Here is a 144,179-nt window from a genome sequence, read left to right on the forward strand (position 1 = left end):
TCCCACAGGATTAGGCCCCAGTTGCCCACTGTGTAGCTTGCTCTATAATGCACGCTTTTTTGCCTTCCTCCCCTTCCCTGTGTCACTTCTCTACTCCACACTGGTACCTCTGGGACCACCCTGGTAGGGTCCTCCATTTCTCCCTATTTTCTTTCTCTGTTCTATACCAAAACAGTGCAAGAAATGGACCCTGGCCTAAGCCAGAATTCCTGAAACCTAAATATAAACACTATACCCTGACCCCTTCAATGAGGCCATCCCTAGGTAGAACATCCAAGGTGCAGCAGCTGCCTATAAGTAAGTTCCCCCAATAAAAGCTTCAGAGTGATCCCCTGGTATTTAGTGCTTCTTTCTTTGGAATCCCAAAAGGGCCCACTGGGGACAATTTGGGACACTACCTGTGGGAACTTCTTGGTAGAAGTTTTGGAGGCAACTCCAGCCTCAGTGGGCCAAATGACCTCCCCACAACCCACACTGAAAAAGCACTTGTATTCAACTCCTTATTTTGGAGTCTGCTTCTAGAAGAACCAGAAGTATGTGTCAACAATCTACAGAGCAGCTCATATTTACTAGATGTAATGCATACTTTTTGGTGTAGATTCATTTCCTTTATATTCCTTACTTCTTTTTCAAATGAGTTGTCTCTGTGTTTATTTCTGCTTTTGCAGTGCTATAGTGGAACTTATAGCTCCTGAATGCTAGGCACATGCTCTACCATTAAGCCACACCCCGACCTCCAGCTATGTTGTATTATAGGTCACTAATTCTAACACATTCACCACTATGTGTCAAGCACTAGAGATATAGCAGGGAAAAGGACAGACCAGGGTCCTGCTCTCATGGAGTTATAGTCAAGGGGAAAGACAAACCCGGAATAATTATTTTCAAGAGAAAATCATGTAATAATAAGGAAAGAGGGGAAATCAATAGTGAGACTCAACTTAATCTAGAGACAGGGTCAGTGCCTCTTAGAGGAAGAGACATTGTTCTTGACATAGGAAGGACACTGGTAGATGCCACCATCTCCACTTAGCCTTCCTAGCCAGAACTTTCTTTTTCTGTTGTCTAACAGCTGCAAACAGGACAAGGGGTCAAATAAAAAGCTTGGAAGAGAGATGTCTTTAACACAAAAATGCAAAAGAAATCCCAAATCACCAAGAACCTTTATTTTACTTCAAATAAACTTAAAGAGCAATAAAATTATCATTTTCTATTCATAAAACACTTTTACATCAATTGCACTGAGAGAAAAGTGAAATCCCTGAGGAGCCAACAATAAATAATAAAGTTAAAAACAGATCTGAATGCAAAGGCAAATTTCCTGAGCCTGTTTCAGTTTGGGGAAGTCAATGGTCCTTTGCAACATGAATTTCTCAAAAGGATAGTCAACTGATGCAAGTTTCCTGCTATGATAAGAAGCTGTCACACTTAGAAGCCCCTTATATTAAAAGGGGGAAATAATTAATCTTCTTTTAGTCATTTTTTTCTATAGTTCCAGGAAAGTTATTGCACAGGGCAGGAGAAATAAATATTTGCTCCTTGTAGTGACCTTTACAACATACAAGCAATAGTGCTGTTTTCCTTTTAACTAAAATGCACCATTTTCTCATTGCTCAAAAGTTGTATGAAAGGTACATAACACCCCATAGCTTATGGGTGACAGAGGAAGAGCCAAATATTTGTAAAAGGGTTAGACTGACTCTTGAAAGATTACAGGGTCTAGCAAGTTTTCAAAAGATTGTAAAGACCCAGAATTGAAGATAATCTAAATGCCATATGTCATTGACTCTAGGAACTTTTTTTTTTTGGTCACAATTTACTGTCTCAAATTCAAATGGGTTTGACTGTCAACAGGCTGTCACAAACCTATTGGCACCTTCACTACCCCACCTTCGGAGTGGTACATAAAATAGTGGCATAATTTACAATCTACAGCTTCTCAGATTATGTTAAATATGCTGCTCTGTAATTCAGTACACACGGTGATTCATATTTTTTTAAGTTTAACATTTAAGTCCTAGTAATTTTCCCAATTGAAAAAAGATGCTGGCAAAACTATTTGGCATTTTTAATTTTAATTTTAGCCTGAACATCACAACTTCATGAAGAGTTAGTACGAGTGATGTGGAATGAGCTTGCATACTGGGTCCAGTTCCATCTCTCATCTGCTGGCAGAACTGTAAGGAAACTGATTTCACACTTCTGGGCCTTGTTTCTTCATCTGTAAAATGAGAATGTGGCTTCTAAGTCTTCCAGCCAAAAAGGAGGGTAACTTTAAATCTTGAACCATGAGAGTGTGTTGCTGTGAGATTCCAAAGCCATGCTGCTCTGTGGCTCAGGATACAGAGCAAAAGCCAAAGCCCAAAGCCAAAGGTGCATCTTCTGCAATTGACAGCTCAGTCTCCACTGCAGCCCCCTCTCCCCACGGAGCACTAACAGGAAACAGTTCCCAAACAGAAAAAAGTTTATATTTAAATACATATATTTAAATACAAATCCCAAACAGCAAACAGTTCCTTTGCAGTGGGAAAGTGGGAAAGAATTATTTACCAGTCTGGGGCAATTTGTAAACTTTGTCAAAAAAAAAAAACTGTAGCACTTTACTAACTTGAGTTGATGTCTACTGTAAATTTTAAATATTCAAGAATTGCAATAAGGGTTCACTTCAAAGTCTTCATGATTGACAAAGTTCTAGATTCTGCTGCTCTGGGTGCCTCTTTTCATGCCACAGAAGCACTAGCTGGAGAAAGCTTCCTCTTCTGAAAGAAAATTACAAAGAAACCTCACTTGAATGACCTATTCGCATCACCTTCAGAGTGTATTAACCAGAGTAAGTGTTGCTTAGTCAAGGAAAAGAAATGGTGAGGAATGGAAGCTTCATGCAATGAACAATGAAAGGTGATGATAATGGAAATGCTTTATGGTAGATAACACAAGTATTTATATTTTATATGCATTTTTTTAAATTAAAAAATTATAATGTCTTTACCTAAACATGTTAGAATTAAAATCAGGAATAGCAACTTAAAATACACACACATACACATACACACACACACACACACACATACACACACACACATACACACACAGAGAGGAGAGAGAGAGAGAAACAGGAATAGCAGCTAAAATCAACAACCACAGAACAAATCACAAATTTCAAAATCTTTCTGTTTAAATTTTCATTCCAAAGTTTCACTCAAAACTATTTTAAGTATTGTAATAAATTGCTTAACTGGTTTATTAACTAAACCAGGCTCACTTCTTTAAGATTCTCTGTAATTTGGTCAATTACACAGGTAAATATCAAGCCTCTATCCATTGAGCTGGTGCAAACATTAAAATTATATTACTTGAAAGAGAGAGAACTCAAGTAAATGTGATGGCACTAGCATCTTGCACTCATACATCAGATTCTTGGACTCTGGGGAACTAGAGTTTGGGGTCAATGCTATTATATTCTACTAGAATATAAGCTTTACCCAAACAGGTAAGGGCAGAAAAGAAAGATTAAAAAAATAAAAAGAGGGCTGGGGTTGTGGCTCAGTGATAGAGCACTTGACTTGTATGTGTGAGGCACTGGGGTTCCATTCCCAGAACTGCATATAAATAAATGAACCAAATAAAGGTCCATCAACAACTAAAAACAAAAAAATAAAATAAAAAATAAATAAATAAAAAGCTCTTGGAACTGCCAATGCCCTGCCCATAGCCATCATCTGCAGTGTTAAATGGAACAGGTTTCCCCTCTAAATTCCAAGTCGTTGATTGATTTATTGTGTTCTTGCTCTGTGTCTCTAATCAGGGCTTTGTACCTCTCGGTGAGAAAAAGGGAAGCTTATGAAAGAAAAAAGCAATGATGATGGGTTGTAAAGAGTACAGTTTATTTGTAGGCCAGAAAGATATATCTAGTTAGAGAATGGAGTATTTTATTCTCCAATTTCCATACCTTTTACAGCCAAGTTGCTTAAATATGAAATACATTTCTTAAGCAAGAACATGTATTTAAATATAAACGGATACTAGTTAATTATTCCTATTTAATTAAGACAATTTGGCTTCTGTACTATGCAGTAAAGTGACTATAAGTCACAAAGTAGGTATTATTAGAGGACTGAAGCAATGTATGATGTGCTAACTTGCAAGCACTTTTCAGTGGATAGAACACCGTAGGAAATCCCTTGAGAGCACTGTTAAATCCTGTTTTGTGTCAGATGGGGTGCACATCTGTAATCCCAGCTACCCAGGAGACTTAAGCAGGAGGACCACAAGTTCAAGGCCAGTCTGAGCCTCTTAGTAAGAACCTGTCTCAAAATTTAAAAATAGCCATAACACATGCTTGTAATCCCAGAGGCTCAGGAGGCTGAAACAGGAGGATAACGAGTTCAAAGCCAGCCTCAGCAAAAGTGAAGCACTAAACAACTCAGTGAGATCCTCTCTCTAAATAAAATACAAAATAGGGCTTGGGATGTGGCTCAGTAGCTGAGTAGCCCTGAGTTCAATCTTGGTACCCCCAAAACATAAAAAAAAAATTTAAGGGCCAGGAATGTAGCTCAGTGGTAGAATGCTTGCCTAATATGTGTAAGGCTCTGGGTTCAATTCCCAGTACCACAAACAAAACAACCTGTTTTGTTTCATAACTGACAGTAAATATTACTAATACCAGGCCAGTGAGAGGAGGTGGGAGGCTGGTCCAGTTCTTTTATGATTTCCTGTATCTCACTGACCTACTTCTTGTGATTCCCAAGAAAAAACAAGATCAAGAAAATGCAAATAGACCAACCCTTCAAAACAGTCTTTCATCAAAGAAGTAATACATTCTTCTTGTAGCTAAATTAGAAAACAGGATAAACAAAAAGGAAAACTACTACCTGTTCAAGTATATAGCCTTTCAGACTTTTTCTTGGCTTCTAAATGCCTATAGGGTTGTAGCCCAGGTAAGCCCATTTGGGTTAAAAAAAAAAAAAAAAAAAAAAAAAAAAAGCTTTATGACAGACACAGTGCTACATGCCTGTAATCCCAGCAGCTTGGGAGGCTGAAGCAGGAGGACGGTGAGTTCAAAGCCAACCTCAGCAAAAGTGAGGCACTAAGCAACTCAATGAGACCCTGTCTCTAAATAAAATACAAAATAGGACTGGGGATATGGCTCAGCAGTCAAGTACCCCTGAGTTCAATCCCCAGTACCAAAACAAAAATAAAAACAAAAAACCTTTATGAGGAGTTTCACTGAATTTTTTGTTTTCTTGTTTGTTTGTAGTCCTGGGGTTGAACCCAGAAATGCTCTAACACTGAGCTATATCTCCAACCCTTTTTATTTTTTTATTTTTACATTTGTGAAGACTGCTTTTCATTTGGGGCTTGTTCTAAGCATCTGAGTGCCAAGCAGAACCAGCCACTATGAGACAGCTGACTTTCTAGTGCTCTTCCAAGAATCCTTGTGGTTTGTGGGTTCAGAGCAGTGACATTCTGGAGGGGGATGGCCCCTGTGACTCCAGGGTGAACGTAATAAGTGTGACGACATTTACATTGTTTTCAGTGACTTCTCTTTACTTGACTTTTACCCACTTTTAGAGGGAAGGAGAAGACACTAAAAGCTAAATGACTTAAACAGGGAGGGCCATGTGCGCGTTGTTCATGAGCACGCCTAAATGTAGATGTGTAATAGCTATGAAAGACTTTAAACAGAGCAGAAAGAATCATAGGATAATTAATTAAGGGGAAATACCCTGTTCAATACATAAGGAGTGTTTCCAGTCAGCTTCTGGTTGTAGGATCCAAAGAGGTCAAGCTGAAATGACAGCACACCCACCAGTGTGCTGGCCTGTCACAAGGCCTGGTTTGTTTGTGGTGGTGTCATAAAGAGGATTCAAAGGCCTCGGAAACACAATCACCAATCCCAGTGCAACTTGACTATGTGAAAATTAAAAGTTCTTACCTTTATGTTATTGATAGAGCAAACTGTAGTCATCAACCAAAGAATAATCAGGGTCATCTACAGAGGACAGAACATAAAACAGCATTCTAACTGTTTTTTTCATGATGGATCTTAACTCTTTTCAAACCAAGGTACTCTACTTAAAGATTTGGGTGACTACCTTTTTGTAAGGAGAAAATGTATCTGGCAATGAAACCTATAACTGTCATGACTACAAACCAGAGAACATTCTAGAAGTCCCTATTATGACTCCTTCATCCAAGTCTAGATATTAGTATCCGCAGTAAAGCCATCTTCAAAAATTTACAAAATAATACTCTACTATCATGTATAACTAAAAAGAACAAAAAAAATATACAAAATTAAGTCCCATATAATCAACTGGTAATTATAAGAAAACAAGAAATAAATTAAATCAATATATTATTCAAAGATATGAATTCAGCACTATATATTCATCAGTCATTACATTTTTTACTGAGCCATCAAACACAAAGTTATTTTCTTCCCTCATTCCTTTGAATGCTGGTAGATAACATTTTTTTTCCTTTAAATAGTAAATATTTTTAAGGACCTACTAGGTACCTAGGACTATATTAGGTATAGGTAGGGTTTCAAGAGAAGATAAAGTGCCTGTCCTCAGGGATCTTGTAATTATTCAGGGGGAAAAAAAAACTAACAAAAAAATGCTGAGATGTGTGGTTCTCCCAGAGGAATCCTAGGAGTTCAGAGGAAAAGGGGACTGACTACCAGTGTGATCAGTGAAAGATCCCATTATGAGCAGTGTACAAAATACATAATATTAAGTTACCTACTTTCAGATATGTATACCTTCCATAAATGACATGTCTGTGTAATCCAAAGGGGGGAATTGTATCACATGATCCAAGTTGAAATAATCTCTGATAAAATTGTCTTATAACAAGTTTCTTTTGGTTGTAAGTGTACACAGTAATTCATTAGGCTTTTTGTTGATCTATTTACTAAATAATAATTGTTTATAATTATAATTATTTTATTTTAAAAAAATAGAGATTTCTACAGTTCTTAAGGGACAAAAAGTCCTTTATAATATTTTAAACATTCATTATTGCTTCTATTTTAATTCATTTCTGATATCAATTTATTATAAATTCTCAAATAATAAATCTATGGTTTCACTCTATCTAGTTTTCCACAGCCCTAATAAAATTTTATCATTGTTAGCCCTTTTATACAGTGGAAGAACCTCTAGAGAAAGCCTCTACATCAGAACTCCAACAGGCTTGAGAATTTTAATCACAGGACTACAAAATTAATTTTTAGCCATCAGATACTGTAACATCTCTGTCTCCCTAGTCATTGATGTTAACTTTCCCTTTTCTCAATATTTCCTAACCTTCTAGCCTTTGTTACATTTCCTGCAACAATATGATGTTTTCTTTCCCACTGTACTGAAAGTAATAGCAATACAGTCAAAGTGAAAGTGTTTGTATGCACATGTACATCTATCATGACAACAATAAAGGCAGGTTTGAAGATCTCAAAAGAAAAAGTTTCTTTTGTCACTTTAGTAGTTAAATTCTCTTGGATAAGCTATAAAATAAACCACCAATTACCAAATTTCACTCTGTGACAAACAGTATTACCATGAGATTCTAATACAAGTTCATCCTATTTAATTCAATCCTATTTAATCCCTTCTTACCCCTTATTTCAAAATTTTAACTCTTCAATCTTAAAGAAAACCTGACCTAAGAATTTCAAAAGGCCTTTCTTGATGGCTTACCTGGTACACTTTTAGGAACTGGGAGAGGTCCTCTCCTGTAAGAAATGAAAACCAAAGTCCTTCACATAAGTTTGTGTTATTTTCATAATTTCCTGCTTCATACTACAAGCACATTATACTCTTATCAGCTCTGGTTTTTGCACTAAAGGGCAAGAAAGCTCAGACGAGGCAAATGATCTGCAGCCCTGACCTATTGAAATCTGAGGTGCAGACACGATATGGTGCCGAGGGGCAGATGGATTAAAACCCCAGCTATATGGGCAAGATGTACGGGTCTCCTTGTTCATCAGCATTTTCTTACATAGACAGAAATACTAACAGCTCCTACCTCATTAATTATTGTGAACAGTGCCTGATGTTCTTAAATACGATAGTGAACATGCAGTCCCTCCCAAACACTCCCCATGTTTCCTACAACTTAAACAGAAAATTCAACAGCTTAGACTTCTAACTGACTTTATATAAACAGAAGTTTCTCTTCCTTCAGGATCTATAATATGAGAGGCAGCAAAATTTTCCTGTTAAGGGCCCAGTAGAAAATGATTTACTGTTTCTGTCACAACTCTCTTCAGCTCTAGTGGAAAAACATAAACAAAATATAACCCACTAAGAGTGGCTGTGTCCCAAAATGTGTCTCTACATGAACACTGAAATTTGAATCTCATAGGATTTTCACATCATGAAATAGAATCCTTTTGATTTTTTTCAGCTATTTAAAAATGTAAAAACTTAACTCACAGACTCTACAAAAACACATCAGCCAGGCATGGTGGTGCACACCTGTAATACCAGAGGCTTGGGAGGCTGAGGCAGGAGTCACAACTTCAAAGCCAGCCTCAGCAAAAGTGAGGTGCTAAGCAACTCGGTGAGACACTGTCTCTAAATAAAATACAAAATAGGGCTGGAGATGTGGCTCAATGGTCAAGTGCCCCTGAGTTCAATCCTTGCTATCCCCCCAAAAAATAAATAGACCAGATTTGACTCACAGGGGCCATAGTTTGCTAACTCCTGCTATAAGTATGAGATACATAAAGGAATAATAGTGATCACATTCAGGCAAGACATAGTCCTCCTTGAACTATGACCAATAAAATCCACTTAGCACTTGTGCTCAAAGCGCTGTTTCTAAAAACCTAGCAACTTCACTATGCAGAGGCAATGATAGATCTGTTCCAACTGTCTTGTCTTTGCATGATAAACACGCCCATTTCTGTTTGTCAATTAAAAATAAACTTTAAAAATAGACTATGTTTTAGAACATTAATAATAAAAATATTTATTAAAAGTATTTTCTTCATGTGAAAGGCAGCTGGTTGTTACCTTGCCAAGTTAGGCCCTGTGGTCTTTCCTGGTGGGGCGGCATTCCGCTGCGGGCAGTAGAAATTCTCATACATGATGGGTGCTAGGAGAGTCATGGAGGAAGGACACATTAAGAAGCTGAAGGCTGGATCTGCAGTGTCCCCCCAAGGCTCATACATTACAGGCTTGGTCCACATCCTGGCACTATTGGGAGAAGTGGGGCCCAGGAGGACACCTTGAGGTCATTGAGAGTGTGCCCTTGGAGGAGATTGTGGACCCTGGTCTCTCTTCCTTCACTTTTTCATATCCCAGCTGGGAGGAGAGCCACTTGTTCTGTCACATGCTCTCCCCATGATGTTTTGTCTTACCATAGGCCCAAAAGGAACCAGCGAACCAACCATGGACTGGAACCTCAAAACTGTGAGCCAGAATAAACACTTTCTCTTATAAGTTTCTTTATTTCAGTCAGTAAGCTAACTCAGCAGGTGTCTTACATTCTCAATGACATCTGACAAGAAAGACTAACAGAATGGCTTAAACAGTTCTCCCCGTCCCAGCCTCTTGTCCCCCTTCACCTGGTGGAATATGTCCAGTTTTGCGTTGATTCACAAAGTACTCGATGTCCTTCTCAATGCTGCACATTTCTAAAGTTTTACGAACTTGTTCATACATCTAACAAAAAGAAGATGAATCCTTAGATAAAAGCAGGTCAGTGATAATTGTGGCACAGCTCCTTTAAGAAGCAGGTTTGATCCAGTCATAGTTGGGGGTTGGGGGGATGCACACCTGTAATACAAGTGACTTGGGAGGCTGAGGCAGGAGGATCACAAGTTCAAAGCCAGCCTCGGCAATTTAGTGAGACCCTAAGCTACTTAACAAGACTCTGTCTCAAAATAAAAAGTGAAAAAGGGCTGGTAATGTGGCTCAGTGGTTAAGAGCCCCTGGATTCTAATTCCCAGTACCAAAAAAGAAAAGGAGATTTGAGCCAGGCATGGTGTCACTCAGGAGGCTGAGGCAGGAGGATCACAAGTTAGAGGTCAGTCTGGGCCATTTAGCAAGGCCATGTGTCAAAATAAAAAGGCCTGGGAGGTGTAGTTTTAGTAGTAGAGTGCCCGTGGATTCAAGCCCCTATAGCACACACACAAAAAAAGAGGTTTGATGAATGGCTGACTCCAAATTTTGAAAAGAAACAAAAAACATTCCCAGGTCCCAGACTAGTATAATGGTTTTTGTGAATATGTGCTATTCAATTTAAAAAAAAATATTCCAGGAAATAAATGTATCTTTGTGTCAAGACAAAAATTTAGGCTGTAAATTGTTTAAAAAAAAAACACCCATATTACAAAAAAACTAGATACAAAGTCCCATGATACAACACCAATACCACATACAAATACAATTGCTTACCTTGAAGAAAAATTTTTCCATTCAATTCTAAGGGTTTTCTGGGTGTTGAGACATTCTTTTAAAGTGAGTGTGTCGTCTAAGTGAGGGTAAGAATGGCTATTTCTCAGCAAAGAAGTTTGGGATAACCTGAGGTTATGCTCTGAGATCTGGGGACCTGAAATGACTGTGTACAAGTAAATCCTAGACAATGGCCATGGAAATACAGGAGAAGAACATCTTCAGCCCTGCAGGGACCATCAGCCTGGGCACAGGTCAGTCTGCAATACTTGGTGCTATCCTGATTGACCTTATTACAGACCGCAGCAGTCTCTGGGACTCACATTCATGCTGTGACATCTGTCTTCCATCCATTAAGCTGTCTTTGAGTTCCCTTCTCTGCTCTCCTGCCTTAATTCTGAATGTCTTAATTAGAAAGTCATGGATCAGGAGTCAGGCAGGTTGCATGTTTTTCTGGGCCCTTGTATCAAGTTAATGTGTGGCCTTGGGCAAGACACTTTGCCTCTCTCCATGGGAGCAGGGAGAGAGGATGGACTAATAAGCCCCTGGGGTTCTTTCCATCTAATGAACCCAGTACACAGAGCCACAGTCTTCCGTAGAGCCTCTCACTTACATCATCACTTTTGACACATTGTTGTGACAGCTGATTCACATGTACCCACAGTGCATTCCGGAAGAAGTTTATTCGTTCACATTCTTGAGCCTCCAATACCTACAGAAAGACAGTTATTTGTACACACATATGCAAACAAAGAAGCCATCCTTTAGACTGGATGTGACTTAAGTAGTGTCAACCTTCAATTGTCTGTAAGCTTATTGTCTCATGGGGTACTCCCCCACCACCACCACTGAAGAAGCTCAGCACTAACAACATAAATGGATCCTAATACATTTTAACATAAACAGGGCTAGATAGAGTTCTGAAGGTAAGACATAATGATGACCAGAGACAACAGTGTTCTAGCCTGAGTTCCAGCAGACATTTCCAAATGCCTTATGGACATGTCCACCCATGTAGCCTGCCAGAGCCCCCACGCTCCCCTCCTACTAATTTGACAAGCAAAACTGTCATAATTATTGAAGCTAGTTGATGAGGACATGGGGTCTCTCTTACTTGTTTTTTGTCTTAGGGTATGTTTAAATTTTTCCATAATAAAAAAAAAAAGTTAAAATAAAAGTCACTGCCTAAGCAACAGTGTTTTGGATATAAGCAAATGCCAACTTTTGAAAAATCAAGCTATTCAACAAAGTGGATGATGTTCTATTCAACATTAAGTGTTGTATGTATTAACATTTTTAAAAACATTGAATGCCATAGCTACTACATTTTTTAGGCTTCTTGTAATACAAAACTTGAGCGAGGCACAGTGATGAACACCTTCAATTCCACTATTTGGAAGGCTGGGACAGATGGATCTTAAGTTCTAGGCCAAGTTCCAGCAACTTACCAAAACCTCATCTCAAAATTTAAAAAGAGGAGGTGAGGAGATGAAAGACTGGGGATATAGCTCAGTGGTAAAGCATCCCGGTTTCAATCCCTACTACAAAAAAATAATTATAATATAAAACTTGAAATATACACCAGTAGAGAGAATAGTATAATGAGTCCCTGTGTGTCCATCATCAAACATTTATCAACCCAAGACTCATTCTGTTTTACTGGTATCACTACCAACTACCCTACTACCTGGGTATTTTAAAATAAATGCATTATTTCACCTGTATTTTTATTATAGAATATTTCATATAGAATCATAGAGAGCAAAATAGTGAATACCCACATACCAACCACTCAGCTCTGTCAGAATCTTGGACCATATTTTTTAAAATATTTATTTTTTAGTTGTAGTGGACACAATATCTTTATTTTACTTATTTATTTTATGGGGTGCTGAGGATGGAACCCAGCGCCTCACACATGCTAGGCAAGCACTCTACTGCTGAGCCACAACCCCAGACCATTTGGGGGCCATATTTGCATCAGATTTTGGTGAACTCCCTGTGGGACTTCCCCAATATCTATCTCTTTCTTCAGTTCCCCAGAGATGACCTAGATATTATCATTCCCAAGCAGATTTCAGTAGTACATCTGCATCTATGAAATGTATGTGATATGACTTGGCAACTTTTAAATCATATAAAAATGGGCTCATTCCAGGCTTTTCATGAGGGTGTGAAGTTAGGAAAATAAAGCAGAAAAAAGTCCTTTAGTGGTGACATAGTGACCAACAGTATCAAATGGTAGAGAGAGGTCAAAAAACAAACATTAGAAACCACAAAGACTGGGCTGGGGTGTAGTCCAGTGATAGAGCACTTGCCTAGTATACACAAGGCTTTGGGTTTGACCCTAGTACCACAAACAGTAAAATAAAAAAAGTGAAATGGGGGCTGGGGCTGTAGCTCAGTGGCAGAGTGCTTGCCTAGTATGCTGAGGCACTGGGTTCCATCCTCAGCACCACATAAAAATAAACAAATAAATAAAGGCATTCTGTCCATCTACAACTAAAAAAAAAAAAGTAAAATGGAATGGTACAAAGGCCCACTGGACCTCACACCAAGGAGATCTTTGGTGACCTCTGAGAGAAGAGGGAGCAGCTGAAGGGAAGCAAACCTTAGGCTGTGACAAGGATTAGAATAAAACTTCAAAACTCACAGCCAGGGCTCAGCACTGGAGAGAATACAGAGGGTAACAAAAGCTGGTGGAATGTAAAGCTAGGAATGACGGAGTCTGCATACAAGACAGCAGCCATTCATGTTAAGAAGAGTGCCCAAGTGGGTGGGAAAAGGCCAACTAAATGGGATGAGATCTCAACAGGGCAGGGAGCCACCCTTTTTCACTTCTGACAGGAGAAGGGGAGCTATTGATCAGTGGTTCTCATATTGAATTCACAGAAGTCTCTAGATCCCGAGTTTCTGACTCTGTTGGTCTGGACTTGGTCTGAGACTCTACATCACTAACAATTTCCCAGTTGATACTCATGCTGCTAGTCCTAAAACCACACTTGGACAACCACTGGTAAGGAAACTTCCAGACAAGGGGACAGAAACTTGAGGAAGTTTCTGGATTATATCTTTTAAATTTTTCTGGGAAATCACGAGGTCATGTGCTGAACATGAAAGGGGGGCACTGGTGAAATTGAAAAACAACTTCAAAGCCCGCTCACCAGCTGTCTGCATTCCCCATAGAACCCAGCCAGTACAGGCAAGGCTCTCAGTGTTCATTAGTAGACTCAGCCAACCATTCACCAATTCAGCTGGTTCTTGCCTGCACTGACCAAACCTTAGACTGAAGCTCCAGATAGAGTTGGACAGCATGGTCAGGATGAGGAGGAAGCTGAAAGATGAGGCCTGGAAGAAAGTATTTTAGTTCCTTCCCTTCATCACTGAAAGTCCTAATTTCCAACACCCTCAAGCTTTTCATGGAATGAGAATTGGGGTGCTATAGAGTCTACAGGTTGTAGGCAGAAGGCATGCCCTGAGCAGCTTCCGGTTCCGGTTACCTCGCAGGCCTTGATGTGCTCACTCTGCCAGTCCTCTCGGACCTTATCCAGCGTGTTGACGTGCTGCATGTACGCTTTGTCTGCAAAAGAAGAGAGGAGTGTCACTTCAGACTAGACAGGCTCATCAGACTTGCATGGAGTTGAAGAGTCCCCAGGAGCTCTGAACTTTGGAAGACCAAAATTACATTTTTCACCCTCACAACCTCTTGGTGAGATAAGCAAAGATGGGTGTCACTTTCGTTGAACATTGAACCAAACATTGAGCAAGAAATGTCCCAAGAAAGAAGTGAAAGCTGAAGAGGAACCTCAACCGGGGTTTCCTTTGTCTACTACAATGGTTTCCATCATTTTAATTTTCAGGAAAACCATCAGACAAGAGATGCAAAAGAAACTCTCCTGAGTCCCAAAGGAGCACTAAGACACTTTTAGTTTGGATTTAGAGGCTTCCTAAGTGACCCTCCTCATAACATGTTGTCTCCTGCAGGATATTCTGGGAAGTGGAAGCCTTCACAAGCACCTGATTAGATTTCTGTGCTACTTGGCTGATTCTTCCAAAGCAGATAAGGGCTACCAGGGCTGAAACAGGTTTTTAGATAGATGTCCCCAAAAGTCAGTGCACACCTAATTACAGAGCAGCTACCACATGTCTCCCCCACACCTTACCTTTCACTCAGGTCTCACACAGCAAGACCTCAGCAGACAGTGGCCAGAATCTAGGCCTGGCCTGCTTCCTCCACCTACCTGGGGTCTGCTCTTCCTTCCTCCCCTCACCAACATCCCGACATGCCTTGCCTTACCTTCCTTCTTCACTTCTGACGTTTTGATAATTCTACTTTATAAACATCTGTTCTTGGTTGTAAAAGTACTTTTCTCAGAGGTTAGGATAACACAAATCCCACCACCCACCCTTTCCCATCGGTGGGGACAGCCCCCTCACCAGAGTCCTCTACTGCAGTCTTGGAAGTTGCCAGTTTCACAAAGAGCTGTGAAGACAGAAAAGAACAAGAGATCAGGAACACTGGACCTGGCAAAAGAGATATTAAAGCAATGACTTCGACAAGATGAGACTAGTCCCTCAGGAGCAAATCATTCAACCTGCTCTTTAATCTTCTCACTGTTAGAAAAGAATCATAAAGCATCTTGCCCCTGCCTTCCTAAAGACATGCTCCTGCCCTCCGGCTGACAATCTTATACTAATATTTTATAAAATTACATTTCTAATCCACCCAAGCAAGAGGCGGCCTAACAACAAAAAATACAGGAGTTGAGTTTTTTAAAAAGTGAACAAAATCAGACCTCTAATGCCACCTCTTGTTCCCTTATGGCCATACTTTGCTATTCTTTTCCCCAATTCCAAAAAATGGGACAAGGGTTTTTCTGGGTCAGAAGATCGTCATAAATTAAGGGAAGACATTGCCTTAACCTTAGGGTACAGGTTCATTTCTAAATTAAAATTCTTAGGCCCAGTGCAGTAGCAGACATCTGTAAACCCAGGTACTTGGGTTTATGAGGCAAGAAGATCACAAGTTCAAGGCCAGCCTGGGCAACTTAGCAAGACCCTGTTTCAAAATTTAAAAAATTAAAAAGGGGCAGGGAACATAGCTTGGTGGTTCAGCATTTGCCTAGCTCACGTAAAGGCCAGGGCTCAATGTCCAGGACCTCTAAAAAAATTTTTTTTTAAGCTGGCTTTAAACTGATAGATGTAAATCTCAGATTTAACATGTTGTGGGCCCTCCTAGGTACCTTTTCTTGTTGCTTCTGGTTTGCCATGTTGGCGCTCCGGTGGACAGCCTGCTCTGCCTCATCTTTGTCCCGGCATTTCTGCTCATAGATCTTCTTTGCCTTTATTATAAATGAAGAGAGGGGCAAGACAGATGAGCAGGCTGTAACCTTGAAAAGCAGCTGCCCCAGCCCACCATGCCCAGTACAAACAGAGCACTCCGGTTAACACTGTGATTACCACTAGACCGTGGCTCCCAGAGGGCAGATGCTTTTTCTTCTCAATCTTTGAAAGGTCTCTCTAGCTCTAGCCCTCTTCCAAATTGTGGATGGAGTGGAAATTCCATCAAGGAAATAATAATTCCTATTACGTAACACAAAGTGCATGAGCTCTAAAAATTGACAGAAATAAAAGATGGAATTTGAAATAGGCAAAATTAAAATATTTATGGAACTCTAAGATGTATAACCCAACATTTATATGACATTCATAAGCAGAATTTATGTGCAATCCATTTGGTCATTGGTACCAATTCATTCTAATTATGCCTCTGTATTCTAATATGTTGTACAACTCTGGTCGGCGGGAAGAGTACCAATGCCATCATTTCTTTCTCTTTGGTATAGTCATGTTCCTTTTTAATTTTTTTTTTTAAAGAGAGAGTGAGAGAGGGGGAGAGAGAGAGAGAGAGAGAGAGAGAGAGAGAGAGAGAGAGAATTTTTAATATTTATTTTTTAGTTCTCGGAGGACACAACATCTTTGTTGGTATGTGGTGCTGAGGATCGAACCCGGGCCGTACGCATGCAAGGCGAGCGCGCTACCGCTTGAGCCACATCCCCAGCCCTTTAATTTAAAGAATTTTGATTTACATAGTTTACAAGTAGGCCATGGTCTATTCTATGCCATCCTTACTATCAGTATTACAGAAACAGTTCACAAAGAATAATCATTAGTCAATCAAGAACTAATTATCTGCTTCAACTATGGAAAGAACCTTAACTTGCCTTAACAAAGCAAAGCTATGAACTGAACAAATTAGCTAATAAAGTAAAAATTGTGGGAAAAAACACTTGAATAAGAATGAAGACCCCCAAAACACTTCTTAGTCCTTGTTTGGCTGGTAAATCAGATATCAAGTACTGGAAGCTCAGGAATAGGTTCAAATCCAACCTTACCCCTGTCCACTAGTTCTTTTCCTTATTCTTTTAGCATTTTAGCATTTATTTCCAAAAATGCAAACTTATCAAATACTGCTTTTTAACTCACTTTTCTAATGCACTGTGAACATATTAGCATGTCAACAAATACCCTTCAATATAAGTTTATATGAATCATTTGCATTATAATAGATGGGTGTATTCTGACTTTAAATTTTTAGTGCATTATAGTTATACATAATTGTGGGGTTCATTTTGACATATTCATAAGTGAATATAAAATAGTTTTCTCCATTTAAACCCCAAGTACTACCCTATTTCATATGTTCTTTAACAAATTACTCAGTCTCTCTGTGCTGATTTCTCTGTCTATAAAGTAAGGATTTTATATAGAAATACAATAGACATTTTTCTCAAAGATATATGAAAATGAAAGCAGATATAAATTGAATTTATATCTGCATACACACACATATATATCTTTTTTGTACTTATGCATGCTATAACTTTCTTAACCAGATCTCTATTGGTGGGCATTGATCTGGGTTCCTACTTTTAAATTTTTTTCTAGATTGTTATTGGTGCGTTATAGTTGTATATAATGGTTGGATTTGTTGTTTGTTATGTATTCATATGTGCACAAAATATAACAGTATAATTTAGCCAATATAATTTCTCCTTTCCCTCCCTCCCTCCCCAGTCCCTTTCCTCTGCTCTATCTTTCAAATTTCTTGAAATCCACATCCCCCCGACACACACACACACACACACACACACACCCCTTTCTTTTCCTTTTTTCTCTCTGGCTTCTACATATGAGAGAAAACATAGAACCCCTGACTTTCTGGGTTTAGATTGTTTCACTTAGCATAATGTTCTCAAGTTCCATCCATTTTCCTGCAAATGACATAATTTTTGTTCTTCTTTATAGCTAAAAAAAAAATTCCATTGGGTATATATACCTCACTTTCTTTATCTGTTCATCCATTGGTAGACACCTGGGCTGATTCCATAGTTTGGCTATTGTGAATTATGTTGCTATAAACATGGGTATGCATGTATGGCTACAGTATGATGACTTTAATTCTTTAGGACGAATACCAAGGAGTGGTAAAGCTGGGTCATACAATGGTTCCATGCTTCATCTTTTGCGAAACCTCCATACTGATTTCCATAGTTGTTGTACTTAAAATCCCACCAACTTTCCACTTTTTATTAGACATAGCAATACTCTTGATTTTATTTTGAGTAGTGTAAATTTATATATACAGGAAAAATTCCTAGAAATATAATTATCTGGCAAAAAAATAAAATAAAAAGTAAACCTATATCAGATTTCCCTCCAAGAGTGGTACCAAGTATATTTCTGCCAATAGTATATGACACTAGTTACTTCCTCACACTCTAACACCAAGTTCAGTCAATATTCTCAATCTTTTCTAACACTGAAGTAAAAAATTTCCATATTATTCTTATTTACATGTCTTTTATAGTAATATATTAAAGTAGTTTTTCCTTTCTATTTCATGTATTTTATTAATTTCCTCTTGGAATGTTTTTCATTTTAACTGATTGCTAATAGCTCAGTATATATTAGGAATAGTAACCTAATATACAAATTTATGTATATATTATATATATAAATTATAATACTAATAATATATACATAAATTATAATATATACAAATTTATGTAATAGGTATACTATTCCTAACACATATAATGTTCCTTATATTATGTCACAAATATTTTTCCCAGTGTTTCATTTATTGTAGAAGTATGAATAAGGAGATTTTTTTTCTTTTACTATAGAAAAGCCTTAAGTTTTAATGTTGCTATATTATTGATTTTTCTTTTGGGGTGCAGGGGCAGAAGTATTGGGGATTAAACTCAGGGCATTGGACCACTGAACCACATCTCCAGACCCATTTTGTATTTTATTTAGATACAGGGTCTCACTGAGTTGCTTAGTGTCTCCCTTTTGCTGAAGCTGGCTTTGAATTCAAGATCCTCCTGTCTCAGCCTCCCAAGCTGCTGGGATTAAAGGTGTGCACCACCACACCTGGCTCGATTTTTCTTATTTTTAATATTGCATGTTAAACAGTTTTTCTCTGTCATAACATAGTCTTTTTAATTGTATTTAAAGTCTACATACTATATTTAATCCTTCTCCAATTGTTGGTAATTAAATCATTTGCAATTTTCATTATTAGTGAAAATCATAGTGAACATGTACATGCCTTTGCTTATTTGGGGCAATTCCTGAAGATAGATTCTTGGTATAAGATTTATGAGGTATGTTCACACATATGCCTCCAAAAATATGTTGCAAAAGCATCTTTTTAAAAGGATTCCTCAACCCAAACATTGCTGGTGGCACTGCAAATTGGTGTGACCACTCTGGAAAGCAGTATGGAGATTCCTTGGAAAACTTAAAATGGAACCACCATTTGACCCAGCTATCCCCCTCCTCGGTCTATACCCAAAAGACTTAAAATCACGGGGCTGGGATTGTGGCCTAGCATGGGTGGGACCGGGGTTCAATCCTCAGCACCACATAAAAATAAAGGCATTGTGTTATGTCCATCTACACCTAAAAAATAAATATTTTTTAAAAAGACTTAAAATCGGGCTGGGGATGTGGCTCAAGCGGTACCGCGCTCGCCTCACATGCGTGCGGCCCGGGTTCGATCCTCAGCACCACATACCAACAAAGATGTTGTGTCCGCCGAGAACTAAAAAATAAATATTAAAAATTCTCTCTCTCTCTCTCTCACTCTCTCTCCTCTCTCACTCTCTCTTAAAAAAAAAAAAGACTTAAAATCAGCATACTATAGTGATGCAGCCACATCAATGTTCATAGCAGCTCAATTCTCAATAGCTAAACTGTGGAAGCAATCTAGATGTCCTTAGTCAATGAATGGATAAAGAAACTATGATATATATACACAATGGAATATTACTCAGCATTAAAAGAGAACAAAATTATGGCATTTTCAGTTAAATGGATGGAGTTGGAGAATATCATGCTAAGTGAAGTAAGCCAATCCCAAAAGATCAGAGGCTTCATGTTCTCTCTGATAAGTGGATGCTGATCCATAATGGGGGTGCGGGAGGGCATGGGAAGAATGGAGGGACTTTGGGCAAAGGGGAGGGAGAGTGGGGAGAGTTGCTTGAGGGCAGGAAAGATGGTGGAATGAGATGGACATCATTATCCCAAGTACATGTATGACTGCGCATATGGTGTGATGCTCCATCATGTACAACCAGAGAAATGAAAAGTTGTGCTCAATTTTTGTCCAATGAATCAAAATTCATTCTGATGTCATGTGTAACTAATTAGAACAAAATTTTAAAAAAAAAAAAAAAGGATTCCCCAGCTTTGGAGAAGATGTCCTTTCCCAATTCCTCCACATTCAATACAACTAAAATCCCTAAACATTACATTTGAAACAAACATCAGAACACTGAAAGGTAAGGCAGCAGACTGGCTAGTGACCCTGGGTTCAAAGATCAACCCAACAGTGAATTCCCTGGGTGTTTTTTTGCCTCATTTATCACAGACTACATGCTGAGGAAACAGACACCCAGAAATACCAGTGATCACAGCAAAATAAGCCCAACAAAGCCTATTCTCTATAGCCAAAAAGACCAGAAAAGGGACAGCCTAGTGGAACATGAAGATAACCATCTACTGCAGCTAAATGCCAAAGAAAACACTGAGGCCCCACCTGGACACGTGCCAGCAAAGGCCAGTGGAGGCTGCCAAGAGGCACCTACTCCCCTAACCAGGCAGCATCACTGAAGGACAAATGAGAACTGAGACTTTCATTCACATCAGGAGGTAACAAAGCCACACAATCAGGGTACCAGTAGCAGCTATGTGGGAAGTTTAGACTTCCACCCTCAAAGGGCAATGCTGAGGTGGCCCCCACCCCAGGTGGTGGCAGAGGACATCTAATTAAGAATCAGGACTTCAACCACCTCCAGTCCTAAAAGGGTCACATCCACTCTTTGGGGTCAGCAAAGAACAAGGGGGGACCTGGACTTGGACCCTCATACAGCAGTGAAAAGGCAGTGTTTCCCATCTGTCCCTGCTGGAAGGGTCTCAGAGGAAGCCAACTAACACAGAAGGTGGAAATAAGATCCAGAGTCTTGTAACAGAACTCCAGAATGTCCAAAATCAATCAAATGTCACTCATACCACTCACACCAACAACAAGAAAGATAATAAATTGAACAAAAATAAAGGTCATCCATAGATGCCAACATCAAGGTGACAGAGATGTCAGATTATCTGACAAAAATGTTAAAGCAACCCTTATAAAAGTATTCAGTACACAATTGTACACTTGAAACAAATGAAAAATACATAGTATTGGCAAAGAACTAAAAAAGCCAAGAAATAGATCATATAAAGAAGAACAAGATGGAAATTTTAGAGCAAAAAAAAATTCAATAACCAAAAAACAAAAACCTGATGGATGGGCTTAACAAGAGAAAGACAGAAGAATCAATGATCTGAAAGAGAAATAGTAGAATCACCTAATATGAACAGAGAAGAAATAGGCTGGAAAAAATAATAAAGAGCCTCAGGGACCTTTGGCACAAAAAGAAAAGATCTAACACTCATGGACCTGGGATCCAGACCTATCTGAAGCTAAAAGAAAAAAATCAAAAACTTAACCATACAGGAAGAACCCTTGGAACATTAGAAGGAGAAAAAGAACATGGTAAGTAAATAGGTAACTACAATAGTCTTCTTTCACTCTACTCCGCAGTTTGTTTGTTTTTTTTTTTTAACCAGGGATTGAACCCAAGGGCACTCACTGGCCAAGACACATTCTCAGCCATTTCTATTTTTTTAATTTAGAAACAGGATCTCGCTAAGTTGTCTAGGGCCTCACTAAATTGCTGAGGCAAGCTTTGAACTTGAGATCCTCCTGCCTCAGCCTCCTGAGCCACTGGGATTACAAGCATATGCCTCTACACCCAGCTAGACCCAAGTTTTTGCTTAAGAAATGCATTTCATATTTAAGCAACTTGGCTATAAAAGATGTGGAAATTGAAGACATAAAATACTCCATCCTCTAAATAGATACAATTTTCTGGCCTACAAATAAACTGTACCTTTTACAACCCATTGTCATTTCTTCTTCATTTCATAAACCTCCCTTTTTCTCACTGAGAGATGTGAAGCCCTGATTAGAGACAGAACAAGAGAACAGTAAATGAATCAATGACTTGGAATTCAGAAGGGGAACCTGCAGATGATGGCTACAGGGCAGGGTATTGGCAAAAACTGCTAACACTGATATGGCTCTATGTGTGGGGAGAAGAAATAATTAAGAAAATTATATTTTGATAAAGCTGTCTCTTTAATTGTGAGACTACTTGCCCCAGATTATTCAAAACACAGACAGTCTGGGGGAAGTCTTATATTCACCCATACTAGTTCTTCACTATATTGACATTATTCCTCATTTATCCATTGCTTCTAAGGAGATCTCCATCAAAGATTAAAGAAATATAGCAGAACAGACTCCTGCTCTCGTGTTACCGACACTTTTATGCCATGTCAGAATATCATGAAGATACATCTTACAAAGATGTAGCCATAGCCGGGTGCTGTGACACATGCCTGTAATCCCAGTGGTTCTGGAGGCTGAAACAGGAAGATCGTGAGTTCAAAGCCAGCCTCAGCAACAGCAAGGTGCTTAGCAACTCAGTGAGACCCTGTCTCTAAATAAAATACAAAATAGGGTTGGGGATGTAGCTCAGTGGTTGAGTGCCCCTGAGTTCAATCCCTGGTAAAAAAAAAAAAAAAAAAGATGTAGCCATATGTATGTTCTAATGGTAGAATTAATTGTATCCAGAGTTAACAGATTTGTGTAAAGCTAGAGTGAAATCCCTAGCAACTATCTTACCTCTATCTTGCCTAGAATTTTTTGTAAATTACATAAAGGAGAGAAGGCTTTCACAATTTCCATATATCTTAAAAGATGAAAGTGTCACTTAGTGAAACAGGCAAACAATCAAGATTCAAAATAACCACATAGTAAAAACTCCAGTACCACAAGATAAATGGCATTTTATATATGCATGTTTTTTATGTCTTAACCTAAAATATTTAAATTGACTCGCTCTATTTCCCAAGGTTACCAAAAAGATAATACCATTGTATTTTCCACTATCTTGTTTCATTTTCAAGCTTTCCAAGGCCTTAAAAAGAAGGAAAGCCAAACTGGTAAAAACTGTTTCCCTTAAAACACCACAAGAATAAATAATAACATTGAGATTTTGTTTGAATAGGAAGATGCTCATACAAAGCACAGTATTTCAGAAAATGTCACCATTACAATAGATAGATAGATAGATAGATAGATAGATAGATAGATAGATAGATAAATGAGAAGCACAAGAGTATAACTCACATCCATGGTTTTCTTGAATTGTAAATTCCTTTGCTTATGGGCAGCATCCATGACAGTCTCTGTCTGTGAAAAAAAAAAGTATAAGCACTATTAATAAAAACAAATTATTATTAATACCAGCTTTTCTTGAGATCTAAGTGTTCAACATGGATCATCATTAAGTTCAACATGGACCACGGAGACTGGCTGATCACCTTAGAGCACTGCCTTTAGTAGAGTTCCTGAAATCAAGGAACTTTGAATTCAGAGAGGAATTTTAAAATTTTTACTAAAGTATCATTTATATTTTAAAGGGAATCTTTAAGCCAGGCATGGTGATGCTTATGGCCCAAGATAGGTCTTATCTCCGAAGACTAAAGCAGGAGAATCACAAGTTCAAGGCTGGGAATGTAGCTCTAGGATAGAGTGCCCCTGGGTTCAATTTCTAGTACTGAAAAAAAAAAAGTCTAAATTCTGCAAGCCTATGTCTACACAGTTAAATTAGGGGCTTATACGCACTCATTTCTATGGCCTTCAATGACATACCCCTTACCAAAAGGTGCCCAGACAATATGCAGGGAAGAAGTGTTTGTAGGACAGCTGAGAAAAGCTATCTCACCCAGCAAAGGGAAACCCCTCCATCAAGTTTACTTGGAAGTAATTTCTTCATTGTACTGATAATGATAATACTTTTATTAATCAAAAGAATGGTGCTAGCAATAAAGATGTACCTCTTGGACATAACCATAGTAGCTCCCATATATCAAGCTCTTCTATGTTAAGCAGTTTTCATGCATCACAGCTCTAAGTACTATAATCTCCATTTCCCTGAAGATACTGAACTTGGCTAACTTACCCAAAGTAACATAGTCAGCAGGTGACAGAGCTGAAATCTGAACCCAGGAGCCTGACTCCAGAGCCCTTGTTCCTTATCATTACCCTAATCTACCATTATCCTTGTGATAGCGCTATAATACCAAAAATGTAAAAAAAAAAAAAAAAAAATATATATATATATATATATATATATATATATATATATATATGGAGATGCAACAATTCAAAATGAGCACTGACTTTGATTTTGTACAAAATGAATGAAAAAAATAATATTGAAAATGAAATTCAAATGTGTTTCCCTGTGGATACATAAAAATTAAGTTTCTGTCCATTTACCATAATACACAAACATGGGTATTGTGATATTTGGATGGAATAATTGAGATGGCCTCACTTCAAATATGAGCTTTGTGGAGTACGTGAAATTCCCTTGGGAGTGCCCCAAGGGGCCCTCAGAGAACCTAGCAGTCGTCTTCCAGGCCAGACAAAAGAGAAGTGTCAGGAGGTGGCCATTCACCTGCTAATGTTGGAAGACAGCAGATACACAGAGAGAAGGGCTCCAATATGAGCCCCACCTGGAAAGACACATTGCAGATGGCAGGCAAGGAGCTGTGGTCTACATGTGTGACTACTTCCCTCTACCAGGTAGCGGATCTGGGTTGATTTATTTAATAATAATTCCTAATTTTTCCACGCTACATGAGCTGATCTGTTAGTGATGTCATTCAATGCCAAGTTCCTTTTAATTCAAATATACACACTGCCACTCTTCCACTTGGAAGCTGCTACTGTTTTATAATTGGTGACCCAAGATAGATCTCTTTATCTCCAAGTTCTACACAGCACCTGTTTCAAGCACCTTTCAGGTGTTACAGCTTCCCCCACCAGCCAAACCTTTCCACTTCCTATTATTCCTCCCTCTGGCTTCAGGAATTCCTGGCATTTAAAAGTTGACAGGATCCTAGAAGGCAGCAATCCAACTCTAACCTGACAACCAGGATCCGTGGGGTCCAAGAGATGATTTATTTTGCTGAGGGCTATTCAGTGAGTTAGTGGCAAGACTTCAGGTCCACCTCTGCCTGCTACACTGTCTTAAGTCTCCTTATGTCCATATTCACTTATAGGGTGGCCTACTGATGGTGACTCCAATGAATCAAATGTTCTCTTCCAGGTCTTTTTGGAGAAGTGTCTCTTCTAGGACTCAGACTTCCTGTTTAGACTAAATTCAGCAGGAATTTGGGTGTGTTATATGATTGATAACACAAGGGAGTGCAAAAACACCATCATCCTAGGGTGGGAGGAGCCAGAGGGAGGGGGAAAGGAGGAAGATATTTTCAAATGATCCAAATAACCCTGTAGTAAATTACTGAAGTGGCTACTTTGTAAATATCAGTTGTCTGTTGAGAGCCACAGCCAAAGGGGCCCCAGCAAACTTCCAGCTGCCAGCAAACTTCCAGCTGCCGGCTGATGATTGGCTCACAGCGACCCCAGCAACATCTAGCTGATTGGCTCCTCCGTGGAGCTGCTCATTAGGGGACTTATTTGGCTCCACCCACGCGACCCAGCCAATCAGCCTCAAGAGCAGGAGGATTGTGGGAGGTGGTGAGGTTTGTGTGGGGGTGAGAGGCTTGTGGAAGCCGGTGGTGGCAGTTAGGCTCTGAGGGTTTTTTCCTGAGGAGCTGTTTTGTTTGGAGTTTGTAGTTCTAAAAATAAAGTTTGTTTCTTTTGACAAGTGGCTCCTGAATTGTGCCCAGCCAGACTGCGGCAGTTGTCTGAGTGAGAAGCCATTTCACTCACACTACCTCTGTCCCAGGTTTCTAAAAGAAACCAACCGATAGTTTTCTTCAATAAAGAAAGTGGAAATGGCTTAATTTCCAAGAAGTGGAAGTCCCAAACATGCAAACTTTGACCATCAAAAAACAAGAAGTTAGTACTGAAGCGTTCCTTCTAAAGTTTAATTTTTTCAATCAAATATCTAAACACAGAAGTGGTACAAGTCCAGAGTTCATGGATACAAGTAATTACAAGTTTATTAATGAACTCTGGACTCCTCAGAGCTCTGAAGCTATTTTCCTGCTGTAGAGGGAACTCGGATGATAGCAGCTAATTGAGCATATGCTGCTCTATTGCCTAACAGAATTCAGAGCGTGTTTTTCAAGCTATAACAATTTGGTCTGTGCAAATTGTTAGGAGGGGAAGTTTCAGAAACCTTGCAAAATCAACAAAACCCCCCTTAAAGGGCCGGGTCTGTCAAAGACACTTGAGAACATGAGGAAATGTCACTTCATCTCCTCAGAGTGGAAATCATGTGTGCATACTCTTGTGGTCTAAGGCTTCTTGCTTCTGAAAAATTGTAATTCCTCTAGAGAGGTGGCAGGGGCAATGTCGGGCACAAGAGTCTGGCCATTCAATGGGTGTGATAAATGTGCTATTTTTGCTCAGAAACAGGCTTGGGCCAGATGCACCCCACAAGCCTGACTCATGAAGCTTGAGGGAATGTATGAAAGGGTTTGATATGGTGTTCCTTAAATATTCATGGTACTTCCCTTAGAAGTACAGCCTGTGAAGTGGGAAGGGGCAGCAGTATGCCAAGATAAGAGCATTTCACAAAATGACCATAATTGCAACGCAGGCAGGCCCTTAAGATACTGCTGCCTGGTTGGACGCAATGGCACAGGCCTGGAACCCCAGCAGCTCCGGAGGCCGAGGCAGGAGGATCGCCCATTCAAAACAACTCTCAGCAACCTGGCAAGGCACTAAGCAACTCAACAAGACTTTGTCTCTACATAAAATACAAAAAGGGCTGGGGGATGTGGCTCAATGGTTAGGGACCCGTGAGTTCAATCCCTGGTACCAAAAAAAAAAAAAAGATACTGTTGCTACCTAGACACCAGACACCAGTGCTATCAAGGAAATCAGATCTAGATTCCAATTGCTGAGAAGGAGGTAAGGGTTGAATCAGCCTTAATAGTTTGTTTATTGGATACAAATACTTCAGACAATCTCAGGGGACCATGAAAAACCAGGATACAGAAAGGTTCCAACAGGACCTCCAGAAAAGGTGCAAGAGGTCACCAAAAGTCCATGCAGAGATGTCCCAGAGGACCTGGGGGGAATTAATCTTTGGATGCCAGAGAGGGAAGCCTTTGTTCCACATGTGAGGCCAGGGCTCCAGTTTTGAAGCCCAAATATAGAAAGAAATTCTGGAAGGGCCATACTTGACTGTAGGGTCAAGTATGAATATACAAGCCTTTCAGAAACAAAAAGGAGTCAGAAATGTGGTTGGTCTAGTCCAAGTAATACTTTCATATAAGTCTTGGGCTTCTTTTCTATAACTTTCCAAACATTTGCCAGTTTTATTAATTCTTGTTTGCTCCCGTCTCTTTCCATGTAGTTATTGTAAATTCTGGCAATGGAAAAGAGCCTATGCAATGTGCTCCAGAGATTAAAAAACAAAAAAAACAAAAAACTTGGATTTCCCAGTGCCCCAGTTGCTCTGTTTGTAAAACAGGAACATTCGACTGCATGATGGACTTCAGAGAGAGCATGAGCTTCCTCCACTACTTCACCCTCCCCTTGATGCTTTCCCCTGAAGTGTGGTCTGGAAGCCCTCTGGCTGGAATTTGTCAGGAGCCCCCCTCCAGCAATAGTTTTAATATGGCAGCAGATCTGAAAGAAGAGGAATGCAAGCTAGACTCCTGAATCCTGCAAGAATTTCTAAAAGGAGGACTGGTCTGGAGTGTAGAAACAGTGCAGAGGCACAGCCCCCTAGATGGAGTCCAAGTCCCCCAAGGGGACTCCAGGAAAGAAGTTCTCAGGTTAGAAAGAACACAACTATGTGGAGTAGAGCTAAGCTGAGAAGTTTAATGACAGACAAACCCAGAGGTTTCTGCAGAGCGAGGGCAGCATTTGAACACATGCACAAATCCAACCTTTTTCCGTTGTTGCTTTTGCTTTTCCCTGAAATCTTCCATCTTCCTGGCTTCCTCTCTTAGAGTCTGTGCAAGATGAATGTGACATTGGGCCACATTGTCTACTTCTGCAAAAAGAAATTTTAATAAAACAACAATCAAGTTCTAGATGCCTCTAAATTCAAATATACAAAATTATGCATGCACACACGTACACACACATACACACACACACACACACACACACACACACATAAAATACTGGAGCAAGCGGTAGATTCAAGAAAACTTCATTTAGTCACCAACAGGTATTGAGTTCCTTCATGTGCCCAGCACTACCCAGGTCACCAACAGCAAGACTAGAAATTCATTAGCTTAGCCTCGTGTCCCCAACAGCCACTAATTTAGTGGGTGCCCAGGGCTGGAGAGAAAGAGTCAGCCAAGTTATAATTCATGAAGCTTGCATCCCAGGAGACATTATTACTGTTAACAGTTTTAAATCTATTCTTCATCCTCTTTGTATAATCTATTGGGTTCTTTCCATCTCTAATCTCTTATGAGCCTGAACATTTATAAGAAAGATTGTACAACAAAATTTTGGCTTCCCATAGTTATATCTGAGTAGAAAGATAACTGGTGACTGTTTTTCCCCTTGTTTTTGAAGGTCTTTACAATGAGCATGGCCTGCCTTTTTAATAGAAAAAAAAAATAAGTTTTTATTTCACTAAGAAAACAAAGCATGGCATTAAATCTAGCAAGATTTACAAATCTGATCTTAAAAAAATGTTTTTTAAACTGGGGTATCAAAATAACCTCAAAGAATGCTGGAAGACACACAAAAAGTTCTCAATTTATATAACAAGAAATAGCTATATTAAAAAAACCTTTTATGAATAGAAAAGACTTTTGTATTAAAATATAGATAAAGAGCATGAAATTTAAAAAAGAGTGGTTAAATGTGCAGTATACATTTGAAAATATATTCCGCCTTAAAACCATTGAAAAAAATGCAAAACCTTAAAGACCCAGAATATGTCATTTTTTTTACCTTTCAGTTTTAAAAAAGAATTTAAAGCAAGAAAATTCTGGGTATTGGTGAGGATAGGGGGAAATAGCAGTGTTGGTGAGGAAGAATCAGCACAACCATTGGAGGAAACCTGGCATTTTATAGAGGAAAAAAATTAAATGTAAAAGAATGAGGCAGAGCTATGGGAACTGAAATGGGAAGCTGTCTGTGATGTATTGTTAAGTAAAAAAGTAAATTAAAAAGAAATATGTATAGGATGATTTTGTAAACAAACTTATTTATGTCCAAATGTATTTGTGTGTCTAAAATTTAAAGAAAGAGGGAAGAGTGGGACATAGCAGTAGAGTACTTGTCTACCATGCACAAGGCCCCAGGCTTAAGCTACAATACCACAAAAGAAAAAGGAAAGAGGAAGTGGGTAAATGCATAGAAAAAGGTTTAGAAAGCTATATATCAAATTATTATCATGATTTAAATGGATGTTTTTATTTTTAAGGGAATTTAAAAACATATGCTCAGGTCTCAGAGATTCTGAACCACTGCCATGGTATTATGATTATTATGTATATAAAGAGATACATATATTATACATACATATTATAATTATATTAAAATATCCAGTGGCATATTCAACACTGTGTATGACTGAGAATTGAAAATTCTACCATATACTATCTTCTTTTTTATATTTATTTTTTAGTTATACGTAGACACAATATCTTTATTTTACTTTTATGTGGTGGGATCGAACCCAGTGCCTCACGCATGGTAGGTGAACGCTCGCTCTACCTCTGAGCCACACCCCCAGCCCATATACTATCTTCTTTATAGTTGGTTGTCTCACTTGAATTTTAAATACAAATAGGTAATCTTAACAAGAAGAAAATAAATCTGTTTTGTGAAAAAATAAAAGTAACAGCAAAAAAGTAAATATTGGGCTGGGGATGTGGCTCAAGCGATGGCGCGCTTGCCTGGCATGCGTGCGGCCCGGGTTCGATCCTCAGCACCACATACAAACAAAGATGTTGTGTCTGCCGAAAACTAAAAAATAAATATTAAGGAAGGGAAGATGGCGGCGAAGGGAGTGCATCACCCCCGTGTGCCGCGGCACGTGCAGGAGAATGACGAGTTAAATCAGCTGAAGGCTGGGAATTTCCAGCAAAATTGAGGTGCTCCAGAATCTAGTGGAGGGATTTTCATCGCGTGAGTATCGGCGGCGGGGGCTCGGTCGTGGGCGATTTCTCCGCACGGAGGGTCGCACGGCTTGTTCGGCGGATTGCCCCGCGGCCGGAGTCTGCAGCGCGCACTGGGAAGTGGCGAGGTGGGGGCGAGGAGGTGCAGCGCTGCGGATTCTGTGGTTCTGCCAGCGGTGGAATGGCTGCACTCAGTGCTTAGTTCTGGGTTTGAGACGGAGGAGGGAAGAGGTCCAGTTCGGTTCTCCACATGGGTCAGTCCACGGAGGAGGCCAGCAGCCGCCATCTTGGAGAGCTGATGTAATCATCCCTGTTTTCTACTGATCTCAGCTCATTCAGCTACGGAACAGGTGATTTCAGGCTGTTATTTGCCTGCGTCTCGCAGACAGATAGCTCAGGCTCAGGGCTAGAGAACCCGTGGAGACGGCTTCTTGGAGCTCGCCCCTAGCAGAGCGTGCTCCGAGCTCTGAGCAGCCGGGTTCTGGTTCCCGGAGCTGCTTTGGTCCAGGGCTGGGGAACCCACGGAGACTGCTTCTTGGAGCCTGCTCCTAGCGGACCGTGCACCGAGCTCTGAGCAGCCAGGTTCTGGCTCCCGGAACTATTTTGGCCCAGGGCTGGGGGAACCCGCGGAGTCTGCTTCTTGGAGCCCTCTCCCAGCAGAGCGTGCACCGAGCTTGGGGCGGCCGGGTTCTGGCTCCCAGAGCTGCTTTGGCCCTGGGCTGGGGATCCCGCGGAAACTGCTTCTCGGTCCGGGTCCTGCTGGGTGCTGTGGGGGCCAGAGGGGCAGAGTGGAACTGCCGCCTGCGCCCAGAACAGGCCAAGTGACCCGCCGGCATGGTATCACATCACCCCAACTGCAGCTGGGGCAGAAGAGAGCAGCCGCCCACGCCTGGATCAGGTCCAGCGACCTGATGGTGTGGTAGTCAAGTCACCCCATGTGGAGTAGGGGCCAAGCAGAGCCACCGCCCGAGCCTGCAAGGTAGGCAGACCTGCGACCCACCGGCGGGACAGGCCCGGTGGCCTGCCAGCGTGGTGGACACGTCGCACCAATTGGAGTGGGGGCTGAGCGGGGCCACTGCCTGTGCCCGGAAAAGGCCCAGCGACCCAACGGCGTGGCAGTCAAGTCACCCCATTTGGAGTGGGGGCCGAGCAGAGCCGCCGCCCGAGCTCACAAGGTAGGCAGACCGGCGGCCCACAGGCGGAACGGGTCCAGCGGCCGACCGGCGAGACAGACACGTCACACTGGTTGGAGTGGAGGCGGAGCAGAGCCGCCGCCTGTGTCCGGAAAAGGCCCAGCGACCCGCCGGAGTGGCAGTCAGGTAGCCCCATTTGGAGTGGGGGCCGAGCAGAGCTGCCGCCCGAGCCCGCAAGGTAGGCAGACCTGTGACCCACCGGCGGAACAGGCCCAGAGGCCTGCCAGCGTGGTAGACACGTCACACCAATTGGAGTAGGGGCCAAGCAGAGCCGCCGCCCGCATCCGGATCAGGCCCAACGACCCGTGGGCGTGGTAGTCACGTCACCACAATTGGTGTGGGGCCAGAGCAGAGCCGCCACCCGCACCTGCAGGGTGGGCAGACCTGCGACCGACCGGCAGAGCAGGCCTAGCGGCCCACCAGCGTAATAGACAGATTACCCCAATTGGAGGAGGAGCACAGCCACTACCCGCTCTGCAAGGGAGATTTTTCAACTATACAAGACCAATATAAATAAATAGGGGGAAAATTTCAAAAACACAACAGTTTTACCAAGCAGAAAGAAACACGAGCAGTATGAAAAGACAAGGAAAGAAAGGCCCACAAGCAATGCAGGGCAACTCAACTTTAGAAGAGGTAATAGCTGCAACAGATGGAATGTCAGATAAAGAATTCAGGATATACATGCTTCAGATGATCTGGAGTCTCAAGGAAGACATGAGACAGCAAAATCAGACAATGAAAGATCACTTTGACAAGGAATTACATAAACAAATCCAAGAAGCAAAGGATCAATTATACAGGGAGATAGAGGTAATAAAAAACAAACAAATAGAAATCCTAGAAATGCAGGAAGCAATAAACCAACTTAAAAACTCAATTGAGAATACTACCAGCAGAGTAGAACACTTAGAAGATAGAACATCAGACAATGAAGACAAAGTATTTCAACTTGAAAAGAACATAGACAGCTCAGCAAGACAGTTAAGAAACCATGAGCAGAACATCCAAGAGATATGGGATAACATAAAGAGACCAAACTTAAGAGTCATTGGGATACAGGAAGGCATGGAGGTCCATACCAAAGGAATAAACAATCTACTCAATGAAATAATATGAGAAAACTTCCCAGAATTGAAGAATGAGACAGAATCCCAAATCCTAGAAGCCTACAGGACACCGAATGTGCAAAATCATAAGAGATCCACACCTAGACACATTATAATGAAGATGCCCAACATACAGAATAAGGAGAGAATTTTAAAAGCTACAAGAGAAAGGAAGCAGATTACATTTAGGGGTAAACCAATCAGGATAACAGCTGATCTTTCAACACAGACTCTGAAAGCTAGAAGATCCTGGAATAACATATTTCAAACACTGAAAGAAAATGGGTTCCAGCCAAGAATCGTGTATCCGGCGAAATTAAGCTTCAGGATAGAAGATGAAATTAAAACCTTCCACAATAAACAAAAGTTAAAAGAATTTGCAGCTAGAAAACCATCTCTTCAAAAAATCCTTGGCAAAACATTACAGGAATAGGAAATGGAAAATAACAATGAAAACCAACAGTGGGAGGTAGGACAATAAAGGGGGGAAAATAATCAAAGAAGAAAACAAATCAGGTTTAGTAACATTAATAAACAAATATGGCTGGAAGAACAAACCATATTTCAATAATAACCCTAAATGTTAATGGCTTAAACTCACCAATTAAGAGACACAAGCTAGTTGAATGGATCACAAAACAAGACCCAACAATATGCTGCCTACAGGAGACGCATTTGATAGGAAAAGATATACATAGACTGAAGGTGAAAGGTTGGGAAAAATCATATCACTCATATGGACTGCGGAAACAAGCAGGAGTGTCCATACTCATATCAAATAAAATAGATTTCAAGCCAAAGTTAATCAAAAGGGATAAAGAGGGACACTACATACTGCTCAAGGGAACCAAACACCAACAAGACATAACAATCATAAATATATATGCCCCAAACAATGGAGCAGCTATGTTCATCAAGCAAACTCTTCTCAAGTTCAAGAGTCTAATAGACCACCATACAATAATCATGGGAGACTTCAACACACCTCTCTCACCACTGGACAGATCTTCCAAACAAAAGTTGAATAAGGAAACTATAGAACTCAATAACACAATTAACAACCTAGACTTAATTGACATATATAGAATATACCACCCAACATCAAGCAGTTACACTTTTTTCTCAGCAGCACATGGATCCTTCTCAAAAATAGATCATATATTATGTCACAGGGCAACTCTTAGACAATATAAAGGAGTAGAGATAATACCATGCATCTTATCCGATCATAATGGAATGAAACTGAAAATCAACGATAAAAGAAGGAAGGAAAAATCATGCATCACTTGGAGAATGAACAATAGGTTACTGAATGATCAATGGGTTTTAGAAGACATCAAGGAGGAAATTAAAAAATTCTTAGAGTTAAATGAAAACTAAGACACAACATATCGGAATCTATGGGACACATTGAAAGCAGTTCTAAGAGGAAAATTCATTGCTTGGAGTTCATTCCTTAAAAAAAGAAAAAACCAACAAATAAATGATCTCATACTTCATCTCAAAATCCTAGAAAAAGAAGAGCAAAACAACAGCAAAAGAAGTAGAAGGCAAGAAATAATTAAAATCAGAGCTGAAATTAATGAAATCGAAACAAAAGAAACAATTGAAAAAATTGACAAAACTAAAAGTTGGTTCTTTGAAAAAATAAATAAAATAGACCCTTAGCCATGCTAACGAAGAGAAGAAGAGAGATAACTCAAATTACTAGCATATGGGATGAAAAAGGCAATATCACAACAGACACTTCAGAAATACAGAAGATAATCAGAAATTATTTTGAATCCTTATACTCCAATAAAATAGAAGATAGTGAAGGCATCGATAAATTTCTTAAGTCATATGATCTGCCCAGATTGTGTCAGGAGGATATAGACAACCTAAACAGACCAATAACAATTGAGGAACTAGAAGAAACCATCAATAGACTACCAACTAAGAAAAGCCCAGGACCGGATGGGTATACAGCAGAGTTTTACAAAACCTTTAAAGAGGAACTAATACCAATACTTTTCAAGCTATTTCAGGAAATAGAAAAAGAGGGAGAACTTCCAAATTCATTCTATGAGGCCAACATCACCCTGATGCCTAAACCAGACAAAGACACTTCAAAGAAAGAAAACTACAGACCAATATCTCTAATGAACCTAGATGCAAAAATCCTCAATAAAATTCTGGCGAATCGATTCAAAAACATATCAAAAAAATTGTACACCATGATCAAGTAGGATTCATCCCTGGGATGCAAGGATGGTTCAATATATGGAAATCAATAAATGTTATTCACCACATCAATAGACTTAAAAATAAGAACCATATGATCATCTCGATAGATGCAGAAAAAGCATTCGACAAAGTACAGCATCGCTTTATGTTCAAAACTCTAGAAAAATTAGGGATAACAGGATCATACCTCAACATAGTAAAAGCAATCTATGCTAAGCCATAGGCTAGCATCATTCTGAATGGAGAAAAATTGAAGGCATTCCCTCTAAAATCTGGAACAAGACAGGGATGCCCTCTCTCACCACTTCTGTTCAACATAGTCCTCGAAACACTGGCCAGAGCAATTAGACAGACGAAAGAAATTAAAGGCATAAAAATAGGAAAAGAAGAACTTAAATTATCACTATTTGCAGATGACATGATTCTATACCTAACAGACCCAAAAGGGTCTACAAAGAAACTATTAGAGCTAATAAATGAATTCAGCAAAGTGGCAGGATATAAAATCAACATGCATAAATCAAAGGCATTCCTGTGTATCAGCGACAAATCCTCTGAAATGGAAATGAGGACAACTACTCCATTCACAATATCCTCAAAAAAAATAAAATACTTGGGAATCAACCTAACAAAAGAGGTGAAAGACTTATACAATGAAACTACAGAACCCTAAAGAGAGATATAGAAGAAGATCTTAGAAGATGGAAAAATATACCCTGTTCATGGATAGGCAGAACTAACATCATCAAAATGGTGATATTACCAAAAGTTCTCTATAAGTTCAATGCAATGCCAATCAAAATCCCAACGGCATTTCTTGTAGAAATAGATAAAGCAATCATGAAATTCATATGGAAAAATAAAAGACCCAGAATAGCAAAAACAATGCTAAGCAGGAAGTGTGAATCAGGCGGTATAGCGATACCAGACTTCAAACTATACTACAGAGCAATAGTAACAAAAACAGCATGGTACTGGTACCAAAACAGGCAGGTGGACCAATGGTATAGAATAGAGGACACAGAAACCAATCCACAAAACTACAACTATCTTATATTTGATAAAGGGGCTAAAAGCATGCAATGGAGGAAGGATAGCATCTTCAACAAATGGTGCTGGGAAAACTGGAAATCCATTTGCATCAAAATGAAACTGAATCCCTTTCTCTCGCCATGCACAAAAGTTAACTCAAAATGGATCAAGGAGCTTGATATCAAATCAGAGACACGGCGCCTGATAGAAGAAAAAGTTGGCTATGATCTACATACTGTGGGGTCGGGCTCCAAATTCCTCAATAGGACACCCACAGCACAAGAGTTAATACCTAGAATCAACAAATGGGACTTACTCAAACTAAAAAGTTTTTTCTCAGCAAAAGAAACAATAAAAGAGGTAAATAGGGAGCCTACATCCTGGGAACAAATCTTTACTCCTCACACTTCAGATAGAGCCCTAATATCCAGAATATACAAAGAACTCAAAAAATTAGACAATAAGATAACAAATAACCCAATCAACAAATGGGCCAAGGACCTGAACAGACACTTCTCAGAGGAGGACATACAATCAATCAACAAGTACATGAAAAAATGCTCACCATCGCTAGCAGTCAGAGAAATGCAAATCAAAACCACCCTAAGATACCATCTCACTCCAGTAAGATTGGCAGCCATTACGAAGTCAAACAACAACAAGTGCTGGCGAGGATGTGGGGAAAAGGGTACACTTGTTCATTGTTGGTGGGACTGCAAATTGGTGCGGCCAATTTGCAAAGCGGTATGGAGATTTCTTGGAAAGCTGGGAATGGAGCCACCATTTGACCCAGCTATTCCCCTTCTTGGTCTATTCCCTAAAGACCTAATAAGAGCATGCTACAGGGACACTGCTACATCGATGTTCATAGCAGCACAATTCACAATAGCAAGATTGTGGAACCAACCTAGATGCCCTTCAATAGATGAATGGATAAAAAAAATGTGGCATTTATACACAATGGAGTATTACTCTGCATTAAAAAATGACAAAATCATAGAATTTGGAGGGAAACGGATGGCATTAGAGCAGATTATGCTAAGTGAAGTTAGCCAATCCCTAAAAAACAAATGCCAAATGTCTTCTTTGATATAAGGGAAGTAACTAAGGACAGAGTAGGGACAAAGAGCATGAGAAGAAGATTAACATTAAACAGGGATGAGAGGTGGGAGGGAAAGGGAGAGAGAAGGGAAATTGTATGGAAATGGAAGGTGATCCTCAGGGTTATCCAAAATTACATACAAGAGGAAGTGAGGGGTAAGGGAAGAATAATACAAGTGGAAGAAATGATTTACAGTAGAGGGGGTAGAGAGAGAAGAGGGGAGGGGGGGGAGGGGAGGGGGATAGTAGAGAATAGGAAAGGCAGCAGAATACAACAGACACTAGAATGGCAATGTGTAAATCAACGGAAGTGTAAATGATGTGATTCAGCAATCTGTATACGGGGTAAAAATGGGAGTTCATAACCCACTTGAATCAAACTGTGAAATATGACATATCAAGAACTATGTAATGTTTTGAACGACCAACAAAAAAAAAATGATAAGTTATTGATTTAAGAGGATGAAAGTTACCTCTGTAATCCAGATTTTTCTTAATATAGATTGAATTCTAGCATTCTATCAAAAAAAAAAGGAAAAAGCAGCTTTACATGTATGAAGACATGAATTGGTGTGAGCATATTTTATATACAAACAGAGATATGAAAAATTGTGTTCTATATGTGTAATAAGAATTGTGATGCATTCTGCTGTTGTGTATTTAAAAAATAAAAACAATTTAAAAAATAAATAAATATTAAAATTCTCTCTCTCTCTCTCTTTAAAAAAAAAGTAAATATTTAGGAAAACAGACTATACTGAATTTTCCTGGGCTATGTCATATCCTTAATGTTACAGTGCACACAGAGAACATGAAAAGATGTCAGACATGGTAGCATACACCTATAATCCCAGCAACTTGGGAGGCTGAGGCAGGAGGATCACAAGTTCTGTGCCAGCCTCAGCAACTTACTGAGGCTCTATCTCAAAATTAAATTTAAAAAAAAAAGGCTAAGGACGTGATTCAATGGTTAAGCTCCCCTGGGTTCAATCCCAGAAGAAGAAGAAGACAAACATGAAAAGATACTGTCTGTACCTTGAGAAATAGTTTCATTGATGAGTTAAAGAGGGAAGAAGACACCTTCTATGGAAAAGTTAAGAGGAATATTTATTTAGCTAACGTTTCACTTGTGACATTTGCATTTTGTCCATGGTTCCTTGGCTTATAACTCCCTCCCCAAGGAGGACCATGGAAACTCTAATCTTCCCCTGTCTTTAGCTGGCCATAAAGAAATTCTTCAACTTCCCTTGCCTGATAGTTGGTCACAAGACCATCCTCATTCCAGAAGGGTCTGCCTTATACTCTGGAGGAAGGAATACTACACAGAAGGGACCAAAAGAATCTGAATAAACGAATCTTTTGGGATTCCCCACTCGTCTACCAACAAGCAAGCCTAGGCAATGAAATTCCCACAAAAATCCAAAAGGATGGGGCCCCTGAGGTTCTGGATGGCTGAGCCCATAGAGGTTCCATGCTCAGAGAGGGCATGAAGAATACTCCCTCTTCAATAGCTTACCCTATTCATCTCTTCATCTATATCGTTTGTAATATCCTTTATTATGAAGCATCAACTGCAAATAAGTGTCTCCCTTCTGTGAGTTGCTTGAGTCAATTAACGAAACTTGCAACTGGTATCTAAAGTGGAGGAGGGGTGCGGTCCTGGGGACTGAGCCTTCAGTCCGTAGCATCTGACACACTATCTTCAAGTTGATAGTGTAGAAACCAAATTGGATTCAAGACACCTGGCTGGTGTCCACTGCAGAAGAGATTTCTTCCTTGTTTTTTTTTTTTTTTGTTTGTTTTTGTTTTTAATATGTGCAGATACTCAAATGTTTTATTTATTTATTTATTTATAGAATTTTTTTAATATTTATTTTCCAGTTCTTGGCGGACATAACATCTTTCTTTGTACGTGGTGCTGAGGATCAAACCCGGGCCGCATGCATGCCAGGCGAGCGCGCTACCGCTTGAGCCACATCCCCAGCCCGATTTCTTCCTTGTTGAAGGAAGAAATCCTCCCACATCTGGAATCCAGAGTCTTCTGTGTTGGTGATTGTGGTGTGAGAGCAGAGGAAACAGATGCTGGGTTTGTTCTGACAGAATACCACTCAGCTAGCTACAGAAATCCTTCAAGCATATGTCACGAAGACTGGGCCTGTTAAAGTCCTTAACTTGGAGGTCCCAAGCATTCTTCAGGACAGAAGCCTCAGAAGCAGCCTCTGAGCACCAGTCCTGGTGAACACTAGAGCTAGACAGGACCCCTTGAAGAGCAAAGTCCCAGGCCTCACCCCAGGTTTCCCAGATCCTGACTGTCACCCTATTACAGTAATCAGAATTAAATAAAAATCTGCTGGGTGAATTCCAAGTTCTATTTTCAATCAAAGGCCACAATACTGAAACAAGAACTGGGAGATTAGCACACAGAGGGCATCGTGGTTTGCACCTATTTGACCCCAGCAGAGATAAACCCTGACTCGGACATTGGTATTTCCAAAGACTTTCTGTTTCTGAATCAGCCTTGACCACTAAAGTGGAAGCTGAATGTTTGTGCAAAGCAAGAAAATCAGCCCCAAACGTGAGGGAGTTCCCTCCCACTGGGGTCTCTTCCTGAGAGGATGTGGGAGAAGGATGGGGAAAAGGCCTTATCATGTCTAGGACAGAGCAGCCTGACTATGGGGAGAGATGAAAGAGTAAATAAAAATTAAGGAGACAGCAGGACAAGATGCAGAAAGAAGAGCTCAACCTCAGGCAGTCAGCCTAGAAGACTGGCAATTCCGTTGCAAAGTCTGAACTTAAACTTTTGAAACACACAAGAAGAAACATAAAGTAGGTGGTAGATGTAAATACTGGTGCTAGGAGAGTTCTAGACTCAAGATACACATTAGTGCATTCTCTGAGTAAAGGCTGTAGGGGATGCTAGAGACAGAGATGTGCTTATCTGGGCCGAATGAGGTGGGAAGGGCTAGGAGCACACACTAAGGACCTGTCACACTGAAGAGCTGGAATGAGAAGAGCTAAGAAAGGGGCAGTGGACTAGCCAGAGAATCAGGAAGAACCAAGGGAGTCAGAAGGGAGGAGGGTTTCGGGATGGGAGGAAAGCTCAACAGTGCTGAAAGCTACTGAAGAGTCAAGAAGACCGTACTTGTCCACTGGACTTAGTGACACAAAGACTATTAGTGTCCTTGGAGAGGAAAGTTCCAGGAGGATGATACCGTCATGTGCCAGATTAGAGTAGCAGATAAGGAAGCCAAGATAATGTTTTCTTTGAGGCTTGCTGAAATTAAAGATTTCTGGATTAAAGTGACTGGGGATCTGGGAGAAGTCTGAACAAGACACTCACAGCATTGTCCCAGCCTTGAAGCCCTACAGAGGAGGCTCTGGGAGGAGAAACCAGAATACACATAAGAATACACAAGGGGTTAGGTCAATAGACAAGCCTAGATGAGGACCTAGGTGCCTATGTCTCTGAGTTAGAATGAAGCAGTATAGACACAATCCTCTAAGGGTGTTATTCCCAGTATGGTCCCTGGCCCAGTGGCCTCAGCATCATCACTTGAGAATCTGCAAGACATGCAGAATCCCAGACTCCACTCCAAATTTCAAATCTGATATTCAGGATGGCTCAGGAATCTTTGTTAATAATAAACCCTCCAGGTGATTTCAATGCTCAACTCAAGTGTGAAAGGCACATCGTGACACACAGGCTTGGAGGGTCCACCAGCTCATTTCAATTCTGAAAGGTTATATCTTTTTTAAAAAAATATTTATTTTTAGAAGTAGTTGGACACAATACCTTTATTTTATTTATTTATTTTTATGTGGTGCTGAGGATCGAACCCAGGGCCTCGCACGTGCTAGACGAGCATTCTACCGCTAAGCCACAACCCCAGCCCCATGAAAGGTTATTTCTCACCTTAGAAGTTGCTCTAATTTTTTTTCACCCAATATTAAATTGCTATTCAAATTACAACTTGCCTTTATGATACACACTGAGCTTATGAAGGACAGCATACAAAAGTTTTACAAATAACTCACGCTGCTTGAAGACTTCCAGGGCCCGCTTCAGGGTGCTAAAAAAGAAGCACATATATCATTTCAATTCTGGAAACTGTAAAATCTTATTATAATGCCTTTGCATACTTCTCTCTTCCCATGTATCTTAGAGCCTACAAATTTATCATTGCCCATGAACTTAAGAAAATAGCAGCAGAAGAACAAAACTCCTTAAGTCCAATTTCCTCAATCTCAAGCATAATCAATTCTTCACTGTCTGCCTGGGCAAGTCAAGATTCCAAAACTATGCTTCATTTTCCTCAATGATAATATAGAAGTTGTGGTCCCTTTCTCATAAGAATACCAGTTGTTCTTTAAAGTATGTCAATTAGAAACACAGAAGCAAGGTAATGAGCCTGGGTTGTAGCTCAGTGGTAGAACGCTTGCCTAGCAGGTGTGAGGCACTGGGTTCGATCCTCAGGACCACATATAAATAAATACATAAAATGAAAGTATTGTGTTCATCTACAACTAAAATAAATATTTGAAATTAAAAAGCAAGATAATAAAGGAAGTGTTCAAAGCCTAGCTCCTGATTACCTCCCTTTTCATTCATTCAATCAATCATCGTATACTTATTGACCATAAGCTATGGGCCATTATTGTATCTGATGTTGGTACTTCAAATACCACAAGACAGATATCATCCCAGACCTCAGAGTCTAATGAAGGAGATATTAAACAAATTGTACTGTATTCATTTTTTCACAGCTGCTTAAAAAATTTAGCAGCATAAAATAACACATATTTATTATCTCACAGTTTGTGTGGGTTAGCAATTGGGATATGGTTTAGCGGAATTCACAGGCTGCAATCAAGGTTGACCAGGCTGCATTCTCACCCTCACGCTTGACAGGGGAAGACTCTCCTCATCAGTTCAGAGTCTAAAGTTAACATTTTATTCTTATCCTAAACCATAAAATGCCTAAGAATGCTTTAATTCTAATTATCCTTCCTACTAGGTTATATAGTATTACCGTTCAATGTTTTTGTTCCATTTTGCTTTTTTAATTCCACAAATTGAAATTGACATGAATACCATTTCTTCAAAGACTCATGTTTGCCATATTATTTGCTCATTATTCCTTCTTGAACTTCAGATCTTTCCTGGATTAATTTCCTTCTTCTTGAGGAATACCCTTTAAAAAGTTCCTTTATTGAAGATTTGTTTATAATAGTTAACTTTTTGTTTGTCTGAACAATATTTGTTTCAAAACTTTTGCTTTTCTAAAACTACTTCTGTTATTTTCTGTTATTAGAAAATAATTTCTCTGGACATACAAATCCAGGTTGATAATTTTCTTCTAAGTGCTTTGAAGATATAATTCTACAGTCTCTGGCTTCATTGTTGCTATTGAAAAATCAGCTTTCACGCTCAGAAATGTTCATTAGTGGGTAATCATTCCCTGGGGAAAAATTGTGACTTTTTTTATTATCTGGGCTCTTAGCCATTTGGGCTATTCTTGTGTGCTTGATAATTTATCATGCTTGGGATTTGTTTTGCTTTCTGAATCTAAGGATATGCGGCTCTCATCAGTTCTAAAAAATTCTCAACCTCTCTTGATTAAAACATTTTTCTCATTCCTTCTATTACTTCTTCTGTAATTGTGATTAAATGTGCATGAAACCCCCTCCTCTATTCTCCATGTCTCTTAATTTTCCTTCTTTTTTTTTTTCAGGTTGGGATCACCCATTCTAGGCAAGTACTCTACTACTGAGCTACATTCCTAGCATTTATTTTTAATCTCTGCATTTTTTCCCGTGACAAACTCTGGGTGATTTTCTTTTAAAAAATATTTTTAATTGACAAATAAAAATTATATGTATTTATCATGTACAACATGATGTTTTGATATACATGTATACACTGTGGAATGGCTCAATAGAACTAATTAATACATTACTTCACATAACTTAAACACTTTTTGTAGTGACAACTTAAAATATATTCTCTTTGTGGTTTTCAAAATATAATCGTTAACTACAGTCACAATATTGTATGATAAATCTCTTGAACTTACTTTTCACAACTGAAATTCTACATCTACCAACCCTGACCTCAGCTATTGGAGATTTCTTCATTTTTATCTGATGTTCTTTCAAAATCGCTTGGATACTTCTCAAACTTTGTTTTTCTATGCTTTTATTTTTATTTTTTATTTTATTTATTTTGTGGTGCTGGGAATTGAACCAAATCCTCACAACATGCCAGGCAAGTGCTCTACCACTAAGCCACATTACCAGTCCTTCCTGGAAATTTCTGAAAGTCATCTCATTTACACTTTTAACTAACTCTTTTATTTTCTTTAGACAAATTCCAGTGATAGAGAGGCTGAGAGAGGATGATCACAAGTTCAAGGCCAACCTGGACAACTTAACAAGACTCAAAGTAAAATTATATATATAAATTTGGGGGTGATCTGTTAGTCCAGTACCTAAAATCTAATGCATTTCTATTTCTGCTATTTATTGCTTCCACTGACTCATATTAATGGTAAGATATCATCGTGTGTGTGTGTGTGTGTGTGTGTGTGTGTGTGTACACACAGAATGAGCTCAGTGTTCACTGTATTTCTTTAAAAATATCTTCCAGGTAAGTAGAGACCTGACCACCCAAGACAACTTTAAACTAAATTTTTAGCTTAAGATTTTTCAGACCACTCTGGTGACATTTGGCAATTTGAAACTTAAAACAAGCCCTGTCTGTTAGGACCCAAACCTCTGGACATCTCTATAAGTGTCTATAGCACAGCCAAAGCAGTGTACAGGTAAGTATGTCATCTGATTGGGTTCAAAGAGAAAGGGCCTGACCTATTTCTCGCAAGCCTCTCTCATTATTCTCATGCTGGGGAAATAATTGGGAAATTTCCATGTAAGTAAAACCAGCTACATAATTTGTGAGGGCCAAATGAAATGTGGAACCACTCATTTATAAACTACCAATATTTTCAGAACCGTGCCAGCTGAACATTGAGTGGATTATAAAACCCTTCAAAGTGTGAATTCCTGTGCAACACCCATGGAACCAGCCCTGTATATGAGAGAGGATGTTCCTTAAACATCATGGTCATTTCAGCATTCCTCAGAGTATTCAGTGAATGGATGAAGAATAAAGAATGTGGTATAGGAACTTGACATTGGTGGTAAGAACTCTAATAAAGTGCTTATAACTATCACAAACCATAAAATATTTACATATATAATTTCCATTTTTGATATCATTTTATAATTATTTTCTTTAAAATATATTATTGTACTAGTAAATATAAAATGAAGCCCCTCTACTAAATTTGTAGTATAAAATCATATACAGTATAATCCTACCTATGAAAAAGTATGGAATATAGAAATGTAGACTAGCCACCATAGTCTTCTTTCTATTTCCCTAGTTTTTTTAGAATTGGAAATAAGAAGAAAAAAACATTGAAATTTTTTCCACACAGCACATTGTAACCTACGGACCATCCTGATTTGCTGAAGCCAGGGAGCTCCAAGCATCTTAGCCATCCCAGGAACCAGAGTCACGTGGTACCTACTTGATCTCAGACTGTCCACATGGCTTCTTCCTGGAGAGGCTGAGCAGATCTTTGCCATATTTCTCTTCAATAGCTGCCCTAGGGGTATAGAAGAGAAAGGGTCATGGGTTCCTGCTCAGGGCTCTTTGAACACACACACTACTGCCTTTGAAAGCAAGCTGTCCCTTTAGCTCAGATATAATGCCATTCTCTGAAATGCAAATCTCCCTCTTTAAAGTGGGGGAGAATTACCAGAACACCAGGGGCTTTCATCTTTAAGGTAATATTCTCCACCAACAAGTCCCCAGCATGGCTAACATGGAAAAGCTAAGGGGTTGGAGGGGTTGCTTTTTGTTTTAAGATGGGGGTCTCACTGTGTTGTTAAGGCTGGCCTCAAACTCCTGAGTTCAAGTAATCCTCTTGTCTCAGCCTCCCAAGTAGCTGTGATTACAAGCACAGCCACTGTGCTTGAGTGTTTTATTTTTAATGGAGTAAGAAGTACATTCCTCAAATGCTACACTCCGGGCCCAGCCCTCCTCTGGTGGTAACCCCAGAAACTAAGAGGCATGCACAGAGCACATTCTCCCATAGAACTTTTAAGAGAGTACCGTCCTGCTCTCACCCTTCCTTGGCTCTCCAGCCCTGGCCCTTGCTCTCGGTGTCTGGCCCTGCCTCCCTCAAAGCACCTGGACAGTGCTCATTCCCGCCTCCAGGCTTGCCACCCTCCCACAGGATCCAGAAACTCCTTCCGGCCCAATACCAAGACCTCCTCCTCCATGAAGCCACCCTGTGAATGTATGGATCCTCAACAATCCATCCTTCCCACAGGGCCTTTTAGTATCATGCTACTTAGCATACTTTGGGGACTTATTACCTATTGTTTGCTGTTTCATTCATAGATCTTTTTGTTGTTGTTGTTGTTTTGGTACTGGGATTAAACCAGTGATTCTTAACCACTTAGCCATATCCCGAGCACCCCCAACCCTCAACTTTTCTTTTTTTTTTTTTAATTTAGAAACAGGATCTTGAGGGCTGGGGTTGTGGCTCAGTGGTAAAGTGCTTGCCTTGAATGTGTGAGGCACTGGGTTCGATTCTCAGCACCATATATAAAAAAAAATCAAGGTCCATCAATAACTAAAATGAATAAATTAAAAAAAAGAAACAGATCTTGCTAAGTTGTTGAAGCTGAATTTGAACTTGAGATCCTCCTGCCTCAGTCTCCTGAGCCACTGGGATTACAGGTGTGCACTACTGTGTCTGGCTTCATTCATAAATCTTTTCTCGCAAACTAGCTCCTAAGAACTTCAGGACAGAGATACCATTTACTTCTTGGGTATCATATTGTAACTTATAGCAGAGAGTCTTCAGAACTGCTAAGCACAATCAAAACCAGCCCATGGTTCCTCGTCTGTGTGGGAACATCCCAGTTCACAGGGACACAGCAGCATACCTTTCTTTTAGAAATTCTTCGAACTCCTTGCAGTTCTTGCGGCCATTGTTTAGGTGCTGGATGATGTTGTCATAGCCAATGGTACTGAGGATGTCTGTGCTCTGGTGGGAAAGAACATGACAGCATCAGACCAGGAACAGCACAGATGGCAGCCCCAAGGCCTAGAGAGTGGAAGGGGCCGATGAGGTGGAAAGCAAGCAATGGGAGATTCCTGAATTGCTTTATCTCCAAGACATGTGGCCAAAAAGAATGACTAGAAGCTGCAGTAGGATTTTTCAAATGATGAAATTAAAGGGCCGCAAAACAGGAAGAAAGTGACAAAGGACTAAGAGGCACGTGGATGAGGAAGGAGGCTGGGCTCAAGTCCTTCTCTGGCCTCCACTCCTGCCCAGAAATGAGGCAAGTGCCTACTCTAGCCTTCGGCTGTGCACAGCTTCACACTCAATGGGATATCCTAGACATCAGTCACTCCATCTTAACCTGAAACCGAAATTTTAAAACTGCCAAGAAAAAGAAACTTAAGATACCCTGTTCCCATCACCACCCCCATCTGCACTCAGGGTCAGTTCTAGCTTGCTGCACTCAGGGCCATTTCCAGATTACTCTTGTTTCTTATTAAAAAGATATAAAAACCCCTATTCGAATAGAGCTGCTGTGCCACTCTACTGGGCAGCCTGGCAGGCCTTCCCTGTCAAGAAACTTTGCTTTCTGAGCATGAGCATGAGACTCTGTTTCTTTGATGTTCTGTCCTAACAACACTGCTGGTGGAAACTGACTCCTGCTGCAGATCCATTTTAACCAGGAGCTATACAAATTTCAGTTAGTCCTTAAACATGCCACTGAGCTTTACCCTGACAACTCTTCCCATAGCCAGTTAGCCCTATAGAGAGTCCAAAGTCTCTCTGCAAAAGGCAGGCATCTCTGAGCCAGGAACCAGGAATCAGGCCTCAGAGTGGGAGAAAGTGGCCATCTGCCCGCTGAAAAGTATGAAGGGGAGTCCAGCGGCCAGTGTGCTCCATGTCATCATGGGCCTCAATCTGGAGAAAAGTGTTACTTATATTTCTTTCTCTTTTTTTCTTTCAGTTGTTGTTGTTGTTGTTGTTGTTGTTTTGTTTTTTGATTTTTGTTTTTTGGAAGGGGATACCAGAGATTGAATTTAGGGGCACTCAACCACTGAGCCACATCCCCAGCCCTATGTTGTATTTTATTTAGAGGCAGGGTCTCACTGAGTTGCTTAGGGCCTTGCTTTTGCTGAAGCTGGCTTTGAACTGGTAATCCTCCTATCTCAGTCTCCTGAGCCACTGGGATTACAGGCCTGCACCACTGTGCCTGGCTTGCTTACATTTCTTAAATTAGCAGTTTGTTCATATTTTATTCTACTGTGTCCTCCATAATGGAGGAAGCTGGCTGGTTAAGTCCTCCAAACCAGTAACTCCAGGTGGAGTACATTTTAAAAATCAAGGTTCCTGCCAGGTACATTGGCGCATGCCTATAATCCCAGCAGCTCAAGAGGCTGAGGCAGGAGGATCAAGAATTCAAAGCCAGCCTCAGCAACTTAGTGAGGCCCTAAGCAACTCAGCAAGACCCTGTCTCTAAATAAAATATAAAAAAGAACTGGGGATGTGGCTCAGTGGCTGAGTGCCCCTGAGTTCAATCCCTGGTTAAAAAAAAAATCTAGGTGTCCTTAGTTACCCATACTGATAAATCAGGGGCTTGTAAACAGTATCAAAGTGTCCCCTATGAGGTTGGTTCCCTGTTTTCTACCCCATGATTACAACAGGTTGTCTGATTTGGACTCCAGCCCCCATAGACCAGGTTGTTTAGACCTCCTCTGGGTGTGTCCTGGGAGCTCTAGACTCACAGTGGACCAGACAAAGAGGACTTGACCTTCCCAGCCCCAGTCTATGGAGGAAGGTGCAGCCCTGTGTGTGTTATGGTTTAGATGTGGTGTCCTCCATAACAAATGTGGTGTGAGACAAAGTAAGAAGGTTCAGAGGAGAAAATGATTGGGTTGTGAGATCCTTAACCCAGTCAGTGAATTAACCCCCTGATAGGGATTAACTGAGTGGTAACTGAAGTGGTAGGGTATAGCTGGAGGAGGTGGGGATTGGGGCGTGGCTTTGAGGTATCTATTCGTATCTGGAGAGTGGAGTCTCTCTGCCTCCTGGTCACCATGATGTGAGCTGCTTCCCTCTGCCGCACACTCTGCCATTATGTTCTGCCTCACCTCGAGCCCTGAGGAATGCAGCCAGCCTTCTATAGACTAAAACCTCTGAAACCATGAACCCTCAAATAAACTCTCCTCCTCTAAAATTGTTCTGATCTTTTAGTCACAGCAGTGAAAAAACTGACTAAAAGACTGTGGGAGGAGAGATTTCTAAAGCTATGTCTCCACCCAGTCCTGGACACTAGAGAAACAGAATGTCCTCTCTTCCATTTGCTGCCACTCTGGATGGCCTGACTGAGCAGACAGTGATCCCAGAGAGCCCCAGCAAGACTAAGACCAGAGTCTGATTTCAACATGGCAACTGGAAATTTAAGAGCCCATATCTCACATCACATTGTTAAATGGATTTATATAAGCATCATAAATTTTACAGGTGGGCATATAAATCTAAGTTAGAAATACACTGAATTCTATGCTCTGTAACTATTCTTTAAGCATAGATTTAGATTTCGGGAAGTCCAAAGAAAGATCATGTAAACAGTATGCTACTCAAAGAACATCACAGTGAGCTGAGCATGGTGGCACACCAAAGCCTCATCTTCCACCTGTTGTCTCCATGCAGACCCCTCTGTCTTAGCCTGGTAGGCTAAGACCCCTCTATCTACCAGGCTGACAGAGGAGTCTTAACACTATCCTTCCCAAATCCAAATCTGGCCTTTCAAATCCTAGTTTTCTTGAAGTCTTCTCTCAGTAGCCACAACTCCCTCCTCTGGGTTCTTAGGGTACTCAGCATCTGAATTTGATGTTAAGTGCCACCCCTGTGAGTAACCTTTCTGTCCAAACTCTATTACAAGTCCCTAGGGCTTTGTTCAAGTCTTGAACCACACCAGCACCCCTCCCCCTGGAAATCTATCTTAATGCTATGCTCACCAAAGGCCCACAGTGAACATCTGTAGAATAAAATGCCTACTTTTCTCCTAGCCAGATATATCAGAGGGAATAATGAACATAAAGACTCCTGAGTGGAATGAAGGAGTGGGGACAAAGGGTCAATTTCAAAGTTGGTTTGTAGACAGAATTCTTTGTTCATCTGACTTCTCTGTCTCACAATGTGCATTTGGAAAGGTGGTTTTCCTCTTCTTAACTAAGGGTGCAGATACTCTGAGAAGGACAGGAAGAGTAGAACGAGACCTGTTTCCTGAAAACACAAAACACCAGACCTCCCAGCTGCCAACCGTAAAAATAACAGAACGGTCACTTCTAGAGAATGACTGGGTTACAAGGCAACCAGGAAAGGAAACCCCTAGAAAAAGACAAAAAAAAAAAAATATTCAAGGCTGAGTTCAAAGGGGTGGAGGATTTGGTCTGGAAACTTCTGACTATGCTACTCAAAGAACATCACAGTGAGCTGGGCATGGTGGGTGGCGCATGCCTGTAATCCCAGCGGCTCTGGAGACTGCAGCAGGAGGATTGCAAGTTCAAAGCCAGCCTCAGGAAACACAGGGTGCTAAGCAACTCAGTGAGATCCTGTCTCTAAATAAAATCCAGAATAGGGCTGGGGATGTGGCTCAGTGGACAAGTACCCCTGAGTTCAATCCTTCGTACCAAAAAAAGAGAGAGAGAGAGAGAGAGAGAGAGAGCATCACAGTGAGCCAACTGGCAGAAATCAGTCTAAGAGAGCCAAGCAAGAAAGGAATGCACATGCAGTCCATGATGCACCAAGAAAGCATCACAGATCTACCATCAGAAACAGTGTGTCAGGGCTAGGAATGTAGCTCAGTGGTAGAGCACTTGCCTAGTATGCGTGAAACACTGGGTTGAATCCTCAGCACCACATATAAAATAAAAGTATTGTTTCAACCTACAACTAAAAAATAAATGTTTTTAAAAATAGTAGACCAGACAGATTCACTATTGAATTCTATCAAATATTTAAGGGGGGAAATAACACCAGTCTTACCCAAACTCTTTCAGAAAAAGAGGAAAGACTTCTCAATTTATGAGTCTAGCATAACCCTGTTACAAAAAAAAAAAAAGACAAAGGCATTACAAGAAAAGAGTATTCCCAGAAAATCTTTCTCACAAGAACAGATGTAAAAATCTCTACTGAATTATTATATCATCTCCAGGAATAAATGAATGTAAAGCACACCATGACCCAAGTTATTTATCTCAATAATGCAAGATTAATTTAATATTTGAAAATAATCAATTACATTATTCACCACATTAACAGAAAAAAAGGATATGGCTCAGTGGTTGAGTACCCCTGAGTCCAATCCCCAATAACAAAAAAAAAAATTATATATATATATATATATATATATATATATATATATATATATATATTCCTTTTCGCCAAAAAGCTCATAAAAAATTCCTCAACATTATAGTGAAATCCAATTTAATGCCCACAAGAACAGAGTCAACATTGAATATAATCAAGAATGATGAACAACCAAATTGTTTCCTGCACTGCTTATAGGAGTATAAAATGGTACAAACATTTTGAAAAAAAAAGTTTGGGGCAATGTCTCAAAAAGCTAACGTGCACATACCCTATAACCCAAAGTTCCACTCCTAAGCATTCACCCGTGAAATGAAAACATGCATCAAGAAATAGAAAGAATATTCATAAGGACGGTATTCACAGTAGCCAAAAACTGGAAACAACTCAAATGTCTAACTGATGAATGGATAGCCATTTGTCCATGAGCGAAAAATGCTAGACACAAACAGAATTTACTGCACAGTTCCATTTATATGAAGTTCTAGGACAGGCAAGATGAATCTGTGTAAAAAGTAATAAGAACAATGATAGTTCAAAGCCAATATGGCTACCGGTGCTGCTACCAAGGATCCAGGTGTTTGGTCCTGTGCTGCACCTAAAGCCCAGACCCATCAGGATGCTCACTACACATAAGCTCTCCAGTCATGGGCTCCAAGGACCACCTAGGCCAAGGGGCTTGGGATTTCACTGATGGTAGAGTGCTGGCCTACCATGCACGAGGCCAGAATCATTCAGGGAACTCCTTAAACATGTAGAACCCTCAGGCTGAGCCCAGACCTGCTGATTTGGAACGTGGGGTGGCGCATGGGAGTCTCCACTGTTTTATATTCTTTCCAAGTGACTGAGATGCAGTTTGAGAAAGACCATCCTGATTCCTGCCTGGGGGGAACTTCCAGGAAGAAAGCAGAGGACAGAATGGGGAGACAAGAATGATGTCAGAAAAGTACAAAGGAAAATAAGCCAGAGAAGACTCTCTGGTTTGCATTTTATTTTAAAACCTCTAATTTTGAGTAAAACATGTAAATGGGCATAGAAGCCCGGAGAGCCTCCCTGGAAAGGGAAGTAGGTAAATTAGTTTCCATTATCTACAAAGACTGTGGTTTTGGGAGGCCAGCAGAGAAAGTACATAAGGGTGCTGTGCTTTTGCATTCAAGGACTACAACATGTTCCATAAACAAAGTGAGAGAAGTTATTTCCATGTTTTACATGTTAAAAAAATGACACATTTGGAATTCCAGTAATATAAAATGCCAATGGGCCAGGCATGGTGGCATATGTTTGTAATCCCAGCCACTCCGGAGGCTGAGTAGAAGGATTGAGTTGGAGGCCAGCCTCAATTTAGGGAGGCCCTAAACATCTTAGCAAGATCCTGTCTCAAAAAAAAAAAAATAAAAAGGGCTGGGTGGCTCAATCCCCGGTACCAAAAAAAAAAAAAAAAAAAATACTGACCAAATTAGATGGACAGATATCAGAAGACAGTAAAACAGAGAAGAAAGTATACCAAGTTTCCCAGCAAAATCCTAGAACCTAAGGCCTAAGCTTCCAGTCCATATCGACCAAGACTGGAGCAGCCATGGATAATACTCAGGGTGTTTCAAGGACGTTGGGAAGCCCGCCAGTGCCCTGCCCCACACCAAGTGGAAGCAGAGCAGCTGCTTCTGACATTTATACCAAAGCTATGACAGATGAGGGCTCCACCCTGCAGCAGAATCCTAACAGTGACTTAAAGAGCAGAGTAGCAACAGGGAGTGTCCCCTGCAGTCTTCAAAGCCTCCACAGGGAAACATGAAAGAGAAAAAATGGTCAGCACAGCTCTGAGGTCTTCTAAATGCCTTTCCAGAACAATGCCAGATCTACTTAGAAAATCAGAGATTATCAAGTAAAAAGCTGGAAAAAGAATTAAACATAAAAACAGTAATATCTTTCCAGTACCCATTTTAAAATGTAATTAAAATTCAAATATCCTATTCACAATGCCAATAAAAAATCTGTAAAATACTTTTCAAAATGTGAGTCTTTACCGGGAATTAAATCCAGGAGTACATAACCACTGAGCCACACCCCCAGCCTTCTTCTTTTTTATTTTGAGACAGGGTCTCACTAAGTTGCTTAGGGCCTCAACAAATTGCTGAGACTGACATTGAACTTGTGATTCTCCTGCCTCAGCCTCCTGAGTCGCTGGGATTATAGTCATGCACCACCACACTCATCTTAATGCTATCTCTTTTTAAAACTTACATTCATTATAAAGCCACCCCGAAAAATAGGTGAATGAAACTAGCCCCTAAAATATTTTTTAAAAAAACAATAATAATAATAATAATAATAATAATGATTGAAGACTTATTCTATTATACAAAAATAATACAAAGCTACAAAGATTTTTACTGGACCAAGTCCTACTGCTTGCTGCACAAGAGACCAAGCAAGTCAAGAGACAGGATGTTGAGGCAATACAGGTAACTATTCAAAAAGCCAGCTAGGCTTTTTGGTACTTTAGCCACTCTACTACTGAGCTACATGCCAAGCCCTTTTTAATTATTGACACAGGGACTTGCTAAATTACCAAGGCTGGTCTCCAATTTACAATCCTCCTACCTCAGTCTCCCAAGTAGATAGGATTACAGGTCACTATGCCTCACTTAAAGGAGACATGAAATTAGAAAACAAAGGATGGCTAACTCAATGATTGTTACTGTGACAAAAACTAAAAATACAGCCCTAGCTGGTCATGGTGGTGCATGCCTGTAATCCCAGCAGCTCTGGAGGCTAAGGCAGGAGGATCACAAGTTCAAAGCCAACCTCAGCAATGGTGAAGTGCTAAGCAACTCAGTGAGACCCTGTCTCTAATTAAATTACAAAATAGGGCTGAGGATGTGGCTCTGTGGTTGAGTGCCCATGAATTCAATCCCTAGTACTCAAAAAAAAAGAACCCTAACATAATATTGTAATATTGTAAAATAAATTCCTAGTGAATTAAAGATCTAAAGATAGAAATAATAAACATATGAGAAGAAAATATAGAAATATATAAAATATTCAAGTAAGAGAGATTTATCTAAGTATAATTCCAACCATAGAAGATATAAAGGAGAATCCCAACAAATTTCCTATTCTAATTAATAAAATATAGTTTACCAAAATGTAGATTAAGAGATTGATATAAGATACTACCTTTAGCACTGAAAATAAAATGGGAGGAGGGTGCTGAGAATTGAACCCAGGATCTAATGCCTGCTTGGCACACTCTCTATCACTGAGCATATGCCCCCAGTCCCTAGCACAGCAACTTCATATCACTTATTTCATTAAGGTGAAAGTAAATTTTCTGTTAAATGGTGCTAAGGCACCTAGTTAGCCATTTTGAAAAAAAAAATATTTTTAAAAAATTCCAAACCCCACACCACACATAAAAATAAGTTCAAAACAGATCAAAGATCTAGTGAGAAACATGAAACTTTGAGAGCACTAGAAGTAAACGTAGGTGAATAACTCTATAATTTGGGTGTTCAAAAGGCTTTCTACCCATGACTTAAAATCCAAATTCCAAAAGTGAAAAAATTTATAAATTTGACCATATAAAATAAATTTTGCAAGCCAAAAAAACCCATTGTGAACAGCATAAAAAGACAACTAACAAAGTAGGAGAAAATACTAGCAATAAAATCATAAAGAGCTGAGTCTAAATACATAAAAAATTATTTTAGATGGGCTCAGGAGGCTAAGGCAGGAGGATCACAAGTTCAAAGCCAGCATTAGCAAAAAGTGAGGCACTAAGCAACTCATTAAGCTAAGCAAGACCCTTTCGCTAAATAAAATACAAAATAGGGCTGGGGATATGGCTCAGTGGGTCAAGTGCCCCTAAATTCAATCCTCTGTATCAAAAAAAATATTTTAAATTGACAGAAAAGGACCTAAAATGGGGGAAAAGGTATGAACAAAAGATTATTGTATAGGGGCTGGGGATGTGGCTCAAGTGGTAGCGCGCTTGCCTGGCATGCATGCGGCCCGGGTTCAATCCTCAGCACCACATACCAACAAAGATGTTGTGTCTGCTGAGAACTAGAAAATAAATATTAAAAAATTCTCTCTCTCTCTCTCTCTCTCTCTCTCTCTCTCTCTCTCTCTCTCTCTCTCCTCTCTCACTCTCTCTTTAAAAAAAAAAGATTATTGTATATTCCTTGAATATATTAAAATATATACAATTTCATTTATACAAAGAAAAATGCAAATGAAGCTTAACTAAGATGCCATGTCTCACCCATCAGATTAATAAAATTAAAAACTGTGACAACACTGTGTTGAAAAAGCTGTGGGAAACATTCACTCATGCATTCCCTATGAGAATGAAAATTAGTCCAAACTTAGGAGAGGAAACTCAGCAATATCTAACCAAGCTACCTATGTGTTAACTTTTTGATCCATCCTATAAGTTACCAGCAAAACAAATATACATGTGCATCAGGTATTAATTGGCAGTACTATTTTTTCCCTGTGGTGCTGGGAATTGAACCCAGGATCTTGTGCATGCAAAACAAGCACTCTACCAACTAAGTTATATCCCCAGCCAAAAGAAATAACCTAAAAGCTCCCACATAGGAATGGGATTGATAAACCATGGTACATCCATACAATCAAGTTCTATGCACCCATAAAAAAGGATGAATAGTATCTTTAACATGTGGTATGAAATTATTTCTGGTTTTTATTTTTAAATGAGAAAAGCAAAGGACAGAAGAGTAACTGCAGTGTGGCCATAAAGCCTGTAAACATGGGCATTTCAATATATATAATAAACAATTTAGAACAATCACATTTCAAAACATGGTATGTTTAACATTACGATATGATCAACATATTGTCCTTGATTAGCTATGCATAATTTGATGCATCTTCAAAATTACTATGAATATGTATTACTAAAGTCACATTTTTATTGGTCCCTGCATGTGTATCTTTGATGGATTGCTTTGGGCGATTCATTTTTCTGATTTTCAAAGAATCACCAACTTGACCCAGAAGTACTCAAGCATTAAAGAAAGTTCAGTTCCAAGAATCAAATCAAATTGGCCAGGTGTTGTAGCACATGCCTGTAATCTCAGCAGTTTGGGAGGCTGAAGCAGGAGGATCGCAAGTTCAAAGCCAGACTCAGCAACTTAGTGAGGCCCTGTCTAAAAATTAAAAAGGCTGGTAGAGCATCCCTGCTTCAATCCCCAATACCAAAAAAAAAAAAAAAAAAAAAAAAGTTGAAGAATTGGAGGACATGCCTGAGAGGAATTTGATGATACATATGTAGGGTAAAACCAGTGGTGTCTCAACGTCCTATGACTCATGGGATTCCCTGCTGACTCCCCCAGACATGCCCAGCGTTGCCCAGAACTTCAGAGGCAGGCAACTACTGAGAGGCGGCTGTCCCCACAAACAGAACTAGGTTCCCACGAGGGACAAGACTAAGACACTAACCTCAGCAGTCCAGACACTAAGTCAAGAAGCAAGCCAGATCAATCAACCAATGTGCTGGGCGCAGTGGCACACACCTGTGATCTCAGAGACTCAGAAGGCTGAGGCAGGAGGATCTAAAGTTCAAAACCAGCCTCAACAAAAGCAAGGCACTAAGCAACTTACTGAGACACTATCTCTAAATAAAATACAAAATAAGGCTGGGGATGTGGCTCAGTGGTTGAGTGGTACCAGTTCATGGTACCACTCCCTGGCCTCCCCCCTACAAAACAAAACAAAACAAAACAAAACAAAACAGTGTATTGTCACTACTTTCAAAAGAAAATACAGAACTGGGAGCCAGGAATCCAAAGTAGGTCAAACTCAGAGGAACATCCAACAATGCTGCACCAGCCGACATGTGTCCTCTCACTCCAAGTGCAAAGTTTGCACCCAATCTGCAAAAATTCCAAGCAGCTTCTGATACCTCCATGCGACATTCCTACCATAATACAATTTTGAAGGTCTTTAATTTCTATCAACTGAATAATCTGGTTGAACTGAATAATAAAAAGGGAATAAAGCTGGAAGTCTGAAGAAACCAACTGTAAAGACAAGCTACTGCATCCCTGAAGAATTCATGTCTGGGGCAGGGTGCAGGGTCACACGCCTGTAATCCCTGCAGCTCTGGAGTCTGAGGCAGGAGGATCACCAGCCTCAGCAATTTAGCAAGATCCTGAGCACCTTGGTGAGATTCCATCTCAAAGAAAATATAAAAAGGGTTGGGGATGTGGCTCAGTGGTTAAGTGCCCCTGGATTCAATTCCCAGTATGAAAAAGAAGAAGAAGAAGAAAAAGAAAGAAGAAGGAGGAGGAGGAGGAAGAGAAGAAGAAATATCTGAGGTGCACTACACAGCTGTAAGTGGGAAACCTCAGCTTAACTCTTCATTCTAAGAAATTATGAGTTAATAAAAAATATTTCATGTTAAGGGAAAGATTTCCTTTTTTAAAAATTTAATTTAATTTTATTTTTTTATGTGGTGCTGAGGATCGAACCCAGGGCCTTGCACATGCTAGGCGAGCACTCTACTGCTGAGCCACAATCCCAGCCCTAAAAGAGTTCTTTTCTAAGGTAAAAGCTGGCTTCAGCATATTCATTGCTATTCAGTTTCATCCATCTTATCCATTTATATTCTTGAAACTTCAACACATAATCAGAAGAATCCTTAAAAAAAAAAAAGCCTCCCTTATGCTCTCTGGACTTGCATGTTTCCAAGCAAAGGTAGATTTATGATTTCTAACAAGTTTGAACCAGAAATTAATCAGGACTACTTAATCAGAACATCCCATTTCCTAGACCCCCAAACTCTAGTTTATTCTTGGTTTCACCATTCTTAGAATACCTAGATTGTTTTCTGTCCTGTTTAAAGTGCTAGGATATTAGAGATAGAGGGCATCTTAGAGATTCACCATATAATTAACTTCCACCTTTTATAAATGAAGAAACTAAGGCCAAGTTTACACTTTGACTAAAGTCTTTATACTCCTAATATGAACAGAAATACATAAATGCAAGTGGTGTTACTCAACCAGTAATATTCAAATAAATGCAATAATCTCCAAATTGCACATCAGACTAATTAACTTTGGTTCTGAGAAACAACACCAAGTAATTCACTGTGGACTCCAGCCAGCCTCCTCCCACCCCCAAAATATGTGGCTCTTGTTTCTACTTCTTCCAGCTAACTCTTTATAAAAATTGACAACAATTTGTGATGTTCTAGAGATTTTTTTCCAAAGTTTTAAATTGAACTTAAACTTTAGATTTTGTTTTGGGGCTTTGTTGTCACAGTTCTGGGGATGGAGCCTGGGACCTCCAGGTGTAACCTTAGTGGTTATACTAAGCAAGTACTCGATCACTAAACTGCACGCCCAGAGCCTAGTTTATTCTTATTCACTGAGTCCAACTCAAGTTCAGTGTATTTGGGGTTTTCTGTAATTTAGGTCCATAATTTATGGGAATGAGAATGTTTTGTATATTCAAATCTCAAACTTGAGCATGTCTCAAATAATAGGATTTCTTCTAGCACACGTTCATCCAAGCCCAATGTCTCTGCTCCTTCTCTAACTTGCAGATCCAATGAACATCTTGCATGAGTTTTCAACAGAGTTCTCATGCATATCAGATGTGACACCCATGTAACAATGATGTTCAACTGAGCCAGACCAGTCAGGCTGATTTGCTGAAACTAAATCTCAACTAAATTGAGTGAAAATCTATGCCCATACCAATCTGCACACAAACATCTTATATATAGCAGCTTTCTTCATAATTGCCAAAATTTGGAAGCATCTGAGATGTTCTTTTGTTGCTGTTCTTCTTCTTAGTTATACATGATAGTAAAGTGTATTTTATACATACATGGAGTATAACTTCCCATTCTTGTGGTTGTACACGATGTAGAGTTTCACTGGTTGTGTATTCGTATATGAACATAGAAAAGTTATGTCCAGTTCATCTACTCTCTTTCCTATTCCCATCTACCCTCCCTTCCCTTCATTTCCCTTTGTCTAATCAAATGAACTTCTATCCCCCCCACCCCTTATTGTGTGTTAGCATCCACATATCAGAAAGAACATTTGGCCTTTGGTTTTGGGGGACTGGCTTATTTCACTTAGCATGATAGTCTCCATTTTCATCCATTTACAGAAAATGCCATAATTTTATTCTCTTTACAGCCGAGTATAAGATATTCCTTACAGACGAACAACATAAATAAATGGTGGTAGGTACATCCATATAATGGAATATTGTTCAGTGATATGAATGAGCTGTCAAGCCACAAAAAGATGTGGGAATCTTAACTGCATATTTCTAGGTGAAAAAAGCCAATCTGAAAAGGCTACAAACTATATGATTCCAACTGTATGATTTTCTGGAATAGGTAAACTACAGGAAAGTAAAAAGATCATTAGTTGCTAAGGATTCAAAGAAGGGAAGAAGGGAGGAATAGGTGAAACACAGGAAATTTGGGGGCAGCAAAACTATTTTGGATGTACAGTAATGGTGAATATATTATTATTTATTTGTTAAAAACCATATATAACAAAAAGTGAACCCTGGCTTGTGCAGTGGCACACACCTGTAACCCTAGCAGCTCTAGAGGCTGAGGCAGGAGGATGAAGAGTTCAAAACGAGCCTCAGCAAAAGCAAGGCACTAACCAACTCAGTGAGACCCTGTCTCTAAGTAAAATACAAAATAGGGCTGGGGATGTGGCTCAGTGATCAAGTGCCCCTGAGTTCAATCTCTGCTACAAAAAAAAAAAAAAAAAGGCAAACCCTAAAATAAACTATGGACCTTAGATAATAATGTATATCAATTAGCACAGCAATTGTGCCACACTAATGCTACATGTTAATGACAAGGAATGTAGGGTAGGAGAAACCTACCTACACAGGAAATCTTTACTTCTGTTCAATTTTTCCATAAACCTAAAACTGCTCTAAATAATAAAACCTAGGGCTGGGGATGTGGCTCAAGCGGTAGCGCGCTCGCCTGGCATGCGTGCGGCCCAGGTTCGATCCTCAGCACCACATACAAACAAAGATGTTGTATCTGCCGAGAACTAAAAAATAAATATTAAAAATTCTCTCTCTCTCTCTCCACTTCTCTCATTCTCTCTTAAAATAATAATAATAATAATAATAATAATAATAATAATAATAATAATAAAACCTATTGCTGGGTATGGTCTTGCACGCTTATAATCCCAGTGACTTGGGAGGCTGAGGCCAGAGAATCATGAGTTCAAACCAAGTCTCAACAACTTAGTGAGGCCCTAAGCAACTCAGCGAGACCCTATCTCTAATAAAATTTTTTTAAAGGGGCGGGGCCGGGAGGTTGGGGATGTGACTCAGTGGTTAAGCACCCCCCAGTTCAATCCCTGGTACAAAAGAAAGAAAGAAAAAAGAAAACCTATTAATTTTTAAATTGTTTAAAATGAGATAATCATGTTTTAACTTTCTAGTTAATTACTAGAAACAAGTTTTCTAGTAAATGGGATCATTTCAGCAAATTCACTTTTCTCAAACAAATTTTCAGTAATTTGGCCTGCCTCCTCTGGAAGTCACATTGTAATTTCTATTCCTCAAATATAACTTTCCAGCCTTGCCTTCTCTCTCCACTTCCCCCCAGCAGTTCACAAGCCTGGCTTGACATCTTAGTTCACCTGTCACCTCCTTGGAGAAGTTCCCCACATCCAATTTGTCCCCCATACATATCAGTACTCCATTCAATCTCCCAATGTGTAGGCAGATAATAACCCCCCAAAATGTACTAATGTGAAATTAGTTAATATGTGACTTTACATGGCAAAAGAAATTTTACAACTATAATTAATTTATGAACTTTGAGATGAGGAAGGTTATCCTGGATTGTCTAACTGGGCGCAATGAAATCACATGGGTCCTTAATAGCCAGAGAATCAGAGTAATGTGATTGCTGATTTTGAAGATAAAAGGGACTCACAGGCCAAAATATGCAGGCAAACTCTAGAAGCTTGAAAAAGCAAGGAACTAATTCTCCCCTCCACCTTTCCTCCAACATTCTCTAAGGAATGCAATCTGCTGACACCTTGATTTTAGTCCAGAGAGATTTTTTTTGAAGTATACAATTTGTTTTTATTTACAATACCCTATAAAAATGTAAATTTAGAAACTTTTATTTTCATTAATTAGAACCAAACAAAAATAAAGCACAGTAAGGAAGAAATAATAATCAAGAATTCACTTGATCAGTTGTGAAGGGAAGGTAGGAAAGGCGCATAGTGGAAATAGTCAGTAGGTGATGGTGGAGGGAAGCTAGGTAATGTCACTGGGGAACAGCTGATGAAGCCTGGGTTACAGAATGGGAAGAAACGGAGATGAAGAACAAGGACAGCTGGTTATAACAGGATTTTACTGTTGTACAATACATGTATGTGCAAAACGTTTATTCTCTTTAAATGCCAAGCCTGTCCCCCCACTACATTCGAAAAGGTGAGAATGGCAGAAAGTAGACGGGAAGGGCATGTAAAATTGATTCAGATTTAATCTTCTTCAGAACAGAAATCTCTAGGGACCAAAACCCTTTATCCTGGTTGATTGCTGAAAGGAAGAAGGGTAAGTGACAAAAGATCATGGCAGGCTGTACCTGCTAAGATTTAAACCCAGGTCCTAGTCCAGAGAGATTTTTGACATCAAGAACTATAAGATGGTCTGGGAATGTAGCTCAATGGTAGAGTACTTGCCTAGTATAAGTGAGTCCCTGGGTTCAATCTCCAATACTGCAAAGCAAAATAGAATTGTAAAGTAAATCTTGTGTTGTTTTAAGCCACTAAGTCTATGCTAATTTTGTTATAGCAGCAATAGGAAGCTTATACATCCTATATATTTCCTCTACTGCAATCAATTACCAAGATCCTTAATTGTATGATATATTTATTTGGTTACTCTGAGTTCCATGTACTAGGGTATGGACATCTCCTTTTTGCAACTAGCATAAAGGAGATACTCAGTAAACAATCATTAAAAACGGGGATTTTCATCCCAACCCTGACAGGTATGCTTACTGGAATGTTACAATGCAGACACAGTGACTCAGTGAAGTTACATCCACTACCAGCTAAAGATGGAACAATAATAGCAGAGCCAAGCAGGGCCAAACCCAGACCCACCAGGGCCTTATGCCACTGAGCCCTCTAGGATAACATTGAAAATAGTATCACAGATGAAGTACAGAGATGGGGTTGTTGAGACAGAGGATCCCGGCATTGCCAGGGTTGGTGTAGACAAGGCCTCATAGAAGGGAACATTCTGGAAGCTTTGGGCAAGAATTTTCTCTTTCTTTCTTTTTTTTCTCCCTTTCTTCCTTCTTTCCTTTCTTCCTTCTTCTCTTTCACCAGGGATTGAACCCAGGGTGCTTAACCACTGAGCCACACCCCCCAGTCCTTTTTAAAATATTTTATTTAGAGACAGGGTCTTGCTGAGTTGTTCAGGACCTCACTAAATTGCTGAGTCTGACTTTGAACTCATGATCCTCCTGCCTCAGGCTCTTGAGCTGCTGGGATTACAGGTGTGCGCCACCGCACCTGGCTAGCGAAAAGAAATTTCTAGGTGGAAAAGCAGGGGATGGAAGTAACTGTTTTGTTTTGATCATTTGAATCGCAATCGCGGGGTCTATTATGTAAAACATAGGCTCTCTCGTAAGAGAAGAGGAAATAAAATTTGAAATCATTATTGGAAGGTGGTTTCAAGTAAGAGATCCCTAGGACAAGCTTCCTCTGGGTGGGACCCCAGGCAAATGGCTTTTTATGACACTTTCTTTTTCTCTTTTGCTGATTGTTAGCATGCCTGGATGTGATATCTGGTCCTGTGCCTCCAGCTGGACCTCTTGTCATAGGTAAAATCAGTGTCAACTCTTTCCAGACTAGTCCAAACTTTTAGTTGTTATGAATGAAACTGTTTCTAGTAAATCGGGATTCTTTTCATATTTGTAATATTTCTTTAGGCTGGATTGCTAAAAGAGGTAACACTGCAACCACTTGCGATTGTTAAGTCTCATAACACAGACAGCCAAATCCTTTCCAAAAACAGCTCCAACAGTTTACCCTGCCTCTATTTTGCCTCTGGCAAAAACGTACTTCCTGTTTCCCTGTTCCTTCCCCAGTGAAAGGCATTGGCACTTTTTTTAAACTACCTAAATTTGTTAGGTGAAAAACATAACCCTAGTACTGTTTTCATTTGAGATTATTATTATTATTATTATTATTATTATTATTATTATTATTATAGTCAAATGGTTTTCTGTATTTTCACAATTCATTTTTATCCTCACTTGTGAATTGGAAAGATCACTTTTAAAACCAGTGGCTCATGCCTGTAATCCCAGCAGCTCAAGAAGCTAAGGGAGGAGGATCTCTTAGCTTCAGCTAAAGTGAGATGCTAAGCAACCCAGGGAGACCCTGTCTCTAAATTATATACAAAATAGGGCTGGGGATGTGGTTCAATGGTGTAGTGTCGCTGAGTTCAATTCCAAGTACCAAAAAAATACCCATAAGAAAAGAGGTAGAGAAAGCAGACGTATAATCTTCCTTCTAAGGAAAAACCCAGAATCTTTACACAGCATCTTTGCATACTCACTTTCTCAGGGGCTCTGGTCTTTCCAAGCTTCTAGCTTCTCCATCTGAAACCCTAACACCAGGACTTTCCCGGCCCTTTGAGAACAGAGAGGCTCTGGCTTGCCAAGCCCTTGGCCCTGGGGCCTGTCATTTAGTTTCTACAAGAGGCCACATTACTCCAGATAGGTGCCTTGACTCTTCCAAGTCATTTGCTCCCTTTGACTTAGAGTTGAGGACACATGGGGGAACATGAAGGTTATTCATCCACAGATGCCACCTACACTGCCCAGGCAAGAGCAATACCAACCTATGTCAGCCAGGGAGAGACCCCATCCAAGACAGTGGCCTTGAGGTGGGGCTGGTCAGAGTCAAGTTGACTGCTCCTGTGGGCAGGAATCATATGAGAATCCTGCTTAAACAGATGGATACTAATTACCATAGGACAGGTAGATGAGAAAGCCTGAGCGAGGGACAGACAGCCCATAGGATTAGCCCACAGTGACTAGACCTGGCCTGGCCATCTGCAAGAGTGTGGACAAAGGCCTCTTGTAAATGCTTTCTATTCCTCACAGTTGAGGTCTTTTTAAACATCTAATTCAGATCCTATAGGGTAGGATCTGATCTCCTGGGGATGGAGAAAACAGTGTCTGTGTTTTATAACCAGGAATATGTCCTTGGAGCAAAAAGAGGTGAGGAACAGTGAAAGGACTGACACTCCTATGAGAGTGGAAAAAGTCTGAAATTATCATCATGGAAAGGGAGAGAGCAATTTATTAGAGAAACAGGTGACAGGAACACAGCTGCGCAGTGACAAGTTCTGTCACATGATTTCAGAAATAGATATGTAAAGAATCTCAATTTTAAATTCCTTACATTAATAATATACAACACAACATTATTGATTACAGAAAAGTTTGGAAATTGCATATTTTGCCATATTTGCATATGAAAGAGAATAGTTGTGTCACTTATGTTTTTAAATAGTTGTCAGGAAAATAGCAATATTTAAAATTAAGTTGTGATATTTTAATACACAATACAAAATAATACATATACTATGATTATATTAATACAGAGAAAAATGTTGGGGAAAATATCAAATTACTAATGATATATTTTTAATTTTCTCAATTTTTTTTTTCACCAGCAATTGAACCCAAGGATGCTTTATCAATGAACTACATCATCCCCGGCCCTTTTATTTTTATTTTTTTTACATTTTATTTATATACAGGGTCTCACTGAGTTGCTTAAGGCCTTGCTAAATTGCTGAAGCTGGCTTTGAACTCATGATCCTGCCTCAGCCTCCTGAGCCATGGGATTATAGGCATGCACTACCATTCCCAGCTAATTTTCTTAATATTATGTGACTAGTAAAAACTATTATTTTAACGCCAGGTGTAGTGATGCATACCTATAATCCCAACAACTTGGGAGATTGAGGCAGGAGGATTGCAAGTTTGAGGCCAGCTTTAGCAACTTAAGAAGAATTCATCTCAATATTAAAGAGGGCTGGGGATGTAGCTCCATGGTAAAGTGTCCCTGGTGGATTCAATCACCAGTATACCCCCCCCCCAAAAAAAAAGCTTATTATTTTAAAATTTCATGTGAGAATCATCTTCTTGAATAGAAAATTATTTCATTTGTACCACTGAGCTGACCCTCAGGCTGAAAAATTTTTTTCTTTTTGCAGTACTGAGATTGAACCCCAGAATTCTACCTCTGAGCTGAACCCCCAGCTCTTTTTATTTTTTGTTTGAAGATGGGTCTTGCTAAATTGCGGAGGCTGTCCTTGAACTTGCAATCTTCCTGCCTATCCTATGCCACACACATAGTGATATTTACTTTAAATGGTCTGATTAAAAAATATGTGTATTCAGTTAGAAGAGGAGAAATTCAGATAGCAAATGGGGCTGAACATTAAGAAAGCTGAAGCTGGGTGCAGTGGTGCATGGCTGTAATCTCAGTGACTCAGGAGGCTGAGCAGGAGTATCGCAAATTCAAAGCCACCCTCAGCAAAAGTGAGGCGCTAAGCAACTCAGTGAGACCCTGTCTCTAAATAAAATAAAAATATAACTGGTGATGTGGCTCAGTGGTCGAGTGCCCTGAGTTCAATCCCTGGTACCAAAATAAGAAGAAAAGAAAGCTGAGTGAAGGGCATTTGTGAATTATTTATACCCTTGAGATTTCTGTAGCTTTGAAATTTTTCTAAATAAAAAGTAAAAAAAAAAACGATGGCATAGTTATATAAGGAAGTAGAAATGGTGATATAAAAGAGCTAAATCCGGTGTCGTGGCTTGCTCTTGTAATCCTAGTAACTTGGGAGTCTGAGAGCTGAGGATGTAGCTCAGTAGTAGAACACCCATATCCAATACCCAGTATCAGAGAGAGAGAGAGAGAGAGAGAGAGAGAGAGAGAACTAAATCTTGTATTACAGCCGTAAATCAAGAGTTAATGTTTCAAACTCTCTATGTGGAGCACACCTAAAATCCCAGCAGCTCGGGAGGCGGAAGAGTCAGGAGGATCTCAAGTTCAGAGCCAGCCTCAGCAAAATCGAGGTGCTAAGTAATTCAGTGAGACCTTGTCTCTAAATAAAATACAAAATACAGCTGTGAATGTGGATTAATGGTCGAATGCCCCTGAGTTCAATGCCTGATACCAAAAAAAAAAAAAAAAAAAAAAAAAGAAAAGAAAAGAAAAAAAGAAAGAGCAGTATAAACCAGGCACAGTAATGTGTTCATATAATTCCAGCATCTCAGGCAACTGGGAGTATCCCGAGTTTGAGGCCAGACTCAGCCATTTAGCAAGGACTGGGAATGTGGCTCAATGGTAGAACATCCCCAAGTTCAACTCCCGGTAAAACACACACACACACACACACACACACACACGAGAAGTATAATCATACTTTATACAGTGGTAGTATGAAAAAAAGAAAAAAAGAGCTAAGAGTTTCTGCAGACTCATGTTTATTTAAAAAAAAACCATAGGGCAGGAAAACACTGTTTTTTAAATTATAAGCCTTTTGAAAATATTTGAATTTTTAAGCATGTATCTGTTTTACCGTGACTTAAAAAAAAAAAAGTTAACTTTTACCAGCCAACACTCTCTGTGCTTTTCCACTTATCCAGATATTGTCTTATATGTTTCAGTAAGATATTTTTTATTTTCTTTAAAAGATAGGTCCCATGCCTTATTTGTTAAAAGAAGATACAGAATTTTGACAATTACTTTAAAGAGAGCTTCCTCTGGTCGCTCTGGAAAGAATGAGTTGGAGAAGGGTGGCTGCCAATGACTTCACTTTGCCTTTTGCAAAATAATGTAAAATAGTCTTCATGGTATTCTAGGGACCACATCCAAGACAGAGTTTTTAAAAATTAGAGCAACAACCTAAACATTGTATAAAGTAGTGCATGTGGTCACCATGGAGTGGCTATTGTGGTAGTGGGGTTTTTTTTTCCTCTCTCTCTTTACATTAAAAGGGGGGGACTCCCAAGCTGACCTACTGGCACCTTATAGAGAAAAGGGCTGCCAGTCATAGCATCAGCTCCAGCTCTGGAAAAGTCCCCAAAGGAAAAGATCCCAATCCGGTCAAAGGTTTGGGAGCAGAGGGACAGCCCTGAGTTGACAATAGATTAATAAGCTAGTTCAGATAGCCCCAGGATTTTCCCCAGGTCAATCCCCAGGTAGAAAGAAAAGCCCTGCCTACTGCAGGTACAAGAGGCGAGACTCAAACTAGGAAGCTGCAATGGACATGAGCCTTGCGAATCAGGAAGACTCTCCAGGGACAGGAATGACCTGGAGCTCAAGTGAGGTACCTGGAAATCCCCTGGGGTGGGAGGACACTGCTTTAATCTACCTCTTCTGGAACAGGTTCTACAGTCACCTGTGTGTGCCCACACTGGAAAGACACTTGTGTCTGAGCACAGCCCATCTGAAGAGCACTGTGTCTGATCCTGCCCAAGACAGGAATTTCTCCTCCACTGTGGCCAGGCCATTTCCTGGAGCTGTGGATGTGGCTTAATGGTCGAATAATAAGCCACATCCACATCCCTGGTTATTATCTTATTCCAATGAGCAGCCATTAAAGTTAACAAAAATAAATTACACAGCAAAATAAATTAACCAACTAGGCATAAAGAAAGTCTGTACAGGGAGGAGTGGAAGAGAAGACACACTAAGGCTGTCACTAATATCAGGCAAACTCAAATTGGGGCCCATCCCAGTTTTGTTTGTTTGTTTGTTTGTTTGTTTTTATACCAGGAATTGAACCCAGGGGCACTTAACCACTGAGCCACATCCCCAACCCTTTTTATTTTTTTTATTTTGAGACGATCTCACTAAGTTGTTTAGGGCCTTGCCAAATTGCTGAGGCTGGCCTCGAACTTGCAATCCTCCTGCCTTTGCCTTCCGAATCTTTGGGATTATAGGCAAGCACCACCAGCCATACCCAGCTTTCCAATCCCAGTTTTAAAGAATGCTGATTATTTCCCTTTGAAACCTATCCACCAAAAGTTTCCATTAAATTAACATTTTCATCATGCATTTAAATATGATTATTTGCAAAGTATGCATTGACTTATACTTTTTCAGGAACATGTACTTCATTTTACCATGGGCTTCTCAACTCCTTGGAATGTTTTTCTCTTGGGCCTGCGAGACAGGGCCTTCTCCCTGTCTCTCTTTCTCTGTCCCCTCGCTCCCCTCCCTAAAAACAGGTATTCACCAAAAGTGCTTATATATATATATTTTTTTTTGGACTTTATCTCTTTATTCTTTCTTCTTGAGTAACTGTCCCCTACCTCCTTTGTCATCCATGTTGATAACAATAGCTAATAATTACAAGTGCTCCATCTGTCCTAAACACTGTACTAAACCCTCTGGTTTAATCCTCACAAGAGTCCTGTGGATTAGACGCTGTGAATGTGGATTTTTATTCATAGGACAACATAGGCTTGACGGATTTAAGCAACCTCCCCAAGATTACCCAACTAGTAAGAGCCAGTGTGTCTCACAGCCTCTGCTGACCACCAGTGACACTCCTGCACTTCATGCTATTCCATGAATTCTCTCACCTAGACACCCTTTCCAAGAGCTAACTCCACCAGCCCCACAAACCCAGAATATCAACCAGCAAATATCAGGGGTACACAATGCCACGTTTGTACTGAGTTATTAAAATATTAAAATACTTCCAAACTCTGTTGCCTGGTACCCGTCCTATGCCCTGAAAACTTCCACTGCAGCAAGATCGCCCCAAAGAAGCAACCCTGGCATGGTGCAGAGGGGAGCTTTGCACTCTGCTGGCCTCTGCCCTTGCAGGTGCTAAACTTGATTACATATTGTTTATATAATTTCTGCCACCTCCTCCTCCTCCTTCTGTCTCTGCAAACCAGTTCCTCCTACTAACTTCCTTATTTCAGGGGCCCCCACCTCATTTTCCAGTTCCCCTTCTACGCAGCCTGATCCCGCCCTCCTTTCCTCTCCTGCTTTCATTCACCTTCATTCTGGTCTGCAGCTTTGACCTCTTTTACCTCTGCAGTATCACCTCCCACCTCCATCCCCTCCCTACAGTCTCCACCCTGGAACAGATCCCTCTGCCTCTGGCCCAGTTTCCTTGACTCCTGCCAGTCAGTTCCCATTTCCAGTCCCTTCCTCCTCCATATTGTTAAGATCAGGTGTTCAAGGCTAAAACTTCCCTTCCCACCTTACATCCTAAAAGACATCCATCTTCAAACCAACTGGTGGTTTTACCTTTATATTAGAGTGCCTTATCCAGAGAAATTTGTTAAATCTAGTAAATTGATATCCATCTGTTTCCAAAGTTTTCTTCCTATTCCAATTACCACCTCTCATCCCTAAAACACAAATGTTATAGCCATCACCTCAGTGCTATCACACCCTGCTTATTCTACTCCCTGAGAGTAGAACACCTGATCTTAACAATGTAGGGGAGAAAGGGACTGGGAATGGGAACCCTCTGGCAGGGGTCAAGGAAACTGGACCAGAAACACTGGCAGGCAGCATGTAGATCTCCCAAAGCTTCTCCCTGCCCCTTTTTTCCCTGGTCCTGGCTGCCCATGTCCTATCCGTCTGATTCCTGGGTATCCATATGCTAAGAACTATGGCAGGTGCTGGGGGCTTAGCTGGAACCTTCCTACCCTGCAGGAACTCATGGCTGGAGCTGCAGGAGAAAGACAGACTCATGCGAGGAGAGAAAAGATGGCTCACCTCCACCCCTGGCATGCCCAAGAGGCCATACAGACAGCTACACTGGGACACTCTTGTTCTGCGCCACCCTTTTTGAGGCACTTGCTGAGTAATTAGTCCATGCAGAGTTGTGAGCCACTATTTCTCAGCCCTAAGGCCTTGGGAATGTTGCTTAAGTTCCCTGTCACTCCATTTCCTCGTCTATAAAATTGGACAGTAAGTAAGCTACCTCATCGGGTAACTGCGAGGGAAGCATTTAGAGCACTTTGACAGAGTCGGTGTGTAGTAAGGATAGCAATCGTTTTTATTATCTGACATCAATGGTCACAGGAAATTAAAGATGCAAAATGCCTCTGCAAACTGTCACCTGGGATCTCAGGGAATTTCTGAAAGTAGAAGCCCAGAGAGTCTCTCCCAGAGAACGTCATCCAAACTCCCTCAACCCAGACCTCATTCTGTCCCTTCCCTGACCACTCCACAAAAAATGCATAGGGAACAGCTGGGGGACTTGCTTACAGTGGCCAGGGGCCCTCTGAGGATGGAGATTTCAACTCTCACCAAGTCACATACCCTTTGGATTCAGGCCCATTTGGCTCATTCAAGAAATATTTGGCGAGGACCCACTGTGTGCCTGCTATGCAAGGGGTAGTGGTGTCGACAGTAGGCACGGTACCTGTCCACAAGTGCTATATTCTGTGGACCACCAAACTCATTAGCTAATAAATGCTATGAAGTTTCAGAACATGAGCTATGTGAGCAGGGCCTACTGGGTGCAGTCAAGAAACGCTTCCCAGAAGGGACACTTGCACTGAGACCTGAAAACTGGGTATCACATTTTGAGGGGGGAAAGGCAAGTGTGTCCTGCTTTTCTTCACAGTGCCTGTCATGGGGACGCAAAAGTACTATACTGTGCTTGAAGAATTCCCAGACTTCCTGTGAGCGCCAGCTGTGTGGTTATTGATCCTCTCTGTGAGGCTGCCACAGCCCTTCATCCTAATGGTGAGTAGTACCCAGGACCTCAAAAATGTCAGCCTCACAAGATAGGATCTAAACTTTGTCCCCTGAGGACAGACAGCCAGCTTTCTCCACACAACAACCCAGGGGACAGGGACCTGCTAAGTGGTTGTGATGCTAGATAGGAGTCAAGTAGGGTCCCAAGCAGGGCCCCTAGGCTGCTGTGGGCCAACTCTCAGGTGTGGCAGCTTCTTGATCCTTCTTAAAGGGATGCGGGTCCTTCGTCTGAATTAGGAGGCATGGATCTTTAAGAGATACCTGGGGAGTGATAGGCAGGGAAAGAGGACTGGACAGAGGGAAGGGACAAGAAGATATGACACCTATGAATTGAACCAGCCCTGGCTGGCCTTAGATGCCTCCACCAGCTCCTAGGTTCTCTCTCGCCTTGGACTCCCTGGGGTGCCTCATGGGCTATGAAGGTCGTCAGAAAACAGGCTGCCAGCAAAGAAAACCCTCTGAGCTTTAGTTTCCTGGAAAAGGTAGCCTCTGGGGGGTGACTGCGCCTCCACTCCAGGTCCTCCCAAACCTGCTCAGGCTCAGCCTCAGCGGCTGGTGGCGATTCTGCCCAGACCTGTTGCTCCTCCCTTTGCGGCTCGGTTTTCATCTGAGGGGTTAGAGGTGCTCTGTCCTGATCCAAGGTGTCTCTGGCTATGCCTGTCCTCTGGAATACGCACTCGTGGGGGTACAAGGTGAACCCTAGGGACTGACTCCCGAGATTTGGGGACGCGGTGGTAGAGGCCTGGGGCAGAGAGAGGATAGCGACCGTTGTCCGCTCTGCCTGTGCCCTAGAGCATCAGGACTGGGCCCCGCCGAGCTCTGGGACGCACAGTCACCGAGTGGTGCTGGAGCTGGGTGCCCGCTGGCCGCGCCCCTCGATCCTGTCCTCAGCCAAGGGCGGACCTGCTGTCCGCCCTGCCGACTTACCCAAAAGTTTGCCTTGAATAGTGAGCCCGTCATGCTGGCTCGAGTAGGTGGCGCGGAGGAGAGTCGGTGCAGCGGGAGGGAACACGACAGGAGGCCTGCCAGTCACAGCCCTCGGTCAGGCACAACTTCGGAGTTCCACTGTAGCGCTGGGAAACCGCCACCAGGTCCTAAGCCACGCCCGATTCCGCTGGCCGCAGTCCACCCTCTGCGCTCCACCCATCCCCGCCAGCGCGCACCAAGGAATTTGGGGGATCCGACGCACTAGCCGGGTAAAGGGTGCGATCTATGCCCGGATCCAGGCCAACCTGAAGCGCCTCGTCGACACGCAATCATCAGTAAGAGCCCTGAATCCTCCCTTCTTCAGTAAGCCTTTGAGGGTTGCAAAGAAATGGTCCGGAATTCGACTCCGGTTTCTGCCCACAAGACCCCCCTCAACCGAATCCCTCGCGGAGAAATCCAGGCTCGGAACCAGCCTGATCAGAGGGTGGTGGTGAGGACCCCGTGTTCGCTCCCTAAAGCCTGGGAACTGACAAGCTAGCGGAAGAAGTAGACGCTTTGCCGAGTCCTGTGCGCGACTCCGGGAGCGTCCACTGCAGGTCAGGCCCTACAGTTTTAGTCTAAAATGTCATTGCTGCAGTCTCCCCTTGACTCTAGGTCCCTTAGCAGGAGCTCAGCTCTTCTCTGACCCCCTTGGGGTCCTCAGGACCCAAGATTCTTCTTCACCAATCCCACCCCAGCAGTAGGAGCCCGAGCTTCCTTATCTACCTCCAGTCTTCCACACTCATAAATATAACCCCAGAGCAAGTTAGATCCGTCTCTGCCTTGAAGTAACACGGAACCCCAGGTCTAGCGCTGCGGGTTGCTATTTCTTAAGAGGGTCCGAGGCAAGACAACCATCAGTCACCCCAGGCAAGAAGTAGCGGGGCTCAAGGAGGGGAGATGAAGGTCAAGGGTACAGTGACTGGTTAATACCCCGCCCGCAACCTAGCTTGGAAATGCAACCATTTGCCTCTTATGCCCTTCTAATTAGGTCCAGACATAGTTAAAAGGCAGCTGCTAGGGTGACTTGGAAGACTAAAAGATTCTGTACCCCATAACACTACCCCAAATCTATTGTGATGACACCCTACCAATAAAGTCACCCATAACTAAAAAGATGGAGCGATGACCTCCAGCCCTGGGCTTTTCCAAGGACATACACTGATCGGTTCACCTAGTGGTTCCTATGCTTTGAAAGCAGTGAGGTCAGAGGAAGGCAGGGAAGTTTGGCAGGATCAGCAGGGGGCACCAGAAGCATGGACTAAACTGCAAGGGTGAAAAGGGCACCCCTAACAAGTTGGCTTGCCAAAGGCAGTACCTGGTTTTTTCATGGAAATTTTAAATATTTGGGACAAATGTTTTGGATGTAATTGTCACTGTCTGTGTTTTAAATTTTAACACATGTATATTGTTTTTAAAGTTACTAACAAGCTTTCCTGCCCAACTTTCCTGCCTCAGATCTCTAGATCCTGGAACTTTAACTCTTTTCCACCACCTGGTGGTAAAATTTAAAATGGCTGTCCAGGCTGCCAGAACGTATTCCTCAAATTATTAAACTTATTGTTGGAGCAGGCAGTGTATTTAAAAGACAAGTGAAATTTCAGATATTTTGAGAACAAAGTTAAATAATATTGCCACAGAAATTTTGCAATAATGAAATTAAATAACCAGGACATGAAGATAACCACTGCACATATTTTAGCATAATCTCTTCCAATGATATCCATTTGCATGGGTAAATTCTTACTGTACACAAAATTTTCAGTTGTGCTCTTTTAACTTAACGATATTTCACCAGTGTTGCCTAAATACACTTTTTCTAACAAAAAGTCTAATAGCACACTTAAGCAAATAGACCCTTCTGCATGTAAAACTCAAAAATCTCTCTGAGAAATTTAGTTTAACTGCTGTCACCCAATTGTAAAATCATCTATCTTTTTTTTTTCAAATTGGCAAAAAATTGATTTTCAAGATCAAAGATTAAAATAATCCACTGTCTCACATACTATTGCAAATAACCAATTAAGATTTTGTACTGTTTGCTTACTCCATTGTTTCTCTGTTGGGAACTTTTCTCATGGAGAAAGCCACCATCGCTCTGAAGAGATATTCTTCATTTGTATCCCAGACGTATGCTTTATCACCAAGAGCTGTTCTGATACTAAGTCTCACTTTAAAGGCATTTTCTGCATCATGGGTGGGGTGAGGTCTTTAGTTCCATCCCAAATTCTTTAACTTGTGATCCTTCTGTCTCAGTCTCCAGAGTTGCTGGGATTACAAGCATGTACCTTTTAAAGTTCACCAGAGTTAAAAGCATGTGGGATATGTAGGCTCCATTTACCCATATACATGTACTAGGACTGGGAGCTGGGAGTGGAGAGTCATCTATCTTTTGACCCAACAATTTCATGTCAGATAACTAACTATTTGGGTAAATTCTTACATTTGAAAATTGAAGAATGTATACAGTTGTTCATAGAAGCATGATTATTATGGCAAAATATTTGAAACAATTACATGTCCATCTATGGGAAATTAGCTCAATATATTGTGGTATATCTATACAATGAAATCATATTCAAGAAAAAAAAAAAAAGAATGAGGGGGCTGGGGATGTGGCTTAAGCCCTAGCGCACTCGCCTGGCATGCGTGCGGCCCGGGTTCGATCCTCAGCACCACATACAAAGACAAAGATGTTGTGTCCGCCGAAAACTAAAAAATAAATATTAAAACTCTCTCTCTCTCTCTCTCTCTCTTTGAAAAATAAAAAATAAAGAATGAGGAAGTTTATGTATGATATATATTACTAAGGTGGGGGGCAAGATACAAAGCAAGCTGCCATTTGAATAGGGAGATAAAAGAATAGACATGTGTTTTGAATGGTTCCCTCTGAGACAGGGGCTAGGGGCTCAATGACACAGGACGGAGGGAGTCCTAACTTTTCACTTTGTCTTTTTGGACTTTGGGTTTTATACCCTGTTAAGATATTACAAACTGAAAAAAAATTTTTTTAAAAGAAGCATCTTCAATTTCATTCTTAGATTTTGCATAATTTCTAATCATCAAATGGCTGTACCAATACTTAACATTTCCCCAATTATGGAAATACTATTGCAATGAATATGTTTTATATAAATCTTGGTCAACATTATTCATAACAGAATTGCATATCAAAGAATGTAAACATTTTTAAGGTTCTTTCTTATATACTGCCTGGGCTGGGGATGTAGCTTAGTGGTAGAGCATTTGCCTAGAAAACACAAGGCCCTGAGTTTATCCTCAGCACCACACAAATAAATAAATAAAGTATATTGTCAACTTATTTTTCAGAAAAGTTATATCAGTTTGTACTCAGCAGTTTGCAGCATGCTTATGGCCCTGGATTTTCAGATAGTAAATAACATCACCATTCATAATCTTTGTTAATTTAATCATCAAAACTGTCTCATTGTGGTTTTAAGTTTCATGGTTTTGATTTTTTGTGGGAATGGGTTTTGTACTGAGGATCAAACCCAAGGCCTTGTGCATGCTAGGCAAGTGTCTACTACTAAATTATACCCCTAACCCTGTTTATTTGATTTGGAGACAGGGTGTCACTCAGCTAGTAGCTGGGATTACAAGCATGCAATGAACCTGAAATTTTCTTGGTTTTAATCTCTACTTGATCAGATTTTTGTGTCATTTTTTTTTTTAGGCTCTGCCCTCTTTAGGGAATTATCCACATCCTTTGCTCTATGAAAGCCTTTTTTTTTTTCTAATCAACTTGCTATCTTTGTTGCAGACATGTCTATTCCACAGAACAAGTACCCAGCCCATTACAGATACTCAATAATTATAGATTTAATTGAATTAAATAAGTTTTTATTTAATTTGTCTTTTGGAGACCAGTTTTCATGTGTATACAACACTGTCCACTGATGTCCTCTTTGACTTTTTTGGGTTTTTGCTCCCAATTTTTTTCCTATGGAGGATCAGTGAAATATAGACATGATTTGGGAGAACCTTGGAAAAGTTCTATTAATCACATAGTTCCAAGCATTAGCTGAATTCAAAAAGTAAAAATTACCAAACACCACAGGGCACATATGTAATCCCAAGTATTTGGAAGGCTGAAGCAGGAAGATTGCAAGTCTGAGGCCAACCTGGGCAACTTACTGAGACTTTGTCTCAGAATTTAAAATATTAAAAGGGCTGGGGATATAACTCTATGTGGAGCACTTGCCTAGCTTATATAGGCCTGTGCTGAATCTCCAGTACTGCCAAAAAGAAAAGAAGAAAACAGAAAAGAAAAGAAGACCCTGGCTAGTAAGAACGTCGTGTCCTGCTAGATTCAGGTTCCCACCAACCACATTACCAAGACCTGTGTGTTCCCCACCTTTGGGCCCCACCTTTGCTGTATCAGTGTCATTCTCAAGCTATATGTGACAGCTTCTGGGAGCTTTGCATTGATCCTCCAAGAGGAAACAGAGATCCTCTCTTCCCTTAACTTTTCAAACAAACATTAATTAGCCCAGTATCTGCCCAAAACATGTTCTCCCCTCTACTGATCCAGAGGTACATGAGGTGCTAATTAGTGTTAGCCAGGGACAAGCTCTGCACTCCTAGGGTAGATGTCCTGCCCACCAGCAGCACACAGACCAAGAAAGGAAGAAAAGACAGCCCTTCCGTCCCCCTGGCCAGAGGAAATGGGACATAATTTCACTGAAATGACATACAGGAATAGTGGGTGGCAAAAATAACAAATGCCATTATTAACAGATTTCCCCAATATCCATACTTCAAACAGCCAGGCATGATGGCTTATGCCTGTAATCCCAGCAGCTCAGGAGACTGAGGCAGGAGGATCACAAGTTTGAGGCCAGCCTCAGCAACTTGCTGAGGCCCTAAGCAACTTAGCAAGACCCTGTCTCAAAGTCAAAAATAAAAAGGGCTGGGGCTGGGGATGTGGCTCAGTGGTTAAGCAGTCCTGGGTTCAATCCTTGGTACCAAAAAACAAACAAAAAAACCCTCTGTGGGTGGGAGTGTACCTTTGTGGTACTATATGCTCAGCATTCATAAGGATCTGGATTCAATCCCCAGTGCCACCAGAAAACAAACAAAACTCTGAGAGACACATTCCTTTCCCCTCTCCTTCCCTCCCCTAATCCATCTGTTTACTAGTCAGGTTACTCTTCTTAGTCCATCATCCTTAAAACACTTGTTTCTTCAGGTCCCTCTTCTACTCACAAAACTACCAAGTTTTCCTGTTGCCCATCAAAATTAAATACTAGCCAGGCACAGTGGTGCATGCCTGTAATCCCAGCAACTCAGGGAGACTGAGGTAGGAGGATCAGAAGTGTGAGGCTAGCCTCTACAACCATCTGAAAATTTAAAATAAAGAAGAGGGGTGTTTGGGAATGTAGCTCAGGGGTAAAGTGCCCCTGGGTTCTATCCCCAGTAAGGAGTGGTGGGGTGGGGTGGGGATTAAATTCCATTGTCTGTGCGTGGCCTCTCAGACCTTCCTTCCCAAGGCTGGCCCCACCCTACTTTTCCCTTCATCCCCCATTCCCTGAGCTTTTCATTCAATTCAGGGTCCTCAGGACTCTACTCACTAGAGTTTGCAGGCTACCAGAGTGACCTTTCTCCTGCACCTGCCCCCATTACCACTTCTCCAGCCCTTAATGTCTTCTCACTTCTTGAATTTCTAGAACTTGTCACATAAACTATCCCTTAATGATATATTATTTATGTCCTTACTTTCCTCCCCGATAGTTTCTGTTCCTCTTGGAATCCTTACCTTCCCAAGACTGCAGAGCACCTCAAGATAAGGATGATATTTTCTCATGTAATCAATCACAAACTGGACCATGATAAAGCTAGCCAGAGATTTCAATAAACTCTTCCCAGTTATCAACAGCAACACTCATTTTTATTTCAGTCCCATCATCTGATTTCTCTCTTCAAGGGAGGCAAGCAAACCTAGCAGGGATCCCAGCAGCCAGATAGCTAAAGCCAGGGGGATCCCAAGGACCTGGACCTGGCCAAGCAGTGGCCAAGGTATCAAGGTAACAAAAGTAGGGTAAACTGAACTGGGTGCAGTGGCGAATGCCTCTAATCCCAGCAGCTCAGGAGGCTAAGGCAGGAGGATTGCAAAATCAAAGCCAGCCTCAGCAACTTAGCGAGACCCTGTTTCAAAATAAAAAATAATAAAAGGGTTGGGAATGTGGCTCAGTGGCTAAGTGCCCCTGGGTTCAATTTTTTTTTTTTGTTCAAACCAAAAAAAAAAAAAAAAAGTAGGGTAAACTGGGTGGCAAGTTGGTGTCAGAATTGAAAAGGCTGGATATCGTCACTAAGCTTACTGAGAATGGAACAGAGAGTAAGAATAGCGCAGGAATGAAATAAAAGGGTTAAACATCCAGAAGGAGGCTAAGTGGCTTGGAGCTAGCTGCTTGGTAGGTTTTGACGTTTGCCAGTGTAAGAACATGGGTTAGAGGACCTGTTTTTCTTCTCTAATGAGTAGTGTGCCTGCTGAACACTTCTCTCAGAATTTTCTAGATGGGCCATTTAAGGAAGGCTATTAATTATCTAATGTGCAAAACTGAAATTTAGTCATTTCTTAAATTATTATTTTTAGCAGCACAGACCTGTATTTTTTATTACAAAAATAACACTGCTCACTGTAGACAATCAAAACATTATGAAAACACATAAAAAGTTCAGTATCCCACCATGCTCTAAAGACTAACCATGCTTCACAGTTTGTGTATGCTTTCAAATTTCCATATATATCTTTTTAAAATAAAAAATGGGTTCACAATAAGAAAAGAACAAGAGTTATAGGACATAGCATCAATTTAAATTTTAATTGAAATGAGTGAGGCAGAGCTGAGGAGACAGAAAGAAAAAAAGAAAGAAATTAGTGAGGGAAGGGGCTCAAAGGATCTTCCTGGCCATAGTAGTATAGAGTGATAAACTCTGATAACTACCATCACAAAGGACAATCTACATATGTGGGGGCTCTTTTTCATCAAAAGCCATCATTAAGAAATCAAAGGTAGCAGTGTGCCTTGGCACATGATTCTAACCCAGCAACTCAGGAGGCTGAAGCAGGTTTCCAAGTTCAAGGACAGCATAGGTAATTTAGAAAGGCTCCAATTCAAAATGAATTAAAAAAAAAAAAAAAAGCTAGGGATGTAGTTCAGTGGTAGAGTGCTTGCCTAGAATGTATGAAACTCTGGGTTCTGTCAGGCATGGTGGTGCACGCCTGTAATCCCAGTGGCTTGGGAGGCTGAAGCAGGAGGATCACAAGTGCAAAGCCAGCCTCAGCAACTTAGCAAGGCCCTGACCAACTTAGCAAGACACTGTCACTAAATAAAATACAAAAGAAGGGCTGGAGATATGGTTCAGTGGCTAAGCGCACTTGGGTTCAATCCCCAGTACCAAAAAATAATGAATAAAAAAAAAAGAAACTCTGGGTTCATCACCATTGTCAGACTCAGTGGGGTGGAGTAAAGGGCAAGCCACAGACTAGAAGAGGAAATTTATTTATTTATCCTACAAAGAACTTATATCCTGTGTGTGTATATAAAGAGCTCATAAACCCAAAGTTGCAGGGAGTGGGGTACTGCATATTTTTTTAAAAAATAACCATAGAAACTGTTTCTAGATCTGGGCCAAAAATACAAGATAAGCCTGGAACAGCTTGTGGTGCCCAAAAGCGTGCGCATGCACGTACACACACACACACACACACACACACACACACACACACACACACGTGCGCAGCACACACAATTAGAGTATAGCAAAGGAACACAGGAGACAAATGAAAAAGTTTCCAATGGCCAAAGCTGGAACAATCTAAACTGCAAAATAAATACAATATTGGATTATAATCCAAAATATGAAATTAATAGCCATGAGTCCACATGATAAAAAGGATTGACTATAGACAAATTTCTCAGGTAGATGAAGTCCAAATCATTTATGTAGATACTTTATCACATTCAAGGAAGTAGAGCATTATTCCTCGCTCCTTAAGTGGGAGCTTTGAATAGTGACTTACTTCCAAAGAATCCAATAGGAAGAGGATGGAGGAAAAATAAATTTACAATGGAAAAGGCTGACAAACACTACCTCAGGAAGGTGATCAAGACTGACATCAACATGATAATTCATATTGATTATATGTGCCCTTAATATTATAGGTGAGAATGGCAATGTTACCTCTGTGGCCTTCCACCCAAAAGCCCAACCAGAAGAAAACTATCAGACCCAAAAGGAAATACCTGGCCAGTACTCCTCAAGACTCTAGGTCATCACAAGCAAGGAAAGTCTAAGCCTAGAGCAGCCTAAGGAGACATGACTCAACATTACATGGTATCCTGGATGGAATTCTGGGAGAAAGTATGATAGATTAAAAACCAGAACATTCTGGACCTTGGTTGTTAATAATGTTATCAGTATTGATTCTTTTGTTGTGATAAATATACTAATGTTCTATCATGAAACTACCTCAGTCCAGAAGACATTTAGATCAGCTTTAACTGCCTGCCAGTGTTACGCTGTGCCTGAGTTGATATGTCTTCGGCCAGAGAGAAAAGATTAATAAGACCTGTAATCAACATACCTTATATATAATCAGAGATATGATAAATTATTATATAATGGTGTATTAAGAATTGTAATGCAAAATAAATAAATCATTAAAAAAAAAAAAGACCTGTAATCAAACAGCTCGGGAGGGCCAGCCTCAGCAAAAGCAAATGCCATGATTTCATTCTCTTTTATTGCTGAGTAAAATTCCACTGTGTATATATGCCACATTTTTTTTTATCGATTAATCTACTGAAGGGCATCTAGGTTGGTTCCACAGTTTAGCTCTTGTGAAATGTGCTGCTGTAAACATTGATGTGGCTGTGTCCCTGTAGGATGCTATTTTTAAGTCCCTTGAGTATAGACAAAGGAGAGGGATGGCTGGGTCAAATGGTGGTTTCATTCAAAGTTTTCCAAGGAATCTCCATACTGCTTTCCATATTGGCTGCACCAATTTGCAGTCCCACCAGCAATGTAAGAGTGTGCCTTTTTCCCCACATCCTCGCCAACACTTATTGTCTTTCTAATAGCTGCCATTCTGACTGGAGTGAGATACATTTTGATTTGCATTTCTTTAATTGCTAGAGATAATGAACATTTTTTCATATATTTGTTGATTGATTGTATATCCTCTTCTGAGAAGTGTCTGTTCAGGTCCTTGGCCCATTTATTGATTGGCTTTTTTTTTTTTTTTTTTTGGTGTGTAGCTTTTTAGCTTTTTTAGTTCTTTATATACTCTAGAGATTAGTGCTCTGTCTATGTGTAAGGGGTAAAAATTTGCTTCCAGGATGTAGGCTCTCTATTCACTTCACAGATTGTTTCTTTTGCTGAGAAGAAACTTTTTAATTTGATTCCATCCCATTTATTGTATAAGGAAAAGAAGAACTTAAATTAGCACTATTTGCTGAGGATATTATTCTATACCTAGAGAACCCAAAAAGCTCCACCAGAAAACTTCTAGAACTAGTAAATGAATTCAGAAAAGTATCAGGATATAAAATCAACACCCATAAATCAAAGGCATTTCTGTATATCAGTGACAAATCCTCTGAGAAGGATATGAGGAAAACTACCCCATTTACAATAACCTCAAAAAAATAAAATAAAATACTTGGGGATCAACTTAATGGAAAGAAGTGAAATACAGTGAAAACTACAGGACCCTAAAGAAAGAAATCAAAGATCTTAGAAGATGGAAAGATCTACCTTGCTCTTGGATAGGCAGAATTAATATTATCAAAATGACCATACTACCAAAAGCACTATACAGATTTAATGCAATTTCGATCAAAATCCCAATGGCATTCCTCATAGAAATAGAAATTCATCTGGAAAAATAAGAGACCCAGAATAGCTAAAGCAATCCTTAGTAGGAAGAGAGAAGCAGATGGCATCATTATAGGAGACCTTAAACTATACTACAGAGCATTAGTAACAAAAACAGCATGGTGTTGGCACCAAAACAGACTGGTAGACCAATGGTACAGAATAGAGGACAGAGACTAACCCACAAAATTATATTAGACAAAGACGCCAAAAACATGCATTGGAGAAAAGATAGCCTCTTCAACAAATGGTGCTGAGAAAACTGGAAATCCATATGCTACAAAATGAAATTAAACCCCTATCTCTCACCATGCACAAAACTCAACTCAAAGTGGATCAAGGACGTAGGAATTAAATTCTGCGGCTAACAGAAGAAAAAGTAGGCCCTAATATTCATCATGTGGGATTAGGCCCCAACTTCCTTAATAAAGATTCCCATAGCACATGAATTAAAACCTTGGCTGGTTTCTGAGAACTTGCCTATTTGTTAGGTTTGATTATGAGGTATCCCTCAAAATCTCCAGTATGGATTCATTAATGTAGAATATTCAGAAGTTGAAATATTTCAGTTATGAGAGCTGTAACCTATTCAGTCCACCCAAATTTGAATGGATTGATTGGGTGGTAACTGTAGACAGGTGGGGTATGGCTGGAAGAGGTAGGTTACTAGGGGTACACCCTAAATGGGTGCATCTTTCTGTGGCCCCTTCCTCTCCCCTTCTGCTTCCTGACCCCACCTTTCTTCCACTGGTCCCTTCTCCCATGGCATGCTGCCTCATCTTGAGCCCAGGGAAATAGAATCAGTCATCTATAGACTGAGACCCATGAAACCTTGAGCCCCAAAAAACTTTTCAAAATTGTTCTTGTTGGGTATATTGGTCACAGTAATGCAAAGCTAACTAAAAGAGCTGACAAATACTTCCCTACAATTAATATTCCCTAAAAGATGAGTAGCTCAGAGTACCTAAACTATTTGAACAATGTGGTTTATCCTGAATACCTGCTTTCCTTCTAAAAAGAAGTCTGGATTTGGGGTACATGGTAGACAGAGGTTGTCTACATGACCAGCCCCAGTAAAACTTCTGAGCAATGAGCTTCCCTTGTAGGCAACAGTTTGCATGTCAGTTCATTACTGGAGCAGTTAAGTCCATCTCCATAGGAGATAACTCTTGAAAGCTTGCACTTGCCTTCCTCCAAACTACCTCCTAGCATTTCCCATGGCTAATGTTGCTCTGTATCCTTTCACTTTAATACATCAAACCATGAGTACAACTAACTACATACTAAGTCCAAGTTCTAGCAAACCACATAGGCCTAAATGTGAAAACATAATTTTCTAGGGAAATAAAAAAACAAATAACAACAAAAAACCCACATAAGATCAAAAACAGAGTATCTTAAAATTAGGCTAAATATTTCTTAAATAGGACTCCCCCCAAAAAAAAATAGTACTAAAAAAAGGAAAAATTGGCAAAGTATTCTTCATTAAAGTTAGAAATAGCAAATGTTCCATATTTGTAAACTTTTCAGCAATTCCTATAACGCTGGCAAACTTTTCTTGGACCAAGTGACTTGGGAAGAAGACACATTAGTGCTCCATTGTTGTTACTTTCAAGTGCCATCTCTTATTCATATATCTCACTTTCCTAAGTATATTATAACCCTTTGAGGGAAAAGTCAGAATACATTCTTTTTCCTAACACAATTGTGGACAAATAAGTTGCTTGAAAAAGCTGCCAAATTGAAGAATGTTCTGCCATTCATTTTGATAAACTTACAACAATGTTCCTTGCTGGAGTTGAGAAAAATCACCTAAAGGAATTGGAAATTGTGGGGTATTTGAAAATGTCACTCAGTGTGCATCAAAAAGTGCTTGAACAGAAACTAATGGGGGCTTAAGGGTTTTTGGTCAGATTAGAGACTAGTTCTAGTCAGCACTGGGCCCCAAGAGAGGATTTTGCCAAATTACATCATGGTATAAACCCTTCACCCACAGTAAAAAAAAATGACATAGCCTCAGAAATTTGTCTTTTTCTATAAAGACCTCCAAGAGGGTATTGTTTATTATTTGAGTTCCTTTTGGAGATTATCCTGGCCAGGTGTGATGGCACAAGCCCAGTGGCTTGGGAGGCTGAGACAAGAGAATTGCAAATTCAAAGCCACCCTTAGCAATGGTGAGGCACTTTAGCAATTCAGTGAGACCCTGTCTCTAAATACAAAATAGGGCTGGGGATGTGGCTCAGTGGGTTGAGTGCCCAAGTTCAATCCCCAGTAGCAAAATAAATAAATAAATATAGATAAATTTCTGGCATAAGTCAAATCTATAGAGGATCTGAGATATGAACTCCAATAAATTGGTAACTTGACCAACTAAATGAGGATGACTTCCACCTGTTTTTCCTTTTCTCTAGTCAATATTAATGCTTCTTTTTTTAAAAGCCACTAATTTCTAGTTGTGTATATAATACTTCAAAATAATGTCCCTCAAATCTGCTTCTTTTCCCTTTGTATACTTTTTCACCAGGAATTCTGAATTGGTTTATTTTCCTAAGGAGTACTTTCAATCGTGTCTGCATCCATTACTGAGAAATCTAAGTGTTGAATGTATTCATTGCCCTCTCTAAAGCTGTATGCTACAAGCAAATTAAGTCACTACTCCCTAAATAACTTTCCTATTTTCATCCCTCTGTGTGTGCAGTTAAGTCTACCCTTATTCATTCTCTGCTTGTCAAAATCTAATCTATTCCATCACATTGATTTAAAAAAATCTTGAGTCCAAACTGATAAGAAAGCTTTACTTTTGACAGAATGGCAGGTAATCAATATATAAAGGAAATTATAAAATCGTCATTTTAACTGGATATGGTGGTACATGCCTGTAATCCCACCAACTCAGCAGGCTAAGGCAGGAGGATATAAGTTCAAGGTCAGCCTCAGCAATTTAGTGAGGCCCAAAGCAACTAATGAAACATTGCCTAAAAGAAAAAAAAAAAAAAGGTCTGGGGTTGTAGCTCCACTATAGAGCACTGACTAGCATGTGTGAGGCACTGGGTTCAATCCTCAACATCATATAAAATAAATATATAAGGTGATAGAGATATTGCTCAGTTGGTATAGTACTTGTTGAGCATGCACAAGGTCCTGGGTTCAATCCCTAGCACCACATTTAAAAAGAAAAACAAAATGTGTCCATCCCCAATTAATACAAAAGAGGGCTGGGGAATGTAGCTTGGTGGTATGGTATGGTAAAGCACCCCTGGGTTCAATTCCCAGTACCATGCAAAAGCAAAAGAGAAAACTACCACACAACATGGAACTTTTATTTTTAACGTAATTTCTGCACAGCAGGAGTATGAGAGTAATCTTTTTATAAATGAAAATGATGTTACTAGAAGAAATGATGACAAAAACCAAACCAGTATTTGATGTGAATCCATATTTTATGCTTCAAATACAGCCAAGAAGTTTGTTACGATCTCTTTCAGCTTTGCATCTGACTGTTCGGAGATCTTCCCATCAGTCCTATTAGGAAATAAAAGTAGATCATTAGTTCTGATCTGGACAAAAAAAAATCACTGACTGAAAAACTAAAAAGGAGTTAAGACTTTGGTATCTTAAAATTACAAAAAGAGGCCACAATTGGATTCATACCTGATATTGCCCAAGAGGGCTTGGTGTTGACTGATCACATGAGACAAGAAAGCACTCTCAAACTTGGTGATCTTGCTGGGCTCCAGTTTATCAAGATACCCCCTTACACCGGCATAGATAACGGCCACTTGTTCTTCAATAGCCATGGGAGCTAAAAAGAACAAGTAAGTTGCTCAAAGAAAATGTCATGTTACCAAAGTCGGAGAAACTTTTTCTTTCAATTACTTACATATCCCTATATCACTTTCTCTTACATACTCATTGGCCTATAACTCTACTTCAACACTCCTTTTCCCCTCCCTCCCCAATAAACAGAAGCATCACTTTCTAAGTATAACCCAAAAAAGCACTACTATAATCTGGCACTGTTAATACTATTTTGGGGGTAAATAATTTGTTGACATTTTTTGGCAAGGTAAAAAACATAGTAACTTTCTTTTTCTTCAGTCCTAGGAATGGAACCTGGAGTTTGCACATGCTAGGCAAGCACCATACCACTAAACACACCTCTATCTACTCAGATTCCTTTAAAATCTGCCAAATTCATACTCATATAGCCAAGGGAACGGGATCCAATAGGCTCTTAATTCTTGAAAATAAGAAGAATGGGCTGCAGTTGTAGCTCAGTGGTAGACTACCTGCCTAGCACATGTGAGGCACTAGGTTTGAACCTTAGCATCACATACAAAAATAAATAAAGGTATTATGTTCATCTACAACTATTTAAAAAAGAAAAAACAAAACAAACAAAAAACATGCCAGGCATAATGGTACACGTCTATAATCCCAGCAGCTTAGGAGGTTGAGACAGGAGGATTGCCAAATCCAAAGCCTGGTTTAGCAATTAGTGAGGCCTGTCTCAAAATTTAAAAAAAAATAAAATAAAGGGCTGGGGATGTGGCTCAATGGTTCAATCCCTGGTACCCCAAAAAAGAGAACCAAGTTTCCCCTTCACTAAATTTGCAGCATTTACGTTCAAATAATGATAAAACAGACACACACTGAACTCAAAGGCAGTGTTTTTGATAAAAGATAATATCCTATGACAGGTGATGTAGCTCTGTAGGTCTGGGATTACAACCAAATGACAAAACAACTCACAATACTGTCCTTGCTTCAGCAACTCAGTCAGACGCACACCACGACTCAAGAGTTGTTGAGTGGCAGCATCAAGATCAGAACCAAACTGTGCAAAAGCAGCAACCTCACGATACTGAGCCAATTCCAACTTCATGGTACCTGCCACCTGAAATACAGTAAAATTGGTATTAACAAGAGCACTGTACAAATACAGCTGATTTTGAATACTTCAAGATTTTAACCTAATACCCCTTTCTGCCAAAGTGATATAAAATTACCTGCTTCATAGCCCTAGTTTGGGCAGCAGATCCGACACGGGACACAGATAAACCAACGTTAATAGCAGGGCGGATACCTTTATAGAACAATTCTGTTTCCAAGAAGATCTACAATGCAAAAATACATATGATAGAAGGCTAAAAGAAAGAAATCAATTATATTCAAATTTAAGTAATTAAAATGCCAACAAACTGAAACCCCAAACTTGAGAGAATGCTAAGTGACTTCTCATGGTAGAGGTACCCTATCTTTGACAATCCAAACTGGCCTACATGACCTACTGCTGAATCAGGATGTGCTTAAGATTAAGGGAAAAGGGACTGGGGTTTTAGGTCAGTGGTGGAGCACTTGCCTAGCATGTGTGAGGCACTGGTTTCGATCCTCAGTACCACATATAAATAAATAAAATAAAGGTATTGTGTCCCAATAAATTTATACCGAAAGAAAGATGAGGGAACTCGGCAAGGTGGTATATGCTTGTAACTCCAACAACTCAGGAGGCGGAGACCAAATGATTGCAAGTTCAAGGTCGGCCTCATTAACTTAGCAATTAGCAAGACTTGTCTCAAAATAAAAAGTACTGGGGCTATGGCTAATAGTTAAGCATCAGGTTCAGTCACCATACCAAAAAAAGAAAGAACTACAAGGGAAGTGTTATCATCTCTGGGATATGCTTCAAAATTATATAAGAGAATAAAGCATACTACCCTGTGAAATGATAACTGGGTAACGAATATGTAACCCTTCATTATATTATTCTTTTATATACATTTAAAATTTTCCATAGTAAAAAATACATTTAACAAGTCAGTTCATAGATACTAGTCTAACCCAGTACCTTAGAATTAAACAAACCCTTTTTAGTTATTTTAATCATTAAATACCTGTCCATCAGTGATGGAAATGACATTTGTTGGAATGTAAGCAGACACATCACCAGCCTGTGTTTCTATGACTGGTAAAGCAGTCAAGGAGCCACCACCAAAAGAATCGTTCATTTTGGCTGCTCTCTCCAGCAGTCGGGAGTGTAGGTAGAACACATCACCAGGATAGGCTTCACGACCAGGGGGTCGGCGCAGCAACAAAGACATCTGACGGTATGCAACAGCCTATGATATAGAAGAGGGTTGTGAAGTTCTCCTAATAACCAGAAATTTCATATCAACTTCCACTGTACTGCAAACATACAAAGAGATTAAATAGTTCCTCTGACCTGTTTGGATAAGTCATCATAGATGATCAAAGCATGTTTGCCATTATCTCTAAAATATTCTCCCATAGAACAGCCAGAATAAGGAGCCAGGTACTGAAGTGGGGCAGCATCAGAAGCAGTGGCTGACACCACAATGGTGTACTTCATAGCATCTGAGGAGGAAAAAGTTTTACATTTTATGAGGTTATGGATACTGTGTTTTTATTTACTTATTTACTTTTTGTGGTAACAGGGACTGAATCTCAGACCTTGCCCACACTAGGCAAGCACTCTAACACTGAGCTACATCCTCAGCCAAGTTGTGATTTTAAATTAGACGTTACTATAATAAAAATTACTCAGTGGTAAAAAGATTTACTATTAAAAATTGCCAAACAACATCCACTTTTTAAAAAACTAACAAAACCTTTACATTTATTGGTACTTTATATTACTTTCCCATTTTTTCAACCTGTTTATTTATATTATAAAATGTAGTTCATTAGGGAGTAAACAAAATCAGTCTTTGCTAACTAGAAGTTCTAGGATTAGTAGCAATAGGCGTCAACAGAAATGGAGCTAGGTATGGTGGTGCATGCCTACAATCCCAAAGACTAGGGAGACTGATGCAAGTGGATCACCAAGTTTGAGGCCAGCCTTGACAACTTAAGACCCTATCTCAAAAAAAAAAAAAAAAAAAAAAAAAAAAAAAAAGTAAAAAGGAGAGCCAGGCGCAATTACACATGCAATTCCAGAGGCTCGGGAAGCTGAGACAGGAGGATTCAAAGTTCAAAACCAGCCTCAGCAATGGTAAGGCACTAAGCAACTCAATGAGACTCCGTCTCTAAATAAAATACAAAAATAGAGCTGGGGAGTACCCCAGAGTTCAAACCCCAGAACCAAAAAAAGGGCTGGGAATGTAATGTAGCTCAACAGTACAGCATCCTGAGTTCAATCCTCAGTACCACAAAAAAACAACAGCAATGGGACTGAGTTCTTTTATACCTGCATCTGTAAGTCTCTTCACCAACTGGGCAACAGTGGATCGCTTTTGACCAATAGCAACATAGATACAATACAGCTTCTTCTTTTCATCAGATCCATCATTGAAACGTTTCTGGTTAATAATTGTGTCAATAGCAATGGATGTTTTCCTTAAGAAACAGTAAACATAAATGTTACTAAACCATCTCACTCCAGTAAGATTGGCAGCCACTATGAATTCAAACAACAACAAGTGCTGGCGAGGATGTGGAGAAAAGGGTACACTTGTACATTGCTGGTGGGACTGCAAATTGGTGCGGCCAATTTGGAAAGCAGTTTGGAGATTCCTGGGAAAGCTGGGAATGGAACCACCATTTGACCCGGCTATTGCCCTTCTCGGACTATTCCCTGAAGACCTTAAAAGAGCATGCTACAGGGACACTGCCACATCGATGTTCATAGCAGCACAATTCACAATAGCTAGAATGTGGAACCAACCCAGATGCCCTTCAATAGATGAATGGATAAAAAAAATGTGGCATCTATACACAATGGAGTACTATGCAGCAATAAAAAATGACAAAATCATAGAATTTTCAGGGAAATGGATGGCATTAGAGCAGATTATGCTTAGTGAAGCTAGCCAAACCCTAAAAAACAGATACCAAATGTCTTCCTTGATATAATGAGAGCAAGTATGAACAGAGCAGGGAGGAAGAGTAGGAAGAAAAGAGTAACATTAAACAGAGACTTGAGATGGGAGGGAAAGGGAGAGAAAAGGGAAATTGCATGGAAATGAAGGGAGACACTCATTGCTAAACAAAATTACATATAAGAGGTTGTGAGGGGAATGGGAAAATAAACAAAGAGAGAAATGAATTACAGTAGATGGGGTAGACAGAGAAGATGGGAGGGGAGGGGAGGGGGGATAGTAGGGGATAGGAAAGGTAGCAGAATACAACAATTACTATTAGTGCATTATGTAAAATTGTGGATGTGTAACTGACGTGATTCTGCAATCTGCATTTGGGGTAAAATTGGGAGTTCATAACCCACTTCAATCTAATGTATGAAATATAATATGTCAAGAGCTTTGTAATGTTGTGAACAACCAATAAAAAAATGTAAAAAAATTAAAAAAAAAAAGTTACTAAACACTTCAAAGGATTTTACTAGTACTAAAATTTTACTTACTAATCTTCATATCACATTCTACTGTCCCAGTATAGCCAGAGCATTTATCATTCCAAAATGAAAAAGTAATCTTTATATAAAGCAAATTTAGCTAGAACTTTTAACAAGCTTAAGTCTTTACCCAGTCTGTCTGTCACCAATAATCAGCTCACGTTGACCACGTCCAATTGGCACCAAGCTATCCACAGCCTTAATGCCAGTCTGCATTGGTTCCCTCACAGAGATTCGAGGAATGATTCCAGGGGCTTTCAGGCCCACTCGCCTACGGATCTTGGAACCAATTGGACCCTGTAAAAAATAAACAAACAAGCCTGTGTTTTAGCTACTGAAGGAGGCTAAAAAGTGAGCCCAAGAGTTCAAGATCAGCCTGGCCAACACAGCAACACCCCATCTCAAAAAGAGAAACAAATTAAGAAATAATATTTTTAAAATAAAAAGGAGCCCCCAGAATAATCAATTATGGTGATTGTTAGAAGCTACAAACAGATCTAATAAACTTCAAACCTACCTTTCCATCAATGGCATTACCAAGGGCATCTACTACACGACCCAACAGCTCCTCGCCAACTGGAACATCCACAATGGCTCCTGTCCTCTTAACAATATCTCCTTCCTTAATTAGTTTATCATTCCCAAACACGACAACACCAACATTGTCTGGTTCCAAGTTCAGAGACATACCCTTACAATTGAAAGACAAAATTTGAACATCAGTAAAAATGTATACACTGAAGATAAGAGGGGTCAAAATGGTAAATTTGGCTCTACAGTCTTCTATATCAAGAGGCTCTTTATCCACAGCAGATCTTATAAAACTGCCCCTATTATTTTCTTTTTTCCCCCTAGAGAACCCATGACTCCCACAACTTTTATTGCCATTGCACTGGCCAATTAGGCTCAACCTAATACAAAGTTGACTTGTATCATCAGAACTTCTGATAGCTACACCACTATCAATAATACAAAGTCACCAACTTTCAACTTTACACCAAAAATTAATTTAATTGAAGTTATCAAATGCTTTTGGAAAAAAACAGGACCTGGGTTTGATCCCCAGCATGTGAGGGAGTTTAAAAAAAAGAAAGAAAGAAAGAAAAGAAACAACCAGATTTGAACTTACTGACATTTGGGCAAAGGTTCACTAAAATTTTATATTTTGGAGTCAGTGTGATTAAATCTGTTACCTCACTACAAAACCTTGTAACACTATTCTCTTGCCAGGTACAGTGGCACATGGCTGTCATCACAGCTATTTGGGAGGTTAAGATAAGAGGAATACAAGTTTGAGGTCAGCCTGGCAATTTTTTTTAAAAAAGGGCTAGGGATACAGCAAAGTGGTAGAGTGCTTGTCTTGTATGCAATAGGCCCTGTGTTCCATCCCAGTAGTGCCCCCCGCCCCCGTCAAACACACACACACACACACACACACACACAAATACCTTTCTAATCCATAATAACAAAGATGGGGGGGCCCGAGGCAAATTGAGACTTAGAAGTTTTTGACAAATATTACACTGCCATAAAGAAAAATGAAATTATGGCATTTGCTGGTACATGAATGGAACTGGAGAATATAATGCTAAGTGAAATAAATCAGTCCCCCCCCAAAACAAAGGCTGAATGTTCTCACTGGTATGTGGATGCTAACCCACAATGAGAAAGGGGAATTATGTATAAGAGTTCATTGGATCAGACAAAGGGGAATAAAAGGAAGGGGGGAGGGTGGATGGGAATACAAAAGACAGTAGAATGAACTGGACATAACTTTCCTGTGCCCATGTAACTCCACATCATATACAACCACAAGAATGGGATCCTAATTGGAATGGGTTGCACTCTATGCATATATGTCAAAATACACCATTATCAGGTATATCTAAAGTCAACAAATGAAAGTTTTAAAAAATCTTACACAATCTCTGGAATTGAGAAAAACTAGATCCTAAAATACCAAAATATTGATTTTTAACTTACCTTTAAGCCTGAAGAAAACTCTACCATTTCTTCTGCTTGAACATTCCTCAGCCCATGAACTCGGGCAATACCATCACCAATACTTAAGACACGCCCAGTTTCTTCAAGGTCAACAGAGGTATCAGCTCCAAGAATACGCTCTTCAAGAATAGAGGACATCTCAGCAGTGCCTAAGAGAGAACAATTAAAATAAATAAATAAATATATATATATATATACACACACATGGTCCTAAGATCTCAAAACCCATTTCCCAACAAGAAAGTTTTGTGATCATAATAATCAAATTACAATCTAAAATGTAACAAAAGACTCTAAAAAAGTTGGATATTGACCACTATGAAAATGAGAAATTCAACTGGGTGCAGTGGCACACGCCTATAATCCCACTGACCCAGGAGGATAAGGCAGGCAGAGTGCAAGTTCAAAGCCAGCCTCAGCAACAGTGAGGCACTAAGCAACTCAGTGAGACTCATCTTTAAATACAAAATAGAGCTGGGGATGTGGCTCTGTGGTCCAAAGCCCCTAAGTTCAATTCCCAGTACCCACCATCCCAATAAAAAAAGAAAATGATTCAAAGCCATGTACTCCACAAGTCAAATGTAAAACAGGCAAGAAGTTAACAAAAAAAAATGGGAGTTCATAACCCACTTGAATCAAAGTGTGAAATATGATATATCAAGAACTATGTAATGTTTTGAACAACCAACAATAAAAAAAAAATAAATAAAAAAAAGAAGTTAACAAAGCTAAACATTTTGGTTTAATTTCTTTTTTGTGGTACTAGGGATGGAACCCAGGGTCTCAAGCAAGCTAAGCAAGCACTCTACTACTGAGCTACATCCCTAGACCTTTAAGGGTCTTTTTTTTTTTTTTTTTTTTTTTTTTTAATTTTAAGACAGGGTCTTAACTAAGTTTACCAGGCTAGCCTCAAACTTGTGATCCTCCTGTCTCAGCATTCTGAGCAGCTGGGATTACTGAAATGTGCCACCACACCTGGTCCTCTAGTTTAATTTTCAAAGAACCTATACCTATGTTGAAACCTACATTTCTGGCTGAAATCCATACAAAACATGAATGTGTTTTATGGCTTGGGGTTGGGTTTAGTTCAGTGGTACTTGCCTAGAATGTGCAAAGCTATGTATGGTGTGATCCCCAGCATTAAAAGAAATTTAAAGATTCAAAACAGCATATGTATAAAACACAGAGCACTTAGACAGGTGCAGTGATATATGCCTGTAACCCAGCTACCCATGAGACTAAAGAAAGAGGATCACAAGTTTAAGGTCAGCCTCATCAACTTATCAAGACCCTAACTCAAATTAAAAAAAAAAAATGGTGATTTAGCTTAGTGATAGAGTGCTTGCCTAACATGTGTGCAGGCCAGGGCTCATCCCCAATATTAAAAAATAAAATAAAATAAAAAGGACAAAAAGCCCTAAACTACACATGTCCAAAGAAATTCCCCAACCTATAGCATATTCTTATACTCACCTCCCTATTTCTCTATTGCATTTGCAACTTGCAAATTCAGACTTCCAGGTATAAAGGAGTGGCCACTGCCTTTGAAAACATATCAGTAAGAACTGCTCATTATTTTCTAATGCTTTTAGGTGAGGAAAAAGAACTCCTTCCTAAATCAGAAAGGGTACCTACTGCAATGTCCTTGTTTTTGCACAAGAATTACCAGAACAAAGAAGCTGTACTAATAAATAAATATATAACTAGAGTTCATTTCAGTAGAACAACAGAACCTATATCAAGACAAAGCTAAAAGGCAAATAAGTGTAAGAATCTGGGATTCTGTAGTAACTAAAAATGACAGAAAAAGGAAAAAAAAAAAGCCCAACAGTTATACAATCTTTGTAAATTATATTTTCATTTAATGATAAGGTGGTAAGTGTGGTGCACAGACTTACCAATCTTCTGAAGATGGGTATTAGAGGCATGGAGGTTCCTTGCAGCAATGAAGGATGATCCCAAAGCATTTTTGGAGACCTAGTGCAAGAATATTCATTCATGAAACTGACAAGCTTCACAAATGCAGACATATTTTGATCAAATTATTGATAAAAATGTAAAGTATGTTTAAAATATTCTGTTTAAAATTTGAAGTGTATTATTCAGTTGAGGAAGTACCTTTAGGTATATGTTGAGTGTATAATAAAGTTCCTTTATAAAAGAATTCTTTTTAAATGGAGTCTATTTTAAAAAGCAGCTATTAACAAAGTATTTGTATCTTTCCCTTTAAAAGCAATCAGGTACTATTATTATAGCTTTAGATTTTACTTGAGTTGCAGAAATTCTAATAACTTCTTCCTAGCTGAGGACAGTGGCACAGCCTGTACCTAGTTACTCAGGAGACCAGTCTTGGCAACTAAGTGAGACCCTGACTCAAAAATTTAAAGAAGGGCTTGGAATGTAGCTCAATGACAGAGCTTCCTAAAGAACAAATCTCAATATAATCTCAATATGGTCCCAATTTTACTTTAAAGAAAATGACAAGCAAACAAAAACTGATGTTAGAGCTAAATTAAGAAACTAAAAGGATAAGGCATGTGGATCTTTTTTTTTTTTTTTCTACTGTCATGAATAAATCCTGTAGCAACCTGGACTCCTCCTCTTTCCTTCAAATTAGAATACTGTGATTGGTTACTATCAACTTTTATTTGTGTATTTGCAGTACTAAGAATTGAACACCGGGACCCTGTACCACTCAATTATATCCCCAGTTCAGCTCTTTTTATTTTGAAACAGGGTCCAGCTAAATTGCTGAAGCTGGCCTAAAATTTGGATCCTCCTGCCTCAGGCTCCCCAATCATTGGGATCACAAATGTTCACCACCACATCTTCAGGTCACTGTCAATTTTGAAGCTACTGCCTTCTATAGGAGGTAGATGAAAATAGTTTAAAATGTTTTGCAGCTAACAGAAAATCAAGAAGCTACCAGGCTGTTTTAGGGCAGCAAAATGGCCAGTATATTTATTTCACCTTTCAAATTCAGATTACTTCTGAGATAAAAGAGGCAAATGTGAATGCGTTTACAATAGACTTGAATTCTTGAACACTGTCCAACAATTCCTCAAACCACCAGATGAACAATTCAAGGACGAAATCTGTACACGTCAAGGAATCACAAAGCAGTCTTCGGTGAACCCGAAACAATTTGGAAACCAGCTTCATTGCTGTGATATATTGGCCACACAAAAAGATTTTTTTTTCTTCATCTGCACGATGTGCAGTCACTACTGTGCATTGAGTCACTACTGAATACTGAAACCACGACCGCTTCTGAAGAATTCAAGAAACGTGTGCTTTGCTCTGAACGGACCTCCGACTAGAGGTAAAATGCTGGGTCCTGCTGACCTTCACACAATGTCAGGCTCCCCTGACTCGCTTCAGCAAGAGCTGACAGCAGTCCTCTGACCTTCAGAGTACCAGATGGGGACAATCAGCCGGAAGGAGCCCCAGAGCCGTCCTCTGAGAAAGCTAGCACCCAACTTCTGACCTTCACCCAAGGCCTCTGCTCCGGCCGCTCTAGGCCCAGACTAGAATCCTAAGGAGACCCCCATATCGCGGCAACATCGAGGTCACTAACTCCCCGGCACCACTCTGCACCATTTCGCATGGATGGCAAGCAAAATGACCCTTCTGTCGCTCGCCCACCCGCCCAGCCGAGCTGCCACAGTGCAAGATGGCGGCGTCCGCCACAACCCTTCAGTCTCGCTGCAGAGTTCCAGAGCCAGCACACCGCCACCCGCTGCCGCCCCGCTCCAATCCGCGGCGCTCACCAGCCCGGCCCGCCGAGGGAGGGCGCGGGCCACGGCCGCGGCGACGCGCACGGACAGCATCTTCGGTTTCTGCTCAGGCGGTTCCTCTGCAGCCGCAGCCTCCGGACTGACTGGGACAAAATGGCCGAGCGCCGAGGAAGGTCAATGCAGCCGGCCCACCTGATCCGGAAGTACCGCCCCTCGCTTCACCGGATGCGAATCTGCTTTTCTGAGTGTGAGGGGTGGGTTTCTTTATTTTTTAAGTATTCTTTTTATTTTTTAAGCTGAACCCTCAAAATGAATGAATCGCCTGTTGCCAGCTTCGGCTCAGCATTCATTGTACAATTATTTTAGTATTTCCAGTTGACCTTGTGGTTGCCCCGGCGACCACGTGAGTAGCGGAACCTGCAGAGAAGCGGTTCCCAGCATCACTTTGTCTAAGGATGCACTGGCTAACCCTGAGAAGGCCAGACTGAGCAATTTATTTTTTATTATTATTATTTTTTAAGATGTTGATGGACCTTTAGTTTATTCACTTATTTATATGTGGTGCTGAGAAATGAACCCAGTGCCTCGCACTTGCTAGGCAAGTGCTCTGCCACTGAGCCACAGCCCCCCAGACTGAGCAATTTAGAGAGACCATAAGCAATTTAACAAAACTCAAAGTAAAAAGGGCTAGGGATGCCACTCAGTGGTTAAATGCCCCTAGGTTAAGTCCTCAGTACCAAAAATAAAAAACACACACACAGTATTCAGGCAGGTGTGGTAGCACACGTCTATAATCCCAGCATTCAGGAAGCTGAGGCAGGAGGATTGCAAATTCAAGGCCAGCCTGGACAACATAGCAAGACCCTGTCTTAAAATAAAAATTTTAAAAAAGTACTTTGGGGGAGGAGGAATGTAAAACAAAATTGCAGGGATGTATTTTGTAAAAAAATAAATAAGGACAAAGAACATAAAAATCATTTTCTCCATACATAGTGGTTGCACCAACTTAGTTTATTGAAATTTGCTTAGTTTACTGAAATTTAGCAATAAATTTCAACTTATTTTACTGAAATTTGCTTAGTTTACTGAAGTTTACTGAGCACAGTTGTCTTTGAAACAGAGGCCATAAAATATGGTATTGGCTAGCTAGTAAGATTCCTTTGAAAATAAAGACTTAAACATTTAAAATAGGCATAAAATTGATCTAGGAGATAGTTGGTGATAAGTCTGACCCACAGTTTCACATTAAATCGAGTATCACAGAAAGTTGATTACACAGACCTTTGAGCTCTCTGCACTTCATAATAACACAGTACACATTATAGGAGGTTGTTAGCAGCAGTATGAAGATTGAAATTCCTAATTACAACCAGAACACTTTGGTCAGGTCTAACTCTACTACCTAATCTTGGTTGTCATTTAATCCACTTATGGGTGTTTTAATGTGAAAATGGATAAAATAATTTGTGTCTACCTATTTTACAGAGTTCCTGTAAGTGAAAAAAAATATATAAAAATGTACAGAAAATTAAAAATCGCTATATAAAGAACCTCTCATAGTGTTAAATACAATGTTATGGGTTATACCTGAAGATTAGACCACAGAGGGCAGAGAGAGCAGGGAGGTGTGGCAAGGAGGGGAGGCTGCAGAGGTGAAGCCCTGACAAGCCTAGTCTAAGGACTCCACGGCTTGGAGTCGGAATAAAAACCACAACTCCCAGAAATCCTCGCTCTGATGAGGGGCGGGGACAACAGTGTGTGGGCGGGGCCCTCGGAGGGAGCGTTTCTCCCGCGAGGAGTGGCGCGTGAAGTGGCGCGTGAAGTGGCGGGATCCACTGTGATGGAGGCGAGGGAGGAAAAAGAAGCCCAGGTGATGGGACGGGAGCGGGATTTTGCGGTTTCCTGGAAACTTCATCTTTGACACATCCACGCCGCCGACGGATGTCCTGTGCACGCCCTGTCTACTTTTTCTCTCCCAAACTCTAAACCGCCTTCCCGATCTGCGAGCACTAGTCTGTTGAGACCCCTTGGAAAGGCGTTTCCTTTCTCTGGCCTTCCCTTTTGCTGGGATCCAGCCACTCTCAAACCCCCTCCGGGAGGACTGGAGTGCGACTTCTGAGCCCAAACCCACCTTCCAGCCAAGCCTTGAGGTTCTTTGCTGCTTCCTACTAGAGTTTTTCCTCTAGAGCTGCATCCCGACCCTCGGTTCTCCTGACACTGCGGGGTTTATGGTGTGTGGGCAAAGGCTTGTTTTCAGACCCTGCGTGTGTATACTCGTGCGTTTGCACCGCGTTCCAAGCTTTAAGGTTTTCAAAGTGAGGCGGCATGAATTTTTATCTGGTCATTTGGACTCTCCCCCAGCCCCCACTGGGGATTGAACCCAAGGGCACTTTTCCCTGAACTACATCCTAAGAACTTTTTATTTTTCTTTTGAGACAGAGCCTCGCTAAATTCCTGAGGCTGACCTCAAAGTTGTGATCCACCTACCCCAGCCCGAGTCATTGTGTTTGCTTGCTTTTTATATCCTGTCATCTAATATATCCCCCCAAAGACAAATTAGGATGTGAAGTAGGATGCCGGAATAGGCTTAGCGTTTAGTTTGCTTTTGAGTACTTCTTTGTCATAGTCGTGCCATTACAACAATCAAGGCTTTTAATATTTGCCTCCTTTTAATGGTTAGGTCGCTGCGTGGTTAAATAAAATATTTGGAGATCATCCTATTCCACAGTATGAGGTGAACCCACGGACCACAGAGATTTTATATCACCTTTCAGAACGCAACAAGGTCCGGGACAGGGACGTCCACCTGGTAATAGAGGACTTGAAACAGAAAGCAAGCGAATATGAATCTGAAGGTGAGAGTAAGTCTAGAATTATGAATGAGATAATAGAAGTAACCAAATTTTTTATAACACGAAAGTATTCGAGATTAGTATATACTTGTTTTGCTCCTTTATTTTATGCAGAGTTGTCTTCCACTGTTATAATGTTCCAGTGTTAACTTTCCAAATCACAAATTTTATTGTAGTAAATGTTCTATTGGTACTCTAATAGAAAAATAGGTAAGCCCTAAAAAGATAAGAGTCTAAAAGTATAAGCCTCATATATAAGATGCCTTGTATTTTTTTTCCTTAAACATTTGTTTAGTCTATTTCCAGCCCCCATGCCTTAGTCATAGGAACTTTTAGGACACCTGAGATGGCAGCCATGAAGTGGGAAACTTAGACATATCACCTTATGACTATGTATCAGGGAATCACATTAGAATTTTCTGTTGGATGTGTTACATGAAAAAGTACAGCTGGGCACGAGAGCACACACTTGTAATCCCAGGGGCTTGGGAGGCTGAAACAGGAGGATCCCAAGTTCAAAGCCAGCTTCAGCAAAAGTAATGCATTAAGCAACTCAGTGTTTAAGCAACCCTGTCTCTAAATAAAATACAAAATAGGGCTGGGGATGTGACTCAGTGGTTGAGTGCCCCTGAGTCAAATCCCTGGTACCTCACCCCCCCAAAAAAACAAACAATAAATGAAAAAGTACATTCCAGATACTCATTTTTTCATAATATAAACCACTAAAGATTAATAAAAGTCTTTTTAGATATGGAACTATACCAAAGAAAAAGGAAATGAAACTTACATTTACCCTATATTTAACCAAGTAGATGGCACTGTTAGATAGGTTTTCAACATAGTGCAATTTATACTTAGTTCTATTGCACGTGTACTTGTCTTCCAATTTTTCTTAATAAAGTTAACATAGTTGATTTTGTAATCCCAGAGACTCAGTAGACTGGGGCAGGAGGATCACAAGTTCAAGGCCCTAAGCAATTTAGGGAGATGCTATCTTAAAAAATAAAAAAAAGCAGGGCTAGGGTTGTGGCTCAGTGGTAGAGAAATTGGAACAATTGCCTTGCACACGTGAGGCACTGGGTTCGATCCTCAGCACCACATAAAATAAATAAGTAAAACAAAACAAAATAATCTTAAAAAGCTAGGGATGTAACTTAGTGATAAAGTACCCCTGGATTCAATCCCCAATACCAAAAATATAAAATTAAATTAACATTTAGCGTGAGTCTTTGTTTTGGTGTACTGTTTTAACACACATAGAGTCTAGAACCACCCCCACAATCAGGATACAGAACAATTCCATTGCTCCCATGTACTGCTGCTTTGGATTCAGATTCTTCTGTACATGTTCTTCTAAAATTGTTCTATTTTTAAATAATTATTTTTGTAGTTATTAAAATACAACATAGAAGAAGGGCTTTGAGTCCAGGATAATCTCATTTTGTAGGAGCCTTCTTTTTGTCTATAGCCTATAACTAAAACTTTAAGAATTTTCAAAGTAGGGTTATTTTTCTGACCTTAAACCTTTCGGAGTGACATATTTTGGGGTTTCGGAGATTGAACTCAGAGGCACTTGACCACGGAGCCACATCCCCAGCCCCCAGCCTTATTTTGTGTTTTACTTAGAGACAGGGTCTCACTGAGTTGCTTAGCACCTTGCTGTTGCTGAGGCTGGCTTTGAATTCCTGATCCTCCTGAGCCACTGAGATTGCAGGCATGTACCACCGTGCCTGGCCAGAGTGACACTGTTTTGTGGTCCTAGGGATTAAAACCAGAGCCTCATGCACACTAAGCAAGTGCTCCACCACTGAGATAGACCCCAGGCTCTTGCCTTCATTTTCATAAAGTAGTTTTGCTAGATGTGGGATACTTGGTTGATAGTTATTTTCTTGAGCACTTTGCATATGTTTTCCCATGTATGGTCCCTGTTGTTGGCTGTTAGTCTATCGTAAGGTTTTCTTGTAAGTAACAAGTAGCTTTTCTTTTGTTTCTTTTAAGATTTTTCTGCTTGTGTTTTACGTCAACATTTTATTCTGATGTCTATTTGTGAATCTCTTTGTTGGGCTTCCTGATTGTATAAGTTATTCTTTTTTTAGTAAATGTGATAAATTTTTAGGTATTATTTCTTATTACATTTTTTCCACTTTCTTTTTATTTTTTATTTTTATTTTTTTATTTTTCTAGTAATGGGGATTGAGCCCAGGAACATTCTACCACTGAGCTACATATCCAACTCTTTTTATTTATTTTTTAATTTTTTTGAGACAGGGACTTACTAAGTTACCCAGGCTGGCCTCAAATTTGTGATCCTCCTGCCTATGTCTCCTGAATCCCTAGGATTACAGGCATATACCTGGCAAATTCATTCATTTTTTTCCTTCTACCATGTTCAATCCAATGTTAATCCTCTCTGGTGATTTATTTTTAAATTTTTTGGTATTGTTGGGGAGCAGACCCAGGACCTCACATATGCTGGGCAATCACTTCACCACTGACATACATACCCAGCCCCCTCTAGCGAATTTTTTTGGTTCAATTATTATACTCATTAATTCCAAGTTTCTATTTAGTTCTTTAAAAAAAATAACCATTTTAGCTCTTTATTGATGCTCTCTATTTGATCCAACATTGTCACCTGACCTTTCTTTACTTTTTAAATTGGTGTCATTTAGTTCTGTGAACTTGCTTATTTTGGAGATTTTGAGGTCTCCTGATAAGTGTAATGACTCCCAGGCAGTTTCTGTTGCTTGCTTTTTTTTTTTTTTTTTTTTTTTTTTTTTTTTTTTTTTTTGGTATGAGGGATTGAATCCAAAGGTACTTTACCACTGAGACATATATTTAGCCCTTTTTATTTTTTTATTTTGAGACAGAATCTTTTTAAGTTGCTTAGAGCCTCACTAAGTTACTGAGGGTGGCCCTGAACTTGTGGTCTTCCTGTGTCAGCCTCCCAAGTCAGTGGGATTACATGCATGTGCCACCATGCCTGACCTTTGCTTACTTTTTTTTTTTCCTTCCTTCAGTTTATGGGTCATATGTTCATGTTCTTTCTATCCTTCATTTTTTTTGTTGTTGTTGTTGTTTTGTTTTGTTTTTGTTATTGTTGTTGTTTTTTGGCAGTGCTGGGGTTTGAACCCAGGGCCTCACACATGCTAGGCAAAGACTCTACCACTGAGCTACATACATCCCCATCCTCCACACTCATAGTTTTTGTTGGAAACTAGACATTTTAGATAATATGTTATAGCAATGCTGGGTTCTATTCTCCCTTTCCCTTCCTGTTATTGTTATTTATTTTTTTTTAATTTGTTCAGTGGCTGGCTGGATTGTTTTAGTGAAGTCTCATTACCTTCAACAGTGTTAAGCTTCTGACGATGCTCCTCAGGGACACATGTGCTTCAATATGCCCAGTCACCCTTGGATGATGGTAGTTTTGGTGGGGCTCTGTTCCTTTCTCACACTGACCATCCAGCTGTGAAATTCCACAAATTGATAGCTGACAATTGTTTTCAACAATGCCCCAAGGCATAAGTTGCTGTACAAACTAATCAAATTCTTACTCCTTCAAAGGAATAGTTTTTTTTCTGTTTTGCAAATAACTGTAAATATTTATTTATTTTTAATTATTCAGAATAGTTTCTATATGTCTGGTGCTGCTGGGAGTACTTTGAAAGATTGAACATTAGCTTCCACAAGAAGTACAAAAAAAAAAGTAGATAAATGCCAGTTATCCTAAAACATGAAATGTTCTATAACTCAGGGATATCACAAAGGGAAAAAAGGAATACCTCTGTCAGTTTGTCACTGAGAGATTTCACAGTAGTGGGAATGCATACAATACAATCTATAAAATAATTAAGAGGTACAACCATGAGGATAATTTATAGATGTTGACATCTACGATCAGCTGCCTGTATGTACAGGAGTTTCACTCTTTTTTTTTTTTTTTTTTTTGCTTTTTCATGTATATTTTATTCTCATAATCACCCTATGGACAGCATATTATCTTTTTAAAATTTTATTTTATTTATTTATTTATTTTTTATTTTTTTAAGGAGTTATTTTGGTTGGACCTCATCCAATCAGTGAAATGCCTTATGAGCAAAACCAGAATTCCCTGAGGAAGACAGTCTGCCTTTATATTACACCATCAGAAGCCTGCTGCTGGCTTTCCTACATATATCCTAGTAAAGCCTAGTAATTCTGTTTCTCTGGAAAAAATTTATTGGTACATCGCCACTACTAAATACTTGGCATAGGAATAGTTGTTGCGGTCCATTGGATAGTTGTTCTAACTCCAGCATGGCTCCTAGATATATTATTCCTTTGTTCTCTTCTATAAACTCACTGGCCTGACTGTGCTCCCAATTGCCTTTTACTGCAGTTTCTGCCATTTTTGAGAATGCACTTAGGCTTGAACTTCTCCATGCTCTGTTGCAAATGAAGTTAGTTCTTTTAGGAAGAGATGGTGAACTATCATTTTATGACTTGCTTCTCCCAGCAACCCCTCCATCCAAGCAAAACCTCTGAGCCAGGGCTCTGGGTCTGGGAGTAGAGCAATGGCAAGCTTCTCTCTGAGTGGCACCTCTACTGTGGATGCTGAATGGTGGGGGAAGTGTGGCAGTCTTAGGTCATCTTGCCTTGCCTCTCTTGAAGTGGAATCTCTGCCTCACTAGCTGCTGCAGGAGCCACTGGGGCCCTAGTATTCTCATTATACCTCATCCAAGATTGAACTACTATGCCACAAGTCATCTGGGACTTGGTCTTAGCAACAGTGGCTACAACAAGATTCAAAATGTTGTAGTCCTGCTCCCACTAGAAAGAAAGCCCTGAAGCTAGGAGTTAGGAGCAAAGGGAGCCCTGTGCTCTTGACTGCAGCAGTCCCCAATGGAGTCCCCACCTCATTAAACTAGAAGGGAGGAGAGAGGGAGTAGTCTTGACCTTCCTTACTGAGTTTGCGTAGATATTTTCTTGAGTAGATGCTTTTTCTTTTGCTTAGTCTTTTTTAGGACTATTTCCAGAGTCTTAGTGGTTGTTTGTTTTTTATAATTTTCACTGGAAAACAGGCCAGCAACAGTTCATGATTCTTGATGGAAATCATCTCTTGGTCAATCGTTTTTGAGTAAGGATGACAGTATAATTCAATAAAGGAAAGAATAGTCTTTTCCACAAATGGTGCTGGGACAACTGGATGGCCACATGTATAAGAATTAAGTTGGAGCCTACCTCATGCCATTCATAAGGATTAACTCAAGCTGGGCAAGGGGTGCATACCTATAATCCCAATGACTCCAGAGACTAAAGCAGGAGAATTACAAATACAAGGCCAGCATTAGCAACTTAGTGAGTTCCTGTCTCAAAATAAAAATAGAAAAGGGCTGGTAGAACACCCCTTGGTTAAATCCCCACCCCTCCAAAAAAGAGAGAAATCGAGAGAGAGAAAGAATGAAAAAAAGATAGTTGACAGAATGGGAAAAAAAATTTGTAAATCATATATCTGAAACACATGTAGTTAGACCTACAACATATAAAGAACTTTTCTGATTTAATAATAGGACAAGTGACACATTTTTAAAATGCAAAAGGAATATGACTAGACATTTCTTCCAAGAAGATTTACAAATGGCTAATAAGCAGCATCAATAACCACTGAGGAATACAAACCAAAACTACAATGCTATCTAGTACCCAATAGGACAGCTGTAATCAAAAAGATATAATAACATTTGGGGAAGATGTGGAGAGTTTGGAAACCTCATTTATTTCTGATGAGAATGTAAAAGCATGGTCATTTGGGAATGCATTCCAGTAATTCCTCAGATGGCTAAATATAGAGTTACCTTACAACCAATAATTTAACTCTAAGGTATATACCAAAAAATATGGACATGTATGTTCATATCAAAACCTATAAATCATTGTACTCTATATGTGTAATAAGAACTGTAATGCATTCTGCAGTCATGTATTTTAAAAAATAAAATCAATAAAGCTAAAAAAAACATATATATCCATATTTACAGCAGAATTTTTCATTTTTTCAAAGGTCCATGAAAGAATGAATGGATGAACAAAATGTGATCTGTTCATACAACAGAGAGTATTCTCTCTGTATGCTGGAACATTATTCGGCCACAAAAGAGAATGAACATGCTGGGCTGGGGATGTGGCTCAAGCGGTAGCGCGCTCGCCTGGCATGCGTGCGGCCCGGGTTCGATCCTCAGCACCACATACCAACAAAGATGTTGTGTCCGCCGAGAACTAAAAAATAAATATTAAAAATTCTCTCTCTCTCTCTCTCTCTCTCTCTCTCTCTCTCTCTCTCTCTCTCCTCTCTCACTCTCTCTTTAAAAAAAATTTTAAAAAAATAAGAGAATGAACATGCTGATATATGCTGTAACATGAATGAACCTTGAAACCATTATGCTGTCACAAAGGACCACATATTTTATGATACCATTTATATGAAATGTCCAAAATAAACAGATGAATAGAGACATAAAGTGGCTGCTAGGGATTTGTGGCTTAGGAGATTGAAAAGTTGTGACTAAGGGATATGTGGTTTATTTTAGGGGGTGACAAAAATGTTCTAGAATAGATATGTTGACAGGTATACAATTCAATATACTAAAATCCATCAAGTTGTATACTTTAACTGGGTAGATTGTATGGTATGACTTGTACTATAATATAGATGTTAAAGGTTTAAGAAAATAATAAAGACAAAATATCTTAGTCATCATAAAATTATCTTTCAGCTAAGCATCTTCAAGACCTTCTCATGGAGAGTGTGAATTTTTCCCCTGCCAATCTGTCTAGCACTGGTTCCAGGTATCTAAATGCTTTGGTTGACAGTGCAGTGGCCCTTGAAACAAAGGACACCTCACTAGCAAGGTAATTATGACAGTTTTAATTTTTGTAGTCATTTTGTAACATCTTGACCCATAGACTTTTTGTTTCTCAAGGTAATTCTGTATAGGAAATTAACAATAAATACAAAAGCCATTTAAATTAACTCCTTATTTTTTCTAGTAAGTAAGATTAGTTAAGATGAATTTGATACTGGTTAATTTTTGGTGCTTTCTTCTTTTAGGATTAGGTTGTGAAGGTGGGCTCACATGTATTTGGAGAAGGATTGGGTATCACATTGTTCCCTGTAAACACTAAGAAAAGCTGTCACAAGGCTAAATTATCTGGTCAGGCATGGTAAATTTTGTTTTATCTGTACAGCACTAGGGATTTAACCCAGGGCCTCACACATACTGTGTAAGCGCTTTACCACTGAGTTACATCCCCAGCCCCAGTATGGTAAATCTTGATCATGTATCTATCATTCTATTGAGTAAAGTAGGATAGAGACCTTCATTCTTTGTGACAGTTGCCTTTATATATATATATATCTATACATGATTCTTCAAGAACCTTAAGAGGAAACTGAGACTTGGGAGAAGTGGGCTAATAGTTTCTCCAAACTAGTAAACAGCAAATTGGGATCCTAACCCAGTCTCCAAAGTTCATCTGACTATCACTGGTGGTCATTTCTTAGCTAGGACTACCATTATAATTTATCATAATCAGAGAACTACACAATTGTTCTGTTTAATTACCAATATAAAAGCTTGGAATTTCTATATACTCAGAGCAGCATTTTCGGTATAAGAACATGTAGGCTGAACAGCAGAGTTTTAAAAGACAAATGGAATTTTACCACCTGAAGAAGGTCATTCTAGCAATGGAAATAGCTTGCAAAAAAATACATAAATATATGAAACAATTTGATTATATCAGAACCTACATAGAGATAAGATCATTTTTAATAATAAATACTTATCATTATTGTCTTCAACTCAGGTATGTAACCAAATTCTTCTTTTAGTTTTATCCCTGCAGTGAATGATTTGACCTCTGATCTTTTTCGTACCAAATCCAAAAATGAAGAGATAAAGCTTGAATTGGGAAAACTTGAAAAAAATCTAACTGCAACTTTAGTATTAGAAAAATGTCTACAAGAGTAAGTAATTGAATTGAATGTGTTGACAATTTTGATTATAAAGATGTAACAACATTATGAGACTTAGTTTTGACAGTAGGTATGATTTTCAAAACTACATGAGAAGCCAGACCTTTTGGAACATGCCTGTAATATACAACTCTGGAGTCTGAGGTAGGAGGATCTCAAGTTCAAAGCCAGCCTCAGCAGTTTATTGAGGCCCTAAGCAACTCAGCAAGACGCTGTCTCAAAATCAAAAATAAAAAGGGCTGGGGATATAACTCAATGGTGAAGTGTACTGCTTCTCCAGGACCAAAAAAACTACATAAGAAAATGGGGTCCATAAAACATTTTTTTTTTTTTTTTTTTTGTAGAAAATGACTTCAATGGAGGTGGGGAATGGTCAAGTACAAATGTTTACCTTTTACTTTATATAATTTATTACCTTTGTTTTTTGTTTTAGAAATAATGTAGGTTTATAATTTTTTTTTTCCTTTCAGTACTGCATATTGAACCCTGGGATGCTCTACCACTGAGCTATATCCCAGCCCTTTTTAAAATATTATTTATTTTGAGACAGGTTCTTGCTAAGTTTCCCAGGCTGTCATTGAACTTTCAATCTTCCTGCCTCAGCCTCCTAAATCACTGGGATAACAGGCTTACGCCACCACATCTAACTGTATGTGTTTTTGTTTTGTTTTGTTTTGTTTGAAATTTATTTTTTATTTTTATTTATTTTTTTTTAAAGAGAGAGTGAGGGGGGGAGAGAGAGAGAGAATTTTTAATATTTAGTTTTTAGTTATCGGCGGACACAACATCTTTGTTTGTATGTGGTGCTGAGGATCGAACCCGGGCCACACGCATGCCAGGCGAGCACGCTACCGCTTGAGCCACATCCCCAGCCCTGTTTTGTTTGAAATTTATAAACTAACATAAAACTTAAAGTTACCTTGTATTTTGCTGAGCTTTTTTACTATAACCCTGATATTCCTCTTTGATGCTGTGGTCCTTCTTTAGGTCCTTGTTGCCCAAGAGATTTGGGCCAGTGATAGAGATTATATAAACACAGAAGTAATTGGTAGTATATAAAAGTACTCAAATATTGACAATTCATGCAAGACACTGTGTCATTGTCACATTTAGTATAGAGACCTTTGGAACCTTATGTTTCAAATGGGCTTTAGGATGTGTGTGTGTGTTGTGTGTGTGTGTGTGTGTGTGTGTGTGCGCGCGCGCGCGTGCATTTTTTTGTTTTAATGATCCCCTGCTTTCAGTGTAATAGTTAAAATATTGAGTGATGATCCAGGTCCAGAGAAAGGGGTACACTGGCCCCAGTAACCTTGGCACATAGGGTTAGCTTCTTTGCCAGGGTTCTTAGTTTGGAAATCTACATTGTTAATTTCTGGATGACAGTTTTCTGGGTTCTAGAGAACATTTGGTAAGCAACTATCATAACTGTCCAATATTAACTGTAGACAGATTTTTACCGTCAAGCAACAAGGGCTGGAGTTGTGGCTCAGTGGTAGAGCGCTTGCCTGGCATGTGTGAGGCCCTGGGTTCAATCCTAAGCACTGCATATAAATAAATAAATAAAATAAAAGATGCATTGACAGAATTAAAAAAAAAAAAGATTAAGCAACAAGATAAAGGATTAGAAATGGAAATGTAACTGAGTTCATTTGATTCTAAGATTTTGATCATCCTCCCCACAAAAAAAGTGGGTAAAACCAGAATTGTCCAGTAGTCATGGGAGAAAGATTGGTGACAAGAATTTGAGCCTGAAACTGAAGGGAGTACGCCTCTTTACAGGAACCAGACCAGCATCCCCTGACAAAAGAACACTTAGGAGCAGCCTGTGGGGAGTGGAGATCTGCCCTCCCCCCACAGGGCCTGAGGTCCCAGAACACAATATTGACTTTAGGATTTATTGTCACTTTTTCTCTTTTTCTTTGTGTATATCTGTTACTAGGGATTGAACTCAGGGGCACTCTCCCACTGAAACAAATCCCTGGCCCTTTTTTATTTTTATTTTAGGAGACAGAGTCTCCTTAGGTTTTTGATGTGGCCCCAAACTTTCACTCCTCCTGCCTCAGCCACTCAGTAGCATGTAACACCATACCAGCTATTCAGTCATTTTCTTGAGTAGCAGATTTACTATCTCCAAGAATAATTAATATAAGTTAATCTTAAAATTATTTTGTATTCTCTGCAAAAAAATCCCAGATGGCGGCATGGTGAGGAAAGTGACCTGAAAGAATGTATGGTAGTCTGGGACATAAGATTTATGGTAGAGGATCTAGCAAGTAGGCTATCTATTATTGGCTAAGCTAGTATTGAATCCAAAAAGTTTTTGTTTGTTTGTTTTAATAATTATTTCATTGAGGGTGAGGAGAAAAAATGCTTTTAATTTTGCTTTTAAAAAAGGGATCTCAAGAAGGCAGAACTGCATCTGTCTACTGAAAGGGCCAAAGTTGACAATCGTCTTCAGAACATGGACTTCCTAAAAGCCAAGTCAGAGGAGTTCAGATTTGGAATCAAAGCTGCAGAGGTTTGTGTGAAGAACCAAATATAGCTAGCTCTCTTTGACCTTCAGCCTTACAACTAGGCAATATTATTAGTCAGTTTTTATGGATGAGGGAAATACAGAGAAGAGAGGTAACTTGCCCAACGTTGCATAATTACTTAGCAGCAGATCCAGATTCAAAGTCAGGCATTCAAACCCTGAATCTCACAGGCCCTTAAACCCTATATCCATTTTGTCACAGTTATCACTGTGGAAAAGATTTACGTGTAACATAGAAGACTCAGATGCATGTATAATTTTTCATCTGTGATGTATAGCTCCTCTTCACTGTATTATGTATTAAAAATACTCCATGATGGTCACTTTCAAAATAATTTTCTTACCAAATACCTTCTTTTGTAACTGTAGGAACAACTTTCAGCTAGAGGCATGGATGCATCCCTGTCTCATCAGTCACTACTAGCACTGTCAGAGGTGAGTTTATTGTCTTAGTCTGCTGCTGTAACAGAATGCCACAGACTGGGTAATTTATAAGTAATAGAAACTTACCTAGGGGCTGAGAAATGTAAGATCAGAGAGGGCAACCTCTGGTGAAGGCCTTCTACTATGTCATAAGATGGCAGAAGGACAATCCAGCAGGAGTCAGAGAAATCAGCTGAGCTCATCCTTCTCATTGGGAACGCACTCCTGTCATAATGACTTTATTCCCTCACATGAGCATGGCCTAATTACTTCTAAAGTTTCCACCTCTTGATATTGTTATAATGGCAGTTAGATTTCAACATAAGTTTTGGAGAGATCATTCAAACCACATCATTTATTTATTTACTTTATATTATTTACTTACTTATTTTTAAGACATGTTGCTCAGACTGCTATTGAACTCTTGGAATCCATCAGTCCTGCCTCAACCTTCTGAGTAGCTGGGATTATAGAGGCCCAGCTGTTAGCAGGCCCAGCTCATAGCATTTTATGTGTGTGTGGTACTGAGGATTGAACCCCTGGGCTTCCACATTTATAGCAAGTATTATACTGCTGACCCCTAAGTCTTCTTCAAAATTTTTAAAATTTCGAGTCAGACTTTTTCTAACTTGTTCAGATGACCTTTAACTTTGTAAACCTCTTACCTTAGCCTCCTGAGGGGGTGGGATTACAGGCCTGAGTTACTATGCCCAATTCCTTGGAATCTAAAGTTGACAACTCATAAATATATATTTGAGACTCTAGTTGTTCCTTTACATTATGATTTTTCTTAATTACATTCTTTTTTTTTATTGGTTGTTCAAAACATTACATAGTTCTTGATATATCATATTTCACACTTTGATTCAAGTGGGTTATGAACTCCCATTTTTACCCCGTATACAGATTGCAGAGTCACATCAGTTACACTTACATTGATTTACATATTGACATACTCATGTCTGTTGTATTCTGCTGCCTTTCCTATCCTCTACTATCCCCCTCCCCTCCCCTCCCCTCCCCTCTTCTCTCTCTACCCCCTCTACTGTAATTCATTTCTCCCCCTTGTATTATTTTTCCCTTTCCCCTCACTTCCTCTTGTATGTAATTTTGTATAACCCTAAGGGTCTCCTTCCATTTCCAAGCAATTTGTGTTTCTAGGCAGCATACTAAAGTCCTATTCTTAATAAATGGGAGTAGAGTAGAACTTTCCTATATTAAGCATCTTGTAAGTATCGTTTCCATTGGAAGTGAGTTTATCTATTCTAAGCTATTTGGTAACTTTATTTAAAATATCCTTAGACTGGAGGTGTGGCTCAGTTATAGAGCACTTGCTTAACATGTACAAGGTCCTGGGTTTGATGTCCATCACCACAAAACAAATAAATAAAATATCCCGATGTTAATGTTTTATCATGTTTTATTTCAGAAAAGGGCAGTTTTGCCAGGAGTGATGGTATAGGCCTAATAATCCCAGGTACTTGGGAGGCTGAGACAGGAAGATGACAATTTGAGGCTAACCTCACCAATTTAGCAAGACCCTGTTTCTATATGGAAAAAAAAAAAGAACGGGTATAGAGTTCAGTGGTAGAACACCAAGGGTTCAATCCCCAGTACCAGATAAATAAGTAAATAGAAACGGGCGGGCAGTATTTATTTGCAGTATGAATACCTGGGTTTCACTGTGACTGTGTTATTTCACTCTCAGAAATTGGCAGAACTAAAACGACAGACTGTACCTTTGAAGAAAAAGTTGGAGTCTTATTTAGACTTAATGCCGGTAAGTGTGTGTGTGTGTGTGTGTGTGTGTGTTAAGTGCTTTTCTTTAACATTCTTCAAAGGCACTGAATGGAGTGTTTTGCTTTTGAGGTTACCACTAGTGGCACCTGCAGATGACCCATGTTGTAGGCAAAAGGGGAGAGATGAGGGTCGTGATGTCTGGCCAGGGGCCGGACCGTGGGCCTCTTAGAAACAGTAGAGGAAAGACACAGGGAGGGTGGAAAGGGGCATGTTCTCCGGGGTTCTGACTGGCAGGAGTCATAGAGTAGCACCCTAGCTGTGTGGAGGGTCCCTCCAAAGGGAAAGGAGCTATGAAGAGGGTTTCCTCTTGGGTCCTAGAACAGAGGGACCACAAAAAGGATGCAGGTGACTGACTGTAGAGATGAACACAGTGTGTGGAGGTGTGGTAGAGGTGAGGAAAGATACAGAGAAACCATAGCAGCAAGGACTATGTGGAGGGGTCACAGAGGTGAAGTGGTGGGAGAGAGAAACTGTTAAGAACCCTAGAGGTAGGGGAGCCTTTATAGAGGAACACAGAGGTGAAAGGGTCATGTAGATGAGCAGAGATATGAAGTGGCAATGTAAAAAGGGTGAGGAAGATTCAGGGGGGTGTTTATGACAAGTTTTATGGGAGACAGAAGTCAACTACAATGACCGCTGTAAAGTGTTCCTTAGGGTTTGTCCTAATGAAGGCACCCAAACCAGGCATTTAAGGCTTTTCAAGTATTGACTTCCTACTCCACTAGGAATATGGGTCCTCCTCTGAGGTGCATATCCCCTCTGATCTTGCTGCCCCTGCATGGGGAGTGGATGAGTTGGAGGGGTTTACCCTGAAGTTTGTCCCAGGTTCTCCTTGTCGCAAGTACAGGAAGGAAGGTCTCCCAGTCTTAGAGGTACCAGTGTTCCCTGTAGCTACAACCAAAATCCATCAATATTTGCAGGCATGTGGAATCCTCTTACAAGAAGGCTACGGTTGCCTTTGGGCACCAAGCCCCTTTATGGGGTTGTCAGAGTTCAAAGATCAGACTGGTGTTGTCACTTCCTTCAGTCTCTTCATTAACAGGACCACAGACTGCCTTCTCTGAATGCCTGGAGCCAAGCATAGGGGAGCTGGGAAGACTTCCAGGCCAGCATTGAGGGACGAGAGTTGGGGCCAGAGGGGAGGTGAGGCCCCAGAAGCTAAGGATAGTAAGGAGGCCCGGAGTATCTGGGACCAAGCAATACCCCTCTGGGAGCTTCCTGACACAGTGAAAGCCCAGATGGCTCTTGTGATGTTTGGCCATACCAAAGTGAGTGTCTGACCTGCCTGCAGCCTGGTCTTTCCTTGGTTCTACCCTCAGGATTTAGAATTACAAGGCCTGAAGCTTCTGGGAGGCCAAGGGAGATAGAATGCACTATATGAAGGCCAGGGAGATGGAATGCACTGTATGAAGATCACTATTCCCTGGCCTGGTGCCTCCCATGACCTGTTGGTACCACCAATCAGCTATCAAGATGTTTCGATGGTCCTGTCCAGTCATGAGCTGGACAGCCTGGCCTTGAACTAGTCTACGGGACTTCCTGCCCTTACTCTCCCCAAAGGAACTGTCTTCTTACCCGCTGCCTTACTACCTTACCTTGAACAGTTCCGACAGGTCCTCTTCTGGCTAGGGGATAACCTTTAGTCCTGGGAAACTGCCAAGTGTTTGCCTGAAAACTGAACCCCATGTGTTGCTCCTTGGTGCATCCTGGCCATCCCTCAAGGCCATGAATTAAGGCTTAAATTTCTCGTATTCTTCATACTGTCCTGCCTCCCTGGCACAAATCTATTTTGTCCTTCTGGAAGTTTCAGGAAGAGATGCTAGGAGAACTCTCAAATGTAGAGCAAGCAGCTGGTATCTGCTAGAACCACTTCCCAGACTTTAATTATCTCTTAAAGGAGCCACCGGAAAGGTGAGATGAGAGTCTTTACAGGGCCAACAGTCAATGGAAAGATGACATTTATGGGCTGGGGATGTGGCTCAAGCGGTAGCGCGATCGCCTGGCATGCGTGCGGCCCGGGTTTGATCCTCAGCACCACATACAAACAAAGATGTGTCCGCCGAAAACTAAAAAATAAATATTAAAAAAAAATTAAAAAAAAAAAAAGATGACATTTATTAGTGAGTATGCCCTGGACTTGTGTAACCAGGTGGTGAACACTATGGGGTAGCTTTGAGATCATCCATGTGAGACTAGCCCAGGTCTTGCTGACCCAGTTTGCCATGGGGCAGCTGGAAGAACAACTGGACAAATATGAAGAGTGGGCCACCTGCTTTGAGGACCTGCCCCTCTATTTCATGACTTTTCACAGGCAAGAGAATAATAGACACAATGCAACATGTGGTCTATGTCTGTGATATTTGTCATATGGTCATCAACAACTTGCAGTTCATGATGGTTCACGAATAGCTGTCTACAGACAGAACTGCAGTTCAAGACTACATCCTTGGGGCCTTTCGGAAGTTTGCAACAGACAACAGCTGCCACATGACACTGGTCACTCACTCCCGGAAGGAGGATGATGACAAGGAACTGCAGACAGCATCCATATTTGGCTTAGCCACAACAAGCCAAGAAGCAGACAGTGTCCTGATCTTGCAGGACAGGAAACTGGTAACTGGGCCAGGGAAACGGTATCTGCAGGTGTCCAAGAACTCCTCTGATGGAGATGTTGGTATCTTCCCACTCGATTTCAACAAGAGCTCTCTCACCTTCTCCGTCCCTCCAAAGAGCAAAGCCCTGCTCAAGAACAGCAAGGATGACAAAGGACTGGTGGCCAAAAAGCCCTTTTCTGGCAAAAAAGAGGCTATGCCCCAAAACTTTGAAAATTAACTCAGACCAGGGCCTTAATCCCTACCAGCCAGATACCTCTAAGCTTTAAGTGAAGGCAGTCACTGAATGAGCAGTGAGTGACTTATTAAAATGAGCCCGATGGGTCAGGCTGGGCCATAGCTGCTCTCTTGGCCCTCTGGTAGAACTTCTCTATCCTATAGTCCTGATCTATGGGCCCTTCTCAGCCTAGGGCAGGGTTTCCTAGTGAGGAAATTCAGTTTAACTGCTATTTTCATGAACTGTGTGCTAGGCTTTTCTCAAGGTCCTGAATATTTAGCACTGAAAAGAAAAATATGGTCTCTGATTCCACAGAACCAGTGTTCTAGTTGAAAAAACAAAACAAGCAAAGAACAAATAAACAGAAAAAGTTTTAGTTAGTAAAAGTACTATTAAAAAATAGTAATGTGATAGAGTGCTCATAGGCTAGTATAGATGAAATGGTCTAGAAAGGTCGGCAGAGTGCATGTGAGCCAGGGCCTCAGGAATTAGGAATGGATCACGTGAACATCTAGGGAGGGGGATCCCGGCAGAGAGAAAAGCACGGAGCCCTGAGATGAGAATGAGTGAGTCAAATCAAGGTAGTGAGGTCAGGCCCCCTGAACCTGGAGTGGGATAAAAGACTTCTTGCTGAAACTGCATCTAGACTTTCAGAGCCAAAGGGTGACATATGGGTACCAAGTCCTGCTGTTCCCTGCTTTGTAGAGCTAGGCACAAGGTGGCACCTGCTATAATTGATCCTAGGTGCTTAACTCTGTAATATTGGGGCCTCAAATTGAGATGGGATCTTCTTCCTGTTTGATTGCTTGGCCTTGGAGCCATGATAGGGAGCTGTGTGCCCAGAGTGCCTGCCACGTGGCACTGTTTCCATGGTGTACTACTTCAGATGGACAGCTGGAGTTAGGACTTTTATGGTGCCTTTTCCAGTTTTAGTGAAAAAAACTTTTTTTACATGAAAAAAAAAAGGCACTGTATGGTCATGATAATAGAGGGTTTATACTTAAGGATTTAGAGTCATTGGTGAATTTCAGGGTTGTCTGCATGTTGAATATTTCTTCTGCTTTTTGGAAGGAATTGTTGTACGTTCTGCCTGCGCCCCACTTACCACCCCACCATCTAAATTGAAGCATTATAATCTTTCCTCATTTTATTTTCCTTTAAAAGAATCCATCACTTGCTCAAGTGAAAATTGAAGAAGCAAAAAGAGAATTAGTAAGTACTTCCCACTTTTTTTCTTAAAATTTCTTAAAAAGAAATAAAACAAATGCCAGTATAGCTAAACTCCCTTTCTTACTCCTTCCTTTCCTCTTCCTAGGTAAACTGTAGTCCCAAAGTTGCTATGTCATTCCCAAGCATCTATTCATATATATATATATATATATAGATATAGATATAGATATAGATATAGATATAGATATAGATATGTGTGTGTGTATATGTGTGTATTCATTTCCATAAAAATATACATAGTGGGGCTGTAGCTCAGTGATAGAGTGCTTGCCTTGCAGGTGTGAGGCCCTCAGCACCACATAAAAATAAATAATAAAAAATAAAGATTATGTCCATTTACAACTAAAAAGAAATATTTAAAATATATATACATAGTGGAATTTTATTTTTTTAATATTTTTAGCTATAGATGGAAATAATATCTTTATTTATTTTTTATGTGGTGCTGGGAATTGAACCCAGTGCCTCACACATACTAGGCAAGCACTGTACCACTGAGTCACAACCCCAGCCCACATTTTATTTTTTTTAAAGTTTTATGAAGATTTTCCTAGTGGATAAGAAGGATTCAGAAATACAGAGTATTTGGCAAAAAGAATTAGCAAAAGCACCACCAAAAAAAAAAAAAAAAAAAAAGGGAAGAAGACTGGTTGATGTAGTACCACCAAAGACATAAGAATTGAAAACTGTGGCCAGTGATGAGGTCCAGCTGCTTAGGAGTGTACAACTTAAAATAGGGTTAGAAGCCTGGCACACACCTGCAATCCCAGTGACTTTGGATGCTGAGGCAGGAAGATCAAAAGTTCAAAGCCAGCCTCAGCAACTTAGTGGGGACTTAGCAACCCAGTGAAACCTTGTCTCAAAATCAAAAATAAAAAGGGCTAGAGATGGGCTCCTCTGGTTAAGCACCCCTGGGTTCAATCTGCACTACCAAAAACAAACAAACAAAAAAAAGGTTCATTGGATTGGGATGTAAAGTATCCTAAATATAAAGAGGAAGCTGTAGGGGACAGTAAAAGTTACTTTTTGTTTCCTTGGGTTTTTTTTTTTTTTTAAGTGGGTGGGGTACTAGGAATTGAACTCAGGGGCACTCAACCACTGAACCACATCCCAGTCCTTTTTTTTTTGGTATGTTATTTAGAGACAGGGTCTCACTGAGTTACTTAGCACCTCGATGTTGCTGAGGCTGGCTTTGAACTCACGATCCTCTTGTCTCAGCAACCCATTGGGATTACAGGTGGGTGCCACCATACTCAGCTGTTTCCTTGTATTTTAAGTTCAAGAAAAATGATTATAAAACTGTGCTTTTTAGCCTGGTATGGTGGTGTATGCATGTAAGCCCAGCTACATGGAAGGCTGAGGCAGAATGATCACACAGGCCAGCTTCAGCAACCTAGTAAGACCCTGTCTCAAAAAAAAAAAAAAAAAAAAAAAGAAAAGAAACAGCTGGGGATATAGCTCAGTGATAAAGAGCCCCTGGGTTCAATCCCCAGTATCAAAAACAAAACAAAAAAAAGTGTGTTTTTTGATCAGGCCAATGCTTTAGGAAGACCGTTCTGTAACCAGTTATAAGATGCATTGGAGGGAGAAAGATAATTGCAGAAACCAATTGGCCCATTTAGGCCAAATGAGAAGCAGTGAGGAAAATGCAATGAGATGGAGAAGAGGTTACGTGAGGGGCACTGCTGAGGAATGCTGCTCTGGGGGTAAAGGTCTGAAGAATCTAGACACATACCGCTACACTAACCCATCTCTCTAAAACCTTCTTCCCCACTTCAGGTGGGGAAGGAATCTGAAGACTAGGGCAGGGAGGCCGGGAGGGAGAAGGGAAATGTAAAGGTAAGGGACTGGGAATATCTCAAAGCATATTTGATATAATGATATTTTTCAAAAATTTGTTTTAATTTTTTTTGCTTCCCCTACTTTATTTTTTTTAATATTTATTTTTTTAGTTTTAGGTGGACGCAATATCTTTTTTATTTTCATATTTATGTGGTGCTAAGGATCGAACCCAGTGCCTCATTCATGCTAGGCGAGCACTCTACCACTGAGCTACAACCCCAGCCTGCTTCCCCTACTTTAAATACAGTAGAAGTTATAGCATCAGTCTTATATTCTTATTTATATTCTTTCTTTCTTTCTTTAGGATACCATTGAAGCAGAACTTACAAAGAAAGTAGACATGATGGAACTGTGACCAGAGCCAAATAAACATCTTTTTCCCTAACAAAGTAAATTGAATAGGACTTTTAAAGATTTTTTTCCCTCTTGCCATTCCTTAATAACATAATTCCTGTATTCTTAAATAAAATAATAATGTCCTTATTAGTAGAATAATGGTTTCTGGTTATGCATAGTATTTTTGTGCTCAAACCCTGTTTTATATTAAAAAGCATTTTCTCTCAACTGTTGGTTTCTGTGTGGTTGGTGTTGGCAGTTAGGAACCCTCCAGTAGCTCTGTTAGGAGAATATTGTGACAGCAGCCATACATGCACTCACTGGGTCAGCCTGAGTGAAAAGAAGGTTATGCAATTCCAGTTCTGCTTTGCCTACTGTCTTCCTTTTCCATCTGAACAAGATCAGCTGTTCTTGCTGATCAGCCCACCTGCCTACCTCCAAATGTTAATAATATGTAGAATTTAGTTTATAAAGAAAAGTGATCTTTTGCGTCAGCGGTAGAAAAATGGACAATTCACCACTTGATGCTAGATCTGTACTTCATGTTTATATTAGGGTAATCCAAAGGATAAAAAATTTAGATATAAAAATTTTTTAAATAATGGTACTAGCCATGCTGGGCAAAATGGTGCACACCTGTGATCTCAGTGGCTCAGGAAGCTGAGGCAGAAGGATCACAAGTTCAAAGCCAGCCTCAGAAACTTAGCAAGTCCCTAAGCAACTTAGCAAGACTCAGTCTCAAAATTTAAAATATATACATATATATATATATATATATATATATATATATATATATATATATATATAGTGTGTGTGTGTGTGTGTATACACATACATATATATATGTAAAAGGCTGCCAGGGATGGTGGCGCATGCCTGTAATCCCAGCAGCTCAGGAGGCTAAGGCAGGAGGATCAAAAGTTCAAAGCCAGCCTTAGCAACAGAGGGTTGCTAAGCAACTCAGTGAGACCCTGTCTCTAAATAAAATACAAAATGGGGCTGTGGATGTGGCTTAGTGGATAAATGCAGCTGAGTTCAATTCCCAGTAACCACACACACAAAAAAAAGGGGGCTGGGGATGTGACTCAGTGGTTAAGCACCCTGGGTTTAATCCCTAGTACCCCAAATAAATAAAGGTACTAACCAGGCATGGTAGCACATACCTGTCTTCCCAGCTGCTTGGGAAACTGAGGCAGGAGGATCACAAGTTCATGGCCAGCTTGAGCAATTTAGTGAGACCCTATTTCAAAATCTAAAAAGGGCTAGTGATGGGGCTAGGGTTGTAGCTCAGTGATAGAGTGTCTGCTTAGCCCATGTGAGGCACTGGGTTCGAGTCTCATATATAAATAAATAAAATAAAGGTTCATCAACAACTAAAAAAAATTTTTAAAGAAATTAAAATAAATAATTAAAAGGGCTAGGTATAACTCAGAGATAGAGCATGACTGTGTTCAATCTCTAATACCACAGAAAAATAACATACTAAAATTTTAATGTTTTGATTTTTAAATAATCGGAGTCAGAAACATATGGCTAAAACTTAGGAGCTAAAATTGAAGCAATTGAATTATTTTAATATTTTAGAAAATTAAGAATTCCTATATGGCAAAATTATTTATTTATTTTCATGTTGGATAGATGTGGCTTTTTTTTCACATTATGGGCATGGCTGTGAGACTGGAACCTAACATTATTTATGAGAGGCTCTTATTAGTATTTGTTAGTGTAAAATAGATATAAATGCTGGTCTGTTCTTGACAAATCTGCTTTCTATATATCTTTTTAATTTTTTATTTATCTTTTATTTCTATATCACAGCAGAATGCATTACAATTCTTATTACACATACAGCATAATTTTTCATGTCTCTGGTTGTATACACAGTATATTCACACCAATTTGTGTCTTCATACCTGTACTTTGGATAATAGTGATCATCACATTTCACCATCATTAATAACCCCATGCCCCCACAAAATCATATTTAAATCAAGGACATGATGAATGTGGTAAAGAAAAGAAAGAGATTTTTCACTGTATGCTTGTTTGTACTTTGATTTAAAATTTTGTACTACATAATTAAAAAAATAATTCATTTTTTAAAAGATTATCTAAAAAGAATAGGTGTGGTGGTGCATGTCTGTAACCCCAAAGACTTGGGAGACTAAGGTAGAAGGATTGCCAAAACTTAGTGAGACCCTGTCTTTTTTTTTTTTTTTTTAATATTTTTCAGTTGTAGTGGGACTCAGTACCTTTATTTTATTTACTTATTTTTATGTGGTGCTGAGGATCGAACTCATGATCTTGCATATGCTAGGCAAGGGCTTTACCGCTGAGCCACAACCCCAGCCCAAGACCCTGTCTTAAAAAAAAAAAAATTATCTGACATTAAAATTATCTCTCCTCCTTTCCTTTGCTTTCAGCTAAAAAAAAAAATTATATCCTTTTGGAAACGGTCCATATTCTTTAGTCAAATATGTATTAGCTCCTGAGTTTGTTTTGTTTTCAGTCTAGGGACTTGAACCCAGGGAGTCACACGTTAGGCAAGTGCCATACCACTATACTACATCTCCAGCTCCTTTTTGATTTTTTTTTCTGAGTCAAGGTCTCACTAAATCACTGAGACTGGCCTTGAACTTAGTACTGGGGATTGAATCCCAGTACTTTACCACTTGTACTTTACCACTGAACTACATCCCCAGCCCTTTTTATTATTTTCATTTTGAGACAAGGCCTAAATTTGCTTACGGCCTTTAGTTGCTAAAGCTAGTTTCAAACCTGCATTCCTCCTGCCTCAGTCACTGGGATTACAGGAGTGTGCCACCAGCTCACACTGGACTTGAATTTTTGATCCTCCTTCCCTGGACCCCTGAGTAGCTGGAATTACAGCAGTCCTGTGCCACTGTACTGGGCTGGCTTCTGGTCTTTTTTTGCTTTGTCTTTTATTTTGTTTTTGTGTTTTGTTTACTGGCAATTGATTCTAGAGCCTGGTGCATGAGTGCTCTACCCAGTGAATCACATCCCCAACACTTATTTATTTATTTATTTAGTACTGGAGATTGAACCCAGGGGCACTCAACCAGTGAGTCATATCCCAACACCCCAACACCACCCCACCACCCCACCCTGAGATAGGGTCTCACTGAGTTGCTTAAAGCCTTGGTAAGTTGCTGAGGCTGGCTTTGACCTTGCGATCCTCTTGTCTCAGCCTCCTGAGCTGCTGGGATTACACATATGCTCTACCACCCTCAGCTATCTATTTATTTTTTGAGGTAGGATTTCACTAACTTGCCCAGATTGGCCTCAAACTTGGAATCCTCCTTCTTCATCCTCCTGAGTAGTTCTGCTTACAGATAAGCATCTCCTAAATAGTTAGGATTGCTATGCTTGCAAGTTTCTGGCCTTTTTCTTAAAATTTATGGGAACCCCTTATAGATTAGATAAATTAATCCTTTGTGATTTGATTTATAAATACTTTTCCAAGTTTTTTTTCATTTGACTTAATTGTTGTGCTTTTGCTAAAGTAAGGCAATTTGGTACGTTGATTATGGAAATGACCGTGTGACTTGTTTTGGGCAGTGATACCATAGCAAATGTGACAAAAGCAAATGAATGAAAGTTTTGTACATTGGAGCTTCTGAGCCCACCATGTAAAGAAGCTTGGACCAGCTGTGTGACTAAGACCTTCTTAGACTATTTAGACCCAATTGTTCCACCAGGGGACTTTAAAGATCAACCAAACTGGCCCAAGCCAGAAGCTGAACTGATTTGGAATGTTAATTACATTTGCAAAATCTCTCCTGGAACAGCAGCTACAGACTTGTGGATGGCTGAGTAACTGGAGAAAGGTAGGTACATGACACAAAGTGTACCTGCCATTATGTGCCTCATTCCTCCCCCAGCAGTAATTCCAAGCACCTCGGCTCCTTGGAAGTCTAAGCATGAAAATCTTAAGTTTGAGGCTACCCCAGGCAATTTAGCAAGACCCTTTCTCAAAATAAAAAACAAGGGCTGGGTAGATAGCCCAATGGTAGAAATGGTAGAGTGTTTGCCTAGCTTGCATGAGGCCATGGGTTCAATCCCCAGTTACTACCCCCCGCAAAAAAAAAAAAAAAAAAAACAAGTGAAATAAAGATATCAGACAAACAAAAATGGATATGGAGTATGGAGACAGTTCATTGTCAGCAGACTTACACCAATGGGAATTCTAAAAACAAAAAAAACGGAAGGAAAATCATTTCAGATAGAAAACTTAGAGCACATAGATCTAAGAGCAAAGAACATGGCAAATATGTAGGTAAACGTAATACATACTGACCCCAAAAAAAGAAAGAAAGAAAAAGATAGTAGGAGATTAAAAAAATAAAAGCACTCATAAAAAATGCATAAATAGAGAAGTGGAAATACACTGATCTGAAAGGAGAGTGAGAGTTTATTTTGAAGCCAGACTTTGGTACATACCTGTAATCCCAGCTACTCAGGAGACAGAGACAAGAGGATTGCAAGTTGGAGGCCTGCATGGACAATTTAGCAAGACCCTGTCTTGAAATAAAATATAAAGGGGCTGGGGTTGTGGCTCGTGGTAGAGCACTTGCCTTGCATTTATGAGGCACTGGGTTCAATTTTCGCACCGCGTATAAATAAATGAATAAAATAAAGGTCCACCAACATCTAAAAATAAATAAATAAAATATAAAAAGGGGTGGGGATGAGCTGGGTGTAGTGGCACATGCCTGTAATCCCAGATACACAGGAGGATCACAAGTTTAAAGCCAGCCCCAGCAACTTAGTGAGGCTCTAAGCAAGACCCTGTCTCAAAATCAAAAACAAAACGGTTAGGGATCTGGTTCAGTGGTTAAACGTCCCTGGGTTCAATGCCTGGTACTAAAAATAGGGGTGGGGGTGAGAGTGGGGGATGTACCTCCATGGTAAAGCACCCCTAGGTTTAATTCCCAGTACTGAAAAAAGAGTATGTTTTGATAACTTATGTATATGTCATAGTTTCAGTTGCATGTACTATATATGTATACAATTTTAAGCTCATAAAAGTAGAAAATGAGATGCCAAAAATATTTAGATAGCCAGATCATGTCTCAAAGTGCCCCTAGCTTCCATCCCCAGTACAAAAAAATTCAAAAGAATAGAAATAATACAAAGTATTATTCCCTACTACGTGTCCCCCCAACATTCTTTTTGTTTTTATAGGGGAGGAGTAGCATTGGAGGGAGATTCTGGGGGTTTTGTTTGATTTGTTTTCTCTCTGCATACCTGCAACCATCACTTGACTCCTAAATACTCATTGATCTCCTAACAGAGGCATTGTAATTCAGCGCAGTAAAATGATCAAATTCAGGAATCTAACATTGATGAAATATTACTATCTAGTATATAATCCATACTAAATTTCTCCAATTGTTTTGGTAATGCATTGTACAGTTGTTTCTGTAATACACCAGCATATATTGTGAGTACTTGTGTCCATCTTGAGCCAGCTTTGAATGCTTGGCTTTGACCACTTCAATTTTAACTATTTCATTAAACCCTTACTGCTAGGTCTATGAAATATGCCAAGATTCTGCTATGTGAACTAGTCGACAGAATGGCACAAATCTAGGAAACATTGCATATTGGGGTCCAAGTCCTGAAGGGTCAGTCTCCTTGGCCCCAACATTCTGCCCCTGAGATGGGCAATACTATCAATAAATTATCCTTTAGCCGGGCACCATGGCACATGCCTATAATCCCAAGGGCTCAGGAGTCTGAAGCAGGAGGATCCTGTCTTCAAAGCCAGCCTCAGCAACTTAGTGAGGCCCTAAACAATCCAGTCTCTAAGTAAAATACAAAAAGGACTGGGGATGTGGCTTAGTGGTTAAGTGCCCCTGAATTCAATCCCTGGTACCAAATAAATTAATAAATAAATAAATTTGTCTTTGCTTATACTAAATTAAGAACCCTGACCTAGGCAGCCAGGTGCTTGAGTTACCAGCAGAATGGAACGAGCTGACAGCTTGTGCTCCTTGAGAAGCAAGCGAAGCTGGATATTGGGTAAGACATGCAGCATGAATGAGAAGATGTTCCTCGTGAAAATGTGTCTGTTGCTATTTTAGGAGTAGACAGAGGATTGTACGTGGGTGTCCTTGGAGCCTGTTTGATTGCCAGGAAAATTCTTCTTATGGGTTGTCACAGGAACACGTGACAGATGGCTCACCTCAGGCTGACTGTGGCCCTGTGCCTGGACTGCTGATGTTGCGGGTTGGCTGGGACACCACACAGAGAGGCCAATCTGCTGGCTTTATTTGGGATCATCACGCACACACGTCCTTCTGATCTTAACACAGCTTCCTCTCACATTGTGCAGGTGTGTATTTTTAAGCTTATCTTGCAGTGCGCAGCTCCCACATTTACAGTTTTCTTTAAATTCTGCAACAGCAGTTGTGGGCTGACAGCTAGCTGCCTCCACAGTGTTGGGAGGGAGAACTGCTCTCTCCACCTCTTCAGAATCCAGATTTTCTGCAGCATGTTCAGACACTGAGCGTGGAAGCTAGCCCTAATGCTACCTAGCAATGTGACCTTAAAGACACCATGTAAACTGCTAGGTGTCAAATGGATAGCACAGTTGCCCACCTTCCTCATCCCTCATGCACTCCTTCCTGAACAGTATTGAACACTATGTGTTAGGTAGTGGGGTTATAAAGATAAATACGAATTCCTTCAATCTCAGAGAGGTACTCTGTAAATTCACAAACTACTGGTTCAGTAATTTGTTCAACACAAAATTTAATGTTATACAGCAGGAAAATAAGGCTCAAAGGAGGAAAATGACTGCCCAGACGTCTCATCCAACCTGGATTGCTTATTTCCCAGCCCAAAGATCTTTCCTCTATATAACTTGCTTTTGACTAACCTATAAGGTCTCAGTTACCCTATTTAGCTTTTAACTACTTTAGAAATCTCAACTGGGCATGGTGGCCCATGCCTATAATTCCAGCAGTTCAGGATGCTGAGACAGTAGAACTGCAAGTTCCAAGCCAGCCTCAACAACTTAGCAAGGCTCTAAGCAACTCAGCAATACTCTGTCTCTAAATAAAATTTAAAAATGGGCTGAGGATGTGGCTTAATGGTAAAGTGAACCGGAGTTGTCCAAGCTCCTCAAATGAAAAAACAGTCAAACAGGGGCTGCAGAATATAGCTCAGTTGATAGAGTGCTTGCTTCACATGCACAAGGCCATGGGTTCAATCCCCAGAGCGCGCGCGAACACACACACACACACACACACACACACACAAAAATAAATAAATAAAAAGCAGCAGAGCTGGGGTTATAGCTCACTGGAAGAGTACCTGCTTGGCATGTGTGAATACCTGGGTTCAATCCCCAGAACCCAAAAAAGTAAATACATGAACTCTGAACTACTCTTTTTTCCCCTGTGGTCCTAGGGATTGGACTCAGGGCCACTAAGGTCCTCACAGAAAGGTAGGCAAGTGCTCTATCACAGAGCTAAATCCCCAGCCCCTTCTGTTTTTTATTCTGAGACAGAGACTTGCTAAGTTACCCAGTCTAGTCTCAAATTTTCCATCTGTTATGTTTTAGATATTGGGTGTCCCCCAAAAGCTCATGTGTTAGTGCAAGAAAGTTTAGAGGTAAAACGACTAGGTTAGGAGAGCCTGAACCTAATCAGTGCTTTGATCTAGTTGAATGGATTAATTGGGTGGTAGCTGTAGGCATGCAGGTGTGGCTTGAGGAGGTAAGTCATTGGGGTGGGCCTTTGGGGTATGTATTTTGTCCCTGGTGAGTGGAGCAATCTCTCTGCTTCTTGGTGGCCATGTCCTGATCTCCTTTCCTCTGTCGCACTTTTCTGCCGCATGTCCTGCCTCAGAGCAATGGATTCGGCCATTTATGGATTGATATCATGAGACCCAAAATACACTTTTCCTCCTCTAATTATTCTGTCAGGTCTTTTAGTTACAGCAGTCAAAAAGCTGATTAAAACACTATCCTCCTGCCCTAACCTTCTGAGTGACTGAGATTACAGGCTTATACAATTTGGGTTTTTTTTCTTTCCCACATTTTTTTCTTTATTGATTCATGAAGGATATGGGAAATGACAACCCCCAAGACAGTGTGACCAGGGACAAGAGAGGGAGGAAGAAGGCAAAAACATTGATCCTTCCCCAATAAATCCTTTCCCAGTGACAACACAATCCCTGGGAAAGAGGCAAACATCAATCCTAAAATGGCAGTCCCTGGGAAGAGAGCAAACATTGATCCTTTCCCAGTAAATTCTTTCCCAGTGACAATGAAGCCACACATGAATCCTGTTCCAGTGACAACATGATGACCCCCAGAGGGAAAAGATGAGCGCTGAGCTTTGGACCCTCCATCCTTTGCCAGTAAGAAACAAGTTTCAAATTTTTACCACCTTTTTCCTGAATGCCCAGACACATACTGTTGAAGTCTCCAATGATTAAGTCACCTCTCAGTGCAACCTGTAAAAATACAAACCTCTCCTGTAACCAGTGGCCATTTTCTACCCAGAAAATGAGCCCCTCTGATGCCTGACTGATTGACTCTGCAGCTCAATAAACAGCATCTCTGATCTGGGAGGTATGCTCTGTCTCTGTCATTTGTGCTTACGGTGCATTATAATTGTATATAATTATATATGTGTGTGTATGTTTTATATATATATATATATATACATATTACATATGTATGTATGTATATATTATATATATGTATGTGTGTGTGTGTATAATAACAATTTTTTGTACCAGGGATTGAACTCAGAGGTGCCTAACCACTGAGCCACATCCCCAGCCCTTTTTTTTTTTACGTTTTTTTAGAGATAGAGTCTCGCTAAGTTGCTTAATGCCTCACTAAGTTGCTCAGATTGACCTTAAACTGACAATCCTCCTGCCTCAGCCTCCAGAGCTGCTGGGATTACAGGCGTACCCCACTGTGACCAGCTATTATTTGTATTCTTGATAACTGCCATTCTAACTGATGTGAGATGAAATCTCAGTATAGTTTTGATTTGCATTTCCCTAATAGCTAATGATGTTGAACATTTTTTTCATATATTTGTTGGCCATTTGAATTTCTTCTTTTTGAGAATGTCTGTTTAATTCTTTCCCCATTTATTAACTGGGTTATTTGATTTTTTTGTGTGTGTACAGTTTTTTGAGTTCTTAATATATTCTAGATATTAATCCTGTCAGAAAAGTAGCTAGCAAAGATTTTCTCCCATTCTGTAGGTTTTCTCTTCACATTCCTAATTGTCAGAAGCTTTTTAATTTGAGGCCATCTCATTTATTAACTCTTGGCATTATTTCCTAAGCTTTAGAGGTCTTGAGGAAGTTATTGGCTATGCCTATATATTTGACGGTTGACCCTACTTTTCTTCTAGGAGGTACATAGTTTCTGGTCTAATTCCTAGGTGTTTAGTACATTTTGAGTTTGTTTTTGTGCAGGGTGAGAAATAATAGTCTAGCTTCATTATTCTGGATAAATGGATAATCCATTTTCCCAGCACTATGTGTTAAAAAGTCTGTCACTTCTCATATATATATATATATATATATATATATAAAATTTGGAGTTCCTATGAACAAAGCCACCATGTACAGTATTTCCATAAAACCCATATATACACTCTCATATACTTTAAATCATCTCTAGATTAATTATAAAACCCAATACAATGTAAGTGCTTAAATAGCTGTTATACTATATTGTGTACAGAATAATGACAAAGGAAAAAGGGTGTACATGTCCAATACAAATATACCTTCTTTCCCCAAATATTTTCAATCTGTGATTGGTTGAATCTGCAGATGTGGACCTGCAGATATGGAGGGGCAGCTGTAGTTTTTATATGTTTGTTTGTTTGTTTTGTTTTGTTTGCTGCGCTGGTTGATGGACCCAGCTTTGCACATGCTAGACATAACTTTATTGAGTTAAAAAAAAATTAAGCACACAGCCAGGTATCATGGAGCATGCCTGAAATCCCAGTGATTTAGAAGACTGAGAAAAGGGCTGGGGATATAGCTCAATTGGTAGAGTGCTCTCCTCACATGCACAATCCCAGTAACTGCCCCCCCCCACACACACACACACAGACTGAAACAAGAGGATCACAAGTTCAAAGCTAGCCTCAGCAACTTAGTGAGGTCCTAAGCAACTTATTTCAAGATAAAAAAATAAAAAGCGCTGGGAATATAGCTCAGTGTTAAAGCACTCTGGGTTCAATTTCCAGTACTATTACTATTAAGTATACCATGAATTCTTTCAAATGTCTTTTTAACATCTATGAAGATTACATAGAGACAGCAAAATAAGGTTAAAAATAAATGAATGGGGTTCCCTTTGGGAGAGTAGTTCATTCATTTTTTTGTACCAGAGATTGAGCCCAGTTCCTCACACATGCTAGGCAGCCTCCCTGCCATTGAGCTACATCCCCAACCTTTTTTGAATTGTTTTGAGACAGGTTCTTAGTAAAATTGCTGAGGCTGGCTTTGAACTTGCGATCCTTCTGCCTCAGCCTCCTGAGCCCTGGGATTACAGGTATGTGCAACCACACCTGGCTTGAGAAAAGTTTTGTCCACTGTCACCCCAGGTCCCAGTAACCTACCCTAGAAAGTCTCTCAGTCAGAAGGTGATCCCTCATCCAGATCATGTTTGAAAGGTAGGAGCAATGACAAATATAATTTTAGCCACCAGAGGGCAGTCTATCTTTAAAATACTTTCAAAAGGTGTGTGTGGGGGCCGGAGGAGGGGGCACCTAAACCCAGTGCCTAAAGATCTGGAGCCAAAGTCAAATCACTGAGGAGACTCACTACCAGAGCGACACAAGCCTAGTATCTGAGCCACTGTACTCAGGCTTAGGACTGTACCAATTTGTCCTGAAGTTCTGGTCCCTTAAAAAATGGAGGATGATGTCATGAAACATGATATGGACCATGAGGAACTAGATCAGAGGGTCCCCCAAACCAAACACTTCCAAGGAATTTAACTGCACAGGAACCCCTGGAGGAGGCCGAGGTCACCCACAAACCTGCCACCAGTCAAGTACACTCAAGTGTCAGTCAGGGACCACTTACTGAGCAACATCTACTCTATTCAATAACCAGCTCTGCCCTTGGGCTGGAGAGAAATAGATTTATTCCACAAGGAGAGGTCTGGTTTGCAAAACACTATAAGAAAGCAATAAAGGAGGGCCTCAGCTTCTAGCCAGAATGTCCCTTCCCTCCATTAGGTGGTGCACCTGCAAGTCGAGAGGTGCCTAAGACTCCAGCCTGACTAGACACCACACACAGCCCTAGTCCTGGGAGTCCTGTCAGCTGAGGATTGCCTCCTTCTCCTTCCACTTCTTTGCCTGGTATGGAGGATCTACTTTCAGTAGTTGATTGACTGCTTGGTGTTTCCTTATCTAAAGTGTTTTGTCAACCAGGCTCTGTGAAGCACAGTTGTAATCCCACTGACTCAGGAGGCTGAGGCATAAGGATCACAAGTTGGAGGCCAGCCTGGGCAACTGGAAGAGACCCTGTCTAAAAAATGGGGAGGCTGAGGATGTGGCTGAGTGCTGAAATACCTGGTTACAGTCTCTATTACCCCCTCCAAAATTGGTGAGAACCTGAGAGAGAGAGAAAAAAAAAACAGTGTTTTTATCAAAGTCCCACATTCTCTCTGCAATCTGGGACATCAGCAGCATTGGGAAAACAGGATCTGGTTGTGCATGTCTCTAATCCCAACACTCAGGAGGCTGAGGAAGGAGGATCACTTGAGATCAGGAGTTCAAGAAGCACTTGTGCAAAATAGCAAGAGAGACTTGGGCTCCACCCAGCCTCCTCCCACCTCTGTGTCAATGGTGCAGAGAGCCTACTTAAATGAGAGGAAGGGAGGGGGAGGAGATACAGGGAGGAAAGTGGTTTGTATGTCCAAAATATTATCCCCCACAGGGCTGTGAGAATGCAGCTCTTTGGCCCAATTCGAGCAAATGAACTCTATGAACATCAGTTATTACAGGTTCACAGTTCCTTACTGGAATTTCCAAAGCTCCCCAAAGCTCTAAAAACCCAAAGATTTTTCATAATTCATTTGGCAAAATCTGATCCGACCTGAATTTATTTGGAAACAAAACCTTACCTGAGCCACCATTTGGTCATCTCTAGAATCTAAAGCATACGAGGAGGACTGGTGCCAACCCAAATGCCAAACAGTGGTTAGGGTTTATGGTGTAATCACCTGCTTTCTAGACTCTGGTCTGAGGACCTGCTTCTACATACAATCGGGGTCTCTGCCTTATCTCTGCCGTTTTCTAGCTGTGTGATGCTAGACATGGTGACAGATTCCAGGGTGTCCACAAAGTCCAGGTCTCCTGCTGCTTATGCCAGTATAACCCCTTCCTCTTGAGTGTGGGTAGAACCTTGTGGAGTTTCATTTTAGGAGTCATGTTGGCTAGATGAAGGGGCACTAGAGAACTGGTAGAGTTTTGTTTCTGCTTGTGTCTGTGAGGTTCGTCTCCAGAGGAGACTGGCATGTAGGTGGGAGACTGAGTGGGGAAGATTGGCCCTCACTGTGGGTAGCTACCATTCAATCCACCGAGGTTCCAGATAGAACAAAAAAGTTAGAAAAAACCCTGCCCTCCTCCTTTTCTTCCTCCTTCCCTCCCCTTGAGCCAGGACATTCTTGTCCTTCTGCCCTTGCAGGATTCCAGGCTCTCTTACACCAGGGTTGTCAGACCTTCAGCCTTGAGCTGAGAGTGACACCATCCTACCCTACTGGAAGCTTTCCAACTTGAACAAAGCTATTGGGATCTCTGGGTCTATTGTGGGACTCCTCAGCCTCCATAATCACGTGGGCCAATTCCCCTAATAAACCTCCTCATCTAGCTAGGGATGGTGGCACATGCCCACAAACCTACAATCCCAGCTACTCAGGACGCTAAGGTAACAGGGTCACTGGTTCAAGGACAGCCTCAGCAACTTAGTGAGACCCTGCCTCAAAATATAATAAAAAGGACTGAGTGGGCTGGGGCTGGGGCTCAGCGGAAGAGCATTCGCCTAGAGCGTGCAAGGCCCTGGGTTTGATCCTCAGCACCACATAACAATAAATTAATAAAGGTATTATGTCCAACTACAGCTAAAACATTTAAAAAATAAATAAAAATAAAAGACTGAGCACTTGCCTAGCATGCATAAGGTCCCAGGTTTGATTCCTTAACATTGTATGTATGTGTATATATATATATAAATAAAACATTTTGTGTGGGGCTGGGATTGTGGCTCAGCAGTAGAGTGCTCACCAAGCACGGGCGGGACCCGGGTTGGATCCTCAGCACCACATAAAAATAAAGGCATTGTGTTGAGTCCATCTACACCAATAAATAAATATTAAAAAAAAAACCAGTGTGTGTGTGTGTGTGTGTGTGTGTGTGTATGCCCGTATATACATACACACACACACATATACACATACACATATTTTGGTGGGCCTGACTTAATCAGGCAAAAGCCTTTAAAAGAAGGACTAGGCCTTCTCTGAGGTCGAGACTCTTAGTTTTTGGCTTTGAATAAGATGCCATGCTGTGGAAGACCCATGGAGAGGCTGCTTGGCAAGGAACTGTGGCCCAGTTAAAGAACTGTGACTGCACCCAGATGAGCACCAGCAATGAAACAGTCCTAGAACTGCAAGAAGATGAATTCTGCCAACATCCTGAGAGAGCTTGGGAGGAGATGTTCCCCCACTTCAGCCTCTAGGGAGCCTGCAGCCCCGGCTGACACTTGGATTGCAGTCTGGTGAAACTGGGAGCAAAGTCAGCCACCGCTTCAGGCTCCCCATTCACAATGCCAAGCTAAGTGTGTGTTGGTTTCCATTTGTTTTTTGTTTGTTTTATAGTGCTGGGGATGGAGCCCAGGGCCTTGTGCATGCTAGCCGTGTGTGTGTGTGTGTGTGTGTGTGTGTGTGTGTGTGTGTGTGGTTTTTTATCTGCTAGATGGTGATAATCGTCTGCAACATGGAAAATTAGTACTTTAGAATGACACTTCACCTCCCTGGGCCCCAGGTGGTCCTCTGTACATGAGGGAGATGGTTGGACTAGGCCATACCTAGGAATCATAGGGCTCTAGCTTTTGCAGATTGCGTGTAGGTGGCAGATGCTGAGCGCTGTATGGTTGAGACAGGGAGAATGGTCTTCCCCCGGGTGGGCGAGCAGACGGGTCAGGGCACTGTAGGTGCCAAGGAGGTTTGCTGTTGATGTGGCTGGTGCACAGACAGAAAAATGCAGGCAGCTGAGGACTCACTGAGTCCCCAGTGACCCATTTGCCAGGCTGGACACTGATCACATCTGGCATGGGTCCTGGCTGCAGAGGCGATCAGCTTTCAAGAGCAGGAAAAACAAACGTTCTCTTTTCCCAGCTTGTAAGGCAAGCTCCACCATGCTGGACCTCTGCACCTGTCTCTGTGAATTTAGGAGGGGGGACCAGCCTCCCTCTCGGCAATCTTCGTCTTGAGGCATCTGAAGCTCTTGGGCTTGTGACCTCTAGAACTTGGGGACCTGGTGGGGAGCTGAGTCAGGGAGGGCATCAGGTTTCCTTCTGGCTCTTGGCAAACTTGGAAACCAAATGAGGTTGTGCTTCTGTTTTCTCCCACCCAATCTGCCAAGCCTTCTTGCTTCCCATGTCTCCTGCCGTCTGTCCCATGGGTCCCCACTGCACCCCAAGGTGGAGCATCTACGTTTTGCCCTCCCTCCCCTAAATCCTCACTCACTTACACCTGCCGCTCTCATCTGACTGTCTAAAGGAATTGTCCCTTATTAAATTCCTTGGGGGATGATCTCATTAAGCCTTGTTATGGGTCACTTCTATTTCAGGGAGAATAAATGTGCTGCAATCTATGGGCAGCTAGTTAATTGAAACCCGAGGAAGGGGTTGGGGGGAGGGGGCCCCAGTGAGGTGGCAGAGAAAGCCCGAAAGTGTGGGGAGTGTCTGGCCCAGTGAGGAACTGGATGCTGGCTGGAAGGAGGAGGCTGGGGGGTACCTGTGAGCGAGCCAATAAGGAAAAAGACCCAGGCATTGGAGCAGGAGGGGGTCAAACTCTGGGTCAGCTGCAGCCTGATTCACTGAAGTAGCTTCAAAGCCACCTCCCAGCCCTCTTTACTTACCCCTGCTCAGACACACGAGTCCAGACTAGCGCCAAGTGATAAGGGCCTGGGCCAGGATGTGGCCACAGTGATGGAAAAGAAGGAGATATGAGAGAACTTGGAAACAAATTTGATATGGGGATGATGGAGAGGAAAGAGCCCAAGATGACCTCTAAAGATCCCTGGAGAACGGAGATTGGTGCCACAATACAAGCCCAGCAGAAGCCTCAGATCAATGCCAAGCTTACTGCTCTGTTTCAAGAATTCTTCTCCACTAGTTTAATTTTTTTTTCCTTTCTGCGGTTCTTCCAGCTCTTTCAAGATTAATTTATTCCTGTGTACATTCAACCCAGAGAAAATGAGATCTATGGTAGGTAAGACCCAGTGCTGAGCCCTGACAAATATTAAAAAACACACTTCGTGGGCCAAAAACCTTAGTTCTTTTAGAGTAGTTAGGTGCTCTCAGCATCTCTCGCTTGTTTTTGGCACTACCAAAAGTCACATGTTCATGTGACTTAAAGGCCCCCAACCCAAAGCTTTATTCATCTTTGTATTCTTTTCTTGACATTAGCTCTCCGGAAGATTAGCACAACTATTTGAAGAGAGGGCATTGAACCCAGGGCCTCAGTCATGCTAGGCAAGCACTACATCCTCACCATTTATTTATTTATTTATTTATTTAAATTTATTTTAATTTTCAGACATGGTTTCACTAAGTTGCCCAGTTGGTCCTCAAACTTGCAATCCTTCTGCCTCAGCCTCCTGAGTAGCTGAGATTACAGGTCTGTAGTAGCTGAGATTACAGGTCTGCGCCACTGCACCTGGCTACCTTTTCTTTCTATGCTCTTATTTTAAGGATGTGAAAGTGTTTTATGAAGTTTGTTTTCAGGCAGATGTGCATGCCTGTAATCCCAGTGACTGGGAGGCTGAGGCAGGAGGGATAGCAAATTCAAAGCCAGCCTCAGCAACTTAGTGAGGCCCTAAACTACTTAGTGAGAGACCCTATCTCAAAATAAATAAATAAAAGGGATAGAATATGGCTCAGTGGTTAAGCACCCCTGTAGTAAATCCCCAGTACCAAAAAAATTAAAAGTAAATAAATTTTAAAAAGTTTGGTTTCAGGATGGGGATGGCAGTTCAGTCGTAGAGTATGTTTAGCATGAACTAAACCGTGGGTTCAATTTCAAGCACCAGCAAAAAAATACGTTTGATTTCTAAGTAAATGTGGGGTAATTCTCTATTTCAGGAAACAATAACAATGTGAGTTTCCACAGAGTAGATGTGGGTTGTGACATAGAACCTCCAATCCTGACTCCTAGTATTTCCCTGTAGAGAGGGCTCCATTTGAATCCCATTCCTGAAATCTCTCTGGCCTGTCTCCCTTGGGAAGAAGAATGACTCTCCTGATTTGAGAGTTGCCAGGAAGGAACTGCGCTCACTTAGCTAAACTTTGCTGGGTCCTCTCTTTAGGATTTTGTTGTCTACAGAGAGGGTCTGTTTTCACTGTGCAAAACACCTGGCCTTTGTGGGAGAGCCAATGTTGTTCAGCACCTGAGTATATGTCTGTCTGCTTTAGCAATGACAGAATAGGACGTGCCTAGGGACTATACATCTACATTATGTCCTCCAGTGGAGCTTTATCTGCCATAAATTGACATTTAAACGCCCACCCACACCTGTAATCCCAGCAGTTGGGAAGGCTGAGGCAGGAGGATCATGAGATCAAAACCAGCCTCAGCAACTTAGCTAGCCCCTAAGCAACTTAGTAAGAACCTGTATCTAAATAAAATATTTTTTAAAAAGGCAGGGGATGTGGCTCAGTGGTTAAGCCCCCCTGGGTTTAATCCCTGTACCAATAAATAAGTAAAAAAATTTTTAAAAATATAAATGTCCATCTGTGTCCTATGTCTTATTTCTCAGTTGGTTGCAAACTTGAGGACAGGAAGAGAGAGGGGGGGTTATTTATTACACACCCTTCCAGACCAACAAGGAGAAAAGAAATACAACCCATCATAGTCCAAGTTGCCCATGAGCCTTCCTTAGGGAGTTCATTGTTTTTTTGGAACACCTCCCTCACCGGTGCCTCCAACCACTCCCAAATGGGCATCTATCCCCAGGCACACTCATTTCCAGAATGGCCTGACTCTCATTCCACGTGAATCTTTCTAGTCCCCACTCCTTTGTGCTGCCAAATTCTCTTCATTCTTGGAGTCCTGGCTCAGAGCTCTCCTCCCAGGAGAGTCCTCACTGAAAGGCGCAGGCCACATTGGCACTTCCTTGTCTCAATTGCTAAGATTCTGGGTGCATATTTCTCTTATGCTGTCAGACAGTTCTAATGTTAGGTGACTTCTTGACTGTCTTCCCCACTAGGGCAGACCAGATTGAGGGCTGCACTGGAAGGACTTCCTATGGTCACATCTATGTCCCCAGTGCCTTACTTGGTGCTTGGCTCCAAAGCAGGTGCCCTGAAATCCCTGCTTCAGTGAATGAGTAGTAGGTTGACTTTTTTTTTTTTGGGGGGGGGGGTACCAGGGATTTAACTCAGGGGCACTCAACCACTGAGCCCTGAGCCACATCCCCAGCCCTATTTTGTATTTGATTTAGAGACAGGATCTCACTGAGTTGCTTAGGGCCTCACAGTTGCTGAGACTGACTTTGAACTCATGATCCTCCTGCTTCAGCCTCCTGTGCAGCTGGGATTAAAGGCATGCACCACCATGCCCAGTGGGGATGACATTTTTGATATATTAAATTATATTTTTTTTCTGGGCTGGGGATGTGGCTCAAGTGGTAGTGCACTCGCCTGGCATGCGTGCGGCCCGGGTTCGATCCTCAGCACCACATACAAACAAAGGTGTTGTGTCCACAGATAACTAAAAAATTTTTAAAAAATTATATTTTTTCCTCATAGCATTCTGGTCTACCCCTTCTATTTCAATCATATTGCCAGGCAGTTGATTCAGGGATTTGGACTTGGTACAAAAACAGAAGGAACCTAAGACCAATGATTCTTCTTGTCTTTTTTAAAAGAAAGAAAGAAAAAAAGAAAGAAAGGAAGGAAGGAAGGAGAGAAAGAAAGAAAGGAAGGAAGGAAGGAAGGAAGGAGAGAAAGGAAGGAAGAAAGGAAGGAAGGAAGGAAGGAAGGAAGAAAGAAGGAAAGAAAGAAGGAAGGAAGGAAGGAAGGAAGGAAGGAAGGAAGGAAGGAAGGAAAGAAAGAAGAAAGAGAGAGAGAGAAAACAACTAGGGCTAGGTGTGGTGGTGCACACCTGTAATCCCAGAGGCTTGGGAGACTGAGGCAGGGGGATATCAAGTTCAAAACTAGTCTTAGCAGTTTAGCTAGGCCCTAAGTAACTTAGGACCCTGTCTCAAAATAAAAAATAAAAATGGGGGGCTGGGGATAAAGCTCAGTTGGTAGAGTGCTCGCCTCGTATGCACGAGGCCCTGGATTCAATCCCCAGCACCACAAAAAACAAATAAAATAAAAACGGCTAGAGAGATGTGGCTCAGTGGTTAAATGCCCCTGGGTTCAATCCCCAATACCTACCCCCTCCAAAAAAAAGAAATGGTAAGTATCCCCTTCTCTCTTCTCTTTAGCTTCACTCTGTCCTTTGTACCTCGATGTTAAGACCTAAGCTCTCAGGGATCACATGGAAATGGAATCTCCTTCTTTTTCCCATGTGTGGAAACCAGGGACTAAAGGAGAAAAGGAGATGTCTGTCTGGGTGGGAGCTGTCAGCCTGGGGTCCCTCAGAAGCAGGCCTGAGATAAGAGCTTGCCAACTGGCTGCAACAAGTCCTTCTGTCACAGTGACTTTGCTGGCACTCCCTCTGGCACGAGGCAGGCAGGGATGGTTAACCTTGGCAGTGAGTGCACAGCCTCACCCCCTGTAGCTGGGGGTAGTCTCTTTGTGGCCTCCTGGGAAGACAAACTGTTTCCTTGGCATTCCTGGCTCTTCAGGTTCAACAGCATCCCTGGAGTTGTTCTGACCAAGGACACACCTCTCTGAAGGGACAGATGTGAAGACACATCATTACATGAAAGGTTCGGGACCTGCCAGGACAGGAGCAGCTTCCTGCAGCTCTATGGCAGAGGGCCCTCCAGCTTGAGTCCCGGTTGCCTGCTCCTGGTTGCCCTCATCCTTGGGTGGATTGGAGATAAGTTCTTAAAGGTCTCTGGGGAAATTCTGGGAAAAGTAAGTGTTCCGGGGAACTTTTTCAGTGCTTTTTGAAAAGATCTAAACAGTCTATATTTGGATTCTAGCTATACTTTATTGTTATTTTATTTAATTTTAGCAGAACTAGGGATTGAAAACAAAGGCAGTATACCACTGAGCCACAACCCCAGCCCTTTTTATTTTTTTTTTGAGATAGAGTCTCACTAATTTTCTGAGGCAGGCCTCAAACTGGCAATCCTCCTGCCTCAGCCTCCCAAAGTACTTGGGATTATAGGAAGTGCCACCACACCCAGTGCATCTACACTTTAAACCTAGTCTTATCCTTTCATAGAGGGAAAATTTGCCCCCACAACAGCAATCTTTTCCTTCTCTAAATGATGACATCAAAAATTTTATAGCGAAGATTTATCTGTGTTTTTTTTTAAGTTATTCTTATTTTCTTAGATTGTAAATACTAGAGCTTGGCTCTTTTACTCTTACTCTCTCTTACTCTCTCACTCTCACTCTCACTCTCTTACTCTCCCTCTCTCTCTTGCTCTCCCCCCTCTCTCTCCCCCCTCCTCTCTCTCTCCCCCTCCTCTCTCTCTTCCCCCCTCCTCTCTCTCTTCCCCCCTCCTCTCTCTTCTCTCCCTCTCTTCCTCTCTCTCTCCCCCACTCTTCTCTCTCTCTCTCTTCCTCCCCCCCCCCACCTTCTCTTCTGCGACTGGCCGCTACAGTCCTGCTAATAAAATCTCAGACAGGTAAACGATTGTTTTGGCTTGTTGAGTTTATGGAGCTTTTTCCACTGTTCTTTACATTGGTGCTGAAACCCGGGACGGGGATCCCCTTCGCTCAAGGCGGAACCCTGTTCCCAAACTCTGAGCCCAACTGTTCCTGAGCCTAGTCCACTCCTCTGATCGCCTGCTTGACATCCACCACTGGCCTGCAGATTGTTGCAGGGCACGTTCATGGACTTCTTCCCGGAGGAAATCCATGCCTTCAGTGCATGGATATGGGGCCTCCTGGCCCTTCTTCTCCAACCAACTGACCTCCTTCCTCCCTCTAAACGACACCCCTACTCAGCAGGAAGTAGCCAGATGGAATACTACGCCCCCAAACCAAAACAAAAAAGGGAGGAATGTTGATAAAGATGGCACCCAGAGCACTTTTCTTCTGGGAGCTCAGGTCCATGATGCACTGAATGGCGCATGAACCATCACCTCCAATCCCTGTGAATGGCTCGAACTTTGAATGGCGCACCTCCAATCCCGTGGTGCGAACTCTCGCCAATGAAGAAGTAACAGCTCACTTGCCTTGCTCCTCCTTATCCTGTGTTGAGCCCATAAATATCAACATCCTGTTCGTGCACCCTCTCTCACTTTCCCCCCTCTCCTCTCTCTCCTCCCTCTCCTCCCTCTCTCCTCTCTCTCTCCCTCCTCTCTCTCTTCTCTCCTCCTCCTCCTCCTCCTCCTCCTCCTCCTCCTCCTCCTCCTTCTTCTTCTTCTTCTCTCTCTCTCTCTCTCTCTCTCTCTCTCTCTCTCTCTCTTTCTCTCTCTCTCTTTCCCCCCTTCTCTTCTGTGACTGGCCGCCAGGGTCCTGCTAATAAAATCTTGGACAGGTAAATATATATATATATATATATATATATATATATATATATATATATATATATATACTAGAGCTTGTTATTTTCCAGCTTTGGAAGAGTTGGGGTTGAGGATTGATATGAATACACAGATGACTGTGTGTTAAACTGGCCTTTCTATGCCACCAGAATGTTATGATTTGAGGATTCTGTTTTTGGCATGGGGTACTGGAGATTGAACCCAGGGGTACTTAACCACTGCGCCAAGTTCTCAGCCTTCTTTTGCATTTTTATTTACAGTCTGTGTCTCACTAAGTTACTTAGGGCCTTAAATTGCTGAGGCTGGCTTTGAACCCCCCCCCCCCGATCCTCCTGCCTCAGTCTCCTGAGCCACTAGAATTTTAGGTATGCTCCAGTATGCCCAGCCTATGATTTGAGGATTCTGTAAAGCCTGACTCAAGAAAAATATCTACCTCTCCCTGTCCTGTCTTATGATGTGAATTTCCTTTTTCTTTTTTGGTACCAGGGATTGAACTCAGAGGCGCTCAACCAATGAGCCACATCCTCAGGCCTATTTTGTATTTTATTTAAAGACAGGATCTCACTGAGCTGCTTAGTGCTTCGCCATTGCTGAGTCTTGCTTTGAACTCGCAATCCTCCTGCCTCAGCCTCCTGAGATTACAGGATGTATGTGCCATTGTGTCTGGCTCCTACCTGTCTTGTTACGTCACTCTGACAGATTTCAGAAATGTGTTTGTATTAGTTGAAGAAAAAGTGTTCCATCATGGGAGGGGTAATAGATTAGTCAGATATCATTCTAGTAAGAATTAGTCTCCATAATGAATTGCTTAAATATGGAGACTTGGAAGGCTTAGAGACTGGGTCCTAGGCCAGGAAGGTTTGGTTATTGAAAGGAGGAACAACAAGGAGAATTGGAGTTTTAGAGTCTTAAAAGATAAGAGAAAGTACTGGCTGGGTTAAGTAGGGTCTTGAGTATAGTGGGGAACATACACTAAATAAAAACTTTTATTTCATAGTTTTGCCTTGGATAAGGATTCCTAGAGCAAAGGTTACTCATTTAGGAGACAATGTTCTATTTCATTAAGAAAGTCTTAGCTCTCTGAGGGTAAGGACCAGCTCTTATACATCTTAAGTGTCCCTCAATGTAAACCAAAGTTTTCATGAGTGTATTTTCTTTTTTTTTTTGGTAGGGGGAGGGACCAGGGGTTGAACTCAGTGGCACTGGAACAGTGAGCTACATCCCCAGCCCTAGTTTGTATTTTATTTAGAGACAGGGTTGCTTAGCACCTTGCTGTTGCTGAAGCTGGCTTTGAACTCTTGATCCTCCTGCCTCAGTTTCCTGAGCCAATGGGATTACAGGCGTGCGCCTGGTGTTCTGGAGGCCTGCCCAACTGGCTGGAGGCCCCACCACCCACCCTGCTACCTCGCCCAGTTCTATAAATCTCTGCTTTGTCTTTCTCTGGAGTGCCCATCCTGGTACCCCAAGGTCTGACGCCTTTGCCCCAACTCTTCAGGAGAGGGCTCACATGAAATACTTTGCTTTTTAGTTTTAGGACATTGTTTCTATTTTTAGTCTATTGAAGTACTTCAATGAATGCTTGAATTGTTTTTATGCCAGGAGTTTTTTCAAATGATCAGCATATTATAAAACATAATAATGAGTCTAATTCCCAACCTCACAACACACACACACACACCATGGCATTGCTAAATCATGTATGTATGTATATATAAGTATGTATATGTATATATACTTTGAACCAGAGATTAAACCCAGGGAGCTTAAGTACTGAGCCATATTCCCAGCCCTTTTTCTTTATGTTCCTTCTTTCTTTCTTTCTTTCTTTTCTTTTCTTTTCTTTTCTTTTCTTTTTTTCAGGGGAGGGTACTAGGGATTGAATCCAAGGGCACTTCACCACTGAGCCACATCCCCAGCCCTATTTTGCATTTTATTTAGAGATAAGGTCTCACTGAATTGCTTAGTGCCTCACTGTTGCTGAAGCTGTTTTTTTTTAAAAAAATATATTTATTTTCTAGTTATAGGTGGACACAATATCTTTATTTTATTTTTATGTGGTTCTGAGGATTGGACCCAATGCCTCACATATGCTAGACGAGTACTCTATCTCTGAGCCACAACCACAGACCTCTGAGGCTGGCTTTGAACTAGGAATCCTCCTGCCTCAACCTCCCAAGTCTCTGGGATTACAGGCATGCACCACTGCACCTGGCTCCCCAGCCCTTTTATGTGTGTGTGTGTGTGTGTGTGTGTGTGTGTGTGTGTGTGGTGCTGGGGATTAAACCCAGGGCCTTGTACATGCAAGGCAAGCACTCTCCCAGACTCTTTTTATTTTTTATTTTGAGACAGGGTCTCACTGAGTAATTAGGGCCTTGGTAAGTTGCTAAGGCTGGCTTTGAACTGGCTATCCTCTGCCTCATCCTCCAGTCTCATCCTCCCAAGTCATTGGGATTATAGCATGCACCACTGCACCTGGCTACGTCCAGATATATTCTTTTTTTTTTTTAAAGAGTTAACCTTTTTTTTTTTCTTTAGAGAGAGTGAGAGGGACAGAGAGAATTTTAATTTTTAATATTTATTTATTTTTTCTTAGTTCTCGGCGGACACAACATCTTTGTTTGTATGTGGTGCTGAGGATCGAACCCGGGCCGCACGCATGCCAGGCGATCGCGCTACCGCTTGAGCCACATCCCCAGCCCTCTCGAGATATATTCTGAGGTAGAAAAAAAATTGGGAATTTGGAGGCACAAGAGAAAAGCTAGCTCTCCTATTTAGTGCTGGTGGCCCTGGACGAGTCATCCATTCACCCATTTGAGGCAGGATAGAAGAAATAAAAATAGGTAAAAAGGAAGCAAAAAGAAAGAGGTACTAACTGGAAATCTAAAAGCTCCATAAGCACCATGATCAGACTAATCTTCAAACCTGATTTTCCTCCAGGCCAGTCACTCTCAAATTTCTGGAAAATCTGAAAATCTTACAGTTACTGTAAAATCACTTATTTATGAGAATTACCCCTCCTCTGCTTTTTTTTTTCTTCAGTACTGGGGATTGAATCAAGGGGTGCTCTACCCAATGGGCTATATGCTCAGCTCTTTTTATTTTTTTATTTTGAGTCAGGGTCTTGCTAAATTGTTCAGCCTGTCCTTAAACTTGCAATCCTCCTGCCTCAGCCTCCAAGGTAGCTTAAATTACCTTATTTTGATTAAAGCTTGCATATTCTGTTCACCTATAAAATATTTTCAGATTAGAATAAAGGAGATGTATTGGGGGGTGGGTACCAGGGATTGAACTCAGGGGCATTCAACCACTGAGTCACATCCCCAGCCTTATTTTGTATTTTATTTAGAGTCAGGGTCTCACTGAGTTGCTTAGTGCCTCATTGTTGCTGAGGCTGGCTTTGAACTCAAAATCCTCCTGCCTCATCCTCCCCCACCGCTGGGATCACAGGTGTGCGCTATGGTGCTGGCAAAGGAGGTATATTTTAAGAAAATTCATAATATAGGCATATTCTAAACCTTACTTAGATAGAGGAGACAATGCCAAATTGAAGATCCTGGAGAGTGCCAGACCATCATAAAAGTCTTGTGAACCGTGATCAAAGAACTGAGTTTGCCAGGCTGACTCCTTCTCACATACCTTCCGTGGCCTACCTCTCAATCCCCACTCCCCATTCCCTACCCCATTTTTTTTTTTTTTTTGAGTCAGGGCTAAATTGCCAAGGCTTTCATACTTTTTTTTTCCCCTAAGGCTCTCATACTTGAACTTGCAATCCTCTTGCCTCAGCCTCCTGAGTAGCTGGGATTATAGGCATGCACCATCATGCCTGGCTGTAAATTTTCACTTAAAAGAACTCAAGTTGGGTGTGGTGGCACACACCTATAATCCCAGTGGTTTGGGAGGCTGAGGCAGGAGGATTGTGAGTTCAAAGCCAGCCTCAGCAACAGTGAGGTGCAAAGCAACCTAATAAAATAAAACACCAAATAGGGTTGGGGATGTGGCTCAGTGGTTAAGAGCTCCTGAATTCAATCCCTGGTACCCCCCCCAAAAAAAATACCCTGAAGCCCCCCAAAGTGTTTCTTGCTCCAGAGGGGGTCTGCATTCTTCTCTGGAAATTTGAATGCATATCTTCAACTTTTACTTTCTAATAAAGTTCTTGCTCTTTACTAAAACCTGATGCATCCTTAAATTTTTTTCCTCTTTTTCCTCCCATATTTTACTGGTGCATTATAATTAAACATAACAGTGGGATTCGTTGTTATATATTCGTACATGCACAAGATAGAACCAATGTCATTCCCCAGTGTTTCCCCTTCCCTACTCACATTCTTCCCCCTGGTCCCTTTCCTCTACTGATCTCCCATTTTTATGAGCTCCTCTCTGGCTTTCTTTTCCTTTTTCCTATCTCGATCCCACATATAGGAGAAAACATACAACCCTTGACCTTCTGAGTTTGGCTTATTTCGCTTAACATAATGTTCTTAAGATCCATCCATTTTTCTGCAAATGACGTTTTATTCTTCTTTACAGATGAATGAAATTCCATTGTGTATATATATCACATTTTCTCTATGCACCATCCATTGATGGACACCTATGCTGGTTAAATAATTGGCCTATTGTGAATCTTAAATTCTTTTCTTCCAGAAGTCAAGAGTCTGGAAATTGCTAGCCCGGCATGGTGGCACATGCCTGTAATCACAACAGCTCAGGAGGCTGAGACAGGAGAATCGAGAGTTCAAAGCTAGCCTCAGCAACAGTGAGGTGCTAAGCAACTCAGTGAGACCCTGTCTCTAAATAAAATACAAAAAATAGGGCTGGAGATGTGGCTCAGTGGTTGAGTACCCCTGAGATTCCCAGTAACCCACACCTCCCCCCTTCCCCCGAAGAAAGAAAGAAAGAAAGAAGGAAAGACTGGCTGGGGATGTGGCTCAGTGGTAAAGATCCCTGGATTAAATCTCACTTCCACACCTACCAGAGGCAGAGTCCCCAGATTACAATTATGTACAGAAGATTGCAAATCTGGGGGTTCCTTTGACTGCCCTCTCAAATCTGATAATTCAACCATTCTTTCCCCCAGCACTGGGGCTGGAACCCAGGGCCTAGGCCATGCTAAATTCAATAATTCTCTAGAATGAGTCAGGATTCATGGAAGCACTTTACTTATTACCACCCACTTATTATATTTTAATTTATGTACTTATTTTTTGCAGTGCTGAAGCTCAATCCCAGGGTTTCATGCATACTTGTCAAGTACTCTATCACTGGGTCACACCCTCAGTCCCACCAGTTTATTATAAAGGACACCACTCAGGAACCCACACTGACGTGATGAAAGGGACAAGAGGGTGGCAGTGAGCCCGGGGACATGCTTGTTTGCTCCACCTGTAAGGAAAGAAGGTCATGAAGGAAATTAGGAGAGAGCAGAGGCCGCCCATCAATAACACAGGTTTATTCAGGACAAAGGTGCAAAGGGGGCCCAGGGTGGGGGGGGGGGACTGAGACCCATCTTCTGCTTACAGCCTGGGGTAGATATCAGGGAGATATGGGGGTGGGGATGGTGTGGTGGTTAGGCCATTGCTAGTGGGCTGTCAGGAAAGGGTCTCTTTGTGGTGTCACCTTCATAAGGAACTAGGTGTTTTTTAGGATTTAGCCTCCATAACAGCTTCCTTTCTTATGATGATGGACTGTTTGGGATTTCTTTGAATGATGGTGGAGCATTGTCTGGGTTTAGGTCAGGCTGAGTCAGTGTGACCATGAGGTGACTCTTGTTCTAAGATAGAGGATATATTTCTCTACCACACGGCCTGCGCAGTGGTTTCATTAATGAGGTTCTGGCATTAAGTTAGTTAGAAGAGATCAAAATAAAACACACAAACCAGTACCTTATTTTATATTGCTAGGTCCCAGACGGCTCGCCTCCCTGGTTCCCCGCCTCCAGCCGCCCAGCAGGGCAGCGAGGATTACTCAGGGCTAGCAGGAGAGAGAGAGCGAACACGCCGGGGAGTAGCCTTTTATTTGGGGGACAAGAGATTCAGGGGAGAATTCCATCCAATGAAGGTTGAGGGGGGGCTGCACTCCAAGGTCAGGGTCAGTGATTGGGTCCCCGGGGTCAGTGGTCAGGCACACCCCCACACGGATGGGCTCTCTCATCAGGAAAGGGTCCGGGATAGCTCCGACACAGCCAAAGCGCCTCAGGCCCTTAACGGGAGTCACCCAATCACGTGTCAGAATGGCTCCCCACATATTTCAAAATGGCGTTGCCTATGTCAAGTTTTGCCTAACGCCACGCACACCACCCTCC

At 40.7% G+C, this 144,179-nt stretch overlaps 3 protein-coding genes and 2 pseudogenes across 6 annotated transcripts; 3 read left to right on the forward strand and 2 right to left on the reverse strand.

The window, feature by feature from the left end:
* Positions 1-1,144: 1,144 nt before the first annotated feature.
* Positions 1,145-71,827, reverse strand: PSTPIP2 (proline-serine-threonine phosphatase interacting protein 2). The gene is made up of 15 exons (XM_081262967.1): positions 71,048-71,827; positions 45,847-45,947; positions 44,418-44,495; positions 40,864-40,898; positions 27,969-28,075; positions 23,218-23,280; positions 15,650-15,748; positions 14,844-14,889; positions 13,907-13,986; positions 11,020-11,118; positions 9,578-9,674; positions 9,024-9,105; positions 7,704-7,738; positions 5,936-5,992; positions 1,145-2,759 (listed from the first exon to the last, which is right to left on the reverse strand). The coding sequence occupies exons 1-14, from the start codon at positions 71,078-71,080 to the stop codon at positions 5,943-5,945; spliced, it is 1,005 nt and encodes a 334-aa protein (XP_081119093.1). The 5' UTR covers positions 71,081-71,827; the 3' UTR covers positions 1,145-2,759; positions 5,936-5,942.
* A 12,458-nt stretch (positions 71,828-84,285) lies between these two features.
* ATP5F1A (ATP synthase F1 subunit alpha) lies at positions 84,286-95,287 on the reverse strand. Its single transcript, XM_081262809.1, has 12 exons — positions 95,132-95,287; positions 93,260-93,338; positions 91,341-91,510; positions 89,875-90,048; positions 89,488-89,654; positions 88,194-88,342; positions 87,210-87,361; positions 86,881-87,105; positions 85,996-86,103; positions 85,739-85,883; positions 84,638-84,788; positions 84,286-84,508 (listed from the first exon to the last, which is right to left on the reverse strand). The coding sequence occupies exons 1-12, from the start codon at positions 95,189-95,191 to the stop codon at positions 84,427-84,429; spliced, it is 1,662 nt and encodes a 553-aa protein (XP_081118935.1). The 5' UTR covers positions 95,192-95,287; the 3' UTR covers positions 84,286-84,426.
* Positions 95,288-96,867: 1,580 nt separating this feature from the next.
* Positions 96,868-117,182, forward strand: HAUS1 (HAUS augmin like complex subunit 1). Of its 2 annotated transcripts, none has more exons than XM_081262810.1 (9): positions 96,868-96,968; positions 97,779-97,953; positions 104,706-104,841; positions 105,824-105,958; positions 108,362-108,485; positions 108,870-108,935; positions 110,632-110,703; positions 114,717-114,764; positions 116,929-117,182. In XM_081262810.1, the coding sequence occupies exons 1-9, from the start codon at positions 96,939-96,941 to the stop codon at positions 116,977-116,979; spliced, it is 837 nt and encodes a 278-aa protein (XP_081118936.1). In that variant the 5' UTR covers positions 96,868-96,938; the 3' UTR covers positions 116,980-117,182. The 2 variants fall into 2 exon arrangements, with proteins under 2 accessions (XP_081118936.1, XP_081118937.1); XM_081262811.1 differs by having other exon boundaries at positions 96,906-97,329.
* LOC308631516 (twinkle mtDNA helicase-like) lies at positions 111,788-113,021 on the forward strand (annotated as a pseudogene). Its single transcript has one exon. The product of its transcript is annotated as a twinkle mtDNA helicase-like (transcript).
* On the forward strand, positions 112,797-114,704 carry LOC308631518 (twinkle mtDNA helicase-like; annotated as a pseudogene). The gene has a single exon. The product of its transcript is annotated as a twinkle mtDNA helicase-like (transcript).
* Positions 117,183-144,179: the final 26,997 nt, after the last annotated feature.

This window comes from Spermophilus citellus (genome assembly GCF_964194105.1).
Source record: "Spermophilus citellus genome assembly, chromosome: 12".
Lineage (NCBI taxonomy): Eukaryota > Metazoa > Chordata > Mammalia > Rodentia > Sciuridae > Spermophilus > Spermophilus citellus.

Bases quoted from the DNA above. Each gene is read 5' to 3' on its own strand.
- PSTPIP2 (XM_081262967.1), bottom strand. From the start codon at position 71,080: ATGACGGGCTCACTATTCAAGGCAAACTTTTGG. The intron at 45,948-71,047 runs GTAAGTCGGCAG...CTTTCCCACCAG, and splicing joins TATTCAAGGCAAACTTTTGG to AGCACAGACATCCTCAGTAC. The intron at 44,496-45,846 runs GTATGCTGCTGT...CTATACCCCTAG, and splicing joins GAAGAATTTCTAAAAGAAAG to GGCAGCTATTGAAGAGAAAT.
- HAUS1 (XM_081262810.1), top strand. From the start codon at position 96,939: ATGGAGGCGAGGGAGGAAAAAGAAGCCCAG. The intron at 97,954-104,705 runs GTGAGAGTAAGT...ATTATCTTTCAG, and splicing joins AAGCGAATATGAATCTGAAG to CTAAGCATCTTCAAGACCTT. The intron at 110,704-114,716 runs GTAAGTGTGTGT...TTCCTTTAAAAG, and splicing joins CTTATTTAGACTTAATGCCG to AATCCATCACTTGCTCAAGT.
- ATP5F1A (XM_081262809.1), bottom strand. From the start codon at position 95,191: ATGCTGTCCGTGCGCGTCGCCGCGGCCGTGGCCCGCGCCCTCCCTCGG. The intron at 91,511-93,259 runs GTAAGTCTGTGC...GTTCTCTCTTAG, and splicing joins TACCCATCTTCAGAAGATTG to GCACTGCTGAGATGTCCTCT. The intron at 90,049-91,340 runs GTAAGTTAAAAA...TTCAATTGTAAG, and splicing joins AGTTTTCTTCAGGCTTAAAG to GGTATGTCTCTGAACTTGGA.